General features: G+C 36.8%; 17 protein-coding genes and 1 non-coding gene across 22 annotated transcripts in view; 7 read left to right on the top strand and 11 right to left on the bottom strand.

Annotated features, from left to right (window-relative positions):
* Nucleotides 1–1,052, bottom strand: part of LOC106177535 (lewis-type alpha-(1,3)-fucosyltransferase) — a 6,506-nt gene extending 5,454 nt beyond the window's left edge. Inside the window, exon 1 of one of the 2 annotated variants that reach the window (XM_013560340.2) lies at nt 702–1,052. The gene's annotated coding sequence lies outside the window, so the exon portion shown is untranslated. Of the gene's footprint in view, nt 1–387; nt 412–701 lie in introns of those variants that run through there. The other variant, XM_013560343.2, reaches the window with a different exon arrangement.
* Nucleotides 1,053–10,329: 9,277 nt separating this feature from the next.
* Nucleotides 10,330–14,049, bottom strand: LOC106177496 (uncharacterized). The gene is made up of 2 exons (XM_013560283.2): nt 13,920–14,049; nt 10,330–13,388 (listed from the first exon to the last, which is right to left on the bottom strand). The coding sequence occupies exon 2, from the start codon at nt 13,364–13,366 to the stop codon at nt 10,574–10,576; it is 2,793 nt and encodes a 930-aa protein (XP_013415737.2). The 5' UTR covers nt 13,367–13,388; nt 13,920–14,049; the 3' UTR covers nt 10,330–10,573.
* A 2,095-nt stretch (nt 14,050–16,144) lies between these two features.
* On the bottom strand, nt 16,145–18,571 carry LOC147762836 (uncharacterized). Its single transcript, XM_087009339.1, has 2 exons — nt 18,356–18,571; nt 16,145–17,374 (listed from the first exon to the last, which is right to left on the bottom strand). Exons 1-2 carry the CDS (start codon nt 18,523–18,525, stop codon nt 17,089–17,091), a joined length of 456 nt encoding a protein of 151 aa, XP_086865465.1. The 5' UTR covers nt 18,526–18,571; the 3' UTR covers nt 16,145–17,088.
* Nucleotides 18,572–24,900: 6,329 nt separating this feature from the next.
* On the bottom strand, nt 24,901–25,482 carry LOC147762835 (uncharacterized). The gene has a single exon (XM_087007872.1). The coding sequence runs from the start codon at nt 25,480–25,482 to the stop codon at nt 24,901–24,903; it is 582 nt and encodes a 193-aa protein (XP_086863998.1).
* A 3,481-nt stretch (nt 25,483–28,963) lies between these two features.
* On the bottom strand, nt 28,964–30,530 carry LOC106177506 (uncharacterized). The gene is made up of 2 exons (XM_013560293.2): nt 30,330–30,530; nt 28,964–30,143 (listed from the first exon to the last, which is right to left on the bottom strand). The coding sequence occupies exons 1-2, from the start codon at nt 30,383–30,385 to the stop codon at nt 29,858–29,860; spliced, it is 342 nt and encodes a 113-aa protein (XP_013415747.2). The 5' UTR covers nt 30,386–30,530; the 3' UTR covers nt 28,964–29,857.
* A 166-nt stretch (nt 30,531–30,696) lies between these two features.
* LOC106177502 (uncharacterized) lies at nt 30,697–35,159 on the top strand. Of its 2 annotated transcripts, XM_013560290.2 has the most exons (6): nt 30,787–31,090; nt 32,368–32,482; nt 32,749–32,912; nt 33,194–33,435; nt 33,912–34,057; nt 34,362–35,159. In XM_013560290.2, exons 1-6 carry the CDS (start codon nt 30,905–30,907, stop codon nt 34,439–34,441), a joined length of 933 nt encoding a protein of 310 aa, XP_013415744.1. In that variant the 5' UTR covers nt 30,787–30,904; the 3' UTR covers nt 34,442–35,159. The 2 variants fall into 2 exon arrangements, with proteins under 2 accessions (XP_086866014.1, XP_013415744.1); XM_087009888.1 differs by lacking the exons at nt 33,912–34,057; nt 34,362–35,159 and adding an exon at nt 33,623–33,800 and having other exon boundaries at nt 30,697–31,090.
* A 2,320-nt stretch (nt 35,160–37,479) lies between these two features.
* Nucleotides 37,480–39,524, bottom strand: LOC106166995 (uncharacterized). Its single transcript, XR_015333673.1, has 2 exons — nt 39,378–39,524; nt 37,480–38,992 (listed from the first exon to the last, which is right to left on the bottom strand). It is a non-coding gene; the product is annotated as an uncharacterized LOC106166995 (transcript).
* Nucleotides 39,525–40,138: 614 nt separating this feature from the next.
* Nucleotides 40,139–43,737, bottom strand: LOC106177500 (uncharacterized). Its single transcript, XM_013560288.2, has 2 exons — nt 43,572–43,737; nt 40,139–41,144 (listed from the first exon to the last, which is right to left on the bottom strand). Exons 1-2 carry the CDS (start codon nt 43,625–43,627, stop codon nt 40,859–40,861), a joined length of 342 nt encoding a protein of 113 aa, XP_013415742.1. The 5' UTR covers nt 43,628–43,737; the 3' UTR covers nt 40,139–40,858.
* A 264-nt stretch (nt 43,738–44,001) lies between these two features.
* On the top strand, nt 44,002–49,220 carry LOC106177497 (uncharacterized). Its single transcript, XM_013560285.2, has 6 exons — nt 44,002–44,346; nt 45,307–45,418; nt 45,686–45,849; nt 46,941–47,182; nt 47,632–47,777; nt 48,064–49,220. The coding sequence occupies exons 1-6, from the start codon at nt 44,131–44,133 to the stop codon at nt 48,141–48,143; spliced, it is 960 nt and encodes a 319-aa protein (XP_013415739.1). The 5' UTR covers nt 44,002–44,130; the 3' UTR covers nt 48,144–49,220.
* A 1,461-nt stretch (nt 49,221–50,681) lies between these two features.
* Nucleotides 50,682–53,570, top strand: LOC106177503 (uncharacterized). The gene is made up of 4 exons (XM_013560291.2): nt 50,682–51,493; nt 51,782–51,997; nt 52,326–52,483; nt 52,975–53,570. Exons 1-4 carry the CDS (start codon nt 51,316–51,318, stop codon nt 53,218–53,220), a joined length of 798 nt encoding a protein of 265 aa, XP_013415745.2. The 5' UTR covers nt 50,682–51,315; the 3' UTR covers nt 53,221–53,570.
* Nucleotides 53,571–53,872: 302 nt separating this feature from the next.
* LOC106177505 (uncharacterized) lies at nt 53,873–56,233 on the top strand. Its single transcript, XM_013560292.2, has 4 exons — nt 53,873–54,326; nt 54,817–55,077; nt 55,343–55,506; nt 55,988–56,233. Exons 1-4 carry the CDS (start codon nt 54,155–54,157, stop codon nt 56,228–56,230), a joined length of 840 nt encoding a protein of 279 aa, XP_013415746.2. The 5' UTR covers nt 53,873–54,154; the 3' UTR covers nt 56,231–56,233.
* A 1,175-nt stretch (nt 56,234–57,408) lies between these two features.
* LOC106177507 (uncharacterized) lies at nt 57,409–60,065 on the top strand. The gene is made up of 3 exons (XM_013560294.2): nt 57,409–58,481; nt 58,708–58,821; nt 59,030–60,065. Exons 1-3 carry the CDS (start codon nt 57,409–57,411, stop codon nt 59,343–59,345), a joined length of 1,503 nt encoding a protein of 500 aa, XP_013415748.2. The 3' UTR covers nt 59,346–60,065.
* Nucleotides 60,066–60,857: 792 nt separating this feature from the next.
* Nucleotides 60,858–64,392, bottom strand: LOC106177493 (uncharacterized). The gene is made up of 3 exons (XM_013560280.2): nt 64,062–64,392; nt 61,291–63,617; nt 60,858–60,994 (listed from the first exon to the last, which is right to left on the bottom strand). The coding sequence occupies exons 1-2, from the start codon at nt 64,261–64,263 to the stop codon at nt 62,617–62,619; spliced, it is 1,203 nt and encodes a 400-aa protein (XP_013415734.2). The 5' UTR covers nt 64,264–64,392; the 3' UTR covers nt 60,858–60,994; nt 61,291–62,616.
* Nucleotides 64,393–64,513: 121 nt separating this feature from the next.
* Nucleotides 64,514–70,182, top strand: LOC106177521 (uncharacterized). The gene is made up of 5 exons (XM_087008263.1): nt 64,514–64,637; nt 65,258–65,772; nt 65,952–66,719; nt 67,239–67,383; nt 67,993–70,182. The coding sequence occupies exons 2-5, from the start codon at nt 65,346–65,348 to the stop codon at nt 68,438–68,440; spliced, it is 1,788 nt and encodes a 595-aa protein (XP_086864389.1). The 5' UTR covers nt 64,514–64,637; nt 65,258–65,345; the 3' UTR covers nt 68,441–70,182.
* On the bottom strand, nt 69,337–85,776 carry LOC106177519 (signal transducer and activator of transcription 3). The gene is made up of 16 exons (XM_013560316.2): nt 85,621–85,776; nt 83,473–83,634; nt 82,802–82,939; nt 82,469–82,614; nt 81,636–81,818; nt 81,291–81,371; nt 80,450–80,615; nt 79,959–80,081; nt 79,471–79,560; nt 79,070–79,220; nt 78,661–78,725; nt 73,755–73,849; nt 73,315–73,490; nt 72,777–72,962; nt 72,255–72,336; nt 69,337–71,733 (listed from the first exon to the last, which is right to left on the bottom strand). Exons 2-16 carry the CDS (start codon nt 83,584–83,586, stop codon nt 70,596–70,598), a joined length of 2,934 nt encoding a protein of 977 aa, XP_013415770.2. The 5' UTR covers nt 83,587–83,634; nt 85,621–85,776; the 3' UTR covers nt 69,337–70,595.
* Nucleotides 85,777–86,266: 490 nt separating this feature from the next.
* Nucleotides 86,267–94,023, bottom strand: LOC106177531 (carnitine O-acetyltransferase). Its single transcript, XM_013560336.2, has 14 exons — nt 93,727–94,023; nt 92,595–92,789; nt 92,274–92,354; nt 91,679–91,797; nt 91,315–91,368; nt 90,791–90,959; nt 90,203–90,374; nt 89,673–89,851; nt 89,114–89,214; nt 88,777–88,896; nt 88,221–88,343; nt 87,736–87,934; nt 87,350–87,487; nt 86,267–87,003 (listed from the first exon to the last, which is right to left on the bottom strand). The coding sequence occupies exons 1-14, from the start codon at nt 93,751–93,753 to the stop codon at nt 86,788–86,790; spliced, it is 1,893 nt and encodes a 630-aa protein (XP_013415790.2). The 5' UTR covers nt 93,754–94,023; the 3' UTR covers nt 86,267–86,787.
* Nucleotides 94,024–94,191: 168 nt separating this feature from the next.
* LOC106177530 (carnitine O-acetyltransferase) lies at nt 94,192–102,484 on the bottom strand. The gene is made up of 14 exons (XM_013560333.2): nt 102,324–102,484; nt 101,045–101,239; nt 100,489–100,569; nt 100,235–100,353; nt 99,842–99,895; nt 99,367–99,535; nt 98,900–99,071; nt 98,366–98,544; nt 98,056–98,156; nt 97,711–97,830; nt 97,323–97,445; nt 96,737–96,935; nt 96,111–96,248; nt 94,192–95,746 (listed from the first exon to the last, which is right to left on the bottom strand). Exons 1-14 carry the CDS (start codon nt 102,348–102,350, stop codon nt 95,531–95,533), a joined length of 1,893 nt encoding a protein of 630 aa, XP_013415787.2. The 5' UTR covers nt 102,351–102,484; the 3' UTR covers nt 94,192–95,530.
* Nucleotides 102,389–108,323, top strand: LOC106177532 (serine/threonine-protein phosphatase 2A activator-like). 3 transcript variants are annotated; one of them, XM_087008642.1, is made up of 11 exons: nt 102,389–102,505; nt 103,159–103,262; nt 103,552–103,638; nt 104,122–104,247; nt 104,601–104,718; nt 104,998–105,097; nt 105,437–105,561; nt 105,799–105,899; nt 106,640–106,747; nt 107,357–107,756; nt 107,997–108,323. In XM_087008642.1, the coding sequence occupies exons 1-10, from the start codon at nt 102,478–102,480 to the stop codon at nt 107,423–107,425; spliced, it is 966 nt and encodes a 321-aa protein (XP_086864768.1). In that variant the 5' UTR covers nt 102,389–102,477; the 3' UTR covers nt 107,426–107,756; nt 107,997–108,323. The 3 variants fall into 3 exon arrangements, with proteins under 3 accessions (XP_086864768.1, XP_086864769.1, XP_086864770.1); XM_087008644.1 differs by lacking the exon at nt 102,389–102,505 and adding an exon at nt 102,631–102,743; XM_087008643.1 differs by lacking the exons at nt 102,389–102,505; nt 106,640–106,747; nt 107,357–107,756; nt 107,997–108,323 and adding exons at nt 102,628–102,743; nt 106,076–106,161.
* The last annotated feature ends 15,341 nt before the right edge of the window (nt 108,324–123,664 follow it).

The following is a 123,664-nucleotide window of genomic DNA, read 5'->3' as shown; positions in this document are numbered from 1 at the left end:
GTCGCCCAGGCTGTCAACTCGCACCTGTAATTGTTTAATTACACGGACAAGGGCCAGTAAAATGCCGCAAATGCCATAACAACTTCTGTTTCCTCTGTGAGTTTATTCCTATCTTTATAAACCCAGAAGCTGGACTGCCATGTCGATCAAAGTCAGTGCACATTTCGTGACATTTACGCTTACTTACTCTCCTATTAAATCTACTGTCTGCTTGCTTACCGATTAGTGTACACATGTACGGTATTGTGCAACTCGGCCATCAGACGCAGTTTTTAAGCCTTAACTGTATTGTAATTATTTAAAGGCCATTCAGTTTGGATAAAAAAACGTTTCCTGTACTAAGAGCCTGCTTATGAACGCCAGAGGCCCCATAATAACGTTGTTTACCTGTAATTTAGTTCAGCGACTAGACCTTTAGAATATGCACAATGAATTCCGTCCCACTTGTTGCTGTGTGTGGATTACAAGGAAGAAAACGTATCCGTATCAGGATCGCAGATAATTATGTGCACTTTTATCTAACGTGACAAAATGCAGTCCAGAAAAGTACCACCATTTATCTAGAGGAATGTCAACGGATATCTAGTGAAAAAAATCAATCTGTGGCCCTGGTAGAGGGTAAAGAAAACGTGAGCTACATGTACATCGGTCAAAATCCGCTCGCTAGCATTTTATCGACAGGGCATTATAATGGCACTTACCGACGCCTAGGCCAACTGTTCATACCATCGATCTTGATATCATCCTATATTGGCAAACAATAACCGAGTATGTAAGAACTTCTGGCATGGCTGAGTATTGTTCAGTGCTTCATGTACTCAGGACACATAGTCTATGTGTACTCGGTGTAGTGTTAACAGAAAAACCCACGATTTTGTTAAACAAATTCCCGGGACCCAGCACACCTGAATCCACGCCCGCCACCTTCCAGTCCACCTCACTGATTGTGTTCCGGGCTCAGTGAGACTTTGATGTATACGCTCGCTACCAGGCTGTCAAAGCGGGGCCTCGCCACGCGGCAGACAAAACTTATTTGCTTTATGTGGTGCTGGTTAGGTATGGCGTGATTGAGGATCAGGCAAATTACATTAGTCCAGTTTCCATAGACTTGTACAGGTTAGCCCAGTCCTAGATTTTGACCCACTTACGCCATTTAGCCCTGACCTGTACGAATCCAACGTAGGGTGGGCTGTCCGTGTCCTCTCAACGCTCTACCTTTGTGCGCCTTGTGAAACCGCCTGTCCCTGATTCAGCCGCGGTTTCGTATTACAGAAGCCCTATGCGACATAATGTATCATGTACATGCAGCTTTGTTTGAAATTTTATGGTTCGTTGATGGCTGTGACTAACTAAATCGTTGTTTGCGAACTGCATGCTACATCACGAAAGAAAAAATTACAGAAGCATTGTTAACTCTGCCCAAAGGAGGACGTAGCAGTAATTCCTTGTTCCTTGTCAGATCCAATGGACCATTGTTTTCGGAGACATATTGACTTCATGTCACGGGACATTTTTTTAGGTATTGATGCTACATTATGGAGGGGTGGGGTGGGGGGAGGGGTATACGTAGGCACAGCGGTTACCTTCCCCTACATCCCTACTCCTAGTTTCGGAGGTACCTTTTTCTCCAACTAGCAAAACAAGAAAAAACTAAGCAATTGAGTCACTCCTGTGCCCTAAATATTACAGTGAAACTCTCCACGTCTATTGTTTTATATTTGTAGAGCGAAGCGAAGCTAAAATATCATTGTAACTCCCCCCATTCCATCCTGAGCAAATTCTTAGATCTGCTAATGAAAGGTACATATATCTTGCATCTGCTATCTGTGACAAAGTTTACCCCCCGATTTCTTTTACTGTTATTATTATTATTATTATTATTATTATTATTATTATTATTATTATTATTTGTCAGCACTGTTCTATACTATAGCCATGTATTGGCATACTCATTTATATCACCACTGCTAAGACCAGTACCCATCTTACCGTATACTGGAAATGTGATGATGGCTTTTAATATAACTTGAAAGTCCTTAAAACACATAACAGCGTATTGTCGATTTACGCACAGATGAATAAAATAAGTGAAGGCAGAGGAAATATATATTCCAGACGTTATATTTCCACGTGTCATCTTTATCGATAATATCACTCTGTAAATATGACACGCAGGCTTCCTTCACATTATTGCCGACAAAAATGAATGCGGGCTTTATTTAACTGATGGATGTCAGACGTGACTTTACTGTAGATAATATTATATTCAGTTATTTCATTCTTTATAGAATACAAGGGTGCTTAGGATAGAGTGGTAAGATTATTTTGATTAGGAATGAATAGTTGAATATTTGATGCAAATAATTAATCACTTTATATGATAGATTCCAATCAAAACGCTCTGTGACGGGAGATGATGACAACGCAGACGTCATGTACTGGTATCTTATCATTTAACGTCGGATTCAGGTAGAGAGCACGACCGGCAGATACCCCTTTCCCCCCTTCAAAACAGTATAACAATCGAAACAAGAAAAAAAATCAACATCTATCCCATCCCTGTGCCTTACATATAAAAGTACAATTGTCCCAGTTATATATATTTTACATTGTTATTTTTTCATCTGTGTACCCCCCTACCGCAGCAAAATCCTTGATCCACCGGTGATTATTAAAAAAATAAGGGACCGTTCAGGATGAGATATGTCGGCCTAGCTAATGTGCACTAACTCTGCGGGTACTGACTGAATGAAATCAAATTAACAGACCAACGCGTCTCCTTTTGTTTCCAACGGACCCATATAATCACCAGCCTCTCTGCATTCGACTCAACGCCAGGAGGAGGTATGTTAGGCTGATTGCATTCAGCGAGAGTCCCCGTAGAGTTAGTGCACATTAGCTAGATCGTTATGGCTAATTTTGAACCGTCCCTACGACACAAGCGTGTATTTTCACACACACTGTACACCATGAAAATGCCTCCAGCAAAAAACATAAAAAAAACAATTTTATCTCAGGCTTGTAAATGAAATGTCATCTGTTCATTTTTGCGTTGTTTTCCCACGTGGGACTAATATGAAAATCTATCATTACTATTCATCTTTAATTCATCTTTGGTTTGATAACTTTTGATGTGTATGCTGTGTAATGTATATCCCGTATAAACGTACCACTATTTAAATTATAATCATTTATCTCTAATTGATCTCTGGTTTTATAACTTTTGATGTGCATGTTTTGTAATGTAAAACCTGCCTACACCCACCACTGTCATAAATACTGTATATCTTTATTATCGTCCATCTTTGATTGATCTCTGAATATTTTATAGCTTTGATGTATGCTTCCTGTAGGGTAATTCTTTGCTCACTTCCTGGTGTCACTCTGATGGAAATAACCCAGTATGTCAGAGTAGAAAGCGGGTTGGACAAGTTAACTAAGGGATATATATTTATATATAGATATACATGACAGTCGGCAGCTGGAGAATGGGTGGGGCGCATGGGGAATATGGCCATATGGCCCCACATATACAGCTTCCTTTAGAATGTTTCTGTATGCACGCATGACGAACCGAGCCTGGTAGATAGTTTTCAGACACAGAAGTCAGACACTGCCATATGTTACGTCAGTGAGCGCTGGAGCGCCTTTTCTTGCAGATAGACTATGTACCGTGTTATCATTAATAAATAAAATAATTCGGTAGTTCTAATGCGTAACCACGTTTTCCTGTCATAATAATCCGATTTTTATTGACGTGCCTTTAGAATATAATCATCAAATAACAGCGGGTTGTGTAACATCTTCGATTGGCACTCTCTTCTTCCCTCCACTCTCCTTCTCTCCCTCCATCCATCTGTACTTGCACAACATTTACTTACTCTCTCTCTCTCTCTCTCTCTCTCTCTCTCTCTCTCTCTCTCTCACACACACACACACACACACACACACACACACACACACGGCTGGACGATACACTATAACAAGTATAGTAATATAATTGTCCCATTATACCCTTGTAGCACGGGCCATTTCCCCCGGGACTCATCCCTATGACCATTCCTAAAGGCTCGTAACAACCACAATCACCGTGTTGCGTGCCCCTTTTACAATATTATACATTAATAGCCATAAGTCCATAGAAATACTTCTGGGTACATGGACTTATACCTCATCATTATCACTATAATTACCATTTCTCCCAGCAGTCAACCAATTCTGTAAATCTTTCAATATTTTCAATTACCTTAGTTAAAGTTACCAACCATAATACAATTTCAATTTCGATTCTGTTAAAATTTAATTTAAAAAAAGAGCAGAGTTACGAGGAAATATCGCCATTTCAAATATTGATCGTACAACTTGTCAGTAGACGCAGAAGCATGTTGGAAACTTCAGTTTACTTTATATGCATTACGCAAACTACCAGGAACTCTCCCTAATATGTTGGTCTGAAAGTTACATGTAAAAAATAAGCGATTTCGGTCTTGCAGCAATATTGCTTCATCTAGGATCAAACCAATCGTGAAAGATCGTGGTCCACGGAACGCTTTGACTGTCTCACGCGTAGCACAAAGCGGGAACACCTTAGAGTTACCATTTTTGGAAAAAACTGATTTGAAGCACAGAAAAATCTGGTTGGCTTCCTGGCATGATACACATTTTTATGCATTTGTAAGGTTCTGTCTTATGATAAAAGATAAAAATGAATACCACAGCACAATTCAAGTTCAGTTTTGCAACGTGTACAGTTTCGCCGTATGAGGTCATGACAATGTCATTCATATGCCAATGCATTAAAACCATACAATTAGGAAGTAATAATGTGGCGGCCTTTCAAGATCAGACGAAAACGTTCGATTTTCTTCTGCTGCTTGACTCATGACATGTTTAGTAAATGGAGAGCTAATCAATAAAGACGTGTAAGAGACTGGAATAGTAAATGTTGCAAATACCTATACTCGATATGTTTGACTTAGTATCATGCAAATTTTAATCTATTTTTTTTAGTTTCGACCGATTTAGGACCTGTTTGGTGGATCCTAGGGTCATGGGCAAAATTACGACCGAATTCGTTATTATGCCAAGCTTGGATGAAGCTATTTGAAGGCATTTGAAGAGAACCCATTGCAACGATGCCTTGCTAAAAAGACTTCCAGAGTGAAAAATGTATGCTTGATAGCAAAATGTAACGGAAATAATTTTTTTCAAAGAAATCATGATAATTACTGAAACCTGTCTCGCAATCATGAGCGAAGTCTTCATACACACACACACACACATACGTTAACACAGCCTTGCGTACGTACGCACAAGAACAAAAACTATAGATTCCCTATTCATTTCAGTTAATACGAGTCGCCCAATTATTAGGTACTACATTATCAACATAATGGCTTACCACGAATTAAATATCCTTTGTCCATATTGTTGGTCTCCTGAGTTTCTCCTTACAAACACTTTCACGGCTTGTAGTTTTACAAGAACGCTCGTGAGAGGTCGTTGCACTATTTCAAAACCCGACACCTACGCATTAATAATAACTTGATCACGGAAGATAATCCCTCAACCCGACGACGATGAGGACACAATCCTGTTTAATTGATTCTTTCCCCAAAGTGGCCGATCCGTGGTATATTGAGAGCACAGCAGTCTTAGTTTTATGCAATAAGTTATCGGTAAAACAAAAATCATGTAACTGCATTGAATTTTATCAAGTCATGATTATCCAATTCACCAGTTCCACATTGAAAGACTATTTGTCTTCAAATGTTCATTACGTCTGGGCTACGGCGCATGGTTTTTCCAACCAAGGCACTCTGCATTGCATAGATCTAGGACCCATCGTAATAATTAAATGGGTTCTATATGATTCAATTTTGGATCCTAGTCTGTGGGTTTTAGCTTCGACAGGCATAAAAATAGCATTTTCTGCTAAATTGGGGCGATCTATCTCAAATCACAGCCATCTCAGCAATCTCTGCTTGGCGTGTTATAACGTCCGTGGCCCAATATCCGATCCAAATTGATCCTCGTCTGAACATATTTGTCGGTATATGAAGCGTACTTGCACAAACCTGGCAATTATCTCGAAAATACACATGAAAAGACAGAACTAATGGGTTCATCCGCATAGAAATTATCCTCAAAACAAGCCAAAACATCACGAAGAATTCTTGTTAACAGACTGAGAGAATTTTGTGCTGATACGTAAACACGAGAAATGACTTTCACTGCTTTGCACTTTTATTTGACCTAAGGCAAGTTCACATTTCACAAAGAAAATGTACGCTTTCTTAAATAATTATGTAAGAGACACAAACTACAGATACGTAAATTTTTATAGACTTTTTGTTATTTTTTTTTGTAATTGTAATCAGAAATATATTATACAAATGCATACAAACGTAAGAATATAGATCCTTTCCCTACCTTATCTGCCTGACCACCACCAACATGTACATGTATTCCTGTTCGTAGTTGGGTGTCCGGTTTTTTCTGATGATAATGCCCATTAAGCTGTTCCCTCTTTTCAACGTAGCACATCAAATGAGGGAACGACTAATACATATATCTAAATGTTTATAGAGCGGATTATATAATGTATGTTCTGGTGAAATGAATCAATAATTTTGTTCGACGTATTAATGGCCCGAACCTTTTGCCTCTGGACTTAAATGCTCTTGAATTTCATCGGCCATGATGGTCAAATTTCAATTTCGTGGTTTAAGAAAGAAAGTGAGAAGAAATAGTAAGACATTACCAACAGGGTTGCCCAAGAAACCGACAAACCTGTCTTGTTCATTTCCAGGTGGAGAAATATTCACTTAAGTTTTTAATTAAAAAAATTAGCACGATAACGTAGATTATACGGCCCCTGCAATGGTATCGACGTTTGAATAATTCCACAGAACCAAACTGCCTTATTTCTTCATAACAGAAATGATTGATGGGCAAGTCTGTCTGCTGAATGCCAATATGGTGGGAACCGTAGCATCCAATGCGGTAATGCTGAACTCAAAAGACTTCAACTATCTTCCAGGCGCTTTTAATGAAGAATAAAGTGTTTATAATGCATTCATTCACCCTTTTTTATTCATTGGAACCTTTGTAATTATATAAAATTGTGAGTGAGGACAATTTTACTGAGGAAACAGGAGAATTACTGATTTTTGGTGGGTAGAAATGGAAAAGGGTTAAATGCACCCCCAAAGCAGGGGGAGGGGTGCGTGGTCCACTAGGAAACTTAACAAGGTTGATCATCATTGTAAATTAGCTGAAATAAATATCCAGTTTTGGAGATAAATAATGCGGAAAATGCTGGCATGTCAGATATTCTGATTTCTGCCTTGTGGATATAGGCATTGAACCTTCTATTAATATATCTTGCTGTGTTGCTGTAATTATTCCATTCTTCAGAAATAAAATATAATCTAACATTATTTCATTTGGCTGAATGCACATATAAAGTGTAAAGGAAATTCGCTCTTAATTTCAAGACTTATTCATCATAGTTCTATATTTTCCACAGCTGCTACACATGTAATAGAAGCAAACCGGTTAAAATGCTAACAGAACCAGCCATGGGAGGTTTGCTAAATACCGCTGTTTCTAAAAATGCGAACTGATGGGATATAATAAAGTCTCTTGTGTATCCTCTGCTTTCAGGATGTTGCAAAGTGGCTTAGGCCATTAAAAAGATCACGTTAACAACTGCTTCGTAAATTCACTTATCTTAAGAATATATCGGATTTTTTGTTTATCGCTTTCCATTTACTTTAGTTGGCTTATTGGAATTTTACCTGATCAGATTAATGAAGGTTTTATGGGTTAATTCGATCAAATTACGACCACTTATAAATAGCTTGTGTAAGATGCGCACAAGGGAGGCCACAGGTGTGGCGTATAAAGGGAAATTGATTTTAGGGGGAAACTGGGGAAATGTGAGTAGAAAGCTTGTCAGACAAGTACAGTATGATATCAATTTTCATTTCTGTGTTATTATTAAAGCATCTTTCTGGTACTTAAGTCATTAATTCAGAAGTCGAGCAACGTCGAGGTGTTTGTTGCTACCAGGCAGATCACGAAGTGTGGGAAACACTTTTTTTCGATCGTTGGCGTTTTGGTCTTCATGCACAGACACACCACCCAGACGCTTCGTCTTTCTGATATGTACTATATATACACATGTGTTTTGGTGCTATCTTTATGGTTGATCAATGTAATATTTTCTGTGCTAAGTATTTTGCTTCTGAAAATGTCCAAAATAGTTGATTTGTCGGAGTGTATCATAAATAGTTGATTAATCGGAGTGTATGTCATAAACATCCCCTTGAAATCAATCATTTGTGTCAGTTATTTGTGCATAGGTGTCAGAATCTAAATGTTTTTTTTGTTTTAAAATATCTGGCATAGACTCCCATTTATAGTCTTATATTCACTTTTTCCTTGGGTTAAAAATTTCTGTGCTGAACTGTTATTTTTAGACTTTTTTCTTATAACATCCGGTTTGGTGGCTCGGTTGGAATCTAAAAATAATCTTCTCTATTAATTATTATTTTTGTGCTTGCGTGTCAGAAACTAAAGGTTTTTGTTTACTTCTGAGAAGTATGTGGTAAAATTGCAGTTTTTAATTCATCTTCTCCGGGGATAATATTTTGTGGGTGTTCAGATGTCAGTTATTTCAATTTCCTCAGGTTTTTTGACAAAGATGAATAAAACTGTGAAACGATATCGGCAGATCTAGTCACAATTGATTACAGCACGATGGTTTCTTCGGTTTGGATGATTTTCTCAAGATCGTGTCAGTATATCGATAGATGATTCTTAACAGTGACATCTGTACTTGTAATGACTCACAGTTGGAAGTACTTTCCGTGCCGGGGATGTGCACTTTTAAGACATGCTATTTTTGGAGGCACACTCGGACAGTTGGACCTTTTAAAAGCCAAAACTGTTAAAACTTTTATACCATATCAAAAAGCGGCAACAAATTATAACGACCCATGAACCCATTCTTTGAGTTTTAAACTTTCTAATCTTTGGGTGACCATTATGATAAGAATACATAGATTAAGTGAATATTAATTGTGACAGTAAAGATAAGAAATTGGTTTTTGTTTTGTACAGTATGTACCGAAGGACGAACTTTTTGTACCTTTAAAGGAATATGTGAAGCCCGATGGTAATTTACATGTACAACACATATTCCGTTTTTTTGCTCGATAGTCGGCAATTATTGCCCTGTTATTTCACTCTGAATTCTGCAGAAGCTTCGAGGCTTACTAAATATCTATATGTGACATTATGAAAAAACAGTAATAAGCCGAAAATAAGATTATATTCGTGTTAAATACAAGAGGCATACATTTGGACTTTTTTAACATCTAAACGTATCCAAAAATCTCTCCAACTACGGGTGCTCATCAACATGTACATGCTTGTGGGCGCTAGACGATGCACATCACAATGATAAGGCGGCAAATCAATTTTCCAGTGAAAAGTATTCCAGGCAGAGGATTTACAAAATCAGAAGAACATTTGGATCGGGTCTATTACAAAGCCGTCAGTGTCTGGTGATTTATTGTTAGCTAAATCACTAGTAACGTCTACCAATAATCGTTCTTGGCGGTATTGAGTGGCATTTATCAAGTGTGCTGCTTTATTCGACTAGATTACAGACATTTGGACCCACACTCTGAAGTCCCTGGGCACTAGCATTGACGTAAATGAAATCACCTGATTTATATATGATACGAGCTTAAAGTGATAAATAAATAAATAAATACCTCTATTAAGAGAAGCTGTCTTAAAAGATGATCATTTCAAAAACTTTAACATATATCATGGAATGAGCGGTACGTATAGTGGCCTCGCGCTGATTAATAAGCTTTAATCTGTGTGAACTTTTGAGATCGCCCCTTTATGTACGAGTAGTTACAGAACCCCTAAGATGAAACAAATTTATTGGGGCTAAGTTTTAAAAAGCGAAGACAGTTGTTCTGACGTTTGCCATTGCTGACCAATTTTCACTTGTTATGACCTTTACCGTACTGACAAACGAACCTTGCCCAGAGATGGCTTGGATGTTGGGCAGGGGCCTGTAGGAAAGTTTACAGAATTGAAGAAGAAAATAATTTTGCGAGAGACTACTAGCGCCCCCTGTGGTCAAAGAGTAATTAAATGTCAAACTATGGACTTTAGAATGCTTCTACGTTGATACCTTTAGAGAGTTTGAACCTCTGGGCAAAGTTACATGACTATTATTTTGATGTCTTGATCAAACTAAACGTAACATAAAATCATTCCAATAAGGTAAACCTGTATAGCTATTGTTGTATGGAAACATTTTATTAACATCTTAAACAAAAACATTGGAAAAATATCAAGACAGAATGTGAAAAATCAGAATCGCGTCTTCGTCATATTACACATTATTATTATTATTATTATTATTTTTGTAAAAAAAAGGATGCAAATGGAACACTAAAAACTGACATGATAAAAAGAAAAACTGGGTGTACGTTCCCAAAAACTAAATTAGAAAAATTCAATAACTGCAGTATTCATTATTTCATTCAAACAACAAATAGCTTTTCAATAACGGGGGCAAGGGAAGCTGTTTAATGGGGTTCGATATAGGCAACTCAAGCAAATGTCTCCGAATTATAATTCTCGATTGATGTTTTAATGACGCTGGTGTGACACACGCAGACGATAATATGACGCGCTGCATCTCGGGATACGACCTATCTCGAAGTATTTTTTCGGTGTCATAACACTCTGCCGCTTCAACCAATAGGTTCAAAATGTTTGGCTTTGTCTGAATAGAAACCAAATGTTTTAGTACACCATAAGGGTCTAAGAGACGAAGCATTTTTGTCGGAATCTTGAAATGCACCCTGGCGCCGTGTTTTACAAGAAGATGCACAATTTCATACTCCGGAATCTCTGCATTTGCTAGGTACTCCACGAGCGGCGTCAAACCTGGGATAGCATAGGAAATTCGTTCATTGTAAAACAGGGGATTTGCACCATTTTCCAAAAGAAGCTGAATTATTTCTTGTCTGTTGCGCAAGCGCGATGCGGCACATGCAACCAACAGTGGCGGGCAGTCCTCTTCATTTGGCTCGTTGACGTCTGCGCCATGTTTTATTAGATACCGGCAAACTTCTGGTCGACCGTGTACAACGGCTGTATTCAGAGCCCCTCCACGGAAATTCTCAGGTCTTTTCAAACTAGCACCCGCCTCGACGAGAATTTGTACCATCTCCATACAGCCTACTAAAATTGCAATGTGAAGAGCTGTTTTCTGTTCAAACCGTGGTGGACACTGCATGTTGACATCTGCCCCGTATTCAATCAAGAGTTTCAGAGCGTCTGGTTGCCGTTCCTTGCAGGCTTTCATTATTGGCGTGATGCCACTTCGACTAAACACGTTGGGATTGGCTCCATACATGAGGAGCAGCTCAAGGCACTTGGTGTACTCAAGGGGCACAAGGTTAATCTCTGCACCGAGGATATATTGGTTTTCTGGGTTGGCACCATGTTCCAATAACAATCTCACACAGTCTACGTTGTTGTTCTCAATGGCAAGGTTCAAAGGTTCCAGTGTAAGGTACCCTATAGTTTGTAAACCTTCCGGGATATCCAAACCTCCATCACAAAAATTCACTATCGCTCCGTTGTCTATGAGAATCTGCATTGTTTCATAATGGCCATGTCGTGCACACAAATGTAATGGCGTATACCCCACGTCATCTTGAGTATTGACGTTAGCACCCCTGTCCAAAAGAAACGTAACGTAAGTTGCGTCATTGATGTACGCAGCATAGTGCAGTGGCTTCAGTCCCTTAGAGACCGGTGCGTTTACTTCAGCACCTGCTGCCAAGATGCGTTCGATGTCTGGTAACGGAGCCTTGCAGGTTATGGCATCGGCCAAAAGACGTTGAATGTCCATAGAAACCGTGTCTGTAAATAAGTACTCTTTTAATGTGTCGGGCATTTCTAGTTGCTTTTTAAGTGCTTTGACTTGTTCGGCAGACAGGAACTTTTCTTTGGGATCGTCTACGACTTTTGCAAGTGTGGCGTCTGTAAGAGAAGATTTTTCAGGTTCTTCACACTCAGGTGTTTTAAAGGCATCATTTTGATTGTTCTGGTTTGAAGCATTTCCACCTGGCTCATCTTCACCTGATAACATCTGGTGCTCTTGTGCTCCAATGGGACTGTCAGTTCCATCGTCTGTGCATGCGTCGTTTGGGGCATTCCTTATCTCCTGCGGCACACTCTCTGGTACTTGCTCACTGCTTTCCATCACTGAAGAACTGGCGGTCGTGGTGGCTGATTCGTTGCCTAATCCAGAAGTGATTGTTTCGCGATGCCCCTCACCCAAAACCAAAGCAGCATCACTGTCTAAGTCTGATGAACACGAACGGCAAGCATTTTTTAATTCCTGCACTGTTTCAGACAGTGAGTCAAGTCTGTTCGACACATCGTCTAATGCCACGGTATTGTCATCCTCGTGGTCATGTGTTTCCGTTCCCTGACGTAACTCTTGTGGGTGATCTTCTTCGTCGTCAGAGAAAAACGAACGACACACCCTTTTGAATTCTTCTATTCTGTCAGATAATTCATCAAACCAAAACGGAGAATGTTGTCCGTTTTCGTTGGGTGTTGGAGCAGTGGTACTCGTTGACATTTCAATACTTGTTTTCATTGAGCTCAAAACATCTGTCAAATTTTCAGTTACTCCTGAAGCCGTAGGCACGGACAATGTAGTTGTTTTACTCACTGAATTTATTGCAGTTGTCAATTGTCGTGGAGTTTCGTTCTTTATATCGTCAGAGACAGCCGATTGTGACGCCGGGCCTAAACTCTGGTATGTTTCAGTAGCTGCGGTAGTTGAGACAGTGGCTTTCGGCTCTACTGCATTCTTTGCATCACCCTGGAGTGAAAATTGCTGCAGCGTGTCGCTCATTTCTTCATCAATGCCTACAGGTGTTGGCGACGTTTTATTTTCCATGTTGGATGATAGTATTGAAAATGAAGAAGAAACGCCAGGGGAACCATTGCATTCATGACAATTTGGAAATTGACCCGCTTCTGATCCAGTTTCGAATTGAAATGGGTCTATATCACCCTGTACCTGACCAAAATGTCCTGTTACCTCTGTCAAGAAGCAGGCCCCATTTGCCTCACCGGAGGCCACATCATGTGTTACGGAGGCTGCAAGTGAGTGATCAGGCATATCAGCATTATTCGGCCGATTTATTTGGCTTGCACGCTGTTCGCTTTGAGTACACTCTTCAGTGTTTGCAAGGGCATCATCCCCTTCGACGCCCTTGTTAAATTGTTCGCTAGGATTCATTAGGTCATGCAGTAGTCTTTGTCTGAAAATATGAGTATTGCATAGCACCAATATGATTTGCATACCATCTACGTTGACTACTCAACGACACGCGCACCCATTCACACTCACGCGAAAGTACCCGCACAATCACAACACGTTCAAGAAAACCCAAACAAATAGATGAAGATCGAAGACCTTTTGATTAGAATATATTATGCAAATTCAATCTGCTATCACAGAGAAAATTGGAAATTGGCTTATTTCTAGCACTACTACAACAGCTGATCTTGAGTGGGAAGTATTTTGTAGTCTAGTGCCTGCTTTATTTGTATTCCACTGTTTGAGTACAAATATAAAGTAGTCCGCAGGCCACAAAGAACTGGTACTCGTGAATTTTGCAGTTACACTAGTATTAGGATGTTCTGTAAGTTAGCTGACTAAGCACTCACCACTGCAAACGATTTAACGTGGAATTCTCTGCAAAGTCAATACCTCGGTATAACCCAAACAGCAAACAGCTCCTCACAAAGCTTGTCTACCGTAATCAAAGAATTTGAGTTAAGCCACCTACCTGCATTATGGCAAACGTCGAACTTACAACTAAGAGAGCAATATACAATCCGAGCCAGTCTGTTTCTGCTGTACATATTGCCTTTGCCAAGAAAATATTCGCCGTTAAGAACGGCAGGCTCAGAAATCTCGCATGAGATGGTAGTCTAAATATAGCGGTGTATCTGGGTTGCTGTGCCAGTGTACACCTGAGTATGCCATATGGGATGAACGAGATATGGTTTTACAGGTGTTTAAAATGGATCCTTTCTGCTTTCTCTCTCTCTCTCACACACATACACATACAGAGAGAGAGAGAGAGAGAGAGAGAGAGAGAGAGAGAGAGAGAGAGAGAGAGGGTTATCCTATATAAAAGATAAAAGAGAGATTTCACAAGGACAAAAATACTCAAATCCAAAACTGCCAAATTGTGAACCGCTATAGCTCTCGTCGTGCTCGATAACTTCACAGGTGAAGTCAGACGTAATCTCACTGTCAACCAAAATGAAAGTAAAAGCATCAGAAATCATCTGGCTAGTTACGGAAAGGGCAGTCTTATCAATAAAACCGACCAAACTTGATATTGTTTCGGTAGCTTTTCCGCTTTGGCACCACGTCATACCGCCTGTAAACCGCGTTCAGCAGAAAAAGAAAGTATCCTCTCGGCGGAATTGTCGCCAAATATGTTGTCTTTGTCAAAATCCACATGGTTGCAATTGCTTGATAGGAAAACGCACCAGCTTTAACACATTTGAACGTTTTTTAATGATTCCCTCTTTTCAGGGGCTTGCTAAAACTTAAATCGCCCTCCTGTGCTTTTTAACGTCAAAGGTGATACCAAACTAAATCTCAGCTCAAAACAAAGTCATAGTAAAAAAAAGGAATCTATCTAGGAACGTTCCGTGTCGGCTTCACAACCAAGGTCTCGTGTACATCATCTACTTCAACGTTTAATGATAATACGATGTTCGGGGAAAGGCGTTGTGCGGGATGAAATTCATTTTTTACGGCCCAAGGGCTATCGATTGTATTTTCGGACATTTACATGTGCATCCAAACTGGCCCTCTTCATGACAAGGCAGAAAGTTTGCATTTGATGTAAAGCTTTTCAACGAAGCTTCCGCGGTTCCGTGGTAACTCCGCTGACTGGGACGAAGCTAGAGACACCGTCGTGGGTTCGAATTCTAGAACGTCCAGCACGATTTTTTGTTGCGGGAAATCATTTCTAAAATTTTTCTTTGGTTACTATAAGAGGAAAATCGTACCCACGGAGGGTTGGTGGGTCACTCACGGCGCAATCGGTACCAATCATCCACCATGGTAACGAGTCACGAGCTCAAATCCCGGACGAGGCATGTCACCCTCTCCTCGGATACGAGCTGGTCACGTGATCGGGAAGGTGCGAAAACGACTGCAGGCTCTCGTCGGTCCCGGCAAATGACTTTTTGCATAAAAAGCCGGTATAGTTTCGCATAAGTGGCAACAACTTTTGCTGGTCGTTATCATAATGTCTTCCTCGTCGATAACACTTCCTTACTCTTCATTTAAAGGTTCTTAAAATGATGCTTAGGCGTGGATGGTCATTGATCTCTATCTTTTACCAGCTACGCTGATATGAAGTGAATCGCAAAAGATCAAACTTAAAATGAGTCAGTAAAGCTATCCCGCCATGGTGCCATGCACGTCATACTGCCCTTTCATCTCATAGTGCTGTCTTCTCGGTGGGATTATCAGCAAAATAATTTATTTTATTATTTTTTTTCGAAAATCGCGTCACCGCTATTGCTTTGCCAAATGTTACATTTTGTTGTGTTTTTTAATGCCATCCCCTCCTCTAGGGTCTTGCTTCTCCAGACTGTTCATGTTGTCTTACAGTACCCGGGGCAACTCCACAGTGGCCATTAGAAATGGCAAAGACTACTCAAATCCAAAACTGCCAAAGTGTGAACCCCTATAGCTCTCGTCGTGCTCGATGACTTCACAGGTGAAGTCAGTATTTATAAAATGTTGGTTAACAATCATTATTATTCCATTTACCCGAAAGTATTTTTTGCATCAGTTATAATTTTTTTTGCAGAAATGTGACTACGGCACAGGTACCATTTCATGCAAACATGTATAACAACACTAAAACATGTCTTCTCCGACATGGTTGCATAAATTAGAAAATTTATGAGAGTTCCTCTACTTCAAGGACTGTATCTTAAACCGACGACTGAAAGAAATAATAATGTGGAATAATATAACAAATAAACTTTATTGATCACGAAAGAATCCTTTGTATATTCAATATAAGAATAATTATAATTTGTATTTACAATTTCAACCCTACTGTTGTATCCTTACAATTTACTCATAAATTGGTTCAAGTGTTTTTCACCCTTCTAAATACGACGGGCCTTATGATACTAACATATACATGTAATGCTCAGAAATAGGCAGTCACAAATCCTCAATAGAGTCCAAAAAGTTCAACACAGTATATAAAAAAAAAAGAAATAGTATACAAAAGTGATAGAATGATATGATAGGCTAATGTAGACCAATATCTTAAAGCAACAATGATTTTGTATCTCTTCTATATATACATGTAGTATAGTGTCTTTGGGGCTATTGTATACAGTAATGGAAACTGTACAATTCATATCAATGGAACTCTGATGTTTTATAAGCCAGATATTTGTCCTGTTGTCCGTTCATTGAGGGAAAATATTTTATTGTTTAATCCTTTACAAAACCAAAATGACTCGATTTATACATGTATTTTAGTGTTTCAAAAGATAACAAATACAGCAAAAAGTAAAGAAAAAAAGCTCGAAATTTCTTTCACATCACAGGAGCATGTAAGTAATGTAATGTATATTTCACCCAAAGCTATGCAAAAATTAAATTTATAAATCTGCACATAATACGTTTAAAATAGTTTTGCAAGTTGTACATCGGGTAGTTTTAACGTCCAGCAGTCCTTACATGTAATTACACAAATAAAAAGATTTTAATAATAAATGAGATCTAGCTCTGAGATCGGCCTCCTTTTCAGCACTTACACGTGTCGTTTCGACTCTCTCACCATGTTAAAACCCGCCAGCTTTTTATATTTTCATAATGCAATTACAACACAGACGTTCACCTCACAGTTACATGTATAATCAGTTTCAGTTATATTATTTGTCAATTATTCAAGGGCTTTGTCACTTCCCAAACTGAGTTCTTATCGCGTTAACTAAAGTGACAATCCAGTCTGCCCCGGCTTCTTTCATGTGTGGTAATGCCGTTGCCATTGCATGAGAAAATCCCTCATAGTCGGGACTTTGGAGATGTTCGAATTTGTGTGGTCCGTCTCGGTTCCCGCAGTCGAATTTCCAGTTGACAATTTTGTCGACGTGTTTATAGTGCGTACACGACAGTATGCCGTTCTCGTTGATGTACATGGCGTCTCTGTCTTCTAAACACACCCATTTAATCAATTTACTCTGACTGTAAAAAATGATAATAAGATGTTAGAAAAAGGATTCACCTTTACCCATGCAAGAAAATGATTAAATAATTTGTTATGATGTTAAAGGCAAAATAGTTTTTGTCTAGTTTTTGTCTAGTTTTGCCTGCAATACTTTTTTTTTTTTTTGGGGGGGGGGGGGACTTGAATACATTTGCTACGATATTCCGTTACATTTTTTGACATTGTAAGTAGCTACTGCCTACGACAAGTACACTGTGTACATTGCGTGCCGGTGCCATGTCATTTTCCGACATGACCTTCGGGTCACGTAAGAAAAATATGTTTTTCAGTTGACAATTGATCGCACGGAGCCGTTCAGTCCCAGTGCAGTTTCCTACCGTGCAGATCGATACGTTGTTGGTGCAACGATTTTCCCCCAATGTTGACAGAGTAAGGAAAACATGTATACATGTACCTTACCGTAAACCACCAAGTGAAGCATCAGTCACAACTCGCAAGGCAGACTTTCCTCTACCTCTACGACCTCCACGGATTCTACTGCACGCAAAATTAGCAGGGGACGTACCATTCTCAAATCTGTGCGTCCGGTTGTGAGTGACCGTCGCTTAAGGAAGGGAAAGAGCTCCAAAACAGTTATCAAGATCACCGGAAGTCCACTAAACAATGCCCGTAAGGGAACTGTGAAATGCCATTTACGATAATACTACGGCCTATACGGGCTTACGATTTCAAAAATTTGTCAAAGTTTTAAGCTTGACAAAATCGCAGAAGCTACGAAGGATGTGAATCCGTACGGTTTGTATCATTAGTCACGACCAACGTCTATCCCGCACGAAAAGAGATTTGCGGGTAGTACACGAGCATGTGCTGACAACGCATAGCAAATGTAATCAAGGCTTAAAGATCATGGCCGGCATATTAAAATTCTCTCTGTTCTTTTCTAAAGTTACACCCTATATCGTCATATCGACTGTGCAATCGTTTGCATTCTAACTTACCCATTAGGGCAATCTTTGACAGGGCATGGGGACATCAGTCGAAACCGCTGTGTCATTTTACCGGTAGGTCTACTAGCTAATACTGACAGTTTTGTTCTGGCTTGGATCGTTGCTGACACTGCAGTCTCTATGGCTCTCTTATATATCTCGATCTTATTTATTTCGTTCATTTCATTCGATTTTATCCATTTTTTATTTAGATGAGGGATTTTTCCAGAATCATATATTCAGGAAATCCCAACATCCCGGCTCCCACTCAGCATCGGCCAATAGCAGTAGTAGCAGAAAGATGCCTTTGACTTGTTTTTTGGGATTTTATCGCAGATCGAAACTTGAAAATTCCAGACGACGTCGGTTTCTTTTTTTTTTTTTGGACGTAATATAGTTATTACCTTTCCGATGCTACTGAAAACTGATTCAATCGGGCTCCTTCTATCACTGTTGAATAGTGCGGCTTTATAAGGGTAATTTTTTTAGTTTTCAGGTAAAATAATCGATTAAGGTGACAGCCATAAATACTTTTGGTGAAGATCATGACCGAAACTACATGTACATGTACTGAGTAGCATTCTCCCTCCCTTTTATTCCGTGACTTTCTACCGAAACTATTTTTTACGCTAGAACAGGTTTTTTTTAAAGAATCATATTTTTGTAATTATTTTACCCGTAATTGATTATCCCATCATTCCAGCCAATGAGTATGATTCGTCACAGAGCCCATTCATCGTCAGCTGTAGGAGATCAATATACGAAATATTTATGGATCAAAACTTGGAAGTTCTAGAACGACAGGGAAGTTTGTGACTTGTCTAATGCATCAAATATTCCCTGCGTTTTTAAAAGAATCATCTTTTTTTGGAAAAACCCAATTTGTAATAATTTTACCCGTGATAGGTTATTCTACCTTCTACCAGGGCGACTCACACACTGAGAATAAAATTGGAGTCATTTGACTCTCTATGGTCAGAGTCCAGCACCCCTTGACCCTCATGGAGTTACTTTGAAGGGTCAAATATAAGGGTCAAATTACCCCACTACCAGAGCTTTAGACTCTCTTTTTTTCAAATTTTTTTTGCAATAGAAAGAAAAAGCAAGTAATAAGTACATAATAAATTTCACAAGCACACAATACTTATTACGATAGCAAAAGTCCACAAGGTTTAAACATATAAAAAATTACAGTCAATAATTTGTATACATGCAACTACACAAATCCATATATACCTATCCATTTCTGCCATATAACATTGAATTTTTCTACATCTTGAGATACAGTGTATTTTTGCTTATAGATTTTGTATATATTTTCTAAATAAAGTTGAAGTTTTGTGAGTGGCAGTGAGTCTTTCTGACATTTTGTTTTGTATATGAAAAACTTAATGTGTATGGTCATAATTATATTGGATACATTACGTTCATTAATGTCAATTAGAATAAACTGTATATTACTGAAATTTAAATACATATATTACAAGAAATTAACCATGCTTCTAATATTCACAACCACAGTTTAGCATCAAGTCTAATTTATATCTATGCAAAAGGATATTTTGCCAGATGCCCTCCGTATTTATCAACCGTCTCACCCAAGTTATTTTAATGCCATTATTGAAGCTTCTACGTTTATCATATTTAGTCCTCCATCTTTTTTTTTTTACATACTATTTCCCTTTTTACTTTATCCGGTTTACCTTTCCAAAGAAATCCAAAGATAAGCTTTTTTAGCTCCTTAATTATTTGGTTAGATGGGTTAGGCAGTGAAATAAAAAGATGGTTAAATTTCGATAGACTCTCTTATCAGAGTCAATCACCCCCTGGCTCTCATGGAGTCAATCTGACACTAAAATCAGAGTCACATTACCGGGGGCCAGTGTCTGGCTGACCCCTTTCACCGACTCTTTTCGCTCGCTGGACAGTAAGCTTTGTTTCATTACTTGTGCTGGCAGTGAGCAGACGGCGTGGAGAGAACAGTTTTCATCATCCTTTGTCAGTTTAAACATTCTTTTATTGGCCATAGTTGGTTTTATGCATGAACAAGTGGTTTTCTGTGTGTTTCTGCATGCAGAACTCGTGCACTTATTACTGGCCCGGGCTTTCAGTTGCCACACCCTTTATGTGATATGTTGGTATACAGGTCAGCAGGTTTTGTTTCCAGGTTGTAGGTTTGACCCACCAATGCATGTCAGTGGAGAGGTATGCTCACTCATTGGTATATTTGTGGTAAAAATATGTCATGCTGTTTATTGCCAGATTTACAAACTGTTTGTTATTGCTTTTTCAATACCACAAGTGACCGGATGGCCTAGTGGTTAGAATGTCCACCTCCGGAGCGGGAGGACGTGGTTTCGAGCGCGTCCGGGGATACACCAGCGATATACCAACGATACCTGCTGTCTCTACACGTGGCACTGTTGTTTTTGTTCATAATGTGCCAAGGAGTCAAAAATTCCTTAATATGGGGTCATTGTGACTCTTTTGTAGAGATAAATCAAGGGATGAAGGGATGTGTGAATGGAGTCAATTGTTACCCTCCGGAGAGGTCTGGGATGGCATTACTCCATCGGAGTCAACTTGACACCAACTTGGAGTTATTTTAGGTACCACTGCTGGACTACAAGTTTGGAGTCACTTGGACTCCGATTTTATTCTCAGTGCAGATATGTCTTCGGATAAAGAGACAGTCATTTGATTCTCTGGCTTTTTGAAAATTTGCCTGTAATATCTGCCACCTTGGTAGGGGGTAGTTTATCCCATCATTCCAGCTAATGGATACGGATTATCACAAAGCCAATTCATCATCAGCTGTAGGAGGACAATAAACGAGATATTTGTAGATCAGAAGTTGAATATTCTAGAACGACAGGGCTTTTTGTGACTTGTCTAACGCATCAAAAATCCCTTGTTTCACCCATAAATACCAGTTTCATAGTTTTTTGTGCATTCACTGAACGAGCAGATTGTTTCTTTAATCTTGTTATTTTACCGAGCAGCTGAATTGTTTTAAAATGCATTTGAATAAACTTGGGCGTAAGATCAGCTAACACAGAAGTGAATAAGTCTAGATGTGGAATAAATTGAGTGAAATGGGTCCTGTTGAATTGTACTTCATTTTACTTTAATAACGAGGTCCACCCTCAACTAATCGACACGTAAGGGTCGTACCCTGTACATTATATTAATATATTAAATATTTATGATTTATTTATTTGAAATCTAAAATCCATTAAAAATATTAAGTAGATTTTACAAGAGTAAAATTAACAAAACAAGATAGATAAAAAGAAATAAAACAAAGATCTTAAATAAACATCTAAAAAACAGACAAATTCATTGGTGATCTTCTGGGCTATATGGCCCAATTCTATTTATTTTGAATATTCTCTAAATGTTAGTGTAACATTCCCAAAAACGTCCTATAACATTTACAAAACTTTCTTGGAAAGCCTTTTCGAAACGTTATTCCTGACGTTATGGCTAACGTTACCTCCAGGCATTAGCTCATTCTTTTATAGCTGGGTATATATGTTTTATTCAAAGCCATGAAAATGGCAATTATAAATATGTAGATAATATGCTTATAGTATGGTATCACATTTTGCAGATAGTTACCCGGGTCACTTAGCAGTTTTAACATTTTAAAAACATTTTTAAAAAATGAGTCCATTCAGAAAAGAGGATCCGAGCACTAACTGATCCGCCGACTACATATGGCGGACCAAAATTCAAAAGCGATGCCGCTGATTCCTGATGGTCTTGGGTCATCTATTTTGAATGGCCCTGTAGCACACTGAATATTTTGGTATTTTTACAAACTAATAATATCTGTTGAAGTCTACCTGGACACCTGAAGTAAGTAACTGTAACACAAGTGAACAATAACTAACCACTGCACTACCTGTGCAGCTCTTTATTATAGTACCAGTTATGCAAATGACCCAATGCTACAAGTCCAATAAATATGATTGGCTAGTTTACCACTGCATAACCACTGCAATGCAACATTTTACCATAATTGTTTGAGATGTTATCACATAGCTATTATGTAAGTTCTACATACCTCCCCCCAGAACATTGAAAACATTTACTAAAATTAAATTAATAAAATCAATTGTTCAAAATCTTTCCGGCTTTTTAACTGTTCTACCGGAACGCGTTTTAATTAAAGAAGGTGAAAGACATGTCTCTGGTTTTGTTTGTGGATTCACTGTCTGATTGTGCACTGAAACCGGATTGCTATAAGCTGGTTTAAGTCTGTCAACCGAGACACGAATTGTTTGTCCATTCCTTAAAATATCAAAATATATGTCGGAACGTGAAATGACAATGTAAGGACCATCATATGGTCTAATCAATGTACCTCGATGAGCACCATGTCTTACATATACATGTTCAGCTTGTTGTAAGTCAACCGGTACATATGTACAAATCTGCCCATGTCTAGAAGGAGGAGCAGGAGCCAATTTCTGCATTGTTTGTTGAAGTTCTTGCACAAATTCATTGTTAGGAAAAAATTTGTCATCAGTTGTGTTCGGAATAAAGTCACCAGGTACTCTTAAATTTGTACCATAAGTAAGAAGTGCTGGTGATGCATCAATGTCCTCTTTCCATGTTGATCGGATACCAAGTAATACAATTGGTAACTGGTCCATCCATCTTGCATTGTCTAAACGTGTTTTGAGGGCTTCTTTCAATCTGCGATGAAATCTTTCAACCATGCCATTGGATTGTGGATGATAGGCTGTTGTTGTGTTAGGTTGAATGCCAAGCACCTTGTTAAGCTCACGCCAAAGTTCACTTGTAAATTGTCTACCTTGATCTGATGTGATGGAGTCTGGAACACTAAACCTCGATATCCATGAGTTTAAAAGAGCTTTGGCAAAAGTAACTGCTTCTGCATTCGGTAAAGGTACAGCTTCTGGCCACCTTGTAAACCTGTCAACAATTGTCAGAAGATATTTTTTATTTTCTGAAGGAGGAAGAGGTCCAACCAAATCAACATGAATGTGGATCAAAGGTGGTTAACGGTGCTCTAGTGTGTCGTCCAATTTTACTTGTTTGACAGGCATGACAAGATTTGACCCAATTACGAATGTCTTTTTTTGTGTTCAGGCCAGACATAACGACTTGAAATGGCACGGATTGTTGGTTTTGTTCCAGGATGACAAAGATTGTGTATTGCCTCAAAAACGAGCTTTGTCATTGAAGGTGGAACTACTGGCCGAGGTCGACTGGTAGTTGTATCACAGAGAAGTTTAACCTCACCAAAGTTGACTTCCTTTAACTTCAAATATCCTGGATTGGCACACAGTTCAACCATCTTAGTGTCAGTCTTTTGTGATGCTGCTGTGTAAGGTCAATTGTCGGAATCGTAGCTGTGGAGGCAATAAGTGGCTCATCAGTTTCCACTGGGGCTCTGGACAGAGTGTCTAGGACAATGTTATCAGTTTCACTGATATGTCGTATATCAGTTGTAAATTCAGCAATAAATGATAATTGTCTCTCTTGACGTGGTGATCTGTCAGATGTACTCTTGAATGCAAAAGTGAGAGGTTTATGATCAGTGAAAATGGTGAATGGTCTTCCCTCCAAAAAATATCTGAAATGGCGGATGGTACTGTAAATTGCCAAAAGCTCACGGTCAAAAGTGGAGTATCGTTTCTGGGTAGGTGTGAGTTTTCTAGAAAAGAAAGCAATAGGTTTCCACATCCCTGATTGAAACTGAGAAAGTTCTGCTCCTATTGCGGTGTCAGAAGCGTCCACTGATATCTTAGTTGCTGCCTGTGGTTCAGGGTGATGAAGCATAGTTGCAGAAGCAAGAGCCATTTTAGCATCCTGAAATGCTAATTGGCATTCAGGGGTCCACTGCAAAGTCTTGGCTCTGCCCTTGGTAGCTTCAGTAAGAGGTATTATACGATGTGCGATTCCAGGAAGAAAACGATGGTAGAAATTCAGCATTCCCAGAAATCTTTGAAGGCCTTTTTTGTCCTTGGGTGGTGGAAAATCTGCTACTGCTTTCACCTTTTCTGCAAGTGGTTGAACTCCAGCTGCAGACACTGAATGACCTAGAAATTCAACGTCAGATTGTCCAAATACACACTTTTTCTTGTTAATAACAAGTCCATTTGTCCTTAACAGGTTGAAAACTGCTTTAAGATCCTCCTCATGTTGTTCAGGCGTGGAACCTGCTATTAAAATGTCATCAAGATACACAAACCAACAGTCAAGTTCCTGTAGGATGCCATCCATTAATCTTTGGAACGCCTGTGCTGCATTTTTAAGCCCAAAAGGCATTTTGAGGAACTCATAAAGTCCAAAAGGTGTGATGTCTTAGGAATATCATGTTTGGCAACTGGTATCTGGTGATATCCCCGAATCAAATCGATCTTAGAGAATATTGTCTTGCCATTGAGTGATGAATTGAGATCTTGTATATGAGGTAGAGGATACCGATCGTCTATGGTGATGTCATTAAGCCGACGATAATCTCCACAAGGTCTCCAGCCACCATTGTTTTTCTTCACTATATGTAGAGGAGATGACCATGGTTAAGAGGAACGACGCACTATCCCCAGATTCTCCATTTCCTTGAATTCCATTTTTGTTGCAGTGAGCTTTTCTTGGTCAAGACGACGTACTCTGGCTTTAACTGGAGATCCAACGGTTGGAATGTGATTTTGTACTCCGTGTTTATTTTCCTTAAAGGATGACACTAAGAGCTCCGGGTAGTGTTGTAATACTGCTTCGTATCTTGTGTGAACTTTGTGAATCCCTTGTTGCTGAGATCTAGTGAGGTGAGCATGAATGACTGTTTTTCCATCCAATGAGATTAACTTTCTGTTGGAAAGGTCAATGGCCAAACGATGAGTAGTGAAAAAGTCAGCACCTAGAATGGGTTGTGTGACGTCAGTTACCCAGAATTCTTGGGTGAATTTTGTTCCTTTCCCTAGTTTTAAAATCATCTTCCTTTTTCCGTAAGTAGGTATTTTTGTTCCATTTGCTGCAATAAGACTTGGGCCATTGGTTCGTTGTCGGTCAAATCGGTTAGCAGGAAAAACCGATTCTTCTGCTCCTGTATCTACAAGGAAAGTGCGCCCAGTGACAATATCAGAAACGGTGATTGTCCCCATATTGATCATAGAAATTTGTGGAGCATCAGATAGACCAGCAGTGCTCACTAATTTCTGCTGGCTTTGTCGTTTCCCTGTTGTCTTCGTGTAGACATTGGACAAGGACAACCATCGATGATTTGTTCACATTTCCTGGCTTTATGTCCGAACCATGAATGATATTTACATAATTTGAACTTGATAGTGCCAGTTCGTTGGTGCTGAGATTTCATGGCGTTTATTTCTGTATCAGTTATTGTTGTAAGATTTTCTTCAGGCACTGTGGTAGTCACAGAAATTGAAGAAGGGGTAAGAGGGTCTACTTCTAAAATCCGATCAGCCTTTTAGCTAAGGTGTCGAGATCAACTTCTGGTGATTGTGCAAGAATCCGTCTCACTTCTGTTGGCATCTGATTGATGAATAATGTGCGAAAAAGTGTGCTTGGATCTGCATTTAAAGAGCGCATATGCATCAATACTTCCGTAGGTCGTTTGTCTCCTAGACCATTCATATTAAGTAATGCTGTATCCTTTTGGTATTGTGTGGCTTCATAGGCTTCTAACAGTGCATGCTTTAGTGGTTCATACTTTCCTGTCTGAGGTGGTCTCTCAATTACTGACTGAACACGTCTGGAGGGTGATGAGTCCAGGAGTTGCACTACATGATGAAATTTAGTCAAGTCATTTGTAATGGCTGGCTGGTGTGTTGCAAAGGATGATTCCAGACGTAAAAACCAAGCAGATGCGTTTGTGTTCCAAAATGGTGGTGCTTTAAATGAAACAGCTGATATTGTTTGCACTGTAGAACCTTGATATATGTCCAGGGTTTGTTGTCTGATAGCATCTGCCAGCTGTTTAATTCCATCTGAATCCATTGCTCACGTCGGGGTCACCAATGTAGCACACTGAATATTTTGGTATTTTTACAAACTAATAATATCTGTTGAAGTCTACCTGGACACCTGAAGTAAGTAACTGTAACACAAGTGAACAATAACTAACCACTGCACTACCTGTGCAGCTCTTTATTATAGTACCAGTTATGCAAATGACCCAATGCTACAAGTCCAATAAATATGATTGGCTAGTTTACCACTGCATAACCACTGCAATGCAACACTTTACCATAATTGTTTGAGATGTTATCACATAGCCATTATGTAAGTTCTACAGCCCCATTGAGTAGTCCGGATATAAAAATACGACTAAAGAAGATTTTAAACAAACAAGAGAGAGATCCATCTATGAGGCCATTCAGAACAGAAGATCCGAGGATCTTCTGATCCGCTGATCAAAAATAACCGACCCTACATAAAAGAAGAGCCGACTAAATAAATTAAAGGAATTAGATCACGGCTCTGAGGCTTAATTGCTAGACCCCTGCAAGGACTGCGCGTGTGGAGGCGGGGAGACCATCAGCGTTATGCAGTCAAACGCAGATGTACATGTACGTTCGCATACGTACAGAATATTTTGAGATTTGAATGTTTCGTTCAAAATTTTCAGATCATACGAGCGCTTGAGTCGCATGGAACCCTTCCGTCAGGGATACACCAGGCATACGGTATAGCATGACATTAAAATTGCAATGAAGTACTTTTCACATACGTTGACTGATATACAGCCTGACAGATGTACATGTAGATATTTTCTAGCAACAGCAATTTTCAACAAAACAGAAGCAAGCCACCCATATTACTCATACCCTCATATGCGTTAAGTATACACTTATATACGGTAATCAAACGCTCATATACTCTTAAGAAACGCTTATATATATATATATATATATATATATATATATATATATATATATATATATATATATATATATATATATATATATATATATATATGCAATTATCAAACGCTGAAACACGTATACGATACTCATACATTACCCATATGTTGATATACGGTGTAAATACGTTACATGTACGTTGAAACACCTGAATTACTCAATTTTTTTTTTTTTACTGGACAGGAACGTCTTTGGCACATTTGTTTCCGTTTTATTTGTTATTTGTAATTTTATCTGTGGGTTTTTAACAGTGCCATTTTACAAGGTATTTATGTATATATATACATTACTTAAACGCTGATATACGGTACTGATACGTTACTCATACGTTGATATACGGTGCATATTTGTTTTAAGTACGACGAGACACCTTAATTGCTCTTTTTGCTGGACAGGATCGTCTTTGGCACATTTGTTTTTTTGACCGTTTTATTTGTTATTTATAATTTAATCTGTGGGTTTTTAACAAAGACATTTTGAGAGGTCTTTATAGCTCCCTACTTGGGAGATCTAAGGTATTTTTTGTATTTCTTAATAGCGTAAAAGGTTTGTGACTATAGTCTACTAATTTTGGAATTGCCCATCGAAGGATACAAAACCACTTTCGTCATGAAAGATCGCCTGAAACAAGAAAATTGCGGACACAGAGAAAATATAAACTGATAAATGATTTGGTAATCCCCAATAAAGTAAATCCAATTCAAGCCCTTTGACTATTGACCTGACGTTGGCGACTATCGTATTTTTGCTATGACAATATCGGCTTCATGAGCTGGGGAAATTCCTCTCTGTTCTCCCTATTTAAACTAATAAAAGACTTGGTAATTCCCAATGAAGTTAACCCAATACAACCCTTTGACTACTGACCTGACGTTGGCGACTATCGTATTTTTGCTATGACAATATCGGCTTCATTCCTCTCTGTTCTCCCTATTTAAACTAATAAAAGACTTGGTAATTCCCAATGAAGTTAACCCAATACAACCATTTGACTATTGGCCTTAGGTTGGTGACTATTGTATTTTTCGTTATATCAATATTGGCTTCATGAGCTGGGGAAATTCCTTTCTAATCAGCTTTCAGGAGTTCTAGCGTGCAGGTGCGAGTTCTTCGCTACAGCTCGCTTTGTGTGTATTTTTATCAAAGGGTTTGCGAATGTCCCGGGTTCGAATCTTGGTCTAGACAGGTGTTTTCTCCCCCCAAATCGCTACAGTATGTATGCTTTTAGCCGCACAAATTTAATATATAAACGTAAAATGATATTTGATTGATCCATATCTTCTTAAGAAAAAACTTCAAGTATATGCATATTGTAAGGATGTTATAATTGATTTGATTATATACCTCAACATATCCTTTCAGAAAAGAAACTGACGCACCTTCCATCGTTTATTAAATATTACCTTACAGATTATCTCAATGCACTGAAAAAGATGCATAACAGATTTGTCTAACTGATAGCCTAGGTATGATTATCATAATTATTATTTTTATTAATTACTCATATCTGTGCATTTTACAAGCTCATTCTGGTGTTAAAAGTTGAAACAAGTTTATCAATATTTAGGTTCTGATTGAGACGAGAGTATCGTCCTGTAAAAGTACGTTGTGTATCTTGAATTTGCCAGAAACCCGTCTGCGGTTTGCATGAACTCCCTACTTTTATGAGCCCAGTCAATAAATAAAAAATCATGGATTCTCGGAAGTTTGGATCTTTTTTATTACTGTTACATAAATATAAATAGAGAGAGAGAGAGAGAGACACGCACAAAGTAATAACTCCGAATATGAAGTAATGAAGTAATTAGTGTAATGATATAAATATAACATTTAACTGATGATAACTACTGATGATGAGAACTACTTTTTTGAATGAACTTATAGTATGTACTTCTGTCGTTTCTATCAACACAAACTTCATAAAGCAAATAACCAACATCAACATCATCAGTATTTTAGGATTCGTCAACCTACATGTATGTGAGAGTCCAACAGCTCTTGCATGGGTTTATGATCAACTTTACTCTTCTTTTATGCTGATAATTTAGTGATTGGGAGACTGCATATTTCATCCAAAGCTATGAAGATTTGAAATAGAATTTATATGTACATCTAATGTAGTGCAAATATAGTAAATCACACCAAATGTTAGAATGATGTTACATACTGTACACAAATACATAATTTACGATCTCTGCTAGGGTAGTGAAGCCCTCTTTAAACTCAGAAATATAAATAAATACAAAGTGTTTTTTTTTCAAATACTTCAGTCTCAGTTGGAATGATACGGTTTTGTGAGTAGATGACGACCGGAGGCGATGCACCGGCTACTGAATGTGTTTAAAAAAGAAAGTGAGAGTGGCACGTGCTACCTGTACCACCCACCCTACTCTCATGGTCAGAGTATGCCTCTACCTCATTTCAGTACTTGTGCATTGTGTTTAGAACTTTCATCAGTTTCATCAAGTCTCAGACGGGTATATGTAGATGAGAACCCTAAGTTCTGATATTATTCAGAACGAGATAACAGAAATGTTTACTGCACAATCATTATTAGTTCCTGTATAGATATTTTGTCAAATGTTGGTGAGATATTTCATTTCCCATATTGGATTCTCACCGCATTAACTAGAGAAAGAACCCAGTCTGCCCCGGCTTCGCCCATATGTGGTAACGCCATAGCCATTGCATGCATGAAACCCTCATAGTCGGGGCTTTGGTAATGTTCGAATATGTGTGCTCCGTCTCGATCTCCGCAATCGAATTTCCAGTTGATAATTCTACCGACGTGTTTATCGTGCGTACACGCCAGTATGCCGTTCTCGTTGATGTACATCTCGTCTTTGTCTTTAGCACAAACCCATTTGAGAAGTTTTCCCTCACTATTAAAAAAAGGGTAATAAGATAAATGTTAGGAAGACCTGGAAGACTGAGTCGTCTATTCGAGCCGACTAAAATCTCTCTTGTAATACATGTATATCTAATTGTGTAGATTTTCATAAGTCCAACTGTACTTAGAGTAGATGTCTCCTTTCTTAGAATGGAAAATCGATCGTGTTGTAACTTACCTGTTTGGGCAGCCTTTAACAGGACAAGGGCACTTCAGTCGAAACCACCTCACCATTTTCTTAACTTATTGTAACAATTTTGTGCTAGCCAGGAACTTTCTTCGCTGTCTCATTTGGATATTTGGCATTTATATCTTCAATCTGTGGGAGTTTTCCACTCTTAAGTAGGTGATTTTCAAGAATCATAATTTTCTGACAAAATTTCAATCATATCTGCGCTCGTGATTGGTAATCCCCAGACTTCAGCCAATGAAGAGATGACACGACACAAAGCCCACTCATCATCAGCCAATAGCAATCGTAGGATGACAACGTCATTTTAAGTGTTATTCATATATCGAAAGTAGAAAGTTCCAGGACTAGGGGTATTTTTGGGAGAAAGGCGTAAAAAGTTTGTGATTCATCCAATGGTCTTGAAATTTCCCACCCTTAGAACGTGCATAAATACCAGCGCCATAGCCTCTTGGTTTCACTCAACAAGCAAATTTGTTCTGTAAGCTTGCTATATTCCCGGCTAGCTGTGTCATTTCGTTAAAAAACAGTGGTATTCAATTATTTGCAAGCTTTGTTACAAGATGGATTTCAAAGGGAGCAAAGGCAAAAAGAAGGCATGTGATATGCGGTTCCAAAATCCAACTAACCCAATAACTGGGGAGATGACCCACGTAAGTGATCATATGGACCCTGGCCATCGTGGAAGTCAAAGTTACGTTGCGGGAATGAGGGATTACGGGCACAGACATACCAGTGCGCATCACCGGGTAAGTTCATGCATAATACCAATGGCGCTGATTGCACCAATACTCACTAGGGAACATATTAAAAGAAAAAGAAAAAATGGCTCCACCAAATGTTGGTGTGCCTGTTCAAAGATTTGACATTCTCTAGCAGGCTCGGACAGGATTTGACGTGGTTCCGCCATATTTAAGCCATGGACCAGTTAGCACTCGGCTCTTGCTATTCTGAATGGGGCCTATGAGTGTTTTTTGCCTCAGATTTAATTCTTAGGCAGGTTCACAGTCTCATTATGGAACAAATTAGTTACGTTATAGTGTTTTTTTGCCATTTTCTGCATCTTAACAATATTGTAAGTTAATTATATAAAAATGATGGCAAACCTGTTATTGTGTATTGTGTAATAAAGTGTCAAAAATGGAAATAAACCCATATCTTTGCAGTTTGTCAGATTCAATCATTCACTATGTCCAGAATCACAGAATGGAGCAGATTGGACCTTAAAAATTTTTCTTTTGATATTTTTCTCAGCTCAACTTAAATTGATTATTTTGTTTTGTGTAAAAAGTGTTTTATATGGAATTAAACACATTTCAGTTTAGTTATCTCTTGTTATATTTTGATATTATCAAGGGGTGACTTTGAAATTCCATGGGCCTACAGACCTTTGCTAGTCACATTTTCTAAATATCAATGTTGCCTGCAATGCATAAATAAAGATTGGTGGTGATTACGTTGTTAAGGGTTAAGTAATATTGCAGCAAAATAGAAGAACTACTTTGGACACTGCCGCCAATATGATCGATGAAAGTCATGAAAAAAAATGTGTTGCTTACAATTTGTTTAACTTACATGGATAATTCTTAGGATAATTCTTAGGAGTCTATTGGACTTTCATTTTTTATTGAATTTATGCATGTTTTTGTGAAATTTTCCTTTTTCTCATTGTGGCACTTTCAAAGTGTAAACTTAAACGCGAATGGGCCTGAAGCCTTATGCTTGTTACACAATTTACTTTCATCGGTATTAGATGTTGTGCATAATTTGCAGTTAAGCATAATGTATTATCGCACCAGAATTGGCAGTAGCCTATTTTGTGCATTTTCTGCTTTTTGTCTGTACATTTGACAGCTTAACTGCCTTGTTTTTTTTTTTTTTTAGCATTTTAGCATGTCATTTAACACTTGAATAATGATATCATGTTCATAATTTATATAATTAATACAGCTGAAACACCTAATTTTTGCATAAAAAATCCCTCCCCCAAAAAAACGTTACATGCAAATTACACCTCTTTTTTCAGTCTTACCATGAGGAGGAGGTGGAGGACATGGAGCATGACGGTTATGCTGTACACCACGCTGGAAGCAGACTTGATTTCATGCAGGCACAGAGACAGCAGTTCCGCTCTCTTCAAGGTCGGCCATCACAACTGACTAATTGAATAATTCAATAGAATTATTGATTTATTGATAATTAAATATGGCTATCCAGCCCTCTCACTGATATTTATCTAAAAATTTGTTAATTTTTGTGCCTGTTGCTTTTTCCGTCTATATTTTTATGTACCTTACTTTTATAAATTACAAAAAATACTGCTGTTTGGTGACTAAAGTCATTGCTTTGTTGTGATGCTGATATAAAGAAACTGATATTGCTTATCACATTTCAATCCCATTTTCAGCTAGTAAACAAATGCTGTACGATGTCTATGAACAAAACATTGGTTTGATCGAGGAGCTAGAGGCCCGAGACAACACAGAAATGTCACAAAAAAATGGAGGGTTTATACCATATATACGCTCAAAGATTAACCTCCCTACCCAGAAACACAAAGCCAGAACCGACGTGAGTTTTTCTTCTCTCTCTCTCTCTCTCTCTCTCTCTCTCTCTCTCTCGCAGCACATAGTTGTATGAGGGACAGCACTTTTTGACAGCTATACATACATATATGGTTTATTTGATGGTTTGTTTATTTATTTTACAAATTATTTTTGAAGCCCTTTACCACCCTGCAACTACATCTACTATTACTTCCACAGTTGTACTACTACTACTACTGATTTGTCTTGGATCAAAATAGACTAAAATCAAGTCTAAGAGTCTGGATCAAGTATTATCTACTTCAGATAACAGCTATCATAGAAGCAGAAATAGTCTGTCTGCAAACACAGCTGATGGTAGCTCCGAAAGAGGTCGTCGTCTCGGCCACACAGGAGCTGATAGAGAAAACCCTCCTGTGGCTTGGTCACCGTCAGGACATGGCGGCACCACCAGCGCGTTGCGATGGTTACGCTATCAACGTACTTGAGCTGTTGTTGCATGGCAACGCGGATATACAACCGAGAGAGAAAGGACCAAATGCCGGAAGGTGAGTTTTGGTTGAAGTTGCACATTTAAAAACTAGATTTGAGAAGCACATGAAAAAATATTTGGGTTATCAGCATGGTATACACGAATGTGTTGCCCAATTGCAAAATCATCTTTAAAAAGCATGGGCGTCTTTTTAAATCTTTTATCTTTTAATTTGATTAAGATTATCTTTTGATTTGGCTTAGATTGCACTTACAGTTGAAGTTGCCAAATGTGATGCAAGTCAACTTTTGGGGAGATTTTCTTAACACTTATCCCCCATCCTGCCTTTTAGAACGATACTTTCAGGTACATATAAAAATTAGAATTAAATTTTCCTTAACAGTAATAGCTCATACCAATTTTTAAAAATAACTTTTTTTCATATCGGCGAATATGTCTATTACAAATACAGTGTAATATTATGGTCACTTTCAGGGCGTATAAAGTTTCCTTAATCCAACCTATAAATATTTTATTCTTTAAATATTTTAGGCTTGATGAAGACATTGTTAATGGCGTTATGGGAGGCTTTCAGGGAGCCAAGCACAAGCAAAAGTTACAGGACGAGGAGTTCCGGCGGGATGAGAAGAAACAGCCTAAGCTTAGTGACATAAGGGGTGGGAAATCTATGTTGTCCGGTGAGTTCTTGAATATAAGGTCATGTTTTAATCAGAAAGCGAAATAGAGAAGGAGAAGCAGTTTTTTAAACTTATTAATAAAAAGTTAGATATAAACGCCCAAACACGATTCCAAGATATTGTTTGTGGATGTTGATTTATTCTCAAAGCTACATGTATCAACGATTATATCAAAGCCATGCATGGGATTTACATATATTCTTAATATCATTAAAAGAAATGTCAAATACGTAAAATTGCATTCTTGTTATCTCGATAACATGAATTAGGCCACTTCGGTGTACATCGTTTTTTCCACTTTCAGGCGTTCGTCGGGTTATAGATATAAAGCCCCACTTGAAGCCGTACCTGTCACATTTCGTGAACACAGAAGACCTGAGATAAAATGTGAAACTAAATATTACTGATTAGCTATACATTCAAATGTATTACGGCACCATAGTACAAACTCAACGGTGAACAGACTGATTTGCTAATGTAATGTTGACAGCACTAGATGTGTCTGTATATATAAAAGGACTAAGAAGATAAACTTTTTCAATATAATAGTAAAATTTCTCGCACTGATGTTGCTGCTGTGTCTTTCTTAATTTTTGTTTCATTTTTATTTATTCATTTTATTCATTTATTTATTTATTTTATTTTTTTGTAAATGCAAATATATGACTTACTCAAAAGGCTGACTGAAATTTATGCCAGGCGGCGAACAACATAAAGAATAAGGAAAAATGCATTATCTAAAGTGGGATTACTCTTTTTAACTTTTTTTTTTTAACTCTTGAATACTGTTGAATAGGCGACGATGTAAGATTAACATATACTCATGTCAATGAGCTTTTTTTACTTAAAATATGGATTAAAGTATAAACAATTTGCAACACGACAACACATATTTCTGGTTAGAAATATTTGTATTTTGGTACTTCCCTACAGTAATTCATTGTTTATACTTGTTCAAGTGGTTTAGTGCACTATCGATCTGCATGGCAAAGGCGTGCCTTTGTGCAATATGCTGAATGCTAAAATGAAATAATTTGAGTGATCCATGCTCATGTACATCTTTGTAATAAATGCATATTAAGTAAGAATAAAAATTTTGCATAAACATCTCACTCCTCTTTTTTAAAGAAAAAACTTCTGTATCTTTAACCCGGAAGAATTTATAGATAATTGCTATCATTTTACGGTATAATGAACTAGAAATGTAAAAAGAGTTTAATGCTTTGTAGGTGTGTCATCATTATCATTTATTCGTATCTCTGTGCATTTTCACCAGATCAATCTGGCCTATACATTTAAGTATGATTATAAAGTTATCAAGGTGTACATTTTGCCGTCTGTGTCGTTTGGAGCATTCCTTATCTCATGCGGCACACTCTCTTGTACTTGGTCACTGTTTTCTGTCACTGAAGAACTGGTCGTCGCGATGGCCGATTCGTTGTCTAATCCAGAAGTGTTTGTTTCGCGATTCCTCTCACCCAAAGCCAAAGCAGCATCATTGTGTAAGTCTGATAAATACGGACAGCATGCATTTTATGTACAGACGTAGTCTGTACATATAGCCGTCACCTGCGTCTGTCGTTGCCGTCGTCGTCGCCGTCGTCGCCATGCACTCAGCGATAACACGATAAGTGGAATACCGTTTTACCTTTTGGCTTGAAACTCACCGAGCTGCTGAATATTTATAATACGCAGGTCAAGTTCGAAAATCAGCGTGATCGGGCCATTTTTATGGAAGTTATACTGTTTTTTCACTTTTTTCAGCATATATGCAACCCTGATAACACGATAAGTGAAAAACCGTTTTACCTTTTTGCTTGAAACTTACAGGACTGATGAATATTTATAATACGCAGGTCAGGTTAAAAAATCAGCATGATTGGGCCACTTTTATGGAAGTTATGCTGTTTTTACACTTTTTTCAGCGTATATGCAACAATGATAACTCAATATAAGAAAAACAGATAGGCCAATTGTCATTATACTCACAGGAGTGGTCAATCTTACTAAAGCGCAGGTTGAGTTCGAAAATCAGCATAACTGGGCCATTATTTTAGAAGTTATGCTGTTTTTTCACATTTCCTCAGATTCAATTCTTAGGCATGTTAACAGTCTCATTATTGAATTAATAAGATACGTAAAAGTGTTTGTTTGACATTTCCTGCATCTTTACAACATTGTTAGTTGATTATGTAAAAATGATGGTAAAATTGTCATCGTGTATTGTGTAATAAAGTGTCAAAAATGGAAATAAACTCGTATCATTGCAGTTTGTCGGATTCAATCATCCACTATGTTCAGAATCTCATAAATGAGGAAATTGGACATTTAACACCGTTCCATTGATATTTTTCCCATCTCATCAATTTTCTTAGTTGATCATATAAAAATGGCAGTAAACTGTTTATTTTGTTTTATGTTAAAAAAGTGTTAAAAATGGAAATAAACCCATTTCAGAACAGTGTTGTCTTGTTTACATTTTGGTATTTTCAAGGTGTGACTTTGAAGTTCCACGGGTCTGAAGACCTTTGCTAGTCACATTTTCTGAATATCCATGATACTAATATCTTATTATTAAAAATTGATGGTCATTATGCTGTTAAACATTATGTAATGTTGCATCAAAATTTGAAGAAACCCCTATTTTGGGCACTCCTCCCATGATGACCATTTAAGGAAAACCATGTCACTTACTGTTCTCAAACTTACAGGATAGAAACATGGGACTAAAATACAGCTTCAGTAGGCAATGCAGTCTGTTGGTAAATTTTTCTGGCAATTAAACAATTTTTTGTGAAAATTTAATTTTTCACATATTGGCATTTTCAAGGTGTGACTTTGAACCTCCACGGGCCTGAAGACCTTTGCTAGTCACGTTTTCTGAATGTCCATGTTACTAATATTTTATTATTAAAATTGATGGTCATTTTGCTGTTAAGCATTATGTTATGTTGCATCAAAATAGAAGAAAACACAATTTTTGGTGCTGCTGCCATTAGCATTATGGGAAAACCGTGTTACTAAGTGACTGTCAAACTTTCAAAAAAGAAACACAGGACTAAAATGCAGCCTGAGTTGGAAAAGGAGTCTAATTGGCTTCTTTTTCTGGAAGTTATACATTTTAGTGAAATATTCATTATTATCGTTTTGGCATATTCATTGTGGGACTCGGAGCTCCCATGGACATGAAGCCGAATGGTAATCAAATTTTCTACATGTCCATGCTATTTATAGTCAATAATAAAAAATTGGTGATAATTATTCTGTAATTTATTAGGTAATGTTACATCAAAATTGACAAAATTTTTTTTTTGCACTGCTACTACAAACATTATGAAAAGAAAACCGTTACTTATTATTATTTTTAACTTACAAGTATGATTTTTAGGATTGGCATGCAGTTCAAATTAGAAAGCCAGCTCTGTTGGGTTATCATTTATTATTGAATTTATGCAATTTTGTGTGAAATTTTCATTTTTCTCATTCTGGCATTTGTGAACTTGAACTCCCATGGGCCTGAAGCCTTATGCTTGTTACACAGTTTACTTACATCGGTATTACCTATTGAGCATAATTAAAATTTGATGTTGAATTTGCAGTTAAGCATAATACTTGTACTTTTGCATCAGAATTGACAGTAGTCTATTTTGTGAATTGTTATTTTCTTCTTTTTTTCCCCTACATTTGACAGCTTTGCTGCCTTGTTTTATTCCTGCACTGTTTCATATACGTGAGTCAAGTCTGCTTGAAACTTTGTCAAATTCTTTGGTATTGTCGCCCTCGTGATCAGATGTGCCCGTTTCCTTTATGACTCTTGCGGGTGATCTTCGTCGTCAGAGAAAAACGAACGACACACCCTTTTGAATTCTTCTATTCTATCAGACAATTCATCAAACCAAAACGGAGAATGTTATTCGTTTTCGTCGGGTGTTGGAGCAGTGATACTTGGTCACATTTTAGGGACCATTCCAACAGATATTTGGATCGATCTATCTCCCTGGGGACTCTCACTAAATTGTTAACAACTTAACCGGCTTAAATTTCTGTCACGCCTGGTAAAGCTTTAAGGGGGGTAATTATCTTTAATAAAGATAATTACCCCTAGCTGTTTCGGTAGGCGTGACAGACATTTAAGCCGGTTAGTTGATAGCAATTTAGCGAGACTCCCCAGGGAGTTAGACAGATCCAGATGGATCGATCTAGCTATGGGAACCCAGTCTTAGTACTTGTCTTCATTGAGCTCAAAACCTGTGTTGAATTTTCAGTGACTCCTGATGCTGTAAGCAGGGGCTGTGTACTTGTTTCATTCACTGAATTTATTGCCAATTGTCGTGGAGTTTCGTTCTTTGTATCAACAGATACATCCGATTGTGGCGCTGTGCCTATATTAGGCGAGACTCTCTACTGTGACAATGATTCAGTAGCTGCGGTAGTTGAGACAGTGGCTTGCGGCTCTACTGCATTCTTTGCATCACCCTTGACTGGAAGTCGCTGCAGCGTGTAGCTCATTTCTTCAGCAATGCCTAGCAGGTATACATTGGCGAGGTTCTATTTACCGTGTTGGACGATAGTATTGATAAAGGGGAAGTAAAGGCAGAGGAGTCACTGCATTCATGGCAGTTTGAAAATTGGACAGCTTCTGACCCTATTTCAGCCTGTGTCTGACCCGACTGTCCTATCACATCTGTCAAGAAATAGGCTCCGTTTGCCTCAGCGGAGACCACAGCATGCATTCTGGAGGCTCTAGTTTCTGCATGTAAGTCCTCAAGCATATTATCATTAATCCACTCATTTATTAGAGCTGTTAATACACCTATTTGGCTTGCACGTTGGTCGGTTTGGGGACACTCTTCGGTTTTTGTGTGGGCATTCTCTTCTCCAGTGCCCTTAGTAAACTGTTCATTGGGATTCATTGGGTCAAGTAATAGTCTTTGTCTGAAAAGATCAGTTTTGCATACATCATGCTTCATAACTAAACCGCCCACGTTGACTAGACGATACGCGCACTTATTCGCCCCCAAAATACGCTCACAAATACACATGGAAGAAAACGAGAACACTGAAATGAGGCTCGGAGGCCTTCTTTTGCACAAAAGAAATCACCACCAAAGAGAAAAGAATAGTTTAATCTATTTATAGCATTTTGAATAGGATGTGTGTTGTACTTTATAAAGTCTGTCTGATAATAACTCATTTCAACGACCTTTAAGACGTTAATCTCTCCTCACTTACATAATCAAATCATGTAAAACCCAAACAACGAACAGCTTTTGACATAACGTTCACACCGATATCAAACAATTTGAGTCTAGGCACCTACCTGCATTATGGCAAACGTCGAACTTAGTGGAGACTAAGAGCAATACAGAGTCCGCAGGCAGTGTGGTTCTGCTGTGCATGTTGCCTTGCCAAGAGAATATTCGCCGTTAAGAACGGCAGGTTCAGGGATCTCAAATGAGATGGTAGTCTAAATATAGCGGTGTATCTGGGTTGCTGTGCACGTGCACACCTGAGTATACTATATAGGATGAGCGAGAAGTGATTTTCTTGGATTTGTCTAGATTTAATTTTGCATAAACATCTCACCTCCCTTTTTAAAGAAAAAAACTGCTGTATCTTTAACCCGGAAGAATTTATAGATAATTGCTATCATTTTACGGTATAATTCAATGAACTAGAAATGTACAAAAAGTTTTATGCTTTGTAGGTGTGTCATCATTATCATTTACTCGTATCTCTGTGCATTCACCAGATCAGTCTGGCGTATACATGTAAGTATGATTATAAAGTTATCAACGTGTATATTTTGCCGTTTGCGTCGTTTGGATCATTCCTTGTTTGAAAATGGGTAGATTCTCTCTCTCTCTCTTTCTCTCTCATCATTAAATCCCCATTAACTAATTGCAATAATGTAACTCTAAGCACAGGTACCATATCCGTCATCTTAAAGCGTGTAACATTAACAAGCCTTTTCGGGTAATAAAACATAAATCAGAAATTTTAAGACACCAACCCCAGTACCTGTGTGTGAAACCGAAGATTGAGAAAATGAGTAGACCTAATAAGTTAATGATATCAAAATAGTTTTTTGGTAATAAAAGAAGAAAGAGTAGTTCTGATTCTTCATTTATTATTTCTTTATTTAATGCTCTTTCCTTAATATTGCACTTCTTATAAGTATAATAATTAAATATGATCATATTCGTTCAATCATTGGTTACTTTGACACAAGACAACTTTTTTTACCATCAATACAAAAGCTGCTGCTTGTTTTTCACAGTTTATTTATTTTATAAAGTGCATCATCTTAGTCATCATCAGTGCATTTATGGATGCGTCATTCACTACCCAAACAGTTCTTGCGTCATTCACGTTAGTGTATATCCCTGTAATAATGGAATGCATATAGAGTTTAGAATGTTACATACAATTAAGTGACCTGCGCGATGACAAAGGAAAGTCCCCGAAAAAAAAACTATAATTAAACGCTTGCACAAAGGTTTATCAACAAAATTTTGCTTGACATATCATGTGTTGATAACAACGGAAGCACGTATAGGGTAGAGCTACAGTGAGGGTGACACGTGCCATCTGCACCGACCCCAACCCAAGATCCGCCTAAGAACTTCACCCACTCCTCACTCCAGCTCTAAAGCATTTTGTTTTTAATATCTTCCGTCAGTTTCATCAAGTTTGGAGGAGTGAATAAAAAAATCCAAGTCCTGACATTATTCAGAATGTTCACTTCACAATCATTATCAGTTCCTGTATAGGTATTTTGTCATATGTTGGTGAGATTTTTCACTTCCCATATTGGATTCTCACCGCGTTAACTAGGGAAAGAACCCAGTCTGCCCCGGCTTCGCCCATATGTGGTAATGCCATAGCCATTGCATGCGTGAAACCCTCATAGTCGGGACTTTGGTAGTGTTCGTATTTGTGTGGTCCTCTTCTATCCCCGCAATCGAATTTCCAGTTAATAATTTTGTCTACATGTTTATCGTGCGTACACGCCAGTATGCCGTTCTCGTTGATATACATGGCGTCATTGTCCCTTGCACAAACCCATTCAAGCAGTCTTCCCTGGCTGTAAAAAAGAATAATAAATAAATGTCAGGAAAAAATGGAAGACTGAAAAGACTGAGTCGCCTATCCGAGCAGACGAAAAATCAAGGGCACAGGGATGTGAAATACTTTTTTTCCAGATTTGCTCGGGGAAGAGAAGAAGGGGATATTTCAGAAGTCATGGGAGAGACTGTGCCTGGCGTACCTCCCCCCCCTCCACCCCACCCCACCCCGTAGATTAGCGATTGTTAAGAGGCTAGGTTTGTTTTTTTTTTTTTTTTGTGGTTTTCAGGAAAAAAAATCGGCCAAAGTTGCTTAGTATATAAATAAACATTATGGCCGGTACTACACTATCCCCTTTTCTTAATTCACTTTCCAATAAATCTCTCTAGTAATACATGTAGGGGAGAGCGGGGTTGGTTGGAACAGTTTTCACCTTTTTTTGCGATATCTCATCAGTCAAAGCTTTGGGGACAAAAATAAAAAATCTGATAGGGGAAAATTATATGCCGCACTCATCTATGAAATAAAACATCAAGTAGGTCTTTTTATTTTAGAGTAATAAATGCTCAAAGTTGGCTCCTAAAACGTTCCATCTCACCCCACCCGCGGGGTCAGTTGGAACAGGCAGTGGGGTGAGTTGGAACAAGAGGGCGAGTTGGAACGCTTGCATATAAATTCAAAGTATAATTCATTTTAAGAGTAGGTTTATCTATATTAATTTCCCAACAAGTACGTGTTACTTTGTATTCGTATCTCCATAGTTTGTAAGCATTTTTTTACGTTTACAATTTGCTTTCAAATAGTCTTTTCGATGTATAAACCATATCCAGTTACACTTCATTTCATAATGATAACAAAAGTGGTGTAGTTTAAGAGAAAAGAAATTGAACTCATATAACTCAACCTATTAACAACAGTATGTTAGACCTACAAATGAAAACTGTATCTCTTTCAACTCAACAACTCAGAATCAAAATCGCAGGGTGAGATATGTAGGCCCTACACTTGGTCAACCTTTGTACAGTCTTCATGTGACCACTTTAGACAAACAATGCATTTAACCAATTCTCTTTTGGTCGGCTGTTAATGAACGGCTCCCCACAAACCAGACATGGCCACTCTTCTTCTGACTCAGAATCGCTGGTCATCTTTAATTTCCCTTTTCTTGATTTTCTCTATCGACTAGAAATCTTTAACTGTTTTTTATTTTTGTTGCGCTTGTCCTTTTTAATTTTGTTGGGCTTGGCCTTTTCTTTTTCGAGTAGCTCATTGTCAGGTGTGTCAGTTAGTACCGCACTGCATCGTTTTCTTCTTTTAATCTTTGGAATGCGACGGTGAGCCTTTGGAACCGGTCTAATTATTGCTGGACTTGAGCTGTTTGGGGGTTTTCTTAAGTGAGCTTTTGTGTGCTGTAGCACCTCTTCCGGTGAGGGCAACTGAGATTTCAACTGAATCTTTGTCTAAGTTACGAGGTGAATGTTTGTCTTTTCTGGCGGATTTTGTACCCTCGTTCACTTAACATTAACAGCAACCCCCAATCCATTACACAAAGCATTTAAAACAATATCGGCAGAATTGGTGTTGTATAGTTTATCCATAACATGGGCTCTCAGCTAGAATATTTTCATTTTGCCGCGAAAAGCAGAGTAATAATCAACATTTCCTTCCACATCTAAAAGCAATTTATCGCAAAAAGCAACAGTGGGCATGCAGACCCCTTTCGACCAAACAGCTAGCAACTGCATTTAACGAGCAGTGACCATCCCCCCTTGTACCTTCTACACGCATGTACATTCCGGAATCTCGGAGTTCTATCAGCTAGATTCCGTCTCCAGTTGGAGTTGTACTGAGTTACTACGTTACTACTCTCTTCAAAGTTGAAATTAAAACATTTACAGAGGTTTAAAAAATGAAAAACAACGTGCGGGGTGGGTTGGAACACCCCTGACAGTGTTCCAACTGGCCCCATGTCAAATGTTCCGACCAGCCCCCATGACGTCATGGCCTACTTATGACACTGTATTTCTTTAACACGTGGGAAGTGATTAAAAAAACAACAGCCTTTTGAACATCAAGGTGGTCCTAAACGCTATGCACAATTTCAGTGATATAATCCTTATACTTTAGTTTACAGCACGATGAATGTCAAAAATATGAAAACTTACTTCGAGTAGCGAAAATAAGTTTTTTTCGCATAAAACTTTTACTGCATTTTCGAAACTTCCACAAGTTTACCGGATGAATGACCATGCCACGTGACATTTTTATGCTGAAGGAGCACATGATCGGTCTTGTGATTTAAGAAATAAAGCCAATGTTCCAACTTACCCGCGTTCCAACCCACCCCGCTCTCCTATATCTATTTGTACAATGTATTTCCAACCGTCCGTACAAGGAGTAGAAGTTTCTTTCCTTAGAATGTGAAGTTGCTCGTGTTCTAACTTACCTGTTAGGGCAGCCTGTAACAGGACATGGGCACTTCAGTCTAAACCACTTCACCATTTTGTGCTAGCCAGGAACGATCTTGACACCGCTGTCTCTTTGACAGTCTCTTTCGGATATTTGGCGTTTATATCTTCGATCTGTGGGGTTTTCCACTCTAAATTCTAAATTAGGCGATTTTCAAGAATCATCTTCTTCTGGGAAAAACCAAAATTTTCATCTTATCTGCACTCGTAATTGGTAACACCCAGACTTCGGCCAATGAAGAGATGACACGTCACAAAGCCCACTCATTATCAGCCGTTAGCAAAAGCCGATAAATCGAAAGTAGAAACTTCCAAGACGAGGGGTATTTTTGTTTAGGCGTAAAGAGTCTTTGACTCATCCAATGGTCTTGAAATTTCCCAACCTTACAAAGTGCATAAATACCAGCGCCATAGCCTCGCGCTTTCACTGGACAAGCAAATTTGTTCTGTAAGCTTGCTATATTCCCGACCAGCTGTGTCATTTCGTTAAAAAACAGTTGTATTCAATTTTTGCAAGCCGCACAGTTTTGTTACAAAATGGATTGCAGAGGGAGCAAAGGCGACAAAAAGAAGGCAAGTGATAGGCAGTACCAAAATCCAACTAACCCAATAACTGGGGAGATGACCCACCAAAGTGGTCGGATGGAACCTGACCATCGTGGAAGTCAAAGCCATGGTTTTAATGAAAGATCGCCAGGCTACGTTGCGGGAACAAGGGGTTACGGGCACAGACATACCAGTGCGCATTATCAGGTAAGTCCATGCATAATATCAATGGCTCTAAATGCACCTATAGATGTGCTCTAATGAACATATTAAAAGGAAAAGAAAAAATGGCTCTACCAAATTCCAGTGTGTGTGTTCGATTCAAATATATGTATAGGCCTATGTCATTCTCTAACAGGCTCGGGCAAGGTTTAACAGATGATTGACTGTGGAGCGTTTCGGAATTTTGTAAAAAAAAAAAAAAAAAAAAAGCCCCTTAACTGTAGAACAAATTAAACTAGACACAAAAAAAAAAAAAACAAAAAAAAAAACAAAAAAAACAAAAAAAAAAAAAAAAAAACAGACGTAAAACCATATGGATAAATTATTATAATTAATGGATGAAAGTTATAGTTAAACAGGGATCTAAAATAGATTAAATAATAAAAAAATGTTTTTGCTTTAAAAATAGAGTACAGCGTTTCCAAACGGGTGTGTGTGTGTGCGTGCGAGCGTAGCCTACCTGTGTGTGTGTGTGTGTGTGTGTGTGTCCAACTGTTGGGACACGTGCGTCTGCATGAGGACAAATAAACACTCCGGAATGATGAGGAAATTCATAATGAAGTAAACCCAATTCATCCCACTGCCTATTGGCATTAGGTTGGTGACTTTTGCGTTTATGTTACAACAATAAAGATGGGGAATATTCCATATAATGTAGTCTGAGTTCCAACGCGCAGGGGCGAATTCTTCGCAACACCCCCGCTCTGTTTGTACTTGTACACCTATGTCTATAAGGTCACTCTCTGATCTATTTTTTTTTTTGGCATTTTAGCTGGTCATTTATCTCTTGAATAATGATATTCTGTCCATAATTTATATGATTCTAATTACAGTTGAAATCCAGATATTTTTACTGTAAGCGCTTTAGCAAAAAGACAGTAAAATATATATATATATATATTACAAAACGTTACAAAACGTGGCAAATTATATTTTGACTTTCAGTCTCACTATGATGAAGAGGAAGTCATGGATCATGACGGCGATACTAAACACCACGGTGGAAGCAGGCGTGATTTTATGCAGGCGCAGAGACAGCAGTTCCGCTCTCTTCAAGGTCGGCCCTCACAACTGACTAATTGCTTAATTCAACAGATTTATTGATTTACTGATAATTTTATATGGATAGCCATCCACTTTATTGATATTTATCTATAAATTTGTTAGTTTTTGTGCCTGTTGCTTTATCGTCTTTATTTTTATTTCTTATTTTTATAATAGATTATAAAAATAACAATATTTGGTGAATAAAGTCCTCATTTTTTGTGGTGATGCTGATATAAAGAAACTGATATTGCTTATCGCAATTCAATAACATTTTCAGCTAGTAAACAAATGCTGTATGATGTCTATGAACAAAACATGGGTATGATCGAGGAGCTAGAGGCCCGAGACAGCACAGAAATGTCACAAAATACAGGAGGGTTTATGCCATACATACGCTCAAAGATCAGCCTCCCTACCCAGAAACACAAAGCTAGAACGGACGTGAGTTTTTTCTTCTCTCTCTCTCTATCTCTCTCTCTTTCTCTCTCTCGCCGCACAAAGTTGTATGAGGACCAACAATGTTTGAGAGCTATACATATATGGCTTATTTGATATATTTTACAACATATTTTTGAAGCCCTGAACCCACCCTTCGACAAGCAGGTGATATTCAAAGGGCGTCCTTCTTTTTAGTAGAATTAAACACTGGACCAAGTACAAGAAAGGTGCATCATCAAGAGGTATTCTACACGCTCGGCTGTCACCTTGATTGGATAGTAAACGATTGTCGTAAAATCGCTAAATGATATTAAAACCGGGCGCATAAACTTGAAAACCACCTAGGACAACCTTGGACTGCCACATTAATCCAATACAATGCAAAAATAAACTATAATTGGATTTACGGTTTGATTGTGCGTATGCCATGCACGGAATTTACAAACGAGCGACGGGATGATGTAGCCTGCGGCTTTTGCGGTAAGCGTGCCAAGTTTTAGGCCGCACCGATGCCCGGCAGTATTTTATTTTGATTATTATGTTTAAATTTGTGGAATCTTGTTTCACAAGCTTACTCTTTTTTATTGTCTCTATGGAGGTATATGGGGACTTTACGACATTCGGCTTGAAGGCTTTAACCACTTGTTATAGTTTATTTTTGCATTGTATTGGATTAATGTGGCAGTCCAAGGTTGTCCTAGGTGGTTTTCAAGTTTATGCGCCCGGTTTTAATATCATTTAGCGATTTTATGACAATCGTTTACTATCCAATCAAGGTGACAGCCGAGTGTGGTATTCTAGTCATAATTCTTGTTCTGGGAACGGTTTCACAAAAGAACTAAAGACATAAAGATAGTCTTCACTTTCAGGGTGAATCCGAAGTACATGAAGTAAGATAAAGTAACCGTTTGTCTACAACATGTGTCATTTCTTTCTTGCACTACGTTTTCTTTAATAAAACTGCTACATGTACTACTACTACTACTACTGCTTTGTCTTAAAATTGGGTCAAACTTGACAGAAATTTAGTCTAAAAGTGTCGGTCTTAGGTCTTTGTTGAACGTGTCCCATTTTATTCTAATTATATAATTCAGGTAACAGCTATCATAGAAGCGGAGATAGTTTGTCTGCAAACACAGCTGATGGTAGCTCCCAAAGAGGTCGTGGCCTCAGCTACCGAGGAGCTGATAAAGAAAACCCTCTTATGGCTTGCTCATCGTCAGGACATGGCGGCACCACTGGCGCATTGCGATGGTTATGCTGTCAACGTACTTGAGCTGCTGTTGCATGGCAACGCGGAAATACAACGGAGAGAGAAAGGACCGAATGCCGGAAGGCGAGTTTTGATTTAAGTTGTAGATTTAATAACTAGATTTAAGAAAACATTTTTGGTTTGTCAGCAGGTATACTCGAATGTGTTGCCCAATTGCAAAATTATCTTTAAAAGCATGGGTGTCTTTTTCTTTATTTCGTCATTTAATTTGGCCTAGATTGAAATTAAAGTCAAAGTCGCCAAATGTGATGAAAGTCAGCTTTAAGTGTCAGTTTTTCTCAACTTTTATCTCCCATCCTGCCTTTTAGAGAACGATATTTTACGGTCAGTACTGTATAGGAATTTGAATTAAATTTTCCTTAATTGAAATAATTTATTCCATTTTTTTAGAATACTTTTTTCATGTCGGTTAATATGTCTATAACAAGTACAGTGCAATATTGGTCGCTTTCAGGGCGTGTGATGTTTCCGTTAACCAACCTCAAAAATATTTTATTCCTTAAATGTTTTAGGCTTGATGAAGACACTGTTAATGGAGTAATGGGAGGCTTTCAGGGAGCCAAGCACAAGCAGAAGTTACAGGACGAGGAGTTCCGGCGGGATGAGAAGAAACAACCCAAGCTTAGTGACATAAGGGGTGGGAAATCTTTGTTGTCAGGTGAGTTGTTGAATACGAAATTGTATTTTAATGAGATAGAAAAAAAGAGGAGGAAAGGATTTTATTTAATTTATAAACAAAATGATAGATATATAAACGCACAAACACGATTTCTAGATCTCGTTTGTGGATGTTATTCTCAAAGGTCTATAAACGATTATATCAAAGCCACACATGGGAGTAACATAATATTATAAATATCATCCACGTACGTTAAAATCGCATTCTTGTTATCTCGTTAACATGAATAAGGGCATTTCAGTGTACATCTTTTTTCTCCTTTCAGGCGTTCGTCGGGTTCTAGCAATGAAGCCCAACTTGGAGCCGTACCTGTCACCTTTCGTGAACACAGAAGACCTGAGATAAAATGTGAATTAAGCTAATAAGCTATACATTAAAATGTATTACGGCACCAAAGTACAAACTCAACAGTGATCAGACTGATTCTAATGTAACGTTGACAGCACTAGATGTGTTTGTATATTATCTCATTTAAAAGGACAAAGAAGATAAACTTTTTCAATGTAATGGTAGAATATCTCGCGCTGATGTGGCTGCTGTTTCTCTATTAATTTTTATTGTTTCGTTTTTATTTATTCATTTTATTATATACAGACACTTTAATTGTCTATACATTCTGATTTATCTGCCTGTCCGTGCCGTCGATGTCGCCTTAAATTTACTGAGTGACTTTGTTTGGTAAAGGGACAGGTTGCTTTCGGAAATCGGCATGATCGGTTCATATTTACGGTAGTTATTGTTTTTTTTAATTTTGTTTTGTGAATCTTTTTTCCACACATTAGCATTTTCAGTGCCTTACCTGTAGTAGCTAATGTAAGAGGGTAAGAGTGATTACGCTGCTTTAAAGCATTATGTGACTGTGCATCGAAATTGGCCAAAACATTATTTGATGCACTTTTTTTCTGCGTAATGTCAGAACGTTTGTCAGCTTTTCTTCCTTGTTTCCTGTATGATGTCTGTATGTTTGCCAGCTTTGCTGTCAGGTTCATTTATTATTTTAATTTTTGTAAATGCGAATATGTGACATAATTAAAAGTGGGATCTAAAGTGGGATGACTTTTGATAACTTTGCCAATACATTATAAAGTATATTTTTATTTCACATAATTAAAATTCGAAAACAAAGCTACTGTTGAATAAGCTACGCTGTAAGATTAACATATACGAATGTAAAATAAGCTATTTCACAAAATATATAAACAATTTGCAAAACGAAAACCATAGATTTCTGGTTAGAAATGTTTGTATTTCGGAACTTCGCTAGAGCAATGTATTGTTTTTACATGCGCAAGTGATTTGAGCTGCACGGCAATTTGCTTTCTGCAAAATGAAATAATTTGAGTGTTCCATGCTAATATACATCTTTGTAATAAACTCATATTAAGCAGGGATAAATTTTTTGAATAAACATGTCACCTCCTTCCCGTTTGTTTTTTTTAGGAAAAACTGTCGTATCTTCCGACCAGAAAAATGTATAGATGATTGTACATGGTGTACATTTCAATGCACTAGAAATGTACAAAAAAAGTTGAATGATTTGTAGATGTATCACCATTATCATTTAGTCGTATCTCTGTGCATTTGCACCAGCTCAGTCTGGCGTGTATGTATGATTAAAAAGTTATCAACGTGTACAATTTGATAAAAACGTATAGTCATGAACTGCTACATGGTGTACATTGAATGTGTCAGAAAAAGAAAAAAAAAAAAAAACATGGGGGAGTGAGAATGGGGAGCCCCTCCCCCAAAAGACAAATGAATAAAATTAAATTAAATTTAAAAAAAAAATGATAATAATAACAACAACAATAATAATAGTAAAAATAAATAATAAACTAGATGGTGTCGATGGGTAGCCATCGCATATCCCCGCACTTCCCCATAGAGCAGCTCACCCCTAGGAACCACTTACCACACACGCACATACACACGCACGTACGCACACACATACACTCACATCACTGCTTCATCCAAAGGTATTTTAAAATATAAATGTAAAAAAAATTTACAATGTTAAGAGAATTTAGAATCAACCAACCGCCAGGGACAGCCCAACCCCCTGTTGCACTAAAATTCAAAAGTGCCCATGTACATTTCTGATAAGGGGTATACTAATCACCAAAGTTTCATCTTCCTACCTGCAATGGACTAGGAGAAAATAGCAGAAACTACAATGTGAAAAGAATTCAGAATCAACCAACCCCCGGGGACAGCCCAACCCCTTGTTGCACTAAAATTCCAAAGTGTATATGCACATCCCTGATGATGGATCTTCCAATTCCCATAGTTTCAATTTCCTATCTGCAATGGTCTAAGAGGAGATGGCAGAAATTACAATGTCATAAGAATTTTGAATCAACTACCCCCCAGGGACAGCCGAATCACCTGTTGCACTAAAATTCCAATGTGGCCATGCACATCCCTAAAGATGGGTCTACCAATTCCCAATGTTTCAACTTCCTACCTGCAATAGTCTAGGAGGAGATAGAAGAAATAACTAACACACAGACGCACGGACGCACAGACGCACGGACGGGCGGGATAACACGATCCCCGACTTTTGTCCCAAAAGTGCGGGGATAATAAATAATTATCAAAATGCTACTACTACTATCACTACTACTACTATTACTAAAACTACTACTACTCCTACTACTACTAATAATAAAATAACAAAAATATCTATAATAATAATAATAGATATAATGCATGCTACATTGTGATTATATCTTCGCATATAAGATAATCGACATAGAAAAAATGAACGCAAGGGTGAATAACTCATAAGCACGAGCACGTTGTACTTCTTTTTACAGAAGAAATTTAGTGTGTATGGTTTTGTATTCACAGTTGATCCGTGGTAAAATGAGGGGGGGGGGGGGGGACTCTCAGTATAAGCAATTTATGTATTTTACTACCGGTACAATATACAGGCCGAGTTGACGGTTAATGAATAAATACGTATGCTTTTCGAATAAGTAGTTATACCTAATGATTTTGTTATGGTTTTGTTATCCACACACGTAACGGGAAACGTGGAAAAAACACAGATGCAACTCATTATTTGTTTACATTTCATTTTCTGCATCTTGATTTCTAAGTGAGTATCTTTCGCCTGGATTACTTGTGAGTGCATCGTGGTTTCTCCGAGGATATAATTTACCGCGCCATTATAATATGAGACCCTTTTACCACTTGGAGTGATTGTTCATTTGCAATGAAGCGAGCTTTAAAATATAATCTTGTGCTCGAAACACACCTATTTTAAAGCTTGATGTTTCTTTCTATTCCGTTCTCATATTTTGTACACGAAGTATCCATGTTTTCAAGCCATGAAATTGGCCAGCGCGGTGACCTAAAGACTCACGAACACTTAAATTTATGATGAATATCTGCATATGCATGCACAGTTACAACCGCAGTTTGTTTAGAGTATAATGTGATGAATGTTCACTAAAGCGAGGGAAGGGGAATCTATACTTGTGATCACCACTGTACTTTCCATATTTTATGCAAAATGGCGACGACAACCCGTGTCTTGTTGGTTTTAGCACTGTATTATTTTGGTGAAAATCTCCCTGCCGATGCTACTATCGACTTCTTCGCCAAGCGAGTGGAATTAAGACTACGAGAACATCAACGGGATATTTTGAAAAGATTTGTTGTGAAGTATAAATGCACAAATTACATGCAAAGTAAGTGATCAAAATGACATTTTCCAAAAAGTTAGTCTTGCTATTTTGATATTTTATTCAAAATTATAGGTTTAATGTTTTGTTCATAAATTGATAACAGTAAAATTGAGTGGTAACAGGCATCAGAAAGCAAATAAAAATTTAATTCACGGCATTGAAAATTTCTGAAAATATTTGTACTTATCTAATTGTTAACAGAAATTGTAAACAGAATTCAAGGGATTTCTAATTTAAATACTGCATGTTTGACATTGAAATTGCCTAAACGCTGCAAATATTGTTCTTTAGAAACATTCATTCAAAAGCGAAGCATGTTCCTAGACCTCCGGATTCGGCTGACCAAGCAAAGTATAATTTTTCTACTGGATGCCCTAGCAGAATGCTTAGAAAATGCTTCTTTTATGAGTTATAATAATGAAACTGGTTTTCCCGGAGCTACTACATCAAGTGCCAGTATGGGTGATATCATCACAGCTACAACAGAGACTTCTGTGTGGTGGCCGGGTACGTGCTCTCTACCCCTATCCCTCTCTCTCCTGACCTACCTTCTCTCTCTCTTTCCTACTCTCCCTTCATTTCTTCCTCCCCTCTCTTTCTCTCTCTCTCACACACACACACACACGCGTGCACTCGCGCGCGCGCACGCAGCACATCTGAGTCCCGAACTCAAGTGTCCTTATACACGAGCACAAAATGAAATGGATGTACGTATCTACGCTCCCAATTACTTCAAATGTGGATAACATATTTCTTCCTTTTTTGTTTTATCATGGACTACACTATGACCAAACCCCTCCTTTTTTAGACTCAGTTTGTTACAATATACTTTCAGTCGACGACCCTTGCAGCAACTACACAGTCTTAGACCAGCCGTGGAGAAATGTAGCTAACGGGAAAAACTATGCCCACAAATGCGACGACGAATACGATGGGTTTGTCAAGCAGTGGTACCGTCTCATTGGGGGAGCCGGAACAGGGATACCGTCCACGGTAAATATGCATATTTAGATGGCAAATTATAATTTGTTTTGTATACTTTCTTTTACTACATGTATATAAGTATAAAGATATTTTGCTTTCTTGTTTTAACTTGATAACTGTTATATTTTCTATATATACCTGAAGTACATGCTCGGACTTAACAAAAACGACAACAAAAGAAATCAGTTCAGAATAAAACACACAATAACTTCCCATCACCCTGAGCTTCAGAGATAACTTGACAGTAACCTCTTCACTATCGATAGCCTATCTTCATCGTGTCAAGTTACACGATGAAGATAGGCTATCGATAGTGAAGAGGTTAGTGACAAGTTATCTCTGAAGCTCAGGGTGCTTCCCATCCGAGGCTCCATTAAAAACAGTCGTCTATAGATCAATTGATTGTCAAGTATGTTTACCGCTCCCCGCTCATCTCTTCCCTCTCTCGAAATAAGATAGTGACATATAAAATAGAATAAAGATAATCTTCCCCATTTTAGTGCCAAGCAACCAACCACTGCGGCGCCTACGTCCCTATCTATCTGGACGGAGACCTCCCGAACGCCACGGGTGCCGTGGTCACTATTCCTCTCTGTGGGACCCACGTGAACGGATGCTGTGACCCTGACTGGCCCTCATATAACATACCGCACTCCTTACGGGCCAAACACTGCGGGGGGTACTTCGTGTACGAGCTGGAGCCGACTACAGGGTGTTACGCCGCCTATTGTGGAACAGACTTGTAATGGGGCAGGGGTTCAAGGATTAACCTCCCCCCTCCCCCATTTCGAAGGATTTAATGATGGAAGGTAGAAAATTGATTCTGAATTATGGGATTTAATGATGGAAGGTAGAAAATTGTCGACTACAAGATGTTACGTGACCTACTGTAGCAAAAGATTTGTAATGCGATAGGGGTCCAGGGGCTAACAGCCCCCCCCCCCCCATGATAAAAGGTAGAAAATTTATTAGAAAATGACAAGGAGTCAACATGAAAGATTTCAATTAAGCTCAGAAGCACATGTTTGTATTTATAAACATGATTTTGGTGTATATGTCACTTGTTTGTCAATAAATCATATCCCTTATACAAACAGCATTGAATTCTGATTTTTTTCATTGCGGCTATTTATCAGACATTTTTTCTGTCTTTACAGGTTCATGTATTTTCTGTATCATACCTTCATTTACTTTAATTTTACGCTTAAGTCTTCATGATTAACAGGAGTCCTTAAAGCTTCGATGAGTTTGAAGAGATGATCTAATTGCTTCTTGATGCGAATTCAATTTCTCAAGTGGCATTCAAAGATACCTCTTTGTTTTAAACGGTTACCAAGTATCGGATGTATGTCAGGTCATTTCTCTGCGCAAGTGTAAATACTAAAGCCGGAATACACGGTGAACTCTGTGCTTAGCTATCGGTCTCGAGAGAAGTAAGAAGCGGTTCACTGTGTGTGCGCTAATTTCAGATATAGATCACATTTGATTTTAGCCTCACGCTTCCTGGTATGAAAAGAAAGAACCATAAGGAAAGAACGGTCAATCTATCATAAACTAAGCGCAGCGCGTATTCCCCAGTGTGTGCGGACTTACACGATACATATTTCAAAAGCAACTGCAAGCCGAACTGGAAAGAATCTTACGCATTAAGAAAGCAAAGTTCAGACAGACTCCGCCAAAATGTACAGCTTTTTCTTCATATTTCTAATACTCAGTTGGATTGACTTTAAGAATTCTGCCGAGATTTCAGCTGAAACTTTCCAGCAGCAGGTAGAATTGAGAACGTATGAAGATGAGATTGATATTCTTCGAAATTTCCTGGTAAGGGAGAACTGCACGAATTTCTTAGAAAGTAAGTGCTTTTGAGCGTTTAAAGGAGATGTACGTGTACATGTACGCATTTTAAGCTTTTTCCAATTCTATAAGAAATGCGTAGATGTGCTGTTTGGTCCGACTAACTAACAAACTAACTAACTAACTGACTAACTACATGTACCTGACCGACTAACCGACTTACAAACTAAAATACTGTTATAATGGATGTTGTTGATTTTGACAATAAAAGCTACTTAGTTTGTGGAATCCATACAAATGTGTTTAACTGGCTATCTGCATATATTAGTTGATTATTTTAAAATTTCAAGTTTTCAAGTACTGTGATATGCAAATGCTCAAACATTTTGACTTGAGGATACCAATGGAGAATCCATCCACACCGCTTTATTATAAGACATAATATATATATAATGGCAAAAATTCACCAATTCTTAACTAAATTTTTGTCGATTACCATCAATTCAGCGTAGTCATTTTTAACCGTATAACCAAATTTTTCTATGCAGAAAATTATTTCCTAAAACGGAGCGTACGCCTAGATATCGAAATACAACTTGCCAAGGAGAGCGTTACTGTTCTTTTGCGGGCACTTGCTGACTGTCTCCGGGACCCAGAAATGACCACGCAGATTACGAGCACAATGACTACGCAGGCTATGCCGTATACGACCACGAATACCAGCGGTCTGGTCAATTCTAACGTTACCGACGTTAACGTGACCAACGCTAACGTCACCAAGGAACCTTTCAGTAACATTACATGGCCAGGTAGGTCTATATGTGCTTTCAAACATCAGTTAACGTCTGATTTCAAGAGTCTTTTAATACACAAAATTTACCCTTTTTACTATAGTTTTTCAGTGTTTATTGTGTTAAACGGTTTGTAAATTTGTACTTTTCTTCATATCAAATAGTATATAAACGGCCAGATATGTACTCGTATAGCAACTAGAATGAAATACACCTAACTTAGGACAATAGGCCGAATCTAAACTCCTGCTACACTTGACTATATTGGCTTTCTGAATTGTAGCTGACGACCCATGCAGCAACTACACCGTACTCAACGATTCCTGGAGAAATGTCGCACAAGGAAAGAACTATCTATCGAATTTCAAATGTGACGGAGTGACAGCAGGGTTTGTGAAGGACTGGTATCGATTCATGGGCCCCGCTGGAACTATTCTGGCAACTGAGGTAATTTCTGGGAGATATATCAAATTATAGAAAGTATATTTTCAGATATGTTGAAGCGGTGACCTTAATATTTAGATTTTTACCTCAGCCAAGGAGGTTATGTTTTCACCCCTGTTTGTCTGTTTGTTTGTCTGTCATTAACATAACTCAAAAAGTTATGGACCGATTTTGATGAAATTTTCAGGAACTGTCAGAAGTGAGCCAAGAAAGAGATGATTAGTTTTTGGTGGTGATCCGGATCAACAATCAATCAATTATCAATAATAATAAAAAATCGCTGCCTTGGCGGCGGTCTGCGCTCTCGGAGTGCTTTTCTATTATATAAATATGATTATCATAGATTCAGAGAGCAAGCGGGTTAGCTGCTTTATTTCGTTACTTAAGCTTAGGATAGATAATACACGTATGATGAACAATAATTACTGGAATCATAGATAAGATTTATCTCAATCACTGTTTTTTTTTTCTTTAAAATTTACAGTGTCAGCCAGTGCAACATTGTGGTACGTACGTCCCTCTATATCTCAACGGCACCGTTCCCAACGTTCCGGGTGACGTATGGAACGTTACGCTATGCGCTACGTCGGCGTACGGTTGTTGCGCTTACGCCTGGGCAGCTGTCTACACGCCGCCATTCGTCACAGTGAAAAACTGCGGAGATTATTTCGTCTACGAATTGAAGCCAGCTACAGGATGTTACACTGCTTACTGTGGAAGTGACTAGACATGAACGTTGCCAGTATTTATCGTAGAACTAGTAATTTTCAAACAACGAAATCTGACATCTTAATTTTACAAAATAAATAACGACTTAATGGTTTGTTCTTTTTTTTTTTCCTCATTTACTGAGATTGTAGATAGGTAAATAATGGCATGGCGGTATTTGTGTAGGTCGTATGGTTCAGATTAGTTTTTCCAAAGGTAGCAAAGGTAATCCCTCTATTTTTTTCCAAAATTGTTAAGAACGAAAGTTGATCTTGACCGTAAGATCAAGATTTTACTTTATTTTATATCGACTCAAGATGGTAAGTGCTAGGTCAAATAAATAACGTTTCACTTATTTTGTTACTCTAAGCAAATTACTCCTCTTTTTAAACACTATTTAGTGAACCACAACAAATTCAACCGGAATTGAATAAAACCAAAATGTGGTAAAAAAGTTAAGATCAAGTTTTGTCTGTATAGTTCTTTCGTGAAACAGCCTCCTCTTCTCACGTTTGCCGCCATGTTTATTATGAGCCCATCACGTGACTAACGCCAGAGAACAGAGGAATTAAATTTGAAATCTGTTGTGAGTTAAATTAGTCCGATTTTTTAATGAAAGGCAGGCTCCTGCCTAAAACACGCCACCTATCAGATAATCTTAAATGAAAACTTAACGCCACAGAAAAAATCTGTGTAACTGACCAATATGTACACCAATTCCATTTTTTTCTAATCGTTTTAAGAATAAACGGAAAGTTTAGATTTCTATTCTAAAATTGCCAGATATTTATTTTACAGGTGCAACAAAACCACTTCTTAAAGTTTTAAAATGTGTATTCTTGCAATTAAAAAACCAGTTTATGATAAAAAGATAATTCAACAACAGTCAACAATTCGATTGTTTCGGTGAAAGCGAGACTACAGTATGCAATATGACGTCATGTACAACTATAATCTTATTTCGAATCAGATATATCTGCGTATCAGTTTGTAGGTTTCATAATTAATACCACAAAATTATTTTCGTTTTTTATTTAAACGCTTGTTGGAACTTAGCGAGAGATATAAATTCATTTCCTTTTAATTCATTGTATGGTTTATCTTCGCGACGCTTTGAGGCTACGCAGCTCGTCTGTGACGTCACGGACGTCACTATAGTTGCTATATTATATCTAAGTGATATTGCAAAGCAGCAAGATGAGTTGTCTATGCTTTTGTTTTAAAAGTCTGAAGTCGATGCGAGCAGATGATGGAACGATCAATTCTATATATGAAAAACAGTCTACAAGATGCAGAGAAGATGATGAAATTGTCTTGAATTCAGACATATTTCGCGCTGTGCCAAGAGAAAGTGAGGTCACACTGCACAAGTTCAAGCGCCCAATGAGAGAGTTCGAAGCTGGGCGTGGTCGTCCAGTGAAGCAGATAGACCCCAAAGTCACACTTTATTCGACCGCTTCCTCAAGAAGGGAAAATTTGCCAGACAGCACGGGGCCCATGGAAAAGGTGACAGGAGAAAATGTTCTGTCTACTATAACTTTACCTGCCTCTCCAACCTTTGAGCCCCAAGCAACTGCCCCCGAAAGAGCCGCATTACGACGTCCAGGTAGAAAAAACGCATGGGTAAAAGAAAATATGGATATGCCTACTGCCAACTGCTCAGCATTTTCCACACCGAAGAATCCAAAACTTGCGACTCCTAAAGCCAAAGGACACAAGGATCAGATGAGCGGTCAGTCAAATTCATCAAACATGACCAGCACACTGCCGTCAAGCTTTCCGGAGTTGCCGGGAGCCCCACAATCCCAAAAGTCAATGGCAAACCTGCAAAAGGAGCTCACAGCAGACATAAGCAAATTACTCGAACCAGTTCCTATCCAGCCCGCCCGACCTAAAACGAAGAAACCAGTGAACCTGTCGACCGTTTTCGACATTGCAACTGCTCCTACACAGGTATACCATTTACCAGATGGACACTCTCATGAAGTCCACGTAAGTCCGTATGAATTCGAGCGGCCGGTCAAGCCAAAGAAATCGGCGAAGCAGCATTTGAAAAATATCAAGAAGAACCTCTTTCAGCTCAACCCCCTTTCCAGCGGAAAAAAGAAAAACCGTTTAGAAGACGGCCCGGTCTTCACAGAGTACCCTCTGATTCAAATGCCAAAACTGACGCCTCAGATGTACGAGGCAATCTGCCCAGCATTACCCGGTGCCGTCCCCGAGACTATGAAATGTACCCTTGTGGAACAAGAGCTCAGGCAATTCATAAGGTATGCAACTTACCCTAATGCAAGTGAGTGTTTTACTTATGTTAAATATGTTACTTTTGTTGGTTTGCATATGAATTTATTATCTGTTCCGTTTCTGTTACACACATGTATATGTTTTGTTTGCAGTGCTATCAGTTAAAAAACTACTTTTTCAAGTAAACGTGAAATTATTTGTTTCATTTAAGGATATGAACGAATGTACAGCTAATTATGACATTGTTTTCAGTAGTGAGTCTAGGTGTGGATCAGAAACAAATACTTTCGGGACACTCGAGCCCCAGCGCTCGCCTACTGCTAGCATGAATGATGAACCTGATGAGATGAGCAGTTCCTGTTTCAGGTGAACCTCATTATTTTGTAATAATCTTTTTCCATTAAATAACAATTCTGCTGAATGAGAATATGTGCGATGTTCTATTATGGACTATTTTCTCATCATTCATTATTATTACTTGTAATTCGTTATACAAAAAATATCTTCACACACACAAAAAATTACATAATAATTACATAATCGACGACGTATAACTGCTTTCTATAATTTCCAGATCTCGGTCGACTCCGAAAGTGTCAGAAGCAAGTCACTTTAATGTGACCTTGCCAAACTGTCCCCAGTACGACCAAGACCTCAGCCTGGCACCTTATCTGCCGAAAGCTCCCAGACCCGAGGCACCCCGCGCTGAAACGCCAACCCGTCCTAGCTCTCCCAAGTGGCCTAAGTTTCGATTTCCTTGGCAAAAGAAGAGAGGCGTAGCCCCACTTCAAGACAGTCCCAGTGAAAAGCCTGCAGAACCTGCAAAACCCAAACGCCGCAGACCACAAACCCCTTTCAGGAGAAAGAAAAGGGATGACACAAGTTCATAGACATATTGGAATGAACAATATGACATAACATCTAAGAATGGGTGACTTGGCAGCCAGTCGGTTGAATGTATTATCAACCAATGTGTATGTTTGTTCGTTTAAAGCGAACTTACGAATGTGCCTACCCACACGTGCACGCGTGAGCTGGCGGGATATATGAGAATAGGCACGCCACAGCTTTCAAGCGTGTATGGCTGGGCAAAAAAAAGTAAAAATTAAAAATGTAAAAAGAAATAATAATAATAAAATGTGATCTCTAAATCTGCATGTATCTGTATCGAATTATTATATGCATCTGATCAAACTGGTCGTGAAAAAAAAAGACGGATAAAGTAATATAGAATTTAATATGTTTGATTCGTCAAATGAAAATAAAACACTGTATGTATAGAAATATTGTTTGTCATATTCGTTTTTCTGGTGTTATTTATTTAGTTTCAGGCTCTCCGACTAAAACTGCCGATAACTTATTCACACGGAAATACGACCTTCCGATATGTTGCAGTGCAGCAGATTGAAGAATGGTTTCATTATCTCTTATGTTCACAAGTTAGATATTTCATAGCCATACCATTGATCGCGAGCGAGAAAACAAAATGTAAAGAAAAAATATGATAACATAAAAGAAATGAAAAGAAAAACTGTCCATCGGTTAAAAATATTTCATTTATAACATAATAAAGTAAAACAAGAACACGATAATGTCCTTTGAATTAAATTTATAACACTTAATGCATAACTATAGGCGAGCCGCAGCAGCTCAAGTTTCACAGGACATTGAATATTCATCTCTACTATCAGCACGTTTCTGGTTCAGAGTTGGGAGTTTCCAGCAATACGGGCTCGTGAAATAGTTTGTCATTCAGGGACAAACGAGATTTTTTCCCTCGATCCCCGTCTATACCTGTATGATATGTAAGCTTATGCGGTTAACAGCTGTTTCCTTTCATTTTGATAGCATCCGTCTGGTGATATGTGTACTATTAAGGTACTTCTATACTGATACATGTAAAAATGAACGATTTTATGCGCATTGTGTCTATTTCATTACTATAATAGGTCTTATTTGTACCATTTACATCATTTCTACCGAAATCAGCATCGATATTTTTGAACGATGACCGAAGTACACATCCTGTGATACTGCTCATAACTGATCACCAACTTTGAAGTTGGCCTACTTGCTGGTCTAAAAATTAATGCACTGTGCCTCGCACTAAATATCCATGCTGTAACCAGATAGAAATGACAGGGGCTAGGGTTAAGCCCAGAATACAGTAAAATGTCTACCTTTTACGGAAAAAACTGTTAAATGTGCTTGCCTGTGTATGGTACGTGTCAATGACGTGTGCGAGCGCTCACGTGCGCTTCATATCGGAGTGTGTTCTGGCTCGGCATGAGGCAAAAGGCTACAATTATCATTCCCTAAACTACAACATTTTTGTTTTAATTATCACCATCGTTTACACTCGAGCTCAAACCGAAAACGAAAAATTGTACTAAATAAAAAAGTTCAAGAAATTTTCTTATGATTTACTACTGTATTGATAGACGATAAAAATTTCGAGAACGAAAACACCGTCTTCTTCATAGCAGTTTTGAATGAATTATCTGGTCCCAGGCGGTCCAACCGGTCCCGGTCCGGGGCCCTTGAAATAGTAAAGGAATGAGACTTTACTTCTAATGATAACGATTATAAAACTATAATAATTATCATATAAAAATATACTTTTTAAACTTGATATTACAAAAAAAAAAAAAAAAAAAAAATCAAATTTTCGATAATTCAGTGTGCCATGAAATAATATAATTCTCAGGCTTGTGAATCACGAGAGATAAATAAAGTGCAATTTAGCGTCTTTTCATCATAAAAAAAAACTATTTTAAAATATAAAAGCTGAAGGAGCAAGGAACGGCATATAAAGAAAAAACATGCGACAATTACCACAGAACCGGCCTTATTAAAGCTCGTCCAGACTGGTTTCCCGACGCCACCCGCGTCGCAGGCACAAGTAGTGTACGAGATCTGCGGCATCACCGGCACTTTACTGCCTGTGGGCGGCGGAGGCTGGGGTTCATACCAGATACGACAACGGCACGGGGCCTCGGGGCTGCACGGCGAAGAATCGGGCCGGCTCGGCCTGCATCTCACGTCTGATCCCCATGCAGGAGACGTGTAGAAAAACAGTAGGGCACCTAGGAAGACAAGCTTCATTGTCATCGGCACTTTCCGCATTTGACGACGAAAGTCTGGTTTGTGACCGGGTCTCACGCATATATATATATATAATAATATATATAATTTTTATTGCTAATTTTACGGTTTTAAAAAGCCTATATCCGTAGGTTTTCCACTCATACATCAGGGAGACATCAAAGACTGAAAACTAATTTTAAAATTGAGTATTTATTCAATAATATCTCCAAATAGATCTTGATTGCATTATATATGTATTTTCCATTACTCTAGGTTAAATTGCACTTGCGAGTTGCAAACTAGGCACCAGACATTTCCAATTAGCAATATTGGTGTGAATACGATAATGGAGATAATTAAGGGTACAATTTATGATAATAGCAGAGGATAGTTTGTATCCATAATTTGATTATTTCTGCTTGGTGAAACCACTATAAGTTTAACCTGCATGTCACCGCAAACATGACTAAATAATATATTAACTGTAAAGCATAAAAAGGGCACAGTTTCCGAATGACAGATGTTTTGGAACATTAACAAAATATCAAATACATTTATTTGAGCCAAGCTGAGACCAAAAGGTTGCCACGAACAAAAATTCAGAGGTTGTTTTGCATACATTACAATTTTTATCAATGGAATTACAAAATACGCTTGCTTCAAGTTATGAATTCCAAGGATACAAGTACTAGGATAACACACGCATGCATGCAAGCACACACACACACACTCACTGTTAATTATACATATCTATAATGAATATAATATGGCAGCATGTGATACAAAATTATCACCTATTGGCTTTTACCAATGGACGCAGGGAGTTCTCTTCTGAAAAAAAAAAAAAAAAAATCGCTGTGCTGCATAGTATTTATGTTGTTCTCTATAGCACTCTCTATGGGTAATACCATGGTCTCTGAACAAAAATTCTCACTGCTGTACAGAATTGTGTACAAAATAAGCCAGAGAAATATCTGCGAATACAAAATGAACATGGTCAACCTTTCTATTTCCCATAAAAAAACTGCCACTGCCTTATCAACTCTAGCCTCTTCTGACATTGCCCCTTTTAGCCTACTTTTTCAGGTGTTCCTTCTCATGTGTCAAAACACAGTACCTCACACTAGTGAACAGCCGGCCACAATACTGGCACAGGCCCTGGGGGGTGACAGGTCCTTGCTGGGCATGTTTGCGTTCATGGTACTCACAGTGGCCCTTCTGAATAAACCGCTGGCCACAGTACTGACAGGCAAAGGGCTTCTCCCCGGTGTGAATAGGTAAATGAAACTGGAGATGGCCCTTGAGTCGAAAACCCTTCAAGCAATACTGACAAATGAATTTTCTTTCCCCAGTGTGGATTAACTCATGCCTTTGGAGATCTGCCTTCCGCAAAAAAGGCCTTTCACAAAATGAACACTTGAAAGGCCGCTCAAATGAATGTATTTTCTTATGCTTTATGAGTGATTGCTTTGTTTTGAACTCCCGCCCACAAGCATCACAGATATTATCTGTACTTGCTTTACGTCTTCCACTACTTGATTTTGACTTTGAACCTCCATGTGCTTTCTCGTGCCTTCTTAATTCTCTAATTTTCTGGAAGATCTCATCACAAAATTGGCATTTTAAAGGCCCAACAGAATCTTGTGAAAGAAGAGATTGACGTTGCTCCTTATCAGTCTTGAACATGCCCTGCTCAGAAGCAGGAGGGTTTGTCTTTTGCTCTACACATGTGGCATCATTTGATTTCAAAGTCGTGTCACAACCAGGTGCATCCAGTTGGTTTGTTTGAAAAACAGAATTGTCCTCTATTCCATCTACTCTAACACTACTTGATTTTGATGAAATCCCAATATTCAGTCTCTTAACAATAATCTTCAAGTCTTTTCTGGTGGAAGTTTTTTTACGACTGCTTTTTTGTGGTGTGGATCTAGAGGAAATTTTACTCAGATTTGATTTCTTTTCACTTATGGCATCTTGGTCTCCCACACCACCTTCACCTGGTACATCTGGCTCACTGGATATTCCAGGTCTGTTCCCATCTCTGTATCTGTTTTCTGGTGTACTGTTGACTTCAGCTTTAAAAAAATCATAATAAAATAACAATAATAATAATTTATCATAATTATAACAATGATAATAAAATAAACAGACAAACAAATAATTGATAATTGAAATAATATAACAGATTAAATAATTATTTCCTACATGTAAATTCAAAATCTTATTGTTGAGAGTTAAAATACCAAACTAATAAGCTTGTCAAATGAAAAAATGATAATAATAATAAAAGAATAAAGGCCGTACATGCATGTTATGGGTAAGTATATCCGATCACATTTTTCTGGAGTAAATTAGCAGTGACAAGAAAGAAATAGAAAGTAAAGCAGCATGCACTCATTAATAAGAACAAAATAATAAATAAAATAATACAAAAGTAGATGAGGTTGCGAGATAGGTGACTGTATAACTTTTTACTGAAATACTGAAATTGTACCATTGCATGTTTACTGTTTACTTACACATTTCGCTGACATCTGTACCATGGCCCTCCTTTTTCATTAACAAATCGAAACGGGATTCCACTTGTAAATGGCCTGGTCCTAAAGAGAGCTCCGTTCTTTCAGCAAAGCCCTCAATATCATCCGGTTCGGTCTTAATGCCCAAGTTGCTGAAGTCATTAGACTCCATTCTGACAGGTTTACCCTGGTTCAGTTTTGACATTTATAAAAGGAACATGTTTCAAAGTTCACAAGACTAGCCACAATTTAAGGAGAGAATAAAGGAGAATAAGCCAACAACAATCTTCTTCTTGCCTTCTGTTTTCAACAAGGGAATCAAAACTATACACCGATATGTCGACTGAATTGGTTTTCTACACAGACGAAAGATTATTTTTCAAAATCATTTAAGTTTAAGCAGATGTTTGAGGGTATTTTTTTTATAATAAGATTGCTCATAAGTCTCAATTTCAAGTATAAACTATCAATGAAACTCAATTAAGTTTCCAATTTTTGGGACTATCTTGGCACAAATTAAATCTTGTTACATCGATAAACAGTTTTGGTAACACTTGCTGTGTTAAAAGACTGCTGAAAGTAGGTGAAAATGCTTTATATTTTGATGCGTTTAAAAAAAAAACTAGATTTGTCTGCATATTGGTGTCTTGACTCAGAATGCAGATGAAATCGTTCTAAAGCCCGTTTTTCGTCGGGAAGGCGTGGGTAAAATCTGGATCTTGATCAAGAATGTGCGACGAAACATATTTAGCCATTGATTTAATTCATTGAAACAAAATACATGTAACTTCAACTATAACGTAAGATCATGATGTCATTGTTTACTGGAATTTGCCACGGTGTTAATGTCAGAAATAAAAAGAATTGGTTTTATTTCAACATCTTTGTTCCATATAAACAAAATAACACGACCTAAATTCTTATATATGAGATAAATATTCAACTTAATTTCTTCGTTCATGTTTATCATTGCATTGGTTCCCCGCATCCGTAAAAGTGTAAATGTTAAATGCCTGCTTAGTACATCTTGCTGTCTTCTTTGTTCTCTCTCTCTCTCTCTCTCTTCTTCTTCTTCTTATCATTTTCACTTCAGTTTATTGCAGTGATGTCTTAAAATGGGATTCTTTTCAGTAATAGTAATACTGAATCTTAAGACATGGAATGCAAACAGTATTTTCACATAATTGATTTTATTTCAGTTATAAAAAAAGGAGAAGGAAAGAAAAGAGGATGGAGCAGATGTGAAATTAATATTGTAATAATATTGATGCACAGAATTTCTGTACCATGGAAGCTGATAATCATGAATCAGATATGTGTGTGCCAACAATCAAAGAAGAAATCCCTGATACTGATCTTGATTGTGATATGGAACAACACTTTGAAAAAGTGGAGGGCATGCAAACAGTCCTCTGTGAGGACGACTTGGCAAGAATGGCACAAAATCAAGAGCTCCTTATCAAAACAGAACCCCAAATCTACAGCTGTGTGTCTATGAAGAAGGAACAAGATGTGGGTTCTAGCCAGGACACTATGTTAGATTTTACAGGATTTTATATTCAAGGTTTTGATGCTAAGGGAATACTAGGAATGCCGACAGCTGACAATATTGGAGATGGAGATGGAGAAGCTTTGTTGAAAAAGCATTCTGATGCAAAGAAGAGAAAACAAAAAATACCCAAAACAACTTGTCAGAAAGTTACGCAGAAGAGAGGTGAGTTCAGAACTGAACATAAGCGTATTTTGAATGGCATTGAAAAAATTAAATTTAGTTTTGTTGTGGTATGAGAATTTACATTTAATTCATTAAGGTACATTGAATTAATGACTTACGGAATAAAATTATTTAATTCATTTGTTTTGATTTTTTTTTTAAATTTAAAACAATTTTAGGTAGGAAACCCAAATCACAGAAAAGGGACACCAGTGCTGTGAACAATGAAAGGAGAACAGTGAGACAGGCTGCCAAAACAAAAAGAACAAAAACTGCTTCCAGTGATGTGGCAAAACAGAAAACAACAAAACCAACCAAAAGTAAACAAAAAACAATTACTAGTAAACAAACTATGAAAAGAAAAAGGACAAAATGCACTTCAAAAACAAATAAAACAGATCCGTCAAATAGGGAAGAAATAGCATCAAGTGCAGTTGAAAATGGAAAGGAAAATATGGGAGCGGTAGTGAAACCTGGATTCAAAAGTACTAGAAAAAAAGCACAAGTTGATCATGTATGTGAGTGTGGCAAACAGTTCCAAAGCAAAGGGGCACTTTCGCGTCATAAAAAGATTCACTTAGATGAACGTCCATTCCAGTGTTCATACTGTAAAAGACCCTTCCTCAGAAAGGCTGATCTTCAGAGGCACGAACGCATTCACACAGGAGAGAAGCCGTTCCAGTGCCAGATATGTGGTCGAGGGTTTCGGCTGAAAAGTCACTTACAGCTGCATGTTAATCATCACTTGGGAACAAAGAATTTTGCTTGTCAGTTTTGTGGGAAGCGTTTTGTGCAGAAAGGGCAGTGTGTCAGCCATGAGAACACACACAAGGAGATGAAGCCACTGGACGGACTTCCAACAGGGAGGCTCTTCTATCTCTGCCAGTTCTGTGGGAAGACATTTGCATGCTTGAGAAGTGTGCTGTGGCATGAGAAAGCACACAAAAGTGAGATGGCTTTCTAGGTTGACGTCACACATGCACTTATGGGCACACACGTATTTACATGCGCACTCATGCACGCACTTGTTAACACATGCAAAGCACACATTTACACCAGAGATATGTAAACACACACAAAAACTTTGTTTTATTGAAAAGTGTCTTTTTTTCTTGTTTTTCAATTTTTTGATTGATCTTGTTTGGTTTTATATATTGACTCCAAATTATTTATCAGTTAAACTCTTTGAAACTTTGATTATTTTTTTCTTTCAGTTATTATTTTCACTCAATAGGTTGAAGAACTGTTAATCAAGATTTTAGGGTTAAACTGTTAAATGCAGTTGGTTGTATTCTTTATTTAAAAACATTCAATCTTATGTGGTTAAATAATTTCATTGGTTCAAAAAATCATGAAAAACCCAATCATCCAACAATTCATCTGCTTGCCTTTTTACACACAACCCTTTTTTCTTAAATAATAGGTTATCGCACCCGATTAGTTCTATCTTCATCTTTTTGTTTCAGAAATAGACATGGAAAAGTACTGCTGTAGAATATGTGGGAAGGGTTTCCGTGCCATGCAGGATGTGTTGAGACATGAGACCACCCATATCCCAATAGAAGACAAGCCTTTTAGGTGCCAGTACTGTGATAAGGCATATGGACGCAGGTAAAAAAAAATTTGAACAACTTTATTTAAATAATCTTGTAAATATTGCAGCAGTACAATAATTATAAAAGATGTGAAAGTGCTTTCATGTGCGTATGGAGAAAACAAAATGGCAAGATATGGAAGAATTTAATAATGTTAAATGTTAAGTAAAAAAGTTAAAAAGTCTGTTAATTTTTTGCCTCAAACTGATTAAATAAAATTGCTTTAGGCAAAGAATTACCGGTGTACAGAAAAAAATTGTACTGTTACAATTTCTGAAGCATTATACTTTGTTTAGTAATTTGATATACCAGGAAAGTTACCTGAGGGTGCTTTCTTAATATCTTATCCTAATAATGATAACAAAATTTAAGTATTATATTTTGAGGATTTATTGAATTTTTAACCCTATTTCTCTTTCAGAAGTTATCATTAATAATAACGAGAAGCTTAATGATGATGGAAGCTAGTAATTGTCATAATGTTAATTGTATTTATTATCAGATTTGAAATTTTGAACCGGTTGTCTAACAACAAAGATATTGACCCTTAAAAATACTTGCCTTTAGCAATTTTAGGGTAAAAAGCAATTTAATCTTTAAGTCGGCCTATATCTTATAATTTCAGGGATCCCCTAATCGAACACGAGAGAAGGCACACTGGTGAAAAAGCATACAATTGCAGCAAATGCAGTGAGGCTTTTGTAACAAGAAATGCTCTGTATCATCACATAAAAGTTCATCATGACCAGAAAAAAACCAAGATATTGTGTAAAGGCTGTGGGAAGGGATTTTATGATAAATATTATGCCAGGTTGCATGAGAAGTCCCATTTAGGTGTCAAACCAGAGCACTGTATGCATTGTGGGAAGGGATTTTTACGAAAACACACCAGGGAACATCATGAGAAAAACTGCAAAGTTCGAGCTGACATGAATCATGGGAACCAGTTGCCGTGTTGTAGGTTCTGTGACAGGAAGTTTCAAAATGAAGTAAAGCGTGATCGCCACGAGAAAAAAAAATTATGTAGCCTTGAAGCAAATTCTCTAAAACCAGTAGAAGTGAGCAGTGGATAGTGGATGTTTTAGTCATTTTTTAAAACTAAATAATGTATAGATAAACGAAGGATGCAGACAAGTAATAATTAAATTTTATTTTTTACTTTTCATTAAAAGATCTGGGCTCAGTAACTCGAAAGCAACAAAGCGCAAGCATGGAGATTCGCCTCTACTCCATGACTCGGGATTAACTAGCCCCATATAATAGCCTCGAAATGAAAGGTGATATGGCTATCGCAATTAGTGATGCATTTGAGTTATGGAGCCCTGTTCAGAATTGCCTATTATTATTTACTTTGTATAGAGTGCAAGAAAATCTTGTAGTCAAAATTATGTCTTTGGTGCTATTTTTTTAACATTAAAAATTTTGATTTTCTGCTAGTCAAGAGATTGCCTTGTATACATTTGCAATAAACAGCTTAGGATGCATTAGTGTCATTGGGCATTGCTTTTTGTGTATTGGTCATGCATTGGAGTAACATTTGGTAATGGAATCATATAAAATATTTCTTGTTTAACAAACAAATTGTGATAAATAGAGAGAGATCTGATTCAGATCCCTACCAGCTCTACATTATCATAAATGCCTGCTTATTTAATTGATCTCTTATTAATAAAAATCAAGGCTGTGCGGAAATTCCTGCAGAAAGCAAGTGTTGCTGGATCCAGAGCCAGGAAACAGTTTGTTAATGAACAGTGCTGTTTGTTAAAATTACAAATAATTATCATACAAGTCGTACAAAGAACCATGTCAACAGACGTTTTTAATCCAAAAAAATTAATTTTTAGTCAAATCAGATTTTTTAAAATCAGCCCCAAAAACATGATTGTAAACAACTGAAAATGCAAATTGGAAAAAAGTTACCGAATACTTACATCGTAACGAAATTAAGAATAAGAAATAAAAAGGCAACTGAGATGAACCAATTTATTCCAAATTGTCCTTAGAGCACCACAATAACAATTTGCAGACATACTTTCACCTCATTTTTCAATTGTTAGCAATTTTTATAGGCTGATTAACTTTACAGATAGAAATTTCATAAAATCAATTCATATCAAAGCCTTAAGTAAAATCAGCTTCATGCTATCTACAGAACTATGTGGTATTTATTCATTAACAAATTAAAAATAATTAAAGCATGGGACTTATCTCACAGCCAAAATAAAACCTATATAAGGTGCTTTGGTTATTCATATAAGTAACTGTAACTACTCTTTACATAATACATGTATGTTTGTTTGTTTAATAAAACTACTGATTACCTGTCAGAGTCTAGTAGTTCACACAGTCAAAACAAAGCATTCTTCATTTCCTACTCACAGGTTTCACTAAATATAATATATGGCACATTTTAAAAAGTATTCATCAAGTTGTCATGGGATTCCCTCACTTCCAACACAGTGGGACACAAATGCAGGAGTCTGGAATGTTTGAGAATTATATTATTTATAATAAAAAAAAAGATATATTTTGATATTATTTAACTATAGACTTTGAGTCAATAATACAAAACATATAACTGTATTAAAAATCTCCAAGTAACATGGTAGCTTCAATGAAGGAAGAGAGCTCTGTGAAAATATACACTTAATTGCATATATTTATACGTATACATATAAAACCAACATTCATATCATTATATTCATAAACATATAGCTATCAACAATATTCAACCCAAGTCTTAACCTTACATTACTGTATAAATATCTCTCAGTTCAGTATATTTTGACATATCTTTGTGGTCAAAGTACATATACACACAAATTTTTTTTTCCAAATCGACTTGAAATTGAAGTAAACAAACAGCTTACAAAATTCAACAAAAACATCATATTAAATAATTTTTTTTATATAGAAAAAGAAGTTACTTTATTTTAAGAACTTGCACTGAAGGATCACAAAGTAATTACTTATATGATTGGGAAAAATACATACATCTTCTCATATTCATGATTAGTAATACATAAGCATGTCTAAAACTTGACACATGACATTGAATATTACATACACATTTAAATAAATTTCTTGGATAACATTTTCTAAATATCAATATTTGCTTTTAAAATTCCTGCAAATAGCTGAAAATGGTAACAGCCAGTAAATATTTACACCAAATCATACAATCACTATCAGCAGGTCTCTGCAGTAAGAATATCAATACAAGCTTCATTATAAATTCAGATTCTCACTCTCCATCAGCACCTTTTCATAATCTGGATCTTTTTCCATGACCTCAAATATCTGGTCAAGAATATCATTATCAAACACTTTTATATCCTCTGGAGCGCCATCTTCAGTACCTTGTGATGTGCTGCCACCTGTCAACAAGTTGTCAAGCTGTGTGGAATATGGTGGAGGCATATACTGGGCTCCTGCTGAGGTCATAGCACACTGTTCTGGAGCCAGCTGAGTGGATGCAGAAGTGGAGGGAGCTATGAGAGAGGATGAAGAGGATGCTGGAAGAAACATTCTGTGCTGGTTTGGATAGCCAGGATGCACTGAAGAAGGAGCAGGAATGTGGGCGCTACTCAAAGACCCTGGGATACAGGATGGCAGACTTGAATTCTGTGAGGAAACTTCCATTGGGGCCCCAGAACCAAAATGCCTTACAGGGCCACCAGAATTCTGGGAACCAAGGGAGAGCAGCATTGGATCATCTTGCCCCAGTGGAGACCCTGCAGGATGACCAGGTGACCCAGTAATGGATGACGCACTGCCTGGAGACTTTGACGATGAATAACCAGATGAATTGGAGGCTGGGGCCAAAACTGCAACATCATCATGACTGCCTTCTATCAACCCGCCCACATGGCTATGTGGAGACTCCATGGGGTGACTGTGAGAAGACAATGGTGATTTGTGTGAGGAACTCTGGGAACCAGGAGACAAAATTGTTACATCATCATGGCCGCCTCTCGGGGACTCCCCTGGCTGGCTAGATGGGGACCCCACAGTGGGCTGCAAGTCAGGTGGGCCAGGTGATGCTGTATACATTGTTGTCGTCAGAGGCACCATGTGTTGTGGTGATGCACTCTTTTCTCCACTTTCTTGGTCTGCAATTGCTTGTTGATATTTAACACTGACATCCTTTTGCTCCTGTAATACAACTGATGAACGGTCGAACAGCAATGTTCCACTAGACATGCTGTCGACAGAAACCACAGGTGTGCTAGTTGGGACATCTTTGGATGATCCTCGAGCAAATCTCTTTTTGCCCTTGGAATAATGACTGTTATCCAAACTGGCCCCAGGACCTGCTGCAGAATCATTATCCTCCAGCTCTTCCTCCAGGCGGCTTTGCTGATCTCTGGAATGATTAAGAGAATATCTTATAAAAAAATAAGCTCATCTCTGAGCCACATTAGAGGCCTTGGTGGTGAAATAACTCAACCTTATCCTAATGCAAGTAATCTCATAAATAAGGCTTTGAAAAATCATTAAATGGGGCCCTTTTCCAACTAGAATGATAAAAATTATGTGTGTGTGTGTGTGTTTTAAGGTCACGCTGGCTTATCTGAACTTTGCTTGCTCTAACAACAAGTGAAGATTTCAAATTTGAAGGAAAAAAAAACTGCCTTAGTTGGACACAAACATACTCTTAAGCACTTTTGAAGTTTGTCAAAAACTATTTATGTCATAATTTTTTCTATTTTCAAAGTGTACTTGTTACAGATAAATAAAGGTCTGCTATACATCAAGATGATTTCCTATTTTGGAAGAGGAAAAAGCACAGTCATTTAAATAATGCTTATTCTTTAGAAAGAAAAAAATATGTGAACAGTGCAGGATGGCACACAAGCAAACCGTTTCCATGTCTTCCAATCTTACCGTGGCGGAATACGAACTTGATGAACTCCATGCAGGGGGTGGTAACCTTTTCCTGGTAACTTCTTCTGGCTACTACTGTTTCCTGAATGTGCAAAATAAATGCAGTATCACCAATGAGAGCATGAAGTTTAACAATAAATAAGTGAATAAAGTGTGCATTGGAAAAATAGCTAGATACACATATTTTCTCAAAAAGGAAAGAAATACTTCAATAAATAAGTGGAAAATACATAAAAACTTGAGTTATTTGTAACTAAATTTTGCATTGAAAAATAACTAGATAATCAGATTTTCAAACAGGACAAAATACTTTAAATTAAATTATTGGAAAATATGCATATTATTTAGTTTGGAACCAAATAATCTACTGTGTTAAGCTATTTTCCCATTATTTGTAATTACATTTTTTTTCTCTGAACTGTCTTTTGTTAATTCTAATATGGAAAGTAGTTTTCTATGGCCCACTACAAGTAGCCAGAGTCACCAGAGGGCACCTAAGTTGAAAAAGACTGCGATACAAACCTTGTAACCACTCTCCAAATGCTTGTTTGAAAGAGAGGCTGGGATACAGAAACTTGAGTTTTGAGGTGGAGGCTGGGATATTGGGGTCAGCATTCTCTGTGATGAACTGTATGTGTGACAGGAAGACTGGGAGGTTGGTGTCCTTCAGGTCAGCAGCTGTGATAGCAGCAGCATGGTTTACTTCCACTGAAAAAAGAAAGAATAAATTTTGTTTTTTTATTTATTTCGCCTCAAGCCAGTTTTCTGCTATTTTATAATTATTGCTTTCTGGTTGTCTGTTGTCAGCTGAATAATTCTGAGGACATTTTACATTAGAAAACAAACTTTCATTTATAAATCTAGTTTTTTCAAGGTCCATTCATTGAATACAGAACTGTATGCTTATGATTAAGTTTATCAATAAATCTTATCTTGAAAATGTTTCACTGCAGGCGTATATGGGCAGTCTTTGAATAAAGAAATATGACATGTTACACTATCCGCATCTTTCAAAGTTTTTACCTAATACATTATTACTGCGCAGTCACTCTGTACTTACTTTTATTCTGCACACATTCCACGTAGACCACAGACAGTCCTCCACAGGGGTTGGCCTTCTGGTTTTCATCCACGTAATGATTGGTGAAACGGAGCAGGAATGTCCCAGACGCAGTGCGAGGGAGCTTCTGCAGCAATTTCTCTGCTTTGATTTTGTCTATGAATCCTTCGATCAAACTGTAACATGAAATTATACACAGAATATATACATTATATATAGAAACAACACAAAAATTATACAGTTAGCCATACACAACCTGTATACTTTCAGATTGGATACAACAGATCTAAATATGTGGCTCTGTGACACTTTGATACAAACTATTCTGAGAAAAAAACAAATAATAAATATGAAAAAATTTGGAAAAAAAGATCAATGATATGAATCACATTGACGAATTGCCATTCAACACTGCTGTGACATCTATTATGGAGACTAACCCTTTTTTCCACTGGTCAACAAGAAAATCCTTGGTCAAATTCAGTGTGGCAAAAAACCATTTCCAGAAGGTGAACTTAGTGCCACTGACAGGTTTCTGCAAAGAATTCAATATAAACAAGGCAGCAAAGCTGTCAAATGTACAGACAAAAAACAGGAAATAACTATGCACAAAATAGGCTACTGTCAATTCTGATGCAAAAGTACATTATGTTAAACTGCAAATTCAACATCAAATTTTAATGATTGAATCTGACAAACTGCAATGATATGAGTTTATTTCCATTTTTGAAAGTTTATTACACAATACACGATAACAAGTTTACCATCATTTTTACATAATCAACTAATAATGTTGTAAAGATGCAGGAAATGCCAAACAAACACTTTTACGTATCTTATTAATTAAATAATGAAACTGTTAACATGCCTAAGAATTAAATCTGAGGAAATGTGAAAAAATGGCATTTCTTTAATGGTCCGATTATGCTGATTTTTTAACTCAACCTGCATTTTAGCAGGAATGACCACTCCTGTGAGTTTAATGACAATTGGCCTATCTGTTTTTCTTATATTGTGTTTACAGTGTTGCATATATGCTGAAAAGTGAAACAAGGCAGCAAAGCTGTCAAATGTACAGACAAAAAGCAGGAAATAACTATGCACAAAATAGGCTACTTTGCTTTATGATGCAAAAGTACATTATGTTAAACTGCAAATTCAACATCAAATTTTAATTATGCTCAACAGGTAATACCAATGTAAGTAAAATGTGTAACAAGCATAAGGCTTCAGGCCCATGGGAGTTCAAGTTCACACTTTGAAAATGTATAACTTCCAGAAAAAGAAGCCAATTAGACTACTTTTCCAACCCAGGCTACATTTTAGTCCTGCATTTCTTTTTTGAACATTTGGCAATCATAAGTAACATGGTTTTCCCATAATGGTCATCATGGCAGCAGCACCCATAATTGTCTTCTTCTATTCTGATGCAATATTACATATTGGTTAACAGCATAATGACCGTCAATTTTTAATAATAAAATATACGTATCATGGATTTTCAGAAAATGTGACTAGCATGGGTCTTCAAGCATGTAGAACTTCAAAGTCACACCTTGAAAATGCCAATATGTGAAATATGCTGAAAAGTGAAAAAAAAGCATAACTTCTACAATAATGGCCCGATCATGCTGATTTTCGAACTTGATCTGCGTTTTATGAATATTCATCAACTCTGTAAATATAAAGCCCAAAAGTAAAACTGCCTTCCACTTATCGTGTTTACAATGAAAGTGCAAGGCGCCGGTGACGGCGCTGACGGCGATGACAGACGCAGGTGATGGCAATATGTACAGACACATCTGTACATATTTACTGTACTGTTTTCCTTGAAATGTGTTTACAGTGTTGCATATATACTGAAAAGTGAAAAAACACCATAACTTCTACAATAATGGCCCAATCATGCTGATTTTCGAACTTGACCTGCGTTTTATGAATATTCATCAGCTCTGTAAATATACAGCCAAAAAGTAAAACTGCCTTCCACTTATAGTGTTTACAATGAAAGTGCATGGCGACGGCGATGACGGCGACGACAGACGCAGGTGATGGCAATATGTACAGACACATCTATATATATATCTACTGTACTGTTTGAGAACAGTAAGTGACATGGTTTTTCTTAAATGGTCATCATGGGAGCAGTGCCCAAAATAGGTTTTTTTCAAATTTTGATGCAATATTACATAATGTTTAACAGCATACTAACCATCAATTTTTAATAATAAAATATTAGTATCATGGATATTCAGAAAATGTGACTAGCAAAGGTCTTCAGGCCCATGGAACTTCAAAGTCACAACTTGAAAATGCCAAAATGTAAACAAGACAGCACTGTTCTGAAATGTTTTTTTTTTTCCATTTTTAACAATTTTTAACATAAAACAAAATTAACAGTTTACTGCCATTTTTATATGATCAACTAAGAAAATTGATGAGATGGGAAAAATATCAATAAAGCAGTGTTAAATGTCCAATTTCTTCCATTCTGAGATTCTGAACATAGTGAATGATTGAATCTGACAAACTGCAATGATATGAGTTTATTTCCATTTTTGAAACTTTATTACACAATACACGATAACAAGTTTACCATCATTTTTACAAAATCAACTAACAATGTTGTAAAGATGCAGGAAATGTCAAACAAAAACTTTTACGTATCTTATTAGTTTAATAATGAGACTGTTAACATGCCTAAAAATTGAATCTGAGGAAATGTGAAAAATATGCTGAAAAGTGAAAAAACAGCATAACTTCTACAATAATGGCCCGATCATGCTGATTTTCGAACTTGACCTGTGTTTTATGAATATTCATCAGCTCTGTCAATATAAAGCCAAAAAGTAAAACTGCCCTCCACTTATCGTGTTTACAAGGAAAGTGCACGGCGCCGGCATCGGCATCGGCATCAGCATCGGCATCGGCATCGGCGACGGCATCGGCGACGACAGACGCAGGTGATGGCAATATGTACAGACACATTTGTGTCTGTACATAAAAAAAAAGCATAACTACTAAAATAGTGACCCGATCATGCCGATTTTCGAACTTGACCTGCGTTATAATAAGATTGATTACTCCTGTGAGTTTCATGACAAGTTTTCCTTGAAATGTGTTTACAGTGTTGCATATATGCTGAAAAGTGAAAAAACAGCATAACTTATACAAAAATGGCCCTATCATGCTGATTTTCAAACTTGAACTGCGTTTTATGAATATTCATCAGCTCTGTAAATATACAGCCAAAAAGTAAAACTGCCTTCCACTTATCATGTTTACAATGAAAGTGCACGGCGCTGGCAACAGTGACAGTGACGGCGACGACGGCAGATGCAGGTGATGGCAATATGTTCAGACACATTTGTACATATTTACTGTACTGTTTGAGAACAGTAAGTGACATTGTTTTTCTTAAATGGTCATCATGGGAGCAGTGCCCAAAATAGTTTTTTTTTTTAAATTTTGATGCAATATTACATAATGTTTAACAGCATAATGACCATCAATTTTTAATAATAAAATATTAGTATCATGGATATTCAGAAAATGTGACTAGCAAAGATCTTCAGGCCCATGGAACTTCAAAGGCACAACTTGAAAATGCCAAATGTACACAAGAGAGCACTGTTCTGAAATGTTTTTTTTTCCCATTTTTAACAATTTTTTTAACATAAAACAAAATAAACAGGTTACTGCCATTTTTATATGATCAACTAAGAAAATTGATGAGATGGGAAAAATATAAATACAACAGTGTTAAATGTCCAATTTCCTCCATTCTGAGATTCTGAACATAGTGAATGATTGAATCTGACAAACTGCAATGATATGAGTTTTTTTCCATTTTTGAATCTTTATTACACAATACACGATAACAAGTTTACCATCAGTTTTACATAATCAACTAATAATGTTGTAAAGATGCAGGAAATGTCAACCAAACACTTTAACATGTCTTATTAGTTAAATAATAAGACTGTTAACATGCCTAAGAATTGAATCTGAGGAAATGTGAAACAAGACAGCACTGCTCTGACATGGGTTTATTTCCATTTTTAACACTTTTTAAACATTAAACAAAATAAACAGTTTACTGCCATTTTTATATGATCAACTAAGAAAATTGATGAGATGGGAAAAGTATCAATAGAGTAATGTTAGATGTCCAATTTCCTCCATTCTGAGATTCTGAACATAGTGGATGATTGAATCTGACAAACTGCAATGATATGAATTTATTTCCATTTTTGACACTTTATTACACAATACACTATAACAAGTTTACCATCATTTTTACATGATCAACTAACAATGTTGTGAAGATGCAGGAAATATCAAACAAACACTTTTACGTATCTTATTAATTCAATAATGAGACTGTAAACATGCCTAAGAATTAAATCTGAGGAAATGTGAAAAAACAACATAACTTCTAAAATAATGCCCCGATTATGCTGATTTTCGAATTCAGCCTGCGTTTTAGTAAGATTGACCATTCCTGTGAGTTTAATGACAGTTGACCTATCTCTTTTTCTTATATTGTGTTAACAGTGTAGCATATATGCTGAAAAATGAAAAAACAGCATAACTACTAAAATAGTGGCCCGATCATGCAGATTTTCGAACTTGACCTGCGTTTTAATAAGATTGATTACTTCTGTGAGTTTCATGACAAAAGGTCTAATGGTTTTCCTTAAAATGTGTTTACAGGGTTGCATATATGCTGAAAAGTGAAAAAACAGCATAACTTCTACAATAATGGCCCGATCATGCTGATTTTCGAACTTGACCTGCGTTTTATGAATATTCATCAACTCTGTAAATATAAAGCCAAAAAGTAAAACTGTCCTCCACTTATCGTGTTTACAAGGAAAGTGCACGGCATCGGCATCGGCGACGGCATCGGCGCCGACAGACGCAGGTGATGGCAATATGTACAGACACATCTGTGTCTGTACATAAAAATGATAACCCATAGACTATTATAGTTTTCTGATACAAACCTTTCTCAATATCATATGTACTATAAGTACAAATGTGATTTTAAAGTATAATTATTCTGAACGATCATGTCTTGTATTCTTCTATCATAATTACACTCTGAATGTTATAATAATTAAAAAATCATTAATAATAATAATTATAATCATATAGATGTTGCTGTTCTTCTTTTTTGCCTTATTATTATAAAGGTGATTCTCATTATTTGTAATTAGCTTTGTGATACAATTTCAGATTGAAATTTCCCCTACTATACAAAAAATATGTACTCCTGATAACTTGCTTTCAGCTCACATTGGGTCTCAAACAGATCTGGCATCAAAAACCTAGAATACTTACCCTGTTAAACTGATCCCACGAGACAGGCAAGCTGGAAAAGTCTGACCCGAGGGTTTTGGTCTGGCCTGGAAGTCAAAGGAGATTTTAATCCCAGAGTAGAAGGATGCATTCAGAACACTGAGTTCACAGGCAGTATAATTATTAGAATAAATATAACTTCAAAGTAAATTTTGTTAAAAAAGAAAATTATTTGAAGAGACCTCTGTCTTCATGGAAGTACTGTCAGAGCAAAAATAGCAAAGGTTGTCAAAATACGTCAACATTACAACAATTAAGCTCATTGATAAATATACGCTATTTCAAACTTTTCAAAAAAATACATTTTGCAGAAAATTAACTTTTTTAAACTTTTGAATCAGCATTACTGAGAATCATTCAAAGAGGTTTATTGAGTATATAACTACTGTACCAAATATTCTCAAAGCTAAGTAGTCCAGATGCTTCGTCTCCAATCCACGTCCAGTGCCGTGCTTGAATAACTGACTGAGAACTTTGGCCAACTCTGACCAGGGCACTTTGTCCAGTGAGCGGTCAGTGTTTGGATTTACAGTCTCAGGTCCCTTGGAAATTACCAAAAATCTCAAATTCAAATACCCTATACTAAAGATGTAAACACAGATGCTACTGCTTTTTGTGGACAAGTGTTATTCAAACTCACTTTAAACAGAATAAAGCAAACATAACACTAAGTAAATCAGTACACTTTAATCATTTACATATTAAGGTAACTTTGTGGTTTACATCACTGTATGGCATTTAAAGTCTAATAAAGGACAATGTACTCTACTGAATGGCAGTAATGCAAAGTACCTTATTTCCCAGCATGCACCAAATAGCCTTGGCCTGGGCATCTGGGTTCTGCTGCGACTGTGCAGTGAGAAACATGGGCTGAGACAAAATCTAAAGGGAGAAAGTCATGAATTATTGAAAAGACCATCTTTTATTACCATGTAATATAAAAGTAAAATCTTACGGCTTAAATAATTAAAATTCTGTATTGTGGCAGTGCAAGCCTATCACTGTAACTAAAATTTTGGGCAAAGAATGCGCTATTAATAGATCAAACATAAATTGTACTTTTAAAATGGGTTAAAAATCTATTAAGAAAGAGGAACAAACCAGACTGTCATTAATCACATTCATGCATATACGACACTCACACAAATAATAGATGCACTACCCTATCTGAAAATATACTTAATCCAAAACAGCATTACATAATGAATTTTTAGTGGGTAAATAAAAGTTATTAAAAACAAATCAGTTTCATGATAAATTTCACAGTGCCGTCTGCTGACCTGTAGCTGCAGAGGTCTTTTATCGGGCAACAGCAATTGTCCAGTGATCACCACAAAATGCTTTTGCTCTGCTGCTTTAACAGGATCCTTGCTGCTTGTTGGCAGACGACTGAAACCTTTCACCTGTCAAGGGGAGAATATTGTAAAAAGCCGCAAGAGAAATGCTTCAATTATTTGGTGTTTTAAAGTTTGAGGTCAGAGTTACAGATTTACAAATTTGTCAAAATCTGCATTTACTATTTTTCCATCATTTTTTCCCACAGATTATGAGCATTTTCTAGATTTTTCATTGATTTTGTGCAGGGCAAACTTTTCATGCTAATAAAACAGACTTCATCAAAACTTCATCAGTGATAAAAGTAATCTGTGAAATTGAAATTGACATAACTACATGTATTTTGGCTACGTGAAAAAAAATATAGTTTAATCTAAATTGGTAAGACATTAAAAATGATTACATACATAGTCAACATAAAAGATATCAAAAGTACCTGCATATTTTCAAACCTGACCCCAAAGTTTCCCTTGACAACTTTGGAGCTGAGTTTCCCCTGTCTCCCTGGAGCCTTGCTGGCCTGTAGTGTGGTCACATTATGGAACTCGGCATTGATCATGCCATGTTCTAGAGCCAGTGTGAACTTGCTACCTACCAGCCACCTAAAGAAGGGGGAATTGTAGGAAAAAACTCACAGTGATTTCATAGGATCAGATTCTCCAATCAGCAATATGCTTATTCTCAAAAATTAAATCCGATGAACTATGGCGATGATACCAGTTTTAGGAGGAATGCAAACAAAATGTGAAACAACCTACTGATTCAAACAAAATCATGTATTTACCTGAACTCCAAAAAGAAAGCAACTCAATCTATTACTAAACACAAATTCATAAACACGACAAAATGGAAAAGACAGAAGACTTTTATCTGTAGAATAAAAAAGAATAATGCATTTTGTGAATGAGAGAAAGTGCGTGCCTGTAATTTGTAACGTCTCTGTGCATTAACTTTCTCATAAAAATTAGCAAAGCTGGATTCATTTGCCATATGCCTAAAAACTCATTTTGATTAGAAAACTAAAAATATACTTTAAAAGCTTCTCTGTGCAAATCCCTTTTAATGACATCACACACAATTGACAAGTTGCATCTCCACTGACTGACTCAGAGGAATTCTGTCAGGTTTTCTTTCCTATGCCTCTCATACAAAACAAAAACAGCATGTGTGCAAATTATTAATTTACAAAGAACATATCCCTTTTGTATGAAATTAAAACCACTCTTGTCTGCGTTTCATTGACACCCACTTAGTTTCAATTCTATGCTATACTTTACCTGATACTTAGACTGAATTTCTTGCTGTCTCCCCGTTCTACGTGCAGCACTGAGGGTGGTTGTTCCTCCATAATAAAAGACCTTTAATGAAAATAACAGTAATATTTCTCCAATCACTTGCCAAATATACAAAGTTCAGTACGTTAAAATTAAAAAAGTTTATACTGCCAGGATTTCATAAAAAGCTTCATCAGTATGCTAGAATTCTCATCAAAATCATTATTTCAATTGAATTATTGATCTTTTTTCCAGGACTATAAAAATCAATCAATAATTTGTCCAAAAAAGTCTTTGTGGCCTATAAAATCACAAAATAAAAAAATGTGATCTTGGAATTCTAATCACTTCTCCAGCAGCTGTATGAGGGTATCCTCAAGTCTTTCGGCAAGCCCCTCCAGTATCAAGTCGTCTGAGCCGTCACTTGGTTCACTTTCAGGAGTCTCCTTAAACTCGCAGTGTCTCTTCAAACTTAGTGTAGCATCCACCAGCACTTTTCCCTGCTGTAGAACATCAGCAAATTCTTCACATCTTCAAACAAACAAAATAAATAAATAAACACATAAATAATTCTAACGTGTACCTTCCCCCGTAGCAGAACTTCAGCAAAACCTTCACATTATAAAACAAACAGGCTGACAAACATAAAATTCTAATTTCAACAGCACATCATCTTCTTAATTGACATAAAATGTCCATATTTTTTACATCTTGAGTCTTTCATGCTTTTAATTCAACTAACTGATCATAATTGGTCACATTTTCAAAGAAAAACACCCACTGATGTATTGTTTGTGCCCAGTATCTTATTCCTTATGATATTTCAAGTCTACTTAATATCTAGTTTATTTTATCTTAAAAGATTATACAACATAATGCACATCTTTGACCTCATAAAGTAAACCAATTCATTTCACCTTTATCAGATTTAATTTAGATAGGATGAGAGCAACTTTTTTTTATTTCCTCATGCAAAGGGTGAGCCAGAAGAATCCTGAAGTACAGGCGCTACTCAGAACTGAATACGTTTTCTAATATTTGAAGCTGCAATAAGAATTTGGCTACCTTTATGAGAGAAGCAATTAATTTATTAAGTTTAGTTATGCTCAAATAGTTGAAATTTTCCTGGATATTTTTTAAAGTTGGCTTTGCATACATAAACCCAAATAAATGGTACTCACACATTCTGTAACACGTCCAACGAGGGCAATTTCTCGCCTATCAACCTCCGCTGCTGTAGGCGCAGCCACTCAGCAATGGCACCTGCTATCTCCTTCTGTTGCCCTTCACACTGGAGAACTATCGCCTCACACTGAGATTTCAGTTGCTGAAGTGTAAATAAAATCAAGACTGCCTCACTGATATAAGTATATCATGCCAATAAGAGTCATATTTAAGATTCTAGTTGTAATGACTGATATTTAAAAGTATGTTCACACAGTAGTGAAGCCAAAAAAAAGTTTATTTCCTATGACAAACTTATAAACCATGAAATAGCTTATTATAAATGGTACCTTTCTGTCTCTGAGTATGTCCTGGAACTTATCATGTAGGTATTGTCCCAAATCCTGACTGAAGGAGTTTTGTAATTTCTCATAATCACCAATGAAACTGTCCTGCTTTGCCTGAACATCCTGACAAAACCTTTGCCACTGTGATGATAATAATAATAATAATAATAATAATAATAATAATAATAATAATAAAGATAGTTTTTAAAAAACTTACAGGCACAACCTTAGCAAGAAAATAACATGTATTTAATTTTTTTTTCATTTTTTTAATCAGGGTATTTTTATCAACTAAAAATAAAGATCTTTTTGAAGGCAGAATCAATTCGTGGTGTTTGTCACCAACTGGCAATATGACTATATAACGCATGTTTTAAGTATTCTACACTTGGTGAGCTAGGGGATCCAATTCATAAAAGGATATTAAAAAGTGAAGAATAAAAATGCCCATCTCTCATGCCCTCCTCTGACCTAATAATAACAAAAGGTTTGAAAATTTTGCTTCTAAACAAATTGTCTTCATTTATCAACTAATCAAGATTTTCTTCTACTTTCTCTTGATAAATTTTACATCTATTACATGGCCCATCTACAGAAACTTAATCAGTTTGAAAAATTATTGGCACTGATACACTAAGCTAATACTTGACCAAAAGCACTACTATTAACTTTACCTCAAACACAGAAGTCAGTTGAGCCGCCACTTTTTTTTTCAGGTTGACATAGCTGCTCTCTGGCTTAGAACTTTCCATAATGTGCTGCTTTAGTGAACTGTGGCTTGTAGTCATCTTGCTGGGAAGAACAGATCAATGACTGTCAAATAATAGGTACCTCAACTGGGAAATAAAGAAATAAGAACAAAATTGGTTATCTTTGCATAGTTAGATCCACTACAGTCTGTATAATAATTCTTTTTAATTGGTAAGTGAAAGTGCTAGACTCCTAGAATTGCAAGTGAGTTGAAAATGAATTAAAAGAGAGAGAGAGAGAGAGAGATGGAAAATCTTTTGACCAAACCAAACATAGAATGCTTAGATTTTTTGCAAAGTTGGTGAAATTATGTTACACAGAACTTAAAATATAAATATGAGGATAAGTTTTCAGACGGGCTGATTCTGATGCACAGTCAAGTCTTATTATCAATGTCATTATTAGACAGAGAGCTGATAGATTTTTTATGAACTCCACTGTGTAAGAAATTCACTTCACCAAGCCTTCTATTTGCTTAATTTTTAATTTTTATTTACCTATTCATTATTATCATTATTTGCAGATAGTAAACTTGAAGCCTTCGGAGGGCTAAGGCCACACTTTTTTATTTTTATGGATGACATCCTGCGCGCGCACCGATTTTCGCCCGTTCTCAAAAAAAAAAAAAAAAAAAAAATCCCCCCCCTCCCCCAACGAAGTCAGTTGTCGCAAACGTTATTGAATTTGCCAGGAAATGAGCTTTCTGTGCATGCGTATTATCGCCACGTGGAAATGCGGCCGCTTTGTCGTCAAATTCATCTCTAGGATTACTTTCAAATTACACAACAATAAAAGTCATAAAGAGAACGGGCACCGTCATTTTGGATTGGTATGCCATTGATATTGTGCATGGAGTTATCACCTTTTTACAATTGTGCGAAAGGCTGGCGGTGGCCAGCAATTATCGCCTGAAAAATTTCTGTGACATTCTGTACAAAGCAGCACATTAATACCAGGTTTTCTGTAGCGAAAAAAGGGTCGACAAGGGCGTCGAGGTATTTGGTGGGCTGAAGGTCGGACAGGCCACCTGACAGTTTGGCTGCTTCATGTGAGTTGAAGTAGACAAAATGGCATCGTCCGAAATGATCTTTAATAGATTTGGTAGTATTAAGCATATCTTTGCATCATTTTTTAAACATTTCTGTGAAGTGTTCAAAATGCTTTAATATTCTGAGAATACAAATAAAGACACGCTGTTTGATTGATATTTGTTTTATTGATTGCTATACCAACTAAATGCATGAAATAACCTTAAATACATTTGGTAATATGAAGTATATCTATTCATGACTTTTTTTTACATTTCTACAAATTATTCACAATGCTTTAATATTTTGAGAGCATGGATAAAGACATATTGTTAGTTTGATACGTGTTTCTGTGGTAAAATTTGTGTTTCCAGCTGTGTACTGACAGCATTCCTTTACTTAAGCAGTATTTTTTTTTTTTTTTGGACTGTTTTTTTTTTTTTTTTTTCGCCCTCTCGCACCGATTTTGGGGTACCCAGAGGATGTCATCCATAAAAATAAAAAAGTGTGGCCAAATGTTTAATATTCAGGGTGGCCCATGGCCTTGGGCCACTGAAAGCCAACCTAGCTAAGCCCATTGAATCGATGGGGTCACTGGAACAAAGTGCAATATTTACCGGTATCTCGGGCCAGTATCGAAAAAAAGTTAGTGTCAAGCCCTGAACACATTGCACCATGTAACGTCATTAAAAAAGAAGGGGCGCACGTGTTTTCACTTCAGCTATGGCAATATGCGGTTAAGTAACGTTACAAAATTAAACACTTTATTCCAAGACAGCTTGCATAAATGTTAAACCTTCATTGCAATCCCTTCTTTAATCAAGGACATATATATTTCGCACATGGGTCTTCCTAACGTGTGCTACTAACTAACAGATATACTCGTTGTACCCCACTTAGACTTAGGTACCGTAAGTTTTAACTGTTCATCAATCAAGTTGTGTTAATCAGCTGCCTGTTTGTTGAAACATTAGCAAACTACCGCTCCAATATCCACAGCATAAAATCATGCATTATGCAAAACTTTGTCAAAATATTACTTACACCGTTCCCCCGTCGATATAGCTTCAAGTCCCATTACCGGGGCATTGCATTGTGAGTGCGGCTTGATAAATGATGTTTATTTCATGACGTCATGATGTTGTGTTGGAAAGAACGTCTTCCAAGAAATGTGCACACTGCGCATGATCTAAAATATCTAGGTCATCGCCTTACCGGTTCATTGTAATCTTACGAATGATTGGTCTTGGGTACGATCTTAATCCAATCAAAAATATCATAAGAAGGGGACATAGATTGGAGTTGTTTACTTCCGGATTCTAGAAACACGTGCTTCTCACCAGTTGTATACGTTTCTCACCTATCGCAGTAGTGAAAGGATTAGTGAAAGACCAGGAAATGCAGACCGGATGAAAAGCCATAGTAACAGTTTTTGCGAAAACTTTCTGACGAGTAATTTTTCTTGGTATTAGACCCGGAAAATCGGCACCAGTTATTTTTGTTTCCACCCAAATCCAGACAAATCACATTATACTGGAATTTTAGAAAAAATTCCAACCTCAAGCTTTCACATGCACTTGCTCTTCACATTTGAAAAAAAATAAATAAAAAAGAGAGAGAGAGAGAGAGAGAAAATTGATATAAATGGACAAATCAGTTTACCTTGGATGTAAAAATAAAATATACCATGTAGCTTTTTAAAAATTTTATTTTCTACTTTCTTGTTCAAGCCATGCAATTTTCATTGTTGTATTGATATAAAGGGATTCAATGATAAAAATCTTAAAATGTGAATCATTGTCATAAGAAGACATTTTTGTTTAACAAAAATGTTAACTAATAATACTCTTAAAATATTCTTATAATTAAAGTGTTTGAAGAAGCATGAGTGGATTGCTGTAACCCATTAATTCTTTTTAAGTCATGCAAGGACACCTTTACTTGTCATTTGCTACAGTCTACTATAACTTTCCTAGCTATATACCGATATAAATATACAATATTCCGAGAAAGTAAACAGTGCTTGAGAAACCAAACAAAACTAGAACAATAAATGAATAAATAATAAGAAAAAGAAGAGGGAAAGAGTATGTAAAGATTTTCTATAAGAGATTTAAAGATCTCTGAGAAAAGAGATCCATTGATTTGTTTATAAAGAGTAACCTTGGCGAGTCAAAGCCACTGTTTTCACTTAATTTGTACACAGAATTCTCATAGCTTTGATCCAGTTGTTTCAAGTAACAAATCATGCATGTCAATTAAACTCCGGGCCAGAGACTTGCCATACATGTCAGAGTCTGTCTCTTTGCAACTGTTGAATGCTGATATGGCAAAGATGATTTGTTTTGCCATGGGGTTATAACAGACCCCATAACCATCTGGTACAGTGGGCCCAAAGCAGAAAACTGTTTCCGTTTTAGCTGTAACCTGAAAATATTAATTCAAGCAGTGCTTGTTAATTTTACACAAATTTTCTCATCCTTTTCTTTGATGTTTTTAGCTCCAACTTATTTTAGTTCATGCAGAGCCAAAACAAAAACAGCATTAAGTAAACAGCGAAATATCTAAATGGAATATTCTAAAGCTACTTAAAAGAAGGGGAAAGGTAAAAAAATATCAATCGCAATGCTCAGTTTCATCTATAACTTTTTGCCACATTAAAATCATAATGTCCCTTTTAAATTGAATGAGACACTTATCTTAACACAAATAAATAAATAAATAAATAAATAAATAAATAAATAAATAAATAAATAAATAAATAAAAACTTACATTACTAGAAGAAATTTGGTGGTGCATGCTACGACTGTAAGCTGTGTCCATGAATAACTCAGGTACATTCATGCCGTTCTCTATTGCCAGCAGTTTGAAGGCCAGTAAATGTCTATCTATGCCTTGACCTGACAAAACCTAAAAAATTGAAAGTCATTTTTTTTTTCATGAACATCACCACCATTGAAAGCAACTGAAATACTCAATAAAATAAGAATCACAATTTAAATCATATTTTATTGGTTTTTTAAAAATATACTATTGGTATGAGGTCCGATAATTTTTTGCAATTCTTAAAAAATTTTTCATTATTTTTGTTTGTGGAAAGACCTACTGTTACAGAAACTTTGTTTAAAGTGGTCCTGAATATTTTTGTACTGACTCACATCTGCAGTATACTTCCTATGGGCATCAACAGCTTTTCTCAGTAAGTCTGCCTTCTCTTGTTTTGATACAGAATCATCCTGCATAGCTTTGGAGAAGTTTGTAGAGTCAATGGTGCATGACCTGATGGTGTCTGTTCTGCCCAGCTTGAAAGCTCGTGTTGATCCACTCTCATAGGTGGCGGGGGGTCTATCGTAAATGCTGTAATTATAGGTTGAAATGATTAACTGATTTACTGCTTTATAACAGATTGTTTATTAGTTGCTGCTCATTGAGATAAAATTAAAAAAACGAAAGCTTTCAATAAGTTTATTCTTTTGCAACTGGTTTTGGAAATTCTGTGCCCAATTTTTAATTCGTCTGTCTGCAAGCAGTGACTTAAATGTATATTTCTTCATTAATATTACATCATCAAACAGATTTGTTTGAGACAAACAATAATTTGAATTATAAAGTAATGAGTTATAAGAATCTGCTGTATTTCTACCTGTGATAAGCCAGCTGCATGGCCACCTGTATAAAGGCATCTGGAGAGAGTTTCTGGGATTTGGCAAAATCTTTACCAAATCCTTTAAATCTAAGAGCTGTTAGTGACACATCATCCACCATCCTGTAATTCATTAAAATTTGAAAATAGATATCAAAGGCAAGTTGAAAATATTTAAATTACCTTTCCTTTCGAAAAAAATTAAATACCAACTGACATTTTCTGATTAATCAAATATATTGGTACTTGCAAATAACATCAAGTTGCATGTTTTTCACAAAAAGATGTTAACTTAGTTTATAATCAAAGGAAGAAAAAGAAGATAAGTACTCTAACACATTCACCTAGTTTGCTTTGTCATATTATAACCCACATACAAGTTCATGAAGAAAGTCAGCTGAATCACATGCACACCACGTAAGGTCAACCCTGAATTTCACAGGTAACCAGAAAATCCCCTCTTATTATCAGAAAATGCTCCTTCTTATGCTGATAACAGATGTGACTTTCCAGTTACCTCTGAAACTCAGGGTACCAGGGTGGTTCAGTTACCCACATGTCTAAGTCCTCCTCTGCTTCCTTAATGTCCTCCAGTGTTTCTGGTGACAAATCCCACTCTAGCTTCTTGGGGTCTACAATTCCACTTGCAGGGGCTAGCTCTTCTGGAATTTTCTTCCTATATTTTTTAAGAATATCAATTAAAGATTTGGTTTATTATTATTTTAGATGGATTACTGACTGATCATGATAATAAATGTTTTTTTTTAAGTTAAAGTTAAAACTTATGTAATACAAATATCTCACTCAATCTTTTAACTTATTATATAAGTAACATCAATCTTCCACTTTGTATTTCTATATTAGATCTCCATTGTATCAGCAAATATACTTACGCATAACTCATAGCATGATCCAGTAAAAAGGCAATGGTGGCTCCCTCTGCAGCTGCATGTTCATAATTCATGCCACAAGCACCATCTGGACTGAGGATTAGCTGGAAGATATGGGGAAACCCATTTTATTAATCATCATCACATTGCTGCAGCAGAACACAAAGACTATCATGCACATACTGTTGTTCTTATCATGTTTCATGGGACATTTTTAAATAAGACAAGACAGTTTGTCTTGTAACTTTTTTCATTTTTACACAATATAACAAACTCTCACTTAGCATCACAACAGATATAATTATACTACATATATCAATGACCAACGTTACGTCTACGAATCTGATAGAATTGAGAGCAAAATCAGCATTTTTAATAGTGTGAGGATTTAATGATGTCTTTTGTAAGTATAAAATGAATATTCAAATATTTACTAACAAATGTTTTTTCCAGAAAACAAGAAAGCTAAAGAAAAGACCAAATGTGCCTTTTGTAGCCCGTTCCTCACATCCCCCCCCCCCCCCAGAAAAAAAAGAAACCCTATACCTGCACCTAGTCTTACCTGCATTGTCTTATCAAACCACCTGTTTCCACTGTTAAGATGGCTCCCGCCTCCATGAAACATCTGCCTGACAAACTGGCTCTGTCTCATGCCTGGGCCAGTGACAGGCATGGGCTTGTCTAGACACAAGACTAATATACTACGCTGGATCTCTTCAACATTGGCCTTGTTCATCGTGTCTGAAATCAAGACATTATATACCAATTCTAAATTTATATATATTTAAATAGCTTGATTTTGTATTTTAATTAAGTAAAACTTCAACCTTTTTGTTGCAATTTAATTTAGATCAAATAAACATCATTAAGAGTTGACATTTATTTATTGTCAGAACATGTATAAATATCAACTATAAAACATTACCTCATTAATCATTACTGACAAAAAAAAACTGTGTTTGCCAAATAAATAGTAGAATTTGGAGAAATATGTAAAATACATTAAAATTATTCACTTTATATATGTTGAACAAAGCTAAAAAAATGTGCTCTCCTGAGCAAAATTCTGGTTCTGCAGTGAAGTATACCTACTTTTTACCAGCCTCTGGTAAGCAGATCCCCATGTTTTCCTGCTCTCTGTGGTGAGAATTCCAACTGGAGGGGTGGGGTGTGAAGAGCTATCTACGATTCTCATCAGTTGTTTGTGAATTTGGTCCACATTGAGTGGCTTTCCATTCTGGCCATACACATCAAGTTTAAAGAACTAAAATAAAACAAGAAAATTAACAATATATTTTCATTTTTGGTGAAATAATAATGAATTTTTAATGGTTACAGAACTACGTGTCTCACTGGTTTGTATTTGCAGCTTCTGGAAATGACCTTGCAGTACATGATAGACATTTTTCATAGTCAATTGACATTTCCTTATATTATGATCCAAAGGAAAACTAGTTAACATCATATTCTCACATGTTCAGCATATTATGAAAGTCACAAAAATTTCATATGCCATTAAATAACAAATGGTAGTATCTTTTATTATCAAGTAAGAAACCACCAAGAAAAAATTGTATAATTATCTAATTAAAATTTGAAACAAAATCATGCCTGAGGTCTATCTCCCATTACAAAAAGAATGTACAGTATTTGTATTTCAAGACCTGATGGCTTCCTTACATGGTTGTTACGAATAACCATAATATGTCTTGGTGAGTTAGGAGTACCCACAGGAAACTGCACTAGAGAATCACGTTTCACCCCAGGAACACGACATGATGAAAGTATCTTGTAGTACTGAGCCATGCAGAGAGGATGGTTGCCCATTTTTTCCTCTGGTAGAGTTTGCCTAAGAGTTAAGAAGAAAGGGTCTGGTTAATAGACATCTTGTTTTATTGACAATATATTGAACTGAGGGTGCAAAATCATTTGTTTGATTTCAAATTACCTTTTAAGAATGTAATACATAAAGCATTCTTCCTTGACACAAAAAAAAGTTAATATAAGGCAATATTTATAAGTTTAATGATTATCAATTAAAATAATACTTTACATACCTCAACAGTCTGAATGCAGAGACATGATATATTATTCTGTCATTGATTACAATAACTGTTTCACCACACCCAAATATATAAGTAGTATAATTACTAACACATTCAATCACAAAAGAAAGAAGACAAAAATTGTAGCCTTGTACTTACTCGTCAATCATCTTCTTAAAGGACAAAGCACCAGATATCCATTTAGCTGCAAATCTAGAAGAACATAAAAATGGCAGCTTACGAACATAAGAACAAAATAGGCAGGTGCTATATATAGATTAAAAGAGTAACACGCCTCCTCCTGGCATTGAGTAGAGTACAAAAAAGCTGGTGGTAATATATGAGTATGTTGGCAAAAAAGCTAGCCTAAGGGTGTCATTCAGTTAATCTAATAGTGCATTCAGTGCGAGTTCCTGGGAAGCTGGATTGATCTACCTAGTATGAAAGTTTCATTGTAAATGCACCCCTAGACATTCTCAGTGCACAGTGAGTAGAACTGCATTATAAAATGTGATACATGTACCTCAGCTGTTCCATTTCATCATCAAAGTCCTGCATTGGGCAAATAACACCAGGATTAGAGTGAACCACCACTGGCATCCTATAGCTTAGGTAGGCAACATTCAGCCACCATTCTGCTAGCTGGAAATCACAAAATCAAAAATGAAACAAAACAAAACAAAAAATTTAATAAATGAAAATCAAATATTAATAGTAATTTAATTATATCAAATTATCAAGGATGTAAAATGGGCCAGACCTATCCCCTTGGTTTATATTGACAGCAGGATGGATATTTATTATATATGTAGCTTAATAGTAATAATTAATTAACCTTAGGCTAGAACTAATTATGTTCTGGAAAAATGAAACTAAATCTCATGCAGAGGGGGAGGGGAGGTTTCAATCATTTATTGGTACTCCATTAAAATGTACTTTAGCAGCACTTTTATACTTTGACCATAGAGACTAAAATTTTGTTCAATGAAAATCTAAAACTGTCAGGTGCTTTTTAGTTTACTGAGTCTTTTTGAGCATATAGTATGCTATGAATGTCAGAAATGTTTCATGTGATTTTTGTATCATCTGTTGGTTATAAACCATACAATAACACCTACCCAATTATCTGTACTTTGAGCCTTCCTAAGCAGCAGGTCCTGCAATTTGGGTCCTGGATTCTTTGCAAAATCTGCAACAATCTGAAAATTTACAAAAATCCTTTTGAAATTTAATCACAAAATGACAAAGGCACATTGAGCTGTCAGTGAAAAAACAATGTTTAACCATCACTGATGCCTACCAAGTTGTTTTTTCATCTACAAAGTAGCCACATAAGCTCAGTTTTACAAATAAAGATATCAACAACATATCTTATATTGATGTGTATTTTTTTTCCTCAGAAAAAGAATTGGATTTGAGAAAGCTCTTGTTGTACCTACATGTCTTGTCTGATCATATTCTTCATCACTTAGCAATGGACGTACTGATTTGAGATATTTATCAAGTGTTTGTTCAAGAGATGGAACTGGTAACCGTGGCAACTGCTGCTTGATGGAGTACCTGCGTGTTGCTTGCCATATTTTTGGCAGGTAGCTTTCCACAATAGGTGGAGCTAGTGAAGAGGTCTGTTGTACCTAAATAAAACTTCAATTTGTATGCATTTATTTGACATTAATTATAACAGTAGTATTTAAAAGACAAATTCATAAGTGGCATTTTGTATGACTTATATTTTTGATAATGAAATATCAGTTCAATTATACTGTTATAAAAATGTCTTGAAGCTAAGATTGGCAAGTGCTTTTAGAGCCAGAAAGGTCATAACCCTCGTGTCAAGAATTCTGCAATCTACCATGCCGTCTACCTTCATTCACTTTCTAAATTCCAGGATTTTTCTTATTATATTGAAATGGTATTTCAATCACTTATGTACATGCATAAATTCTTGATGTTTTCAGTTTTCAGGTACAGAACTTGAGACACTGGCAATAAAAATAACATACATAGACTTCCAGAAAATAATATACATATAACCCATCACATGTACATACACCCACTCACAAAAACAAAACTGCATCTTTTACTTTAAGGTTACTAAACTGTTTGAATATTGGTGTGGACCTATTGGGTTTTGATCACTAAAGCAGACATATAGGACTATATGTAGGAGAAAAATAGCTGGCAAAATTAGCTGTCAGACGAAAGGTTACCAGCCGAATTCTGGCATTTATGCTTTACTGTTACAGTATACCTGTGTGTATCCTGCTCAGATATATAATTAAACTAAAGAAACACATTGCATATATGATCAAATCATGATTCCCTCTTTTAAAATAAGCAACTGTTTAGCATGACTTAACTGTTTCATTTGGATGACTTTCAGATTTAAAGTTTTTGAAAGTTTGTATGGACTGTAAAAGAAACATTTGGCATTGGACTGGACATAGGTTTTGGGTTCCTCAGGAAATACAGCTAAAACCCAATGCCCAGTAATCAATGTGTATCACTGTGAATTACAATTTATAATAATTGTTCAATTTAAAGAATCCATAAGACTGAGTGAATACTTACTAGTGCAGAACTCAGACGTCTCAACATGTTTCCCAGTTTGACCTATTTGTACACTGGGGAGATAGTCCTCTGCTCCTCATAGCAAACCAGACATCCTTGACCTTTTATTACTCTTCTGAAGAGGTACATTTGGCAAGGTGTATGGAAGCCCTTAGAGATTGCTTTACCAGGTTTGGTGAGGGTTTTCCCCCTGTAAAGTGCCGTCTTTAGCATACCTTGGCTTGATCATTTTGAGAACAATTACATTATAATTGGCAGTTTTCCTGATAATCGTGTAAAATATCTTCCAAGTTCGCATACCCCTTTATTAAATTATGGATAAAACATTTTTTACAAGTGAGCATTACTTCAGTTAATTAGGCAATTGTCAGTTCTCTTTTCACAATGACTTATGGCTTCAATAGTTACTAATAAACAACATATTCTACATTTTTGCAGAAATAATTTGAGGATGACATAAACACATTACGTACAAGTCATTTATTCATCGTATAACTTCTAAAAATAATTCTGAAGCACAAAAATTACTCTAGTGTATTCTTAAATAACTATCACCTTCTTACTGAATTGATTAAAGGGGCATCCTAAACACATGGATACACTACTTTTGATAAATAATGATCCATAACATCAATCACTTTTTATAATATCACATGTAAAAATATGGTATTTTTCACCTTTTCTTCAGCGGTTTCGCAGGTAATTCTATTCAGCTACACCACATATGTGCACCTTCTACTTAATAAATACAGTAATAAGTTCACTATCTTTCAAGTAAAACATTTTAGTCAAAAGTGAATGTAGAAAATTTTTTAACTTTTAAAATAACATATAATAATTTCACTACCAACACATATAGTTTTACAGAGATATGATAACATGGTCAATTGATCAAAATAACTGAAAGCTGCACTGGTTAGAAAATTGAAGTACAACATCTGGGATGCAAACCAGGAATGTGATATAAACAAGAATAAAGTTATAGAAACAAGATGGAGGGCTAAATAGGAATGCTAAAAGATGTAAGGCAGAAAAGGGAACTTTTGGGGAGGGGTTGGGGCCTCAAAGTGTGAAAAAGAGAAATGTGGAAAGAATGTGAAAGAATGGCAAGGGGGATGATAAAGGAAATACAGCAATAAAACAAACAGTTGGTGACATGGTGATTAAATACACAGTCAATATGACTGGTACAGGAGTGATCTTAAAACAAGGAATGAGGGTAGTGAAATGTGGAAAAAATGGTAAGAAAAATATTTGGTAGAATTAGGAATGTGGTTTGGTATATGTTATAAGGGCATTGTTATTATATAAACTAAGAGGAATAAGCCTTAGGGTGGAATGACTTTCAGATACACAAAAGGGTATAACTACAGTAGCGGATAACAGTTATTATAAACATAAATACACTCTGTGTGTGAATGAAGTGCTCTTTTCATACTGAATATGTGACCATAGCTACCTTTTTACACAACATGTTAATCATGGCATACATTTAGAAAATATTGCGGCTTGGAGTTGCTGTCATCAAAATACTGATGGCCTTGAAGAATTTGAGAAAAGCATATATATATATATATATATATACATATATATAATCATACAAGTAAGCACCATTAAATCATTTCCATTTCTCATAATTTCCAACAAAACCAACTCCAAATCATGCATCAACCCTTTGTAAAAAAATATATGCCATATGACTATAATGTGACCGACTGGGATGCCTTTGGTTCAAAAGCCAAATTTTTTTTTTTGCATTCAGCAAAGTCGAAAAACAACTGCTATATCTTCCCAGCTGCATTTCTCATAACTTAGAGCCAGATGTTTGCAGCAATAAGTCATGCATGTCTGTTAGACTTTTGGCCAGAGACTTGGCATACATGTCCGAGTCTGTCTCCTTACAACTGTTGAATGCGGATATGGCAAAGATGACTTGTTTTGGCTGGGGATTGTAGCAGACTCCATATCCATCTGGTGCTGTTGGTCCGAAACAAAGAACTGCTTCCGTCTTAGCAGAGACCTAGGTAAGTTAAAGAGGATTGGTGAAGTATTTGCTTGTAAAATAGGAATGCAAGTATGAAAAGATTTAGAGAATATGGTTTTATTTTATTTTCCATTTAAATGCTATTATAACTTGATTTCTTAGACCACTTTGACTAAGGCAAAGATTTACACATTGCCTCTTTTAAATATTCAGTTTTAGAACTTTATCATTTTAATCAGAAGTAGCTTACAATTGTAAAAAAACTCCCACATGCGTCAAAAAAGAGGGAGAAAGAGTTCATTATTTAACTGCTTAACAATCTCTTAAATCTCTGGTCCTCATTCACACACACACACACACACACACACACACACACACACACACACACTAGAGTACTTACATTACTAGATGAAATTTGATGGTTCATGCTGGTTGTGTAAGCTGTGTCCATGAATAACTCGGGAACATTCATGCCATTTTCTACAGCCAGCAGTTTGAAGGCCAGTAAATGTCGATCTATCCCCTGACCAGAAACAACCTGGAGAAATGTATTAGAATGAGCCAACTTCTAGTTATCAGTTTGAAGTCATTTTTATTATAATTGTTATTATTAGTTTAATATTTGTCAGAGCTTAAAATTATTGTTGCTGCTGTAATTTTTCTTTCATTTTAACATGTAGTAATTCATGGTTATTGTGAATTTAAGGTTTCTGTTTTTAAGTCACTCTTGTAATTAAGTTGGAGAATGGTGTGTGTGTGTCACTGCTTATGGTAAAAAGTTCAAAACTTGAAAATTTGGGAAGAGATCATCTGTTTTGGATAGGGTTATAAAAGTTTGGCTTCTTGATTGTGGGGAAATGGCTGAATTTTTCAAAAACAATTCATTTTCTGCTGTACAAAAGTCTAATGCATATTGTTTGACTTGTCAAATGCTATAAAATTTTTATATGTATTGTCCTATGACAAATTGAAAATATGACCTTAAACGAAACAGAAAGTAGGGGTTTTCACTGAACTTTTACCTACCTCAGTAGTGTACCTTCTATGAGCATTTACAGCTTTTCTCAATAAGTCTGCCTTCTCTTGTTTTGATACAGAAGTATCCTGCATAGCTTTAGAGAAGTTTGTGGAGTCAATGGTGCATGATCTAATAGTGTCTGTTCTGCCGAGCTGAAACCTTCTAGTGGAACCACTCTCATAAGTGGCTGGGGGCTTGTTGTACAGGCTGAAGTGAAATGACTAATCTTAATAATTCTACATATATAAATATATTGTATGAACTAGCTCGTTTCTTTTTTCTTTTCAAACATACTCTTTTACATTTCATGTCAAATATGGCACAGATGACATACAGAAGAAAGTGCATAAATCCACATCAAAATGACTGGATGCACCACTGACATGGTATACTTTAATAAAACTTGTTGCTGAATGCCAAAGTATGATAAACATATACAAATGGTGACTTAAAACAAATTGGAGAAGCCAGCAGCTTTTAGGCCTGAATTTCAGGGGAGGAAATCTTAAGAAGTAAATAAAAACACACTATTTATAAAAACACCAAATGACTATACTATAATAAATGTAAATATCTTATTTCTATCACATTTACCTATAGTAAGCCAGCTGCATGGCCACTTGTATAAAAGCATCTGGGGGAAGTTTCTGAGATTTGGCAAAATCTTTACCATAACCTCTAAAATGTAATGTGGACAGAGAAAGATCTTCAACCATCCTAAAACAGAAAAATAGTAAATTTAATAAAATATTCATTAAACTGATAAAAGGAGGCAGAAACAAAGTAAAAAATTAAGTTTTTCACAGCCACAAATAACAGGACTTGATAAGATACGAAATGAGAAAACATTTATCAAATTTTCTGCCCATTCTTTTTTAATGTAAAAATGCACATACATCCATTAGAATCAGAACCTTCCCTATAACTTAACATAAGCACCCTCAGACTTACATTTTCCAATGGCATATTAAAAAATACCTACATGTCTATATCCTCCTCTGCTTTCTTGATGTCCTCCAGTGTGTCTGGGGACAAATCCCACTTCAGTTTCTTGGGGTCTGCAATTCCACTTGCAGGGGCTAGGTCTTCTGGAACATTCTTCCTGGAATTTAAATGACACGTCATTAATTGAAAAAGTAAAATGAAATATATAAATGGTAACTATGTATAAACTGCCAAACTTTCCTACCATGTAAAGCCAGGTATAGATAGCACTAGATGTTGTAATGAATCAGACTGCAAAACAAGAAATTAACACACAGACACTAACACTCTATTATCCTTTGATGTAGTCAAAAAATACTCTTAATCATCAAAGTTGACTTACACATAGTCCATAACGTGATCCAGCAAGAAAGCGACGGGTGGACCCTCTGCTGCTGCATGTTCATAGTTCAATCCACACGCTCCATCAGAGCCAATAATAAACTGGAAAATTGAGATAAAAGTTGTGTTTATGAAAAATTAAAATACTCAACATTATCAAGTGGAATTATGAATTCAAAATATTTGGTTGTATTCACTTAGGGCAAAGACTGACAATATCCAATCTCCTTCTAAAAAAGAATATGTCAGAAATACCTGCAATTTTTTCAAGTAAAAAAATTAGGTCTGACAGCCCACCCTATATTATCTACCTGTAATGTTTTATCGAACCACCTGTTGCCGCTGTTCCACTGACTCCCTCCTCCATGTAACATCTGCTTTGCTGACATAGCCTCCCTCCGCCCAGGTTCAGTGTGCTCCATATGTTTATCCAGGCACACTGCAAAGATACTGCGCTGGATCTCTTCAATTGTGGCCTTGTTAGTCTTGTCTTAAATGAACAAACAAAAATTCAATCACACACAAGCATTAATAAAGAGAGAGAGAATCAAGTTTCAAACAGTTACAGTATACTCCGAATATTTTGCACATTTCGGGACCAACAAATTTGTTGGAATGTTTTAGTTTCAGCATATTCCAGGAGAAAATATACATTCTATAAGATTTGTTTTATTCTGTTCACATACTGGCTTAAATTCAATATGCTGGAATTTGATCTAATTTTAAGTGGAGGCTTTTCATTTCTGTTTTTAAACAAGCAGTTATCAAAGTTAATATTAAAAGGAGAAACAATTCAGAATCTTTGAAACAGCACAAAACCATATTGTTCAGAAATGAATACCTACTTTTAATCAACCTCTTGAAAGCAGATCCCCAAGTATTCCTGTTCTCTGTGGTGAGAATTCCAACATGAGGGGTGGGATGTTCAGATTTATCAACAATTCTCATCAGTTGTTTATGAATTTGGTCCACATTGAGTGGTTTTCCATTTTGGCCATATACATCCAAAGAGAAAAACTGTAAAATAGGAACACAATCCATGTTTTACAAATTTTTTACCAAATATAAAGCTGTACAATTAAAACATCTCCACATGTCAGTGACCAGGCATAAAGTTTCAAGAACATGACCAAAGATGTTTTTTAAAAATTTCTTCTCCATTCATCCATCCAAGAGATCAAGCTTGAAAGAATTAATATCTCATAAACACACTGCAGTTTCCTTGTTTAATATGTGAAGATAATTATTAAGTTTAATCTACATTTACCAGTAAATATTTTATAACACGGAGTCAAGGGCACTGACAACTCACGTGATTGTTACGGATGACCACAATATGTCGCGGAGGGTTTGGCGAGTCTGCTGGAAATTGTACCACAGAATCATGCTTCGCTCCTGGTACACGGCAAGATGAAAGGATTCTGTAATACTGAATCATGCACAAGGGTTGTCCACCTAAGGTTTCTATTGGTAATGTTTGCCTGAAGGAATACAAGATAAAAAAGTGCATATATGAATTTATAAATATCTTACAAGTAATTACAATACAAATGAAAGCAAAAAATGCTCAAATTTTATTTTACATTTTATCATTTGCTTATCTATTATTTCACACCTGTTAGGATTCATTATTCTTTATCAATTTTGTATCTGAAAAAGATAAACTCAAAAGATATAACCATTTCAATCACATAACATTACTGTATGTGATTCAATTCTGATTATTGTACCACATAGGAAATGTGATAAATTTTGAACTATCAAGAAAGTTAATATTTTACACTTACTCATCAATCAACTTCTTAAAGGACAACACACCAGATATCCATTTGGCTGCAAATCTAAAATAACACCAAATACTTCATTTATAGTACAAGGTATTTTATATTAAAGTGGATCCTGCTTAAAAGGGCACTCCTCCTTTAAAGAATTCCCTTTCCCAATACCAATAAAATATAAATCCACAGTTGCTAGTCTACTTAATAAATAAAATCTATGTTTTTCTTGTTATAAATCAGGGGCAATATTTCATTTCATTTATGACACCTACTAATTTTTATTGGGTCTAAGTGGACTTAAACTTTTAGCCTTTAAGTTAAGACTAATTTTTGGACGAAGATTCTTTTGTGAAACAGGCCCCAGGTGTAAGCTGTAGCAGTTGTGAAGGCAGCCTGGTCTACCTGAGCTGTCCCTGCTCATCCTGGAACTCCTGGAAAGGGAGCATGATTCCAGGACTGGAATGGATAACAACTGGCATCCGGAATCCAAGATAAGCCACATGAAGCCACCAGTCTGCCAGCTACAACCAAGAATAAAAGTTCATTTTGTTAGACCTTAATACAGGAAGGACGTTGCTAAGTCAGTATAACTATAATAATTATGGCTTTCATGGCTTAGTTAAAAGACATATTATGAAGACAAATGCTGTACGTACCCAGTTGTCTGTTGTTTCTGCTTTCTTCAGGAGCATCTCTTGTAGTTTTGGACCTGGGTCTTTGGCAAAATCTGCTACTATCTGAAATGGGGATAACAATTTATAAACGCATGCAAAAACATGATACCAAAATCAGCATTGATTATCTGTTAATATTTTGTGCAATGTCAAGTTCAGTTGGAAAGATCTAAATTTGATGTATGTTCAATATAATACAGCTGTTGGCATGTTCTACACAATAAGCATTATAAATTAAAAAAAAATTAAATTTACTTTTAAACATTTCTCCTCTAACCACCAAGGTATACTATTATCAAAACTGTTGACAAAATTGAGTTTTAAACTTTTCAGCTACAGTTGTATGAGAAACTTTGGTGATTTTCTTTCAACAGTAAATTTGACAGCTCTCAAACAGGTTTGTAGATAATAATTTAGACTGTGGTTCTTGACTGGTATACCTTGGTGGTTTAGGAGGATTTTCTGAAATTTTCAGAAGAATGTATTTTTCTATCAAGGCCTAGAACACCTTTTATGCTTTTTACATCCCTGTACATACCGTTTGTGTTTGATTATATTCTTCATCACTCAGCAATGGACGTACAGACTTCAGATATTTATCAAGTGTTTGTTCAATAGATGGAACTGGTAACCTTGGCAACTGCTGCTGAATAGAGAACATACGAGTCCCGGGCAATATTTTTGGCAGGTACCGCCCAAGAATGGGCTGGGCTGCTTTGGGACCTTGTTTTACCTAAAAACAAAATGTGTTTAAAGTCTTAAATTTTTTTGTTATATCTTTTCATTTTCTCCTAAAACACACATAAACAAAAACAAGAATATATATATATAAGTTACTATAAGTAACTGGCTCGCGCTGCCAGAAATTACGCGGCGGGATATTCAGGGCACAGACCGTGATCATAAGATACCGGGAATAAAAAATAGATTTTTAGAAAATAGACATTCCATGTGAACGAAGCCTTAGTCCCTGGTTTTTTTCTAAAAAGTTTGGTATTATATTATAATCTCTTAAGAGATTATTACAGAGTATAGCCATCTACGGAGGTCACGTGGTCTGATGAAAAACTCAGATATCACAACAATAATAACTAAAACTGCCGTTTTTGTGGTAAAACAGAATCTATCATAATATATTTAGAACTACAAGTTGTTTACAATGTTTATATTAATATGAAACATACATCTCATACGAAGAGTTATTATCCCTTTAACTTCCACCCTTGTGTCCTACCTTTTAACCTCAAGTGACAAAGTTTATGATTTTTTAAATCACATTTTAAATACATTTATCCCTTGAAAATTTGAAGTTTCAGTTTTTTTTTCTTTTTTTTCACAGGAAAATTCTTCACTGCATCATCATTACAGTGAAGCCCAGGATCCTTTGATGCATATGAGTGATTAAAAGCATGCAGCTTTACTGTAAGTTATATGTACATTTCAATCATAATTTCTATACAACATTTGCCGGTAACCCACATCTTTCTAATCATTATAATTACCTGCCAAGTAAGTTTTCTTTGATTTTATGCACAATGACATATTTTCAACTGCAGTAAAATATTCATAAGAAAAATGTATTTTTCTCTTTTCTGAAATTTATATTAAGTTTGATAAGATTTTTTTTATCTGAGGTGAACTTTTATCTACCCTGATTAGCGCTACTCCTACTACTACTAGTTGTGGTTTGTTGTGCCCTCCAAAATATGCATCAGCTGCTCATTTCCCTCAGGCTGAAATGACACAGGCAACTGTCGGTTTTGTTTTGCTCTGACAAAAATAAAATGAAATACACGATGAAAGTCTTGCATACTCACCATTGCTATGCCGAGTCGTTGAAACATGTTCCTGAAATCTGACCTTGTAGCTACTTTTATGTCTAGGGATGAGAGATGATGCTGGAGCAAAGTCCAAAATTTAACCCATTCAACTTTTATGACCTAGTTAGCATGCGCAGTTCCAATAACAATCATGGCGGAAGCCGAAACGAGTAATGCTGGTGAGATACTTTTATTTTGTTTTAACTGATAAGTAAGCTAGGAATTGTCATTTAAATTTGTCACGACATTTAAATGACTTATTTTACACATTTGGATTTTATGAAAAAATGTTTAAGATTCCGCAATTTTGCAAATCGGCCATTTCAGTGATTTGCCCGCAGGATGTCAATTTCAGTTTCATGCGGTTTGACAATCTCACCAAATATCGTTTGTCCTGCAACCAAAATGTCAACAAATGTGAGTTGGTATCGAGGAATATTTTGCCTATGTCGGTCATATACACATGTGGTACATTTTAGGCGATGCGGTCTTAAAAAAAAGGGTGAATATGTGTGTGTTACGTAGCTTTCCCCAGAGAACCGTCCAGCCGTCATTTGGTTTGGCTGGTTAGGCTTGCTTGAGTTGGATTCCTTCTAAATCTGTCACCAAATTACAGCTTCTCATTCTGGACTCCCTGTGCCCTAAATCCTGGGGAAATGTACTCTTGAGTCCATGGTGGATTGTATGTGTGTTTTGGCAGAGATGAATGTCAGCAGGGAAGTGGTTTGAGGTGAATGTTTACTTTTCCTCCACTCGCTCTTTCTCTCTCTCTCTTTCTCTCTTAACAAAGATATGATTTCATCTTCAAATCCATAAATTTATTCCTTTTAAGTATTGTCAGCACCAGGTATGATTGATGTTGCCACACATGAGTTCACTACACCTGTCAGGGAGGTTCTGAAACCTGAACAAATGCCAGCATGGGAAAGTTCACAGGTAAAAGAAAGTGTTGTTTATAATTCACAGTTATTTACCAGTAAAACACTAACAGCAATAAAAAAAATTTTTGAGAGAGTTTGTAATTTTTTTAATGACACTTGATTTTTTAAATATTTCAGACATTTTTTCATCAAATTTATCTTATGGTCACCATATATTTGTACACAAGAGTAAGATAATAAAAATATATTATCTTGATTTTGATAGCTGAATTTACAGAATTAATTTAATTTGTTCCTTTTACTCTTTGATTTTCAATATATAGATGATGCATTTAATATTTCAGGCCTACAGAGATCTTGTTGGGTTTATTATAGCCATGAACGAAGCTGTGAAAAATAAAAGTTTAAATGATGAATGTCATATATCTCAGGTAGGTAGGAGTGTTCAGATTGTGCTAATTAAAATTACGTATGATCTTGTGCTTATTAAAATTACGTATGTGAACTCCATAGATGCTTTATTTAACCAGGGAATTAAATCATAAACTTCAGTATAATTCCCTGATTTAACAAAAATACTTATTTAACAGTTGAACATATATATTTCTCTAAGACTGCTGGTTCAGAATTTCAGTGTATGACTGTAGCAAAATTATCCCACTAACTTCCAGTAAAATCCTCTAAATTAGTTCAGTCACTGACCACTGTTTTTACTTTGGACAAGTAGATTTTAGTTTGTAGATGGTGTTGGTCTGAAGGTTCTTTAGACTAAAATTTTTGATACATCCTAGATTTCCATATATTAAACATCAAGGATCTAATAGTGGATATAACACTGGTCTGGATGCTAACTTCACTTCCTCAAGCCCCCTGTGTTCCTATTGTTTAATACAGTAGTCTCAATTTATTTTCAGCTCACTACAAATCTGTTAGACATGTTAAACACAATATCCTCATGGATAGATGAGATCCCGCCAGTAGACCAACCGCAGAGGTTTGGCAACAAAGCTTTCAAGGATGTATACTCTAGACTACAGGAGGTAATACTTGTTTCTTTTTATTTATTAATTTTCATTTATTTATCAATAATTGTACTGATTTCATGAATAAAACATTTTCTTTGCTTTATATGGAAGCAATCACGATGACAATTTTTAGGGTGAAGGTAATAATAGATAAAAGCTGTTCTTATCATGTAGAAATAAAACATTAAAAATATGTTTTTATGAATGAAGAACATTATCTTAAGCAAAATTGGCCCTTAGGGCAAACAGATGATTAAAAAAAAAAAGCTTTAAGGTGGTTGTCCATCTTTAATAAAAAGGAAAACTATTACATCAATGCAAGGTCAGTCTGGACCTTTTTGTATTACTTTTGATTGCAATATTTTCAGAAAGGTGAATCTATAGTTAAAGCTGCATTAGATGAGCAGTACCAAAGGGCTGCCCCAGAAATTTATATGTATTTGGTGGAAAGTATTGGGAATTCTACCAGAATAGATTATGGATCAGGTATTCCTCTTTCAGTTATTTATTTATTTTTCTTATTCTTAAATATATCAAAATGATAGTCATTAATGTTTTTTACTTACTAGTATCTGTAATTTGCTAATGGAATAATAAGATTTTGACTCAAACATAAAAAATTAGATGATTCTTCTAACCTTTTATTTCACCTTTGTCAGTGTGAAATAGTGATTGGAGTAAAAATTCAGTTTTAATTGAGATATGATAAGGGACTGTGTGATTTTCAATTCAAATGAGTTCTATAGATTCAGTTTTGTTTTTTAGGTCATGAGTTATCATTTATTGCATTTTTGTGCTGCCTTTTTAAAATTGGTGCCTACACACAAGAGGACTCGGTAGCAGCAGTTAATAAGGTTTTTCAAAGGTGGGTGCCCTAAGATATTTCCTTAGCATTTTTTTATTATTCTGATATATTGTTTGAGCTGTGGGGAAACAGATGAGGAATTTTTTACATGTCACTTAACACCTCCCCCCTCCCCACACACACAACTTTTACACATTTTCATCTTCACTTGCTTCCTGTGTAAATGTAATGTCAATTAATTTTCTATTTATTTTCACACAATTACCCTAGGTTGATCTGTGATATAACATTTTTTGTTCCATTTGCTTTAATTTTAAAGAGCTGTTGAATATTCAAAATTCAATCCATGAAAATGAAATTCAAAAGAAATATTATCCATATTATGCTCTTGTCTCTTAGGTATATAGAAGTTATGAGGAAGATGCAGCAGACATATAACATGGAGCCTGCAGGCAGCCATGGCGTCTGGAGCCTTGATGATTATCAGTTCATACCTTTTCTCTGGGGAAGCTCACAGTTACTAGGTAATTCTAACCTGTTTTGCCATTTTTCTCCTCATACTGAATTTCTTAGAAAATTGATGAATTAATTTTATTCCCAGACCACTGTTTTAATTAAAGAAATAAAAAACACCTAAAAAAAGTGAAGAAGTGTACTAATAAGTATTAGGGTTTTATGTCAGAAAATAATTTTTTTGTGAATTAAACTAAATAAATTTATAATTGAAGTTTTAGAATAACATTCTCTTTTTCTTTTTCCAGATCATAAAAGAATTCACCCTAAGTCTTTCCCAAAGCCAGAAGTATATGAATATTTTGCCAAGGACTACATGTTTTTAGGTTGTGTAAAGTTTATAAACCAGGTATTTTTTCAAATATTCCTTGTATTAATTCTTTTATTAATTCATTCATTAATTTTATCGTAGTGTCATGTGTATGTAAAACACCCAGCACTTTGTGATTTTCATATACAAGTTTGTTGTTCAAAACTTAACCAGTTGCCTCAATGTCTTTTTCATAACATTTTCCAAATTACCAGTGCTATTACTCCTAAGTCCAACCTCACTGCAGTGTAAAATTCAAAGAGCACATTCAGTACAAGTCGGACAAACTTAATATGGCAGACCCACTTGAAAGAAAGGACGACTTAGGGTGTATTCCAGAGATTTAGATCGATCCAGTGATTAAGAACTGTGCATGCTCACGATTTCGTGGAAAAGACTCTATTAAAGGGATTAAATCTCGGCTTCCGGGTTTAATTACAAGGCTCCTGCAGGGATGGCATATTTAGTCTGAGGATCTGTTAGGATCATCTGTTCTGAATACACTCAAAGTCTCATAAAGCCCACAATTGGATCACCACTAAAAAGAAAAAAAATCCTTATACGATTTATACTTTCTATTTGTTTTGTATGCTGACTTAAACATTTTTTCTTCATCTGCATTTTATACTGATGACAACAATACCATTTCAATATTTAAAAGTATTTACGTAGTTAATGACTTACAATACTACTTTTTATGAGGGTATATCTAAATAGATAGAAAGCGAACTCTGTAAGGAATCTTGGACGAATCAGGTATTTGTATTTTTCCCACCCAGGTAAAAACGGGTCCGTTTGCTGAGCACTCTAACCAGTTGTGGAACATCAGTGGAGTGCCCCACTGGCATAAAGTGAACTCTGGACTAGTGAAAATGTACAAGGCAGAGGTATGTAAACCAGGACTTGAGTAGAACATGTTCGTAGGCAGGAGAGTCTCGGTGGAATGGGAGGGGGGAGGGGAATAAATCTTACGGGTGGGGAACTAGTCTGCTCTTAGTCATAATTTCGACTACTACGTGCTCTTCCATTTTGCAACTTGGATCAACTGTAAAACGGCGGAGGGGGGGGGGGGGTAAAAAGGTCCACCTTTTCAATAAAAAGTTATCATCTGTGAAATTGCTGCCCACTGGCCTGTAGGACTAGGAAGACTCGAGAAGGATTTACCAGTAGATCTCTGAAGAAATAATCAAAATATAATATTATAATGAAAAGTTATTTTAACCTGGGGCCCACCAAACTGTCTTGGATTTATACTTCATAACTAAAACAAATTTTAAATGTTTTTATATACTGAGAGGTTGGCAAAAAGGACTTCTAAGTGAACTATATCACTGTGAATTAGAAACTAAAAATTTATATAGTAAAAAGAAAATTAAGCAAGTAAAGAAGTTCAGCAATGTTAAAATCCTTATATTTAATTTAGCAATTATTTAAGGAAATAAATATTTACATGAATTGATAGTTGATTTTGAGAGGACAAAATTCAATTATTCTAGGTACTTGCAAAGTTCCCTGTAGTGCAGCACTTCTTATTTGGCTCCATACTGTCCATAAAGCCTGCGTGATGACCACTGGGCAGTTTTAAGACATGGACAGCTTCACAATTGACCTCATGGACATTGCTGACATACAATGTGAACAAATGCTTTTAAATGAGTTCTATCAGTTACACGGATGAGATTTTTCTGACTGTCCATGGATTTCTGGCCTATTTGGGAGCCAAAAATATCATTGGCCTAGGTAACCCCCTGGAACCCAGGCCATATTTTATGACTTTTCAATAAATAGCAGTCTCACCTCTGTGGTTCCAGTACGAGCACAAGCCACTGAACAGAGGAATTATTAGATCTGAATGTTACATACATACACATTCAGTGTTTATTGATAGTGCTACAGGTTTTTTTTGCTCTGTTTAATAATTACATGAAAACTTTCATGGCGAAAGGGAGTCACTGGGATACTCGACACAGGAGATTTATAAATATGCTGGCATATCCCAACCAATACTGCCTTCTGTCAAGAGTTGACTCCCATGTGATACTGCATGTAATAGACAACGAGGAAAAAAGATGAGGTCTGTTTTGAGTGAATGCAATCTGATTGGGGTAATACTTCAACTTAATATATTTGTTTCAGCTTGAGATCTCTGCTTGGGATGATGTATCAGCTTGAGGGCCTTGCTTTGGATTCTAAGTTGACTGTTAATAAGGTTAAATGGAAATTTATTTTGAAATCCTAACCCTTGCATTCATCTACAGGGCCATAAGGTGAGACACCAAAGCCGTGGAAAATATTAAGACGTTTCATCAATAGATGGCGTACATGCAGTGTTCTTATATCAGTGAAGAAGGCAGATTGTTGAAGCACTAAGAATGTGAGCTCACAGCTTCAAAAACTGGGAACTCTGGATTAGCAGTTTGAGAGGAACCTGAAAAATAAAACAGTATTTATTATAAACAGTCATCATGTGATTTTTTAATGAATTTTTATTTGAAATTATGCAATTATATTTTTACAGTCTTTTGCCAGAAAAAGGTTGGATCACTCATGTTCTATTCTATTTTTTTCTTTTTTTCTTTTTCAGTCAGTGTGAAAACATTGATTTGCTAGAATAGTATTTTTCTAGTCAGAAAATTGAAGGTGAATATTGAATAGTCTATTTGTGAGGTTCTTTATAAAAATGGTGAAGTGGTAAAACTGGAGAAGGCATCTTTTCGTAAAGTAATACTTTTTTCATTTTATATATTATTTATTTTTTTATTTCGCCTCTTATAATGGTTAACAAGGCAATGCATCAGATTGCTTGCTTTTTCATCAGCTCTCCCTTTCTCTCGCTCGCACGCACACACACACACACACACACATCCGTTTCACTAGACATAATGACCCCCGTCTATAAATAACACGCCGTTGCTAAAAATGAAGCAGGATGTTCGGCTTACCTGGCGCAATTCAAGTAAAACGTGGAGTGATTTAAAACAGAGCGTGCATGCCGTACGCGTGACTGTCAAATAGTTTACAAATGTTCAAAATATGTTTGAAATTCCATAACCATGCGTTTCTGGAGTTGTACTAAATAACATACCCGTGGCAAACAGTAGCCTAATACTGAAATTTTACGACATCTGAGCCTGTTAATGTGAAGCTGGACGTTGTAAGGGGATTTCAAGAGCCTAAACACGACTGATTTCTAATTAAGTGAGCATATGTGGTATTATTTCGCCTACCTTGCCGTTAATCCTACTGTAAATACATGGGCGGAAGGACAATGGCTTATTTCCATCACCTATTGTATTAATAAATCACTGACGTGAACGATACTGTTTTGCCGGGGCATGTATTGAAGGCTACTTCATTCGCATTCTCAGACAACTTGGGACGGCTCAACTATCCCAACAGGCTGTTCGCTTCTGTACTTAAAACTTGAGTAGCCTATGCTATGGAGCTGAGCGAGACTTCCCTCCAATCACGGCGTTGGTGTGCTTCCTTGGGCTAGAAATCGTAATCACATAGGAAGTTTAGACAGAACCTACTATGTTAAGTCGTTTCAACTTACCTAGAAACGCGTCGAGTGTGGGCCGGGTGCAAGTCGGGTTAAATCGTTACTAGTGTTGACGCAAGTCGCCATCGACGTTTTGAACTGCAAGATGCCGAGTAAAGGCGACCTACGCGTCTCTTAAAGACCAGCATTAATGTTTATTGAATCCGTCAGCCGCTCTCTTTCTGTAAATAACATAAACCAAACGTATTTACACCGAAAATAATAATAGGGCCTACATAAAAATACTTAATGTCAAAATGGTAACAAAATGACAAGCGGAATACAGCCGCCCCACCCTTTCCGCCCCAAAATGTATAGAATGGCTCCAGATTTAAACCCAGCAGGCGTTATTTTACAAAGTGTGTTTTCGATTGTATTTAGCTGCACAGATTTTCTGCGTAGGACGAAGCCGGCTACTTGTTGTTTGAAAGGTCACTATATGCGAACAACAAGTAATTGATTGATTCTCTATTTTTGTCCAGTATATGAACCCGTTTTCCAAGGATAAAGCAGTAATTTTTATTCAATCAACGGCTCATTATCGAACATCGAAATATCGGAGGAAAACAACAATTTCAATACTTTATCAATGCGATTGTTCATAATTCCAAGGAGCTATATTAGGTACTGATTTTTGTTACCAATTACCACCCCTATTTAATATCGTTAAGAGGTCCACCAACACCTAATGTCCTGTGGACATTCAGCCTGAAGATACTCTTGAAACAAGAGTGAAACAATGCTGTTTCGCATAACTTTCCGTTCCAAAGTAGGTGATCAACGTCACTAAAATCGGTAACTAATTTTAATACTAGTTGTTAATTTTGATTAACTTTAAAAAGTAAAATCACAGCTCTATCCTCGGCGCATAACGCTGATAAAATTCTTTTCTAACCCGGTCTACTGAATTTGTTTTTCAGACACTTACAGTAAAAAGGAATTTGACTCATATTTTGTTTTAACTTCGTATGTGATCTGAAATAGGATGGAGTATACGTACCAGTGCCAGTTTTTAGATACGAAAAGTAATATGTTACAAGCTGTCATTCGTGCGAAATTCTCCATGCATGAAACGAATTTTGATCGCGTCTAAATACCGTTCTTTTAATCTCCATATTCAACTTCGCCTCATTTATTAATTCCGCGTGTTATAATTTAATATTTTATCCCAAAAGATATTACGTCTTCTTTAAATATGGTTTGAAACATTTTCTACCTAACATCTTTAAGTCAAATAAAGTTAGATTTAAATTAGCAAAAAGATTACTTTGTTTTACCCTTCTCACTTGTCTTTTGATTTAAAGTTACGCGTATACGGTATTAGGTATATTCAGGCGTAGAGTTTCAAGGAATCAACCAGTTGCGTAAAGGAGCATATGATACCCAGTGTTTGTTGGAAAACCATGTTTTCAAAGTGATTTACATCTTTTCGTCTAGCCATTCCTGCGCCCTTCTTTGTCAGTTCAAAAAGAGTATAGTACTTCGCTAGATGTTAGTTACACGCAGAACAATATTCTAGGAACACTCCCAGAACACAAACCGCCAACCGCTTCACAGAGTCGCCGGACATGTACATCGGCGAATTAGTTGAAAAAGAAACCTTTCAATAAAAAACAAACATTATTTGCACAACTCCAGCAAAACATGCAAACACATAATAACAACGCCTACTGAGCGTAAGGGTTTCTGTTTACCAACCGGATAGAAATTCTGCCATTCTTGTATTCTCCGGTTGCTGTCTAATGCGTAGGCGGATTTATGGACAAAATCGATAACTAGCGAGCTAACGTGGCTTCATTTTCTAGGAAGACGCTATAGGGGCTGATTGGGGGGGGGGGGGCAGCCTACAATAAAAGGACAACAAAACTGCTCAACAAAATGTCTAAACGGGACATAATTCGATCTGGAAGGTATTGACCCGAACAGGATACGAGATCACATTCGGACTTTTCGCATCACATTTAATTGATGTTTGGGGATCAATGTGGAATGAATGCGATCCATTTTTGGCGTATGACGTCCTTAAAATCGAACTTATTAAGGGCATTGTCAAAAGAGATTAATTTTCTAATTCTACTTCGGATAAGATCGTTACTATTTCATTACACCCATTGTTATTATCCCTAATACAGCCAAGTAAATGACGCACGTACGTATTCAGTTAGGATTTCAAGGACACCAATCAAGTGAAAAATTCTATTTTCTATAACATTTTGAATAATTTATATCGCTAATCCATAAGCGGGTGAGATAATTGCTGCAAAAAGACAAAACTGATAAGATAATTGGATCGTCGCTTCCAAGTGGAATGACTTTCCAAACTACAGCAAAATTTTAAGAATTTTTTTAGTTTATTCTCCGTTTAGAAGATAATCAGTTTCACTCATTTAGTGATGTACCGGGACAGGTTTTGTTTTGTTTGTATTTCATCGACGTTCCAGCGTTTAATTCATTTCTATCTAAAACCTGGAACGCCCAATATACATTTTGTGTCCGAGCCTAAACTTACCCTCAACCAGCGCCGCAGATTAATTTGGTGCACAACAGAGATAAGTGCAATGAATCAACCAGAGACATATCGGTGAAAATCTAGCGAAAAATCATTCTGTGACCCAAGTAGAGGGTATTTAGAACTTTTCACACTCTCTCCCAACAAAGTTGCAGTAGCAATTTTTATGTGCAGCCATGTGAATTTCACGTGCTTATAACATCGGTTCTCTGTGCGGCTCTGCTTCTAAGTATTATCCATTGTTTGCAACAAGAAAACAAAAAGCTTTCCGCACATTGCGAAATAAAACGCTGGAAACCCTGGATGTGGCTTTCATAAGCAGCACTGATGTGCGTGCATCAACGTGAGCTGGCGTTGTTTACAACACGATTATATGACGCGGCTCTCTTCACCGGCGTCTCACCGCAATCAAATATTTCCTAGAATGTCTTTTTGGTTCTTTTCTACTATGGCGTGTTGCAGCTTGTGCAACAGAACTTCAAAAATCAGATCCTTTATAAATAATAGAAAATAAGCAGATCATGATTTGAATGGCTAGAGTGTTAGTGTATTAAAAAAATATAAATAAATAAATAATATAATTTAATAAATTAAATGACCCTTACGCGACCTGTTGCTTGCTGTGACCTTATACCGCAACCACTGGCACTTTTCTAAGAATCTGGTTGTTCTGAGAAAATTAAGTGAGCTGTTTACAGGGGAAATCTGTGGGTGCTTTGATAAAAAAAAAAAGAAATTAAGTGGGGAAAAGTACATTCGTGACAATTACCAGCATAATTGCTTCTATTTTATCTCGACTATTATGTAGAAAACTTTTTATAACCAATTTTAAATGAAGATATCATAAAGAGAAAACCATAATGTATTTCTCGAATCCCAGCTGGGTGGATCTTTTTTCTTTGTCTTTGTACGAATTAACCCTGAAGCAAGGCTTTGAATTCTCCCTCATTCACAAAAATAAAAGTATTTATATCTCAAACTTCGTATTTTTCCCGGTATCGTTGTTCACTCCAAGCAGTTAAATCTAAGACAATTACAAATATCTAATTCTAGGAAAATAACAAATACTTAAATCTAGGGCAATTATCACCATCTAGGAATTCCAATTTAGTCTGGATCCTTAGCTCTGATTATAAATCAGATCTGTCGTGGAACGAAGATGCGTCATTCGGGGATAATTGAAATTAACCTCTTTCCAGGAAATCAGTGTTCTTGGACAGCAGGACAGTCGTTTCCAGGAAAGGGTGATTTAATTCTACTGGGAGTGCGCGCGCACTCAAGTAGCGTGGGCTGAAATGAACCCAGGTGTTAGGCCATTCAATCAGGCACTGGTTACACTGGGCAATATCCAGATCGGTTTTTCTCTTTTTATAACACAAAATATATTTCTTGATCACGCCATGTTGTGTTATACGTCCTTTATACAGCATGTGGCAAAGCAATCATCTTCGACTGATTGCAATCGGCAGTCTCAAGCCAAACTACTCTAGGTCTCGCATTGTGAACCAGGATTTATTTTTGGGGTTGAAACTATGTCCTACCTTAGTATCAATGATCTTACTGGAGAAGGCCGTTTGGTGCTCACTTCTTGAAGGAGGACACCTATCGGGAAATTCTCCTTTAGAATGATTGATCGGATCGTGGAGGAAATAGGGATTTCTCGGAGCATCAATTATTTCATCTAGGAGCACTTGACAATATGGTGTGATAGCTCTCACCGAGTTGTTTTACGTGAAGCGCAGGTTAGCGTACATTATTGTACTTATTCTGGGGTAATTGAATGAATATGTGACAGAAAAGATTGACAGATAATGGAAAGAAAAAGCAAACATACAGGCAGACTTTGAAATTAGGGACAGACAGACAGAAAATAGGTATATAAATAAATAAATAAATAAATGAATAAAAAAATAACAGAGTCCAAGTCACAAGTTGTTCGAGAAACGAAAAAAAATGTGTCCTATATGGGACTATCCAACTATGCGTTCTATATATCCAACTTCTTAAACAAAGAGCTGAACACAGCACGATCACCTCTATTGTTCTAGCCTTGCAGGATATTCTGTTTTTTACAGTCAATACAGAAAGAATGAGTAAGTCAATTAACGCATGTCAAACACTCGGATCAAACAAAGCTCTTTGTTCTTGGTTTCTTTTGTTTTGACACGGTGCCCTGATTGTGCGCGAAAACAATTAAGAGATGATTCAGTGTAATTACACCTTAATCCGGTCCATCTGCCGATTTTTTCCAGGTCTTTCTTTTTTTTTTTTTATGAATGACGGTTGTAGAAGAAAACTAATTACGGAGATATAGCTACCTTGACATCAACTATCTTCTGCACTACAGGTGCAAATGTTTCCGCTACTAAAATTCTGAATATGTGTGGAGATTTAATGCTTTGTTCTGCTATTGAATAATTTTTCATATAGGGCGTTGTCTTCATAATTTTATCATTTTTTTTAATTGTCAACCTCGACATGAAACGACGGTCTGCAAACAACGATTAGCTTGTCTCTTTTAATCTTAAACGATGTCAAATGTTACCAATGCGACCGGCGTTCTTTTCTGAAATGAAATTGTTTGGGACTGGAAAGGGAATGAAAAGAGTTGTTACAAATAATATTTAGCACAGGGGGATGCGAGTAAAACATCTAGAGTGCATGGAATTAAGAACACGGCTTCTGAGAAATGAATCTACCTAATACACCGTGCCCGACTGTCTCCGGAACACTGATTAATTAATTACTTCATTAAACAGATGTCATTTTCATACAGCAGCAAAGATAAATTTGTCACCCTGATAAACAGTAAATGCGATGAACGTGATTACATTTGCCGAGTAGTAATAGTTCAACTGTGTTATTAGAAGGGGGAACCATCAGCAGTTGTTGTTACAAGGATACTGAATCTGTTTTATTAATCTTTCTAGTAACAGTATTTTATGCACAGCATTATGTTTCATTAGCTTAGATGAAGTTAGTATGTTTTTAACATGTTTGTATATCAATGCTAGTAGTTAAGGGGGGGGGGGGGCTGAAATGTTTTTTTTTTGTTCATTAAATTAAGATAATTGTTAAAATATTTAAATTGTGCATAAAATATTGCGAAGCCACCAAAATGACCATTCATTTAAGAACACACTCAATCATTATTCTGTTAAAACTAAGATCTAATATACCATTTATTTATCCGTTTATTAGATCTTAGGTTAAAATCATTGAATAGCACGGATTGCTCCAACTTACAATTAAAAATAATTTCTAACAATGATAGTTGTAGGATTATCCTAGTATTAATCGAAGTGATTAAGTAGATAATTCCGAGATCCTGGTGTTAAGAGTGATGATGCACTGAATAATCCTATCATCAACTACGGCGGCACTGATTCTGTATCACTGGAGGCGTGCGGTCGAATGCGATGATGGATCCAAACATCTGTGTTTATAAAACGCGCCATCTACCGAGGTTACTGTTAATCAATTTTGGTACAAGGACATGTTTAAGATGACTGTGACCTAAAAATATAACTACACTACAACCTCTACAGTAACTATATATTTATTTTTATATATTAAGATATATCTGGAAGCGATTTCACTATCTGCTGGCGTTCTTCCGACTACCCAAATTGAGACTTGGTTTTGCAGATGGGGCTGCACAAATGCTGCTGGCATTGAGAGAACTTAATCACTGGTTATTTCGTTTATTTATTTGGTGACATAAACCGAGTGATGCCTTTTTTTCTCTGTTGGATGTATTTTGTCATAATTCTCTTAGTGGAAAATAGAAAACCCTCGTGATGATTTTACCACAGTCTAGACACACAACAAAGAAACCATAGAGGACTCGATCAATTATCTCCAATGATTCACTGGGAAGTCATGTTTTGGTTTCGTATTTGAGGTAAAACATGCCCGATAATATTTTCATAGAGATGTAAAAAGAGATTAAGACAAAGTACATGGTAAGCCACAAGGCCCGTTTACACCAGTCGGTTCACGTCTTGATCGAACCAAAGTGGCACGCCATTGGGACAAATTGATGCACAAGCAAGTTATTGCATGAGTTCGCAACAGCACAGCACGTTAATTCCTAAACCTACTGGTAAGCAGTCTTTTCTTCGAATAAAAAGCTTTATAAATGTGTTACTCGGCACTCAATCGGCTGTATCCGCAGCGTGTAACCCCGGCTAGGGGGAGTTACTGTCGGAATGGGAAGGTTTTACTATTTGTTCTGTGCATCTCATGCTTTATCAACCGACATCATGTCGATGAATAAGATATCTTTTAAAAATCGTGCTACGATCACTGATCCCCCAGGCAGACCTTGTTTACTAAAACTGACGCATTACTATTAGGAAATTTTAAGATCAACAACTCTTTCCTGATGACGCGGTAGCTAAAATTAGACTTCCAGACTGTAACCTTCTTGGCTACTGTTTAAAATGCTATTTTTATGCACCTAGCAAAGTTGATAACAACTTTACCGAAAAGGAAGCGCAGCCTAAATATAACCTCATAAAGTGTCTATGTGGGCGACAAAATTAGAGATTGCAACGGGTTGACGCCTCTTATAAGTAAGAAAGCATGCGATAATCCAAACGGTATATCCATACACACGCACGCACATTAACATCGGTGAGAGTCACATTGAAACATATGGATCATCGCTGTTTATCAGTTTTATACATCTTTCATAAAACATGCATATGTTGACACTTGTATATAGAAAAGATGAAGCAAAAAGAAAACGAAAGCTGGTCAAGTAACGGCAAGTTTTTCAAAAATGCTGTACATTATACACACATGGTGACAGACCTGTATTACCAGTGTTTTTCATGTTATTGTTCTATTTTAAACTACTGATAATCTTAGTTTCCATACGTCACCGGTGTTGTTTACTGGTGAATAATGGATGTCAAGAGGGAAGAATGTGGGTGGGGTGAGGGGGAAGCAAAAAAAGTCGAACCGCTAAACTTTGCCCATCACTCACCAAGCCCCGCCCTAATATTCCTCAATAAGAATTGAAGAACAAGGGAAAAGAACGTCAGAGAGTCTTTCCTCGATTATAGGCGCTGGAGGGGGGGGGGGGGGGGGAGAAAAACAAACACAGAAAAGGATGCGTCCCCTTTGGATACGCCTATGTTGATAACATGATAAAGAACGTCCGCTGGAGGCACTGTTATCGCAACCGGGGACTTTTTATCGGCTGCTATCTCCAAGCAATGAGCGTCGTGGTGACGTCAGATGTGACTAACTTTTTACCTAAAACAGGTAAACAGTCTCATCATTTTCACCCATGGCGATGAGGTCCAAGGTCGATTTCACAATAGAAATTTAGACCAAAAATTGGACTAAACTTAAAGATTAAAAAATTGGCCCTCTTCATTTAAAGATTAATTTTCCGGCTGGAGTTATTTTGTGAAAATTGTCTCTGTAGTTGCTTGTGTAGTTGCAATGAAAAATTTCAATTAGTTGTTGCATACACCTAGTTACAAAAAAAACCGAGTAATTTCCCTTATCCAAGACGAAGGCTACAATAACACCTGAAGACTCATTTCCTGAAAGACGTGACTGGAGAGGCCCCAGGGTCGCTTTGATTTTAGCTGTTGTTTATATAAATAACCTATTATTCAAGCAGATGACTGTGCTGTCTTTTTTTAAGTTGTGACTAACATTATGTTAAAAAACAATTAGCATAAAAGTAATAAACAAAACTGGTCACATGTTTCCTTCACAATGCCTGTCCCAAGATGCCTGTTATCTAACATGATTGTATATCAGCATTACAGTACATCCTTGTCTGACGCAATGCATTAAGCAAAATTTTCCGTATTCTTGGAAGGCCATTCAGCTATAGCTTCTCATCAAAGCAGCCTTGATAAAACCCATGCATGCATATTGTAACTGCTTGTTACTATGGTGTCTGAACAATTTGTTCACACAGATGTTAGACACCTATTAAGCCACATCTGTCAAGTTCACCACCTGCAAACTGCTAAAGCGTTTCCATGGCAACTTGTAATTAATCAAAATATGGTCATCGTGAAAATAAAATGAAAAGGAATGAGGCAAGGTAAATTTAGAGATGATTGGTACCAAGGAATGGAAATTCAATAATCATGCTGTCACCCAAAGAATATCTGAAATTCAGGAATTTTAATTAAATCTTTACACGAACATTTGCACAGTTATACACTTGTAACATGTAATAACAAATTTTAATTATAGAAATAATGGTAGGATATTTGTTTGTGTTTGTGACACTTATTGTATGCCGGTCTAACAGGAATGGAAGTCCCGGCTCCCATATATGATTAGTACATGTTAGGGATAGTTGGAGTAATGGGGTTAGTATATGGGACGAATGTCACTTGTAGAAAGTAATATGGGAAGCAAACAACGCGTACGGTTCCTAGCGGACTTCCATTCCTGTTACACCGGTCTGACAGGAATTGTAGTTCTTGGAATGGAATTCTGGGGTCCCATATGACTAGTACAGGTTAGGGTTAGTCGAAGTATGGGGGTTAGTATATGGGACAAATGTTACCTGTACTAAGTAATGCTGAACGGACTACAGTTCCTAGACAGTTATTTCGTTGAAAACAAAAGTTTGAATGAAAGACCCGTTCACATATAAAATACGAGGAACACTCTAAGAACTAATATAGTGGTCTTGGTCGCATCTCAGGTGGTTCACAAAACAGGTCTCTGCATATGAATGAAGATTCGTGCCGATTCACCGTATAGATCTTAAGGAAAAAATAAATATTATTACTGATGCATCTCTGAAGATCTACTTTACAGATGTCATATATACTCCGAGCTTTGGGCCCCTAGGCCTTCTTCGGGGATTATGAAAAAATGAAAATTTAGAAGTAGATCTTCAGAGATGCATCAGTAATAATACTGCATATGTATTATACAGTATAGTAAACTGTCTACAGGTATATGTCAAACCACGGCGGCTTACTAGCCTAGAGCATATCAACGCCAGATGTCAGCACAGTCTCCCGCACACCGGGCTGCTTGGCATACACAACATACCCGTGTGTTCAAAGGTTATTCATCTCTTAACTTCTAAGTGACACGCCCGTTATTGTCCTCGGCACTGATATTCGGGACAGTGCGACCCTGACTGTACATCCAGGACATCATGGCGTGTGAGGTCTCTAGATGTTGGCGTGTTTACATGAGGAAAAAATGGTCTGATTCGATCCTGGTTTGATTGCAATTTCGGACGAAATTCATGCTGAAAATCGATTGATTGATTGAGTGATTGATCGGTTCATTCATTCATTCATTCATTCATTCATTCAATCAATCACTAATTCATTCCTTCCTTCATCAATATCGTCGTTTTTCTTTCAATCATTCACCTGATTATCTATTGTTTTATTTACGGCCGAACTTGCTCGCCTAGCAATGGGACAGTGTAGTTGTGGGTCACCTTCCATAGGATACCTAGTCCAATAATTCATAATCCATATTCTTTTAAATTTTTCCCTTCATGTCTAAATGCAATCATTAAGTTATAGGTTAGAGGCCACTTAGATCTACCATGGTAGCCTTATCAAAAGAAAAAAAAACTTAATTAATTTCTGGATAGAATGTTCGAATCAAAAAAAGTATGACAGGTATGACATATGTAAATGTGAATGAGAATACGCTGCAATGGTTCTGATCGTTGTATTGTGTGAACGCACTTATTGGAAGAGAGATGCTGACATATTTAGGATGATGAATGAGGAGTGTGCGCTGATATGGCCCTCCCTGACACCTGAACGAAATTGACCGGAGCACAGGTACACTGTGAGCAGTCAGGAATGCCGCGGAAGTCACCCTGGGTGTCGGCGGTCCCTGGTAACTTTCCAGTGTCGGTACAGACATGCTGGCAGCTATGTGAGTTTTCAGTGACCTCTGAAACGCAGGGTGAGCGGAAGTACAAAGCGGGTGCAAGAGGTTTGCAGTTACTGTTGACTTGAGTTTGCACACGCGGCGCTCCTGGAAAATGGGAGTTTAAAAATAAACTCTTCCTTTCCATGCGTTATCTAAATGCAAAAATTAGCGCATTCTTCGTGGTGTACAACACAAACTGGGGAACACGCACGCACACGCACAAGCTCGAATATGCGGCATTGACACACAAATGATAACGCGTATGCTCATACAAGCACGCACGCGCACAAATAAAAATACGCACCAGTACAAGCGCACCAGCATTTATAGTTCTCTCTCTCTCTCTCTCTCATTTTCCTCATTCCGGACTACCCGCTGCTACGTGCATTGCTCAGGTACGTGGACCGAATACCGGAGCAAAGTGCACCGAGTGCGGTACGTCTCACTCCTTGCGGTGCTTAGAGCGTCATAACGATGCAATAAGAGGCGCCTTCCCAGCTTTTAATGGCTTTCATTCTTCATGGATGTTTAACCTATAGCAGCCTTTGCAGGCATCAGTCATATTCATAAAACACGTCAAGTGTAGATTTTGACGGGTTCTCCTCGCTTATACACACATATATACATAACGTAGACTCCAACGCCTATGCGATATAAAAACAACAACAACAACAACAACAACAACAACAGTAATAACCAGGTACCAATGTACCTATATTGCATCACAGATTGTTGAGATGAACATCAGTACAGAATGAAAAAGGAGAATGATTAAAATATTGCAGGATGAAGTTCCTTAATAAAGCCTATATTAATATAGGTTAGAAAACCCCACAAAAGAAAGTTAAATCGACTGAAACTGCAACATTTTGCACGTAAAGAAAACAGAATTAGGCTTAGTTTTAAAGACACGGCGGTCAAGCTTCTTCATTGCACATTTTCACATATGTCCTCATGTGTGTGTGCATATATGGGCATATCAGCATGAAAGATTGTTTGGAAATGATGGAAAAATCTGCACATCGAATCAGACGCCCAGGGTTGAATCGGAGGTATAAAAAAATAAGCTGTTTAAAGCAATATCATGGACATCTCAAGGCGTTAAATATCTCATTCGTATCACGCACGGAGAAATAATCACTGCAAAATAGCCACGACGCGAGATGTGATAAAACGCAATATTTCTGGATTATGTCCAAATATGACGCATTCCATAAGAAGCTTGGAATAAATCTTTTGGGGTCAAAAACCTCGGTAGACGAGAAGGCCAAAAAATTCAATAGACACTTAAGGAGCGAGGATTCGTTATGAGTCATACAGAGTTATTATATATATATTTGAGACTAAAACCATGAAATAAATAATTTGTCTCGTTTATCTACCGCTTCAGATCGTTTTGAAGCATCACCAGAAAGAACCTCTCTAAGTCTGTCTTTTCTATTTTTCCACGCGCACTATGACAGTCAGTACGCTGTCACTTCGCAGTATTTTCAAATTATTTACCTATATACCAAACGCGTGGCTTGTAACTATTTGCCATAAACACAGAAAGAACGCGTTATTCTGTCTGTGACTGAATATTTACATGTGCGAGACATACAGTCGGGGTTCCCTGTGTATGGAAACGATTCTCGAGGAATTTCCTGTTATGTGAAGGGGCGAGGCGATGGTAGCACCGCTAAGTGGGTCGGTTCTTATATTTATTGTTTTTTTACAAGAACGTATGCGGAACGTACTTAACGTTCAGCATTCCTCACGCATGGCTCTTGTGCAGACTTTTTTACTTGTTTACTTGATGAAATTGTTAGATGCATTGGCTACTGCACCATGGAAATTTACTGTACCTCCCCCCCCCAAGTAAAGGCTTTATGTAAGTTTCCACTTGAGATTTCCTTAACACCTGTAATAACAAGAATTCATTTGTTAAGAAAATGCTATTTTTTCTACTCTTTTGTATTTCCTTATATGTAGAATTAGGTTAAAATCATTTTATAAGCACGATCCGTGGTTATCCGTCCATGAAACTTTACCCACCCCCACCCCAAGCCAAAAGTTCGTGCCAACATGCAAATAGCTATAGACACCTAGCGCTTTTTTTTACTTGAAGTCATATCATTGTCATTTTGTTATAGTTTCGTGTGACGCTCTAATCGGCAGTCTTCTCAGACGAGATTTTTCTGCAAACTCACGACAATTGACAGGTATTTTAAAATAATGACAGCAGTCCGCATGCATTTCTGCGTGATCTTTCCTGTCTTAACAGCCGAATCATGAATCAGCTCTTGATGACATTCGCAAGCAGTTTCAGTAATTTTATCACAACACTGTGTCTGAGAACAGTTTTTGAGGTGCACTGGTTTATCTAAGAATTTTTGCTGAAGTTGAGGTGGAAGGGGGGCACACAAGGATACTGCTATTACCGAGTGAAGAGAAACAAATGTAAGATAGAAAGCAAGGACTAATCTTCATTCTACTGTAATATGATGGGCACAAAGGATCACAAATTGCTTTATTTTGTCTCCTTTCTTTCGCTGTACCGTTTTACTGGTTTTATCAAGAGGGAGAATGGGGAGAGATGGACGCCTCCACACCCAAAGGCGCCGGGGGGGGGGGGGGGGAGGGGGGGGGGAGGGAAGGGCACGTGGCCCACCTCGGACTTGTACACTTTATTACCTGGGCAGTTTTAGGGTTTGTCTTCGACTCAAATCGTGTGTTCTTTTTTCATAACTTGCATCAAAGTTTAATATCACGTTGACAGTTGCATCCTTTTCTTTCAAAAATGAAATAACTGATCTCCGTCAGGATATTGCATATCTAAGAAGAAAATCCGATGTTACACCGTCTCGTGTAACATCGTTAGTTATACACGTGTATTTCTCAGTTTTCTCCAATTCCTCTCCCTTTTTCATAACTCTATTACCGCTGTAATAACACCACGCCCCTTAATTCCTGCTGCAATATTCAAGACATTGTAGATTGCGGTTCGAATTCCTGCATAATGACCTTGCCTTTTAATGTTTTCACATTGCCTTATTTTGAGAAATAATCTTAGAATCCCTTGTGAAGACCAGACAAAGTGTCCACAGATAAATCACAATAAAATAATGGATCGGCAAGCAGATAATTTGACCTTGAAGTCCAGCTGACCATCTGGTGTCCTTTTTTATGTAAACTATGACTCATCTTCATATTTCATATGATTTCTTTGGTAAATGATTTCTTTGTGGTTATTTTAGTGTAAATCTCCCATTAGCTACCCACAAAATAGGAGTTCTAATCCCATGTATTGTAACTAGCACAGGGTGCTGTCACGTGCAAACAAACATATCCACGACCGTATATCATCCGTAATAGACATACTCTGATATAGCATCCAATTGAAGATCGTATTATTTGGGATACAGAAGGGTTTGGGGTGATAATGGTACAAATGGACTCTAAATAGATATGGTTTAGGCCTACTCCCTTGGCTACAACACTAATATTTTCAAACATTATGGTAATGTATTATATATCCTGGGACCACGTATATCTGGGTCTTATTGTCGGTCTCTTGGTACCCTGAGCACCACCCCCCACCACCCCCACCCCCACCACCCACCCCCGTCGTGTCCCCAAATAGCTAATAACGGGACTGCCAGCATTTGGTCTTGGTAATGAAACATACTTTGCACATTTTAATAAAATATCCCATTGCTATATACCTCTCTTATTTTCTTTAATTGACTCAAAATGCAATACTCGGTTACAAAAAAGATACCGGTATGCCGGTATTCATTCTTTTATCAAACATTTTCTTTTCTTGCATTTCTGTTTATATGGGAAACTCAGTGTTCCTTAGCTGTACTGCTCGTA

The sequence above is a fragment of the Lingula anatina genome, chromosome 3, assembly GCF_051362555.1.
Source record: "Lingula anatina isolate TDL-2025a chromosome 3, LinAna3.0, whole genome shotgun sequence".
NCBI classification, from domain to species: Eukaryota; Metazoa; Brachiopoda; class Lingulata; order Lingulida; family Lingulidae; genus Lingula; species Lingula anatina.
Note: the sequence above shows the minus strand (reverse complement) of the source record. Positions and strands in the feature narration are given on the sequence as shown.

Bases quoted from the DNA above. Each gene is read 5' to 3' on its own strand.
- LOC106177496 (XM_013560283.2), bottom strand. From the start codon at position 13,366: ATGAATCCTAGCGAACAATTTAACAAGGGCGTCGAAGGGGATGATGCC.
- LOC147762836 (XM_087009339.1), bottom strand. From the start codon at position 18,525: ATGAACGAAATAAATAAGATCGAGATATATAAGAGAGCCATAGAGACT. The intron at 17,375-18,355 runs GTAAGTTAGAAT...CATTTTTTACAG, and splicing joins GTCAAAGATTGCCCTAATGG to TCAGAGTAAATTGATTAAAT.
- LOC147762835 (XM_087007872.1), bottom strand. From the start codon at position 25,482: ATGGGGACAATCACCGTTTCTGATATTGTCACTGGGCGCACTTTCCTT.
- LOC106177506 (XM_013560293.2), bottom strand. From the start codon at position 30,385: ATGGTGAGGTGGTTTCGACTGAAGTGCCCTTGTCCTGTTAAAGGCTGC. The intron at 30,144-30,329 runs GTAAGTTACAAC...TTTTTTTAATAG, and splicing joins GTTAAAGGCTGCCCAAACAG to TGAGGGAAAACTTCTCAAAT.
- LOC106177502 (XM_013560290.2), top strand. From the start codon at position 30,905: ATGGATTTCAAAGGGAGCAAAGGCAAAAAGAAGGCATGTGATATGCGG. The intron at 33,436-33,911 runs GTGAGTTTTGGT...TAAATATTTTAG, and splicing joins AAAGGACCAAATGCCGGAAG to GCTTGATGAAGACATTGTTA. The intron at 34,058-34,361 runs GTGAGTTCTTGA...TTCCACTTTCAG, and splicing joins TGGGAAATCTATGTTGTCCG to GCGTTCGTCGGGTTATAGAT.
- LOC106177500 (XM_013560288.2), bottom strand. From the start codon at position 43,627: ATGGTGAAGTGGTTTAGACTGAAGTGCCCATGTCCTGTTACAGGCTGC. The intron at 41,145-43,571 runs GTAAGTTAGAAC...TCTTTTTTACAG, and splicing joins GTTACAGGCTGCCCTAACAG to CCAGGGAAGACTGCTTGAAT.
- LOC106177497 (XM_013560285.2), top strand. From the start codon at position 44,131: ATGGATTGCAGAGGGAGCAAAGGCGACAAAAAGAAGGCAAGTGATAGG. The intron at 45,850-46,940 runs GTGAGTTTTTTC...TATATAATTCAG, and splicing joins AACACAAAGCTAGAACGGAC to GTAACAGCTATCATAGAAGC. The intron at 47,778-48,063 runs GTGAGTTGTTGA...TTCTCCTTTCAG, and splicing joins TGGGAAATCTTTGTTGTCAG to GCGTTCGTCGGGTTCTAGCA.
- LOC106177503 (XM_013560291.2), top strand. From the start codon at position 51,316: ATGGCGACGACAACCCGTGTCTTGTTGGTTTTAGCACTGTATTATTTT. The intron at 51,998-52,325 runs GTACGTGCTCTC...ATATACTTTCAG, and splicing joins GACTTCTGTGTGGTGGCCGG to TCGACGACCCTTGCAGCAAC. The intron at 52,484-52,974 runs GTAAATATGCAT...TCCCCATTTTAG, and splicing joins GAACAGGGATACCGTCCACG to TGCCAAGCAACCAACCACTG.
- LOC106177505 (XM_013560292.2), top strand. From the start codon at position 54,155: ATGTACAGCTTTTTCTTCATATTTCTAATACTCAGTTGGATTGACTTT. The intron at 54,327-54,816 runs GTAAGTGCTTTT...TTTTCTATGCAG, and splicing joins CTGCACGAATTTCTTAGAAA to AAAATTATTTCCTAAAACGG. The intron at 55,507-55,987 runs GTAATTTCTGGG...TAAAATTTACAG, and splicing joins GAACTATTCTGGCAACTGAG to TGTCAGCCAGTGCAACATTG.
- LOC106177507 (XM_013560294.2), top strand. From the start codon at position 57,409: ATGAGTTGTCTATGCTTTTGTTTTAAAAGTCTGAAGTCGATGCGAGCA. The intron at 58,482-58,707 runs GTATGCAACTTA...CATTGTTTTCAG, and splicing joins GAGCTCAGGCAATTCATAAG to TAGTGAGTCTAGGTGTGGAT. The intron at 58,822-59,029 runs GTGAACCTCATT...TATAATTTCCAG, and splicing joins ATGAGCAGTTCCTGTTTCAG to ATCTCGGTCGACTCCGAAAG.
- LOC106177493 (XM_013560280.2), bottom strand. From the start codon at position 64,263: ATGTCAAAACTGAACCAGGGTAAACCTGTCAGAATGGAGTCTAATGAC. The intron at 63,618-64,061 runs GTAAGTAAACAG...ATTTTTTTAAAG, and splicing joins TACAGATGTCAGCGAAATGT to CTGAAGTCAACAGTACACCA.
- LOC106177521 (XM_087008263.1), top strand. From the start codon at position 65,346: ATGGAAGCTGATAATCATGAATCAGATATGTGTGTGCCAACAATCAAA. The intron at 65,773-65,951 runs GTGAGTTCAGAA...AAACAATTTTAG, and splicing joins GAAAGTTACGCAGAAGAGAG to GTAGGAAACCCAAATCACAG. The intron at 67,384-67,992 runs GTAAAAAAAAAT...TTATAATTTCAG, and splicing joins GATAAGGCATATGGACGCAG to GGATCCCCTAATCGAACACG.
- LOC106177519 (XM_013560316.2), bottom strand. From the start codon at position 83,586: ATGACTACAAGCCACAGTTCACTAAAGCAGCACATTATGGAAAGTTCT. The intron at 81,819-82,468 runs GTGAGTACCATT...GTTTGTTTGAAG, and splicing joins TTGGACGTGTTACAGAATGT to ATGTGAAGAATTTGCTGATG. The intron at 73,850-78,660 runs GTAAGTATTCTA...AATTCTTTGCAG, and splicing joins CGTGGGATCAGTTTAACAGG to AAACCTGTCAGTGGCACTAA.
- LOC106177531 (XM_013560336.2), bottom strand. From the start codon at position 93,753: ATGTTGAGACGTCTGAGTTCTGCACTA. The intron at 89,852-90,202 runs GTAGGTATACTT...TCTTGATTTCAG, and splicing joins TTACCAGAGGCTGGTAAAAA to ACACGATGAACAAGGCCAAT. The intron at 87,488-87,735 runs GTGAGTCAGTAC...TCAATTTTTTAG, and splicing joins ATAGGAAGTATACTGCAGAT to GTTTTGTCAGGTCAAGGCAT.
- LOC106177530 (XM_013560333.2), bottom strand. From the start codon at position 102,350: ATGTTTCAACGACTCGGCATAGCAATG. The intron at 98,157-98,365 runs GTAGATAATATA...TCAATTTTCCAG, and splicing joins GGTTCGATAAAACATTACAG to TTTATTATTGGCTCTGATGG. The intron at 95,747-96,110 runs GTAAGTACTCTA...TAACTTACCTAG, and splicing joins ATCAAATTTCATCTAGTAAT to GTCTCTGCTAAGACGGAAGC.
- LOC106177532 (XM_087008644.1), top strand. From the start codon at position 102,686: ATGCGGTTTGACAATCTCACCAAATATCGTTTGTCCTGCAACCAAAAT. The intron at 102,744-103,158 runs GTGAGTTGGTAT...ATTCCTTTTAAG, and splicing joins CAACCAAAATGTCAACAAAT to TATTGTCAGCACCAGGTATG. The intron at 106,748-107,356 runs GTATGTAAACCA...CAATTATTCTAG, and splicing joins TGAAAATGTACAAGGCAGAG to GTACTTGCAAAGTTCCCTGT.